Source organism: Lampetra planeri, chromosome 47 (assembly GCF_965212315.1).
Source record: "Lampetra planeri chromosome 47, kcLamPlan1.2.h2, whole genome shotgun sequence".
NCBI lineage: Eukaryota > Metazoa > Chordata > Hyperoartia > Petromyzontiformes > Petromyzontidae > Lampetra > Lampetra planeri.
In genome coordinates this window covers 503630-647808 of record NC_136153.1, presented here as the reverse complement: position 1 = coordinate 647808, position 144179 = coordinate 503630, and the positions used below count along the sequence as shown (strand labels likewise).

General features: G+C 52.8%; 4 protein-coding genes across 9 annotated transcripts in view; 3 read left to right on the top strand and 1 right to left on the bottom strand.

The window, feature by feature from the left end:
• The window catches only part of TMEM182 (transmembrane protein 182), a 24289-nt gene extending 19824 nt beyond the window's left edge, over nt 1-4465 (top strand). The window contains exons 5-6 of the mRNA XM_078615386.1: nt 2369-2506; nt 4137-4465. Of these exons, the coding sequence (XP_078471512.1) occupies nt 2369-2506; nt 4137-4390 (392 nt within the window). The 3' untranslated portion in view covers nt 4391-4465. The remainder of the gene's footprint in view (nt 1-2368; nt 2507-4136) is intronic.
• A 44503-nt stretch (nt 4466-48968) lies between these two features.
• TULP4 (TUB like protein 4) lies at nt 48969-101506 on the top strand. Of its 2 annotated transcripts, none has more exons than XM_078615385.1 (17): nt 48969-49241; nt 76151-76404; nt 77754-77882; nt 80180-80344; nt 80472-80655; nt 83075-83212; nt 83732-83910; nt 84435-84659; nt 86324-86558; nt 86997-87141; nt 87331-87475; nt 87748-87841; nt 88324-88467; nt 89803-94281; nt 95192-95572; nt 95776-96011; nt 96459-101506. In XM_078615385.1, the coding sequence occupies exons 2-17, from the start codon at nt 76153-76155 to the stop codon at nt 96573-96575; spliced, it is 7248 nt and encodes a 2415-aa protein (XP_078471511.1). In that variant the 5' UTR covers nt 48969-49241; nt 76151-76152; the 3' UTR covers nt 96576-101506. The 2 variants fall into 2 exon arrangements, with proteins under 2 accessions (XP_078471511.1, XP_078471510.1); XM_078615384.1 differs by having other exon boundaries at nt 87745-87841.
• A 12902-nt stretch (nt 101507-114408) lies between these two features.
• On the bottom strand, nt 114409-117143 carry LOC144733467 (aerolysin-like protein). Its single transcript, XM_078615380.1, has 3 exons — nt 117066-117143; nt 116011-116073; nt 114409-115443 (listed from the first exon to the last, which is right to left on the bottom strand). Exon 3 carries the CDS (start codon nt 115432-115434, stop codon nt 114493-114495), a length of 942 nt encoding a protein of 313 aa, XP_078471506.1. The 5' UTR covers nt 115435-115443; nt 116011-116073; nt 117066-117143; the 3' UTR covers nt 114409-114492.
• Nucleotides 117144-130192: 13049 nt separating this feature from the next.
• The window catches only part of TMEM181 (transmembrane protein 181), a 22992-nt gene continuing 9005 nt past the window's right edge, over nt 130193-144179 (top strand). For 2 of the 5 annotated variants that reach the window (XM_078615379.1, XM_078615375.1), the window contains exons 1-13: nt 130193-130327; nt 131883-131987; nt 135252-135355; nt 136129-136196; nt 136479-136572; nt 137305-137423; nt 137914-138036; nt 139889-139969; nt 140409-140508; nt 141091-141221; nt 141338-141429; nt 142088-142145; nt 142678-142780. In XM_078615379.1, coding sequence (XP_078471505.1) covers nt 131974-131987; nt 135252-135355; nt 136129-136196; nt 136479-136572; nt 137305-137423; nt 137914-138036; nt 139889-139969; nt 140409-140508; nt 141091-141221; nt 141338-141429; nt 142088-142145; nt 142678-142780 — 1087 coding nt within the window. In that variant the 5' untranslated portion in view covers nt 130193-130327; nt 131883-131973. Of the gene's footprint in view, nt 130424-131882; nt 131988-135251; nt 135356-136128; nt 136197-136478; nt 136573-137304; nt 137424-137913; nt 138037-139888; nt 139970-140408; nt 140509-141090; nt 141222-141337; nt 141430-142087; nt 142146-142677; nt 142781-144179 lie in introns of all 5 variants that reach the window. The other 3 variants (XM_078615378.1, XM_078615377.1, XM_078615376.1) reach the window with 3 other exon arrangements.

Below are 144179 nucleotides of genomic sequence, written 5' to 3'. Positions count from 1 at the left end.
ACCCCTCATGGTGGCAGGAGCCAGAACCGGTCCACCGGACCTCTTGAATGCCACAGAGATCCAGGCGGTACCGGTCCAGCTCCCGACAAAGGAGTGGCAGCCTCTCCTCCGCAGTGAGCGTTCGAACATTCCATGTGGCCACACGAAGTGGTTTTTCGTTGTTTCTGGAGGAGCCCCGAGGGTGAAGATTCAACCTCCTGGCTCCGCCCCCCCGGGGCCTCCGGCACAAGCTTATTTGTTACATATTTATGTTTAATTCGTAGTCTCGTGGTAATGAATTGAAGGTGGAGGGGTTACCAGCCCCTCGCACCCGTCCACAGCCCCCGTTTAGCCACTGTGGTGGTCACAGACGCCATGAGGGGAGAGGCCAATGGGCATTGGCCCTCCCCCCACAACACTGTCCACGACAGTGTTGCCCGTCCGGCACCGCGAGGAGGTAGGGGGTTATTTTGCCGGACACACACACACACATAGACACGCACACACATAGACTCATAGACACACAGACACACACAGAGACACACAGACACACACACAGCCACACAGACACGTAGACACACAGAGACACACAATGAATGAACACTACAGCATCATAACATTGTCTTAGATAACTTGAAACTCAACATTAAATCCTGAATGGACTAGACACCTACATAAGTACTGAACAGCTATACAAGAGAATAAGCTACTGTGTTAAATAAAGGCACATCGTGTAATCATCACACTGCACCCCAAATGTACATCACTACATATAACTATGGATGAGACATTTCGCCATCCTTGCTCTCAAGATCGCAATATAGTTACTTGAGTACAAGTCTGACTCGACTTATTAAATTACAAGTAACATTCACAATAAGGCAGGTTGCAGGCTTCGTTGTTCACTAGGCCTCGTATTTATCATAACAATTTAACAGCATTATAAAGGCAGTTACAGCATTATAACGGTCGTTCTAACATTATAACAACATCCCCAATATTATAAAAACATAAACGAACTTACAGACAATGCTTCTTAAAGTCCCACAATGTACAGTTACAGCTGTCTTCACTGGGACGCAATGTGTGCACCATTTTGAACTCTGTGTAATGGCGGACGCCAGCCTCGTGGTTGAAAGACTGTCAAATCGTAACTTCCCGTTCACGTGACCAATCTCAACCTCAAAACAGGAAATGCCTGTGTACACACACCCCCACTCTTGCCGTGGAGCAAAACACCTGCCGTGAGGCAGAACACTCCCTGTCTGGTATCTAGGAGATACCACCATTTATTTTCTATCTCATAAACAAATGTGTAACAACTTCAACGGGTCAAATTATTTGTCCAAATCTTTGCGAGAGTAAAGTAGTACTGTCTCAGCTATAGGCCTGACGAAAGTTCTTGCGACACCTTACTTCGCTATCATAACCTCGACCTTTCGAACTTTTCCATCAGCACTGGGAATTGACTTGAGGATGTGGCCCATTGGCCACTCATTCCGTTTGGCTTGGTTGTCCTTCAGTAGGACGAGGTCACCTTGGATATCTGGTCTGTTCGACTGCCACTTGCTGCGCACTTGGAGTGTCGCAAGGTACTCGTTTTTCCAGCGATGCCAGAACGTGTTGACGAAGCTCTGCACTTGTCTCCATTGACGTCTGTAGAGGTCTGCAGTGCTGACCTCCTCGGTGGGTGCTGTGAGCACGTCTGTCTTCTGGGTAAGAAGTGTAGCAGGAGTCAAGATGAATGGTGACTCCGGGTCGGTTGAGACGGGGATCAGGGATCTTGAATTAATTATGGCTGAGACCTCGGCAAAGAGAGTGGTCAAGACCTCGTGAGAGAGCCGTGTGGACCCGACATCACACAACATGGAGTCGAGAATGCGTCGAGCAATCCCGATCATGCATTTCCAGGCTCCACCCATATGCGAAGAGTGAGGAGAAGATCCATGTGCAGCCTTGGTCACTAATGTATTTCCCTACAGAGTCACACGGGGTGAGGGGTGACACCTTGCCGAGTGTTACTCCCCACACACGGAGTGAGGGGTGACACCCTGCCGTGTGTTGCTCTCACACACAGGGCGCAAGTGGAGAGCCACCAGGTGCCCTCTGCGGGCCACTAGCGCCGCGCGTGTGTGGAGCGGGGGAGGCGGCGACGGTTCGCGCCACGAACCCGGCCTGGGCCTCCTTTTGGTCCACTCAGCCTCAAATGAGTACCTGGCGAGATGTTTTGACATCGCCACTGGGGAGATAAATGCGGCCGGGCGTGGTGTTGGCCACCCACCCCCTCGTGTGCTGTCCTGGCCTTCATAGGTGCTCGCTAACAGCCCTTTCCCCTACAGCCTGTTAAAGGCTACACGGGTGACCTTTGTCTGTGTGCGTGTCCCTGCAGCCCTGCGCCAGTCGTGGACCGTGCTGCTGCTCGTGGCCCTGGGCCTGGTGTTGGTTGCCGGGCTGCTCGCCATCTGCGCTTCTCCCAAGAACAGCGCGTTGGCCTACAAGGTGGCAGGCGGAATCTTTGTCGCCGCTGGTGAGGACACCGCTGGCCTGGCATAGCGAGCGGTTCGCTGTCGCTCAATCAGCATGGGAGGCGTTGTTGCCCTGCAGGGCGCAGTGGTGGCGAGATGTTAACTACCTCGCCCGATATACAGGAAGTCATGGGTTCAATCCCAACCCTGACGCCTCGATATTAGGAGTTTGCGTGTCTCTCTCCCCATGGTCGTGCCGACTTTTCTCCGGGTCCTCCGGTTTTTCCCTCCACATTTAGAAACGCGCATTTAGAGTATTTGGCTGCGATAATGTCCACGTGATAAGCCACTTCGTAGCTCAGTGGGTGTTACCTGGTAAAAAAAAAAATAGTCGTCGTAGGACTTGTTGTAACTTACTGACCCACCCCTACTGGACATCCTGTGAAAAGAACTTCATAGCTTATCGGATTCCTACTCCAGTCTAAATATATATGATTCTGAGAGCCGAATCTATAGGCTAACCGCTGTTGACTTCCCCACAAAGCGGAACCTATTTTAACGACCACAGCGGTAGGGATGATGGGCTGAGTCAACCACCGCCCACCCCAACCAGGATTTGAACTCGCATCCTTCCGCTTGCAAGTCGCTCACTCAGCGTGTCGAGGTGCCCGTAGAGGGGTCCACGCGGGAGCCCCCCGCTGTGCAAGGCACGCACAGCGGGGGGCTCTGCATCCACCAGCAGAGCGGATTCCCGTGTGAGTATTAAACACGTGGCCTTGGGGTCTGATGTCAACCCCAAAGACAAGAAGACAAAGGTCCCCCGTATAGCTTTAACAGACTGTTGGGGAAAGTGCTGTTAGCGAGTAGAACCTATGAAGGCCGGTATGGCACAAGAGGGGGTGGGTGGTCAGTATCACGCCTGGCCGCCTTTGTCTCCCTATTGGCAATGTTTACACATAGCGCCAGGTACTCATTTGAGGCTGAGTAGACCTAGGGGAAGCCCTGGACCGGTTTAAATATTTGCCACTGTTGTTGATCATGAGCGGGAAACAAACTCGGATAGCCGGGTTCGTATCGCAGTGCGCTAACCGCTAAACTACCGCTCTTTCCACGCAGGTACTCTCACCAAGGCCGTAATTATAATATATATTGAGAGACACATCCCCCTCAATATTCAAATATGCTCAAAATGTCTCCCATAAAATATTGCTATCCAATAGATTTCTGTTTATATGATTGTGGTTATGGTTGTACTTTATCAATCCCTAATCTCTGCCATTACATACAATGAAACAAGAAAAGGGAAAAAAGAAAAAAAACAGAGCAATGTAATAAATACAATACACTATTAGACATTATTGTAAAAATTAATAAAAAGTCTATCCTATGTGTTAGTAAAAAAAAAAAATTTAGACAGGAAATTAGTTTTCAAATTAAAATTTATTTTCTGGGGGGGGGGGACCCCCAGACCCCCTGGAAGATTTGGTCCCCCCCAATGTTGACTCCATGGCTACGGCCTTGACTCACACGCATCTCCTCCTGCCATCCACTACCCACTGCATGAATGTGTCCCATCCACTTTGCGTGAATGACACTGCAGAGTCTCCGAGACCTCTCACGGCCGAGTGGATCACGACTCGTGTGTTGTGTGTGCACGCCCGTGTCTCCCCCCGCCCTCCCCCGCTGGAGCAGGGGTGCTGTTGCTGCTGGTACTGCTGCTGCTGGTGCTGTGGCTGGAGGCGCTGGTCTCCCTGGAGGGCTACGTGTCCGCAGAAGCGGGAGGCGTGGCCCCTCCGGCACGCTCCGCGTGCCCCGACGGCGCGGTGGGGGCGCACTATGGCTGGTCGTTCATCGTGGCCGCGCTGGCCGTGCCGCAGGCCGTGCTGGCCGGAGTGCTCTTCCTGCTCATTGGCAGAGCGCTGTGCCGCTACCCGTACACGTCCTAGGCCTGCGTGACCAGCCGTCACCACCGCCGCGGTTGCCACGGAGCACACCCCTTGCTCCCCCCTCCTCCCACCCCTTGCTCCCCCCCTCCTCCCACCCCTTGCTCCCCTCCTCCTCCCACCCCTTGCTCCCCTCCTCCTCCCACCCCTTTCCCCTCCCACCCCTCGCCCCCCCCCCTCTCCTCCCACCCCTTGCTCCCCCCTCCTCCCACCCCTTGCTCCCCTCCTCCTCCCACCCCTTTCCCCTCCCACCCCTTGCCCCCCCTCTTCCCACCCCTTACCCCCCCCTCCTCCCACCCCTTGCTCCCCCCCTCCTCCCACCCCTTGCTCCCCCCCTCCTCCCACCCCTTCCCCCTCCCTCCTCCCACCCCTTTCCCCTCCCTCCTCCCACCCCTTTCTCCTCCCACCCTGTGCCCCCCCCCCCTCCTCCCACCCCTTGCTCCCCCCCTCCTCCCACCCCTTGCCCCCCCTCCTCCCACTCCTTGCTCCCCCCCTCCTCCCACTCCTTGCTCCCCTCTCCTCCCACCCCTTGCTCCCCCCCTCCTCCCACCCCTTGCTCCCCCCCTCCTCCCACTCCTTGCTCCCCTCTCCTCCCACCCCTTGCTCCCCCCCTCCTCCCACCCCTTGCTCCCCCCCCTCCTCCCACCCCTTTCCCCTCCCACCCCTTCCCCCCCCTCTTCCCACCACTTGCTCCCCCCCTCCTCCCACCCCTTGCTCCCCTCTCCTCCCACCCCTTGTTCCCCCCTCTTCCCACCCCTTTCCCCTCCCACCCCTTGCCGCCGCCCCCCTCCTCCCACCCCTTGCCCCCCCCTCCTCCCACCCCTTGCCCCTCCTCCTTCCACCCCTTGCCCCCCCTCCTCCCACCCCTTGCTCCCCCCTCCTCCCAGCCCTTGCTCCCCCCATCCTCCCCCCATCCTCCCACCCCGTGCCCCCCACTCACGACAGGGCAGAACAGCATTATGGGTGATTTTCTGGGCAGAAAATCTTCATGGGTAATTTTCTAGATGCAGTATTATGGGTAATTGCATAGACAAAGCATTATGGTATAATTATAGACGGCATGACGGATAATTTTATAGACACGGCATTATGGGTAATTTTCTATACACAGAATTACGGGTAATTTTCTATACGCAGCATTGTTGATTTTATAGACAGCACTTTGGGTCATTTTGTAGACAGAATTATGGGTTACTTTCCATACGTAGCATTATGGACACTTTTTTTTAAACGGCTATATGGATAATTTTCTAGACAGCTTTATGGGTAATTTTTAAAAGAGAACAGCATTGTGGGTATTTTCTGGCAGCTGGAATGCATTCCAGTGCTCTTCAGGAACATGCGCAACCCAGGCCCCACTACGCGTGCCACACATGGGGGCGAGCGAGTGCTGGGACCCAGTCGGGTTTCTCATCGTTAGCGCTGCACCACCCTGCCGCCTATTCACTGCCACGCAGTCCAGCGGTACGACAAAGTGAGGCGTGACACAGCAGGGGACTGGCTCTTCCTAAGCCAGCTGACGCTGTCCACTCAGCGGAAATCCCATCAACCCCAGTAGAATGTTTGGAGGTTGATGGAGCGCAGTTCAGCAGACGGTGTGCCCAAAGATAATACAAGTCAGGGCAAATAGGTGCCCTGAGGAGCCATCATTACAGTACGCACCCTCTGTTGACGTGCGTTGGACGTGTGTGTGCATGTGTCGTTGTGTGCACCTGGGGAGCGGTGGCACAGTGGTTACGTGCACTGCGCTACGAACCCCATGACCCAAGTTCGATTTCCGCCCATGGTCCACAAAGGGTGACGATTTCATGAACCGGTCCGTGGGCCTCCCTTAGGTCGGCTCAGCCTTAAATGAGTGCCTGGTGCTATGTGTAAACATCACAAGTGGGGAGACAAAGATGGCTAGGCACGGTGCTATAACCAACACCACGCCGTCGTGTGCCGTGCCGGCCTTCATCGGTGCTCGTGAATGGCACTTGCCCCAATAGTCCGCGAAGGCTATACGGGGGCTCTTCGTCTTTGTGTGTATGGCAGCATGAGTGAGCCATCAGCGCGGAGACGGCGGAGGAGGGAGCACGCGGCTCGCTCCACGATTCGCGACCAGTTGCTGCCCATGATCCGCGCTGGCGTGCGGATTCACGCTGCGCGCGCCACGCAGCGCCACGCGGCTCCACTCGGCATCACACGATGTCACGGTTCCGCGATAATCGTAACCTCCGTTTAGCAATAAAAAAAGATATCACATCGCGATTGTTGGTGCTCGTTCACGTACATATGTATATTTTATTTGCTGCCAAAAATATGGAATACCAAATGTAAATTAGGTCACCATCATTGGTTGGCTGTAAACGTCTTCAAGTAAAACCCCAGTGTAGCAGGACCCTCCAGAAAAAGAGTCACATGACTTAGTGTGGCTTTCGAATGAAAAAGAAAAATATATTATTATTAATTAATTTGTAACAATATTGCCCAAGACTAACATTTACCAGAGTTTAACACTGCACGTAGACTAACATTGCCCAGACTAACATTGCATAAGGATTAAAACTGCGCATAGAGGGCGCCACAGGGGCGAGAAGTGATTCTACATTGCCTGGTGTACAGGAGGTCGTGGGTTTGATCCCGACCCTGACGCCTGCTGTATATTTGGAGTTTGCAAGTCTCTTTCCCCGTGGTTGCGTGGATTTTTCTCCGGATCCTCCAGTTTTCCCTTCCATATTTAAAATCAACACGCGTTTAGAGTATTTGACTGCTATAAATGTCCACATTACAATAAACTTTATGGAGCTATCATTTGTGATAGCCAGGTCGTTTCTGAAAAAGCGCTACATTGCTCAAATAAAAAATAGTTTTAGTTTAGACGAGCATTTCACAGACTAACATTGTCCATATATTAACACTGCACGTAAACTAACATTGCCCATAGACAAACACTGCACGTAGACTAACATTGCACCTAGACTAACAAGTTGTTGAGTAAACATCTCGGACAGAGCTAAATAGGCCATGGTCGCCGATGTGTTTTTAAGAAAGCACGTGACTCACACGGAGAGCGAGAGTGGGGATCTTGTGCTGACGATGCTTGGCGCAGTTTCAAGCGAAACGTCGTTCCTTGCGTCTAATCGCTGCTCAATCTGGCGGCGAGAATTTATCTCTATCTCGCCTGCGTCGGGTGGTGGAGGGTCTAGCGACACAGATATGCTAAGATCCATTACGTGGCCTCACCCCAACAATCAGTGATGAGTCGTTTTAATAAGTCTGTGTAGTTATGTGTCTAACAGCATGTGCATTATATAAGCGGTATCCATTGTAAAGGTACAAGTTCATGGCAGGGCTAATGTTGGGACAACTGCATTTGAAGACCTTCAAAGCGATCTTCATTCACGCTGGAAATGCAACAAAGCAGCAGAAACTCCCTTCATTTGCAGGGCGCCAATTCGCGTGTATAACCAAATGCCCAAATCAATACAACTGCTGAAGACAATTACTAGGTTCTGATATCGCAATAATCGCCGTATCGGGACAATTTTTTTTATTGTACCCCAAAATAATAATTATATATTTATCGCAAGTCGAGTTCTCGCAATGGTTTTCCTGCAGCCAGAGTGTGTCTGGCTGTCCCAGGGTGTGTGTGTGTCGCGTCGCGTTGAGCGTCTTTGGGAGGGAGTGGCTGCTCTGAATGAATGACGCGCTACGCGCTATTTCGACGGAAAGTTTTGAGCTATCGATGTTGGGGTATCCCCACAGTTACTGAGCATCGGCCGCAAAGGTCCATCGGCAAGGTCCAACAACAAAAAAACGCATCCACAAGCGGCCAGCAACAAACAGCACTGTGGGAATGGTGACAAATAGGAATCGGGTTTTATCCTTTCTGGCAATTAAACAGCTCGGACCGAGCTATCGGTGATAATAGGTTTTTCCCATTTTTTCTTGCAACAAAACAGCTGTGTTAAAATATTAAAACACCAAACTAAAACCTTTTACAAGGAATCATGTCTGCATTAACCACAATGCTCGTGGTCAGAATGCAAACAAAAAACATACTCTGATAATATATGCATTGTCCTTGAAACTGATTGGTCCACACCAGAGACAGCTTTCTTTTGAGCCTCGTCTCAAACGGTGTTAGACCAGAGGACACCAAAAGGCGTACAGCACAGAAACAATGCTCTATCAGAGTAACGAGAGCTCGGGGTGAGCATCTACATCATGGGACCTAATTTGCCAGTACGAAAATATGATAGTAGGGTTTTCCCCTTTTTTTCTAACAGTGCAGCGGTTAGTGCTACACTGCGCTACCAACCCCGGCGACTCGAGTTCGATTCCCACTCACGGCCAACACCAGTGACGATTATCTGAAACGATCATGGGCCTCCCCTCGATCGACTCAGCCTCAATTTAGTACCTGGTACGGTGTGAGACAAAGGTGGCCGAGCGTGGTGTTGGCCACACACGCACTCGTGTCCCGTGCCCGCCTTCATAGGTGCTCGCTAACAGCACTTGCCCCCAACAGTCTGTTAAGGCTATACGGGGGACCTTTGTATGACCCCATCTCAGAGCGCAGTCTAATTGAAATGCTTTACAAACATGATGACACCTCTACAGACACTCTGTAGCTATATTTTACTCAAACACCAAACACTGGGCATGGGATTATATTTGAGAACAGGCTGCACAATACGGTATCGCTGGCAGCAGGGATGTGACCGATGCATCAGTTCCTATCGATCCCACAAGCTCCCCCCACGATACATGGCTTCCGAGCCACGTTGTGCAGTGAGTTCCGCATGACCCCCTGCAGACGCTAGAGGGCGCTGCAGTGTCGGCAGTGGTAATAAATAATCACGATCGAATTGCGATGCTTAATTGAATCGCCAAGAGTGTTTCGCAATTGCGGGTGTCTTAATCTCCAGTGTGATGCTGAAGCCGCTAAAGGTGCACGAAGGTTGCCACCTTTTCGACTGTAGACAAAACCGCCCAGACTGGACATCTGTAAAAAAAACTCCTTAATCTTTTTTTAAAGCAACGGTTTTATTTTAAAGTGCACTAAAAAGTAAAAAAATAAAAATTTCAGCCGTCACCAGCTGATCAGAATATTTTTGGACATTTGTAACTAAAAAGTAAAACCGTGGGGCGTTCCTTAAATATTTTTATGCATAATGGGTTTCTTTAGAATTTTTTTGTATATTTCCATGATCCAATTTATCTCTAAAAAATGTTTTTAATTAGTAGAAGGGAAAATGTTGATAATGATGTCATTTAACTTTGAGATGAAGTGTAGAACATTTACAACTGTTTTGAGTATAATTCTTAATTTCGATGTTTTCTTTCTACTCGTATCCGTGTTGAACTGCTTTTTTAAAGAACAGTTGACTGCAAAGTGATCAAAAGTTTACAAAAACCCATTATTATTTTTCTCAACTTCCTATGGCAACTTCTGTTCTTGGTCAGAGTATATTAGTCGAAGGGAAGATAAGTACATAAATGACATGTGCATGTTATTACTAGAAATTATAAAATCTATCTTTGCTTATCCGATAATATCAAAAACGTAGTAAATTTGTTTCAAATTATTTTGAAGGTATTTGTCAAGTATTTGTACTTATTTTAGCTATTATTTATGCATTTTAAAAATTTCCGATCATAATCAAGTCGACATGTGCGTTTCAATTGCTTCAAATGCTTATTACTTGTGTTGTTAAGCTTTCACTTTTGATAAGTAATGATTGCTCGTCAAGATTTACAGATCAATGGTGAACTTTCTATTATAATTTCATACTAGGCTTTTTATTATTGACACGTGATATTCCATATCACGCATATTCTATATTGCCTAGGACCTTACAACTTACCCTTTTCTAGTGATATCAGATACCACTCCCTTCATATTGTGAGACTTCACTTTACAAAGGAACGCTACAAGCCACTTCATATTATACTGTGTTCCAACTCTTCAAAACCTAAATACTTGAATTTTAGCATGGAATAGTTTTGATGATTCCAAACGTGCTACTAAGACATCACGCCATCTCGACCAACTAAGTACCATCATGAGGTTGGTAAAAGCAAATAGCCCCGCTATATTATTAGAAATCTTATAGTATTTTGTTATGCTATTGAGTACCATTTGTTGATAACTTTCTTTAGCTATTCTTGGTCATCGATGAAGATAATAGTGATATCAAAGGAGCGCCCCACGGTATTATTTTTTAGTTACAAATGTAAAAAAACATTCTGATCAGCTGGTGATGGCTGAATCTTTTTTTTTTACTTTTCAGTGCACTTTAAAATAAAACGGTTGGTTTAAAAAAAAAAGTTTATTTTTACATTTTTTGTTTTTATTTTAACAATGATTTTTTTTTCAAGGAATATTCTTTGAACTGGTTCTTCGGCTGTTGCCGATTATTGCTACAACTCTGTGGGCTCTCATGAAATTGTCTTTTCCGAGACCAAGGTGCTCTGCAAACCTCCTGGCTACCATCAAAGGTTTGTACACGAAGCCATACAAATATACAAACACAGACATTATTTCAACCGTGATGAGGGTTACAAACTGAGTGATCATTGGAAAGATGTGATTAACCATGCAAAAAAGATGTAACTACACTTATTTGGACCATCTTATTTGACAGACAACTATTACAGGTTATTTATAGACAGCCAGTTTGTTGTTTTACCAGTTTTAGTTTTTACTTGCTTTCTTTTTTCACACTTGTGTTAGTTACAAACCGCACCTCTCCATAACAAAGGCTCAGTCCTTTGTTATGCAGTCTATTCTTAGTCTTAAGCCTCACCTTACCATACTAATTAAAAGTGTGCCGTTCCTGGCCCTTCCCCCCTCAACCATTATATATACGGGGTGGTATTTCTTGTGATCTCTCATTTACTTGATACAGCTGTCGTGGCTGTGACGGTTCCACCTGAAGACGGAGGCTTGTGTTGCTTCCGAAACGTCGTGATTTTTTATTTTGTTTTATTTTACTTTTATTAATTTAAATTTTTTACCTACGTGACTTTACCGAAAAAACCTAAGAATATATTATTTGATACTTACTTGCAAAAAATAGACAGTCTAAGACTAAGACTACTTCTTTTGTGGACCTTACCTTTTATAGTGTGATCCGACAGCACTGTTCTTAACTCTATACATTGCCTTGATGTTGTTTGCAATGTACTCAACCATATTTGTGAGTATAAGATGTTGACACACAAATCGAGTTTCTTTAATATGGTTGATGATTTCTCATTCTATCAATTTCTGCTAACGCTTCATTATTACATGGTGTCTTTCCAGTTAGATTTCGGTTGTCCAAATTTTCAATTCGAAGTCCATCCAGTGAGCGAACACGACTAAAGGCAACATATGCTTGACCTTCTTCGAAGAGCTTTGATCCCAAGTACACGACTGCATGATCTACTGTACATCCTTGCATTTTCTGCACTGTCGATGCCCATGATAGAATTAGTGGCAGCATTCTTCGTTCAGCTGTACCATAGCCACGATTAGCAGGGAACTGAACTTATTTCGGCTTAATTTCGTGTGTGCCGTCCTTGCCAAAGTTTATTTCAACTATTTCAGGTATTTGTCTTTCGTAAAATTGTGCACGACTAGGAATAGGCCAAGTGATTTTTCTGATATATCCCATTGCACCATTTAATATGACTTTGGCTCCTATGAATATTATCAATTCACGTGGCAAGCCTCCAGTCTTATTGATGTCCTTTGGAATTATTGTGTTCATTTCTATATTTTCAACATCCACTAATTGATATTGTGCTCTTATTGTGTACATAGGGGTGTTAAGAGCTCTGAACTATTGAAGCACTGCTTCGTTATGAGCATTCCCTTGATTATTCATTGGATAGATTCGCAGAACTTTATCTATAGCAAACTCTCCAATTGGTTCTTGAAGACGACTGCTTTCCAAAACTGTGAAACGCTCAGCTCTCATTTCTCCAATACATTGATGAACGTATTATCACCTTGCTGTCTCATATTTTCTTTAAACTCGCACAGTGTGAATAATCTCCATAGATGAGTGGCTGGTTGTAGATGTTTGTATGTTAGCCCACTGACAAAGACATGATCAGTCTATAATTTTAATGGTAGGTTTATTTTAACAGTGATAGACAGAATAACAAAAACAAAATCCAGAAAAACGCATGTCAAAAATGTTATAAATTGATTTGCATTTTAATGAGGGAAATAAGTATTTGACCCCCTCTCAATCAGAAAGATTTCTGGCTCCCAGGTGTCTTTTATACAGGTAACGAGCTGAGATTAGGAGCACACTCTTAAAGAGAGTGCTCCTAATCTCAGCGTGTTACCTGTGTAGAGGTGTAATTGTGTATGGGCACGGATGGCTAACAAACACAAGGGGCGTGGTTAGGGCCGTACACAGAGGAGGTGCTCACACCGACGTCCGCACCTGCATCCCCCACGGGCCCCTCCCGGGGGCCGAGTACTATAAAAGGTGGTGAGCCGGAGGGCTCGAGGTCGAGTATTAGCTTAAACCAGCGAAGACTGAAGACCAGCTAGAATAGGCCCCGGAGCTCCCCTGGCTCGCTGTCCTTGTCAGGGCCGACCAGGTCAAGCCAGTGGCGTGGCCCCGAGAGCCCAGACTGACGTTCTTATAAGAGCCGGTCTGGAGACTCAGGGTGCCGGGATCCCAGCTTGACCAGGGCTGGGATAGGTAGCCTCCCCTAGCTCCGTAGTGGAGGACTTGGGCGTAGGTTAGCGGGGTTAGATGTTGTGTCTCCCTGTTAGCCGAGTGAAGGGGACGATACCCCTTTAAGTACTGTGTGTACCCGTTACTGTGCACAAGTTGGTGTTAATAAATAAGTGTGCCTCCGACCCCGTCGTCAAAGCCTCCTGAATACTTACTACATCTGGGGTCAGAAGTGAACGTTCAACGATGGACACACGAGGGACGACACGTACCAGGGAGTCGGAGATGGAGGACACCGCAGCCGAATCGCCACCAGAGATGGCCGAGGTCGGATCGTAGCAGCCGGGGCCGAGTACACCCGCGCTGCTACGACAGGAAGGGGGGGATGCGTCGGCCGAGGGACTTCGGCTGGCTCACTCCCGCCTGGCGGAGCTGCTCTACGCTGCGGCCGCCACGTTGGAGGAGATCACGCGGCTGGGGGCTGGAGGGGCTGCGCGGGACGACGACGGCAGCCGACACGCGGCGACATTTCCCGCCACCCCGACGCGGCTCGCGGTTAAATTTCCTGCCATCACTACAGTGCGGGCACAGGGCGGGGTCGGCCCGCGTCAGGTGACTGCTGAGGGCCAAGCACAAGCCGTGACATCATCAACACCGGCCAGCGCGTCAACAACGGAGCGACCGGCGATGCCATGCTCGCAGCCCGCCCACACTGTAACGTCTGCTGGGAACGACGGAGCGCGATCCGCAGCCATGGACGTCGCGTTACAGCAGCGACTGCCGCCTCTCAAAGAATTCGTGGGCGCGGACGGGGACTGGGGCGGCTTCTAAAGGCGGTTCATCGCTCATCAGGAGATGGCGAACTGGACGGACGCCGAAGCACTACGCGCGCTGCCGGCGATGCTGGACAATGATGCCCTGGCTACTCTCACCTCGGCGCCTAAGGAAAAGCGCGCCACGCTGCACTTGGCGCTGCAGCTGCTGTCAGCTGTCTACGGCCCGCCTTTGGACTGCAGGCAGCTATTCCACGATCGTCATCGGGGCGCCAACGAATCGCCTCTGGCCTTCCGGACGGCTCTCCTGGCCCTGGCGAAGGCAGCTTTCCCGCGGATGTACGAGGAGGGAGTGGACGCTATGGTGGCTGAAAAGCTGCTGCTACTCGCGGACGTCGCCGTCTTGGCTCAAGACGACGCAGAGATGTCGTCCTTGCTGGTCGCGCGCCACATCCACGGGGGCTTGCGGTCCCTGCGTCGCAAGGCCACCAAGGGGGTGGCCGGCCATGCCATGGCGGCCACCACCCTCCCTTCGGAGGAGGTTTGCGGGGTGGAGCGGCGGGGGGAATGGAGATCGGCGGCACCACAGGCTCGGAACGGACCGAGCCGCGAGGAGCAGCCCAGGCCATCTGGGGCGCTCACACGCTGCTACAACTGTGGCCTTCAAGGCCACGTTGCTTCAGGATGCCGGGCTCCCCGTCAGCACGGGGCGACACCTCGTCAGGACGCCACGCCGTCTACACCCAAGCTCCAGCAGAGAAATACGGCGAGTCGTGGCACCTCACACGTTTGGCCCATGCACACATCCGACACACACTCACGTGCTCAACCGAACAGGGCTCGCAAATCGACGGCCGTTGCATCCGATTGTTCTGAAATGCGGCGAGCGCTCCAACCGGGTCAGTGGTCGGAGCTCGCCCATCGTGTCGTTGCAGCGTCGGTGGGATCGTCGGTCGTGGTCGGTCATATTGATGGGGTAGAGGTGCGGATTTTAATTGACACAGGAGCATCGGCGACCATTATATCTGATTTGATTTATAACATTCTTCCCGTTCAAAGTCGTCCCTTGCTCCCCGTTGACGTGCCATGCTATGCTGCTAACGGGGGCTCGCTAGGCATCATTGGGCAAATCCGCGCCAAAATTTGCATTGGAGACATTAAATTATCCGGCGCTGTTTTGGTTTCCTCCTCACTGGCGGTTCCGTGCCTGTTGGGGACGGATTTCTTGGCCAAAATGCCCATTCGTATCTTGATCGACCAGGGGTGCATCGAGCTCCCGTCGGGTCGACGTGTAACGTTTTTGTCTTCCCCCGCCACGGAGCATCGGGCGTTTGCGACCGTGCAGGTGCTCGTGGCAAAAACTGTGCGCGTACCCCCGGGGGCTCAGATGCTCGTCCCTCTTAGGTTGCGTCGGCCGTTTGCTGAGGGGGTTGCGGATCAGGGGGTCTTGTTGGGACCATCTCGGACTGGGGTCAATGGCCCCGATTTACTAGCGGCTCAGACCATGGTGAAAGGGGATGGGGACCCCTTCATTGCAGTCCTTAATGTAGGATCGCGAACGGCCGTGGTTCCTCAAGGGACCGTGCTTGCACACGCAACGCCAGCACCCTATGAGGAACCACTCGTGGGTCAGGTAATCACTGATCCTCCGTCGCGACCGCATTCGGACTGTGATGACGGATGGCTGGATGCACTTTGCGCGGGATCAGTGGACCTGTCCGACTCGCAGCGTGCGCAGCTGCGAGTTCTCCTGAAAGAATTTGCCGACGTTTTTAGTCAACACAAATTTGATATTGGTTGTACTAAATTGCTGCGACACCATATTGACACGGGTGACAGCGCGCCAATCCGCTAAAATCCCTTTCGGCTGAGTCCCGCCGAAAAGGATCATGTCAAATCGGCCGTTGATGACATGCTAGCCGCCGATATCATTTCCCCTTTCAACAGCCCGTGGGGCGCGCCAATCATTTTGGTGAAAAAACACAACGGCTCACTGCGGTTTTGTGTCGACTTTCGGCGATTGAACAAAATTTCTGTGGCAGATGCGTACCCGCTTCCTCGAATGGATGAGTCGCTCGATGCCTTGGCGGGGGCGCGATTCTTTTCCACCCTGGATTTACTTTCTGGATTCTGGCAGCTTCCTCTGGATGACGAATCCAAACCTAAGACTGCTTTCCGTACACCGCAAGGTCTCTTCCAATTTAACCGCTTGCCGATGGGCTTACATTCTGCGCCAGAAACTTTTCAGCGGTTAATGGAACTGGTCTTGGCAGGCTTGCATTGGGATTCGTGTTTAATTTACTTGGACGATGTCATCGTCTTTAGCAAATCATTCGAGGAACACCTCCAGAGGTTGCGTGCTGTTTTTCTCAAAATGCGAGCTGCCAATTTGAAATTTAAACCGCAGAAGTGCCATTTGCTCCGCGAATCGGTGCGGTATTTGGGTCACATTGTTGGGCGCTCGGGGATATCCACTGATCCCGCCAAAACGGAATGCGTCAGCTCCTGGCCAACTCCCACCTCGGTGGGAGAGGTCAGGAGTTTCATTGGGTTCGCGTCGTACTACCGACGGTTTGTGGCTGACTTCGCTACGATCGCGAAACCATTGCATGCCTTGACGTCCAAGGGAGTCAGGTTTCATTGGGGGCCAGAGGAGGAGGCTGCTTTTCGCGCCCTCTGGAATGCCCTGGTGGGGGCTCCGCCGTTGAATTACCCAGATTTCTCACAACCCTTCTTGCTCGATACAGACGCAAGTAACACGGGCATTGGGGGCGTGCTGTCCCAGCTCATTGGTGGCGTAGAGCATGTGGTGGCTTACGGTAGTCGGGTACTGTCTCCGGCGGAACAACGGTACTGCATTACCCGTCGGGAATTATTGGCAATTGTTTATTTCGTTCAGCAGTACCGCCCGTATCTGTACGGTCGACGTTTCACCGTCCGTACAGATCATGCGGCTCTGCAGTACGCCCTGCGGGTTCAACAACCATCCGGGCAGTTGTCTCGATGGTTGGAGATTCTCCAAGACTACGACTTTGTCACCACATATCGTAAGGGCGTCCGCCACACGAACGCTGACGCCCTGTCGCGGTTGCCACCCACTTCGGAGTGCGCTTGCCTCTTAGGTTCGGGCGTTGTAAGCCCCCGAACGTGACCACCGATTCGGTCCTCGTGGCCGCCGCCGATGCGCCTTCGGCTTCGGGTCCTATCGAGCAAGAAGGGAGGGATTCGTTGCTGGGGTTGTTGGTTGCAGAGTGGGGACGCCTCCAAATGGAGGACACTTCCCTCCTCGCTCTGCGCCGTCGCACCGGGGGGGTTGGTCAGGGGGTGGCGAACGTTGACTCGTGGGGGTTGTTCCAGGGGCTTTTAATGCACTGGGATGGAAAATCCCGCCGCAAACGGCTCGTGGTGCCTGCAGCATTGAGGGGTAAGGTGGTATGGGCTGCGCATGAGCGGCTCCTACACTTGGGGGTTCACAAGACCTTTGCCATGCTCCAGCTCGATTTCTTCTGGCCGGGCATGGCAAAGGACGTGGGGGAACTCCTGGGGTTGTGCACGCAATGCGCGCAGCGGAAGCCACCAGCGAGGGGGTCCAACCCTCCGCTGCAGTCCATAAAGGTTTCCCGGGTTAACGAGCTCGTTGCTCTGGATATTCTCGGGCCATTTCCCGCTACACCCAGGGGAAATAGGTATTTATTGACAGGGGTCGAATACTTCACGAGATGGCCCATGGCCTGGCCCCTGGCCAACCAGTCGGCAGCAGCCATCACGGAGGCCTTTGTCCAGGGCTATGTCCTCGACAAGGGTGCTCCGGAACGGCTCCTGACTGACCAGGGTAAGAATTTTTCGGGGAAACTCCTCCGCGAGGTGTGCGACCTCTTGGGTACTGAGAAAATTCGGACCTCCCCGTATCACCCACAAACTGACGGGATGGTGGAACGGCTGCATCGGACTATCACGTCCATGCTGTCCCAGCAGGTATCGGAATCCCAGACAGATTGGGACCTTCGCATTGCCGGTGTGTTACAAGCCTACAGGATGGCTCCCCATGCGGCCACCGGATTTTCCCCTTTCTTTTTAATGTATGGCCGCGAGGCTAATCCCCCTGTGACGACCCAGCTGAAGCTCTCGGCACCTCAGGCGAAGTCTACATTGTCCGAACACGTTAAATTTAACATCAGCAAATTATCTGAGGCGCGGGAAGCGGCCGTGCAAAATTCTGAACTCCGCCAGAAGGCGAACGAGAGGCTTAGGCTGGGGCGGGTACATGTGTTCAAATGGAAACCGGGGGTCAGGGCATGGTTGCACTGTCCCCAGGTGCCGCTGGCGACCTCGTCAAAGTTGGTACGGCCGTGGCGGGGGCCCGTGGAGGTCGTACAGGTCTTGCGGCCGCAATGTGTTCGCGTCAAATGGGGGAGGCGTCGGTGGTACGTGCACCCCTCAAGGTTGAAACCGTTCATTGCGCCGCCCCATGGTTCGCACACACACACGCATGGCCAAACGTGTGAGTGGTCCGCCGACTCCCCGACGTCGCTGCTTTCGCCTAACCTACCATCAACTGTTCCATCTCCAGGTGCAACAGGAGTGACGGATCCACGACCGCCAACCCCTCCCGGGGGGGTCGGGGGTCACTCGGCGGCGAAGCCAGACTCTCTCGCACCCGGACCGTCAACAACCGCCACTGAGCGTGCCGGGACGGGCCCCTATAACGGGCCCGCCGCGAGAACGCGCGCCAAAACGCGCAGACTTTTGTTAGGTCGGCCGTTGGGGGGCCCTTGCGGACGGTGGGGGGAGGCGTCCGGAGCGCGTGTATATATGTTGGTTCTGCGGAATGGGGTATTTATTCGGGGGGGGTGCGTCGGGTTATTTTTTTTCTTCCTGTTTCCTGTTGTTGTTATGGTTGTCATTGTTCTTGTTAAAATTACGCGAGGCACACACGGTTTTGGGGAGGGATGCACCTTTTTTCTGATTTTTTTGCAGCCGGGGACGGCTGCGAGCTGTACAGGGGGGGTGATGTAGAGGTGTAATTGTGTATGGGCACGGATGCCTAACAAACACAAGGGGCGTGGTTAGGGCCGTACACAGAGGAGGTGCTCACACCGACGTCCGCACCTGCATCCCCCACGGGCCCCTCCCGGGGGCCGAGTACTATAAAAGGTGGTGAGCCGGAGGGCTCGAGGTCGAGTATTAGCTTAAACCAGCGAAGACTGAAGACCAGCTAGAATAGGCCCCGGAGCTCCCCTGGCTCGCTGTCCTTGTCAGGGCTGACCAGGGCAAGCCGGTGGCGTGGCCCCGAGAGCCCAGACTGACGTTCTTATAAGAGCCGGTCTGGAGACTCAGGGTGCCGGGATCCCAGCTTGACCAGGGCTGGGATAGGTAGCCTCCCCTAGCTCCATAGTGGAGGACTTGGGCGTAGGTTAGCGGGGTTAGATGTTGTGTCTCCCTGTTAGCCGAGTGAAGGGGACGATACCCCTTTAAGTATTGTGTGTACCCGTTACTGTGCACAAGTTGGTGTTAATAAATAAGTGTGCCTCCGACCCCGTCGTCAAAGCCTCCTGAATACTTACTACACCTGTATAAAAGCCACCTGTTCACAGAAGCAATCAATCAATCAGATTCCAACCTCTCCACCATGGCCAAGACCAAAGAGCTCTCCAAGGATGTCAGGGACAAGATTGTAGACCTACACAAGGCTGGAATGGGCTACAAGACCATCGCCAAGCAGCTTGGTGAGAAGGTGACAACAGTTGGTGCGATTATTCGCAAATGGAAGAAACACAAAAGAACTGTCAATCTCCCTCAGCCTGGGGCTCCATGCAAGATCTTACCTCGTGGAGTTGCAATGATCATGAGAACGCTGAGAAATCAGCCCAGAACTACACGGGAGTATCTTGTCAATGATCTCAAGGCAGCTGGGACCATAGTCACCAAGAAAACAGTTGGTAACACACTACGCCGTGAAGGACTAAAATCCTGCAGCGCCCGCAAGGTCCCCTTGCTCAAGAAAGCACATATACATGCCGTCTGAAGTTTGCCAATGAACATCTGAATGATTCAGAGGACAGCTGTGTGAAAGTGTTGTGGTCAGATGAGACGAAAATTGAGCTCTTTGGCATCAACTCAACTCGCCGTGTTTGGAGGAGGAATGCTGCCTATGACCCCAAGAACACCATCCCCACCGTCAAACATGGAGGTGGAAACATTATGCTTTGGGGGTGTTTTTCTGCTAAGCGGACAGGACAACTTCACCGCATCAAAGGGACGATGGACGGGGCCATGTACCGTCAAATCTTGGGTGAGAACCTCCTTCCCTCAGCCAGGGCATTGAAAATGGGTCATGGATGGGTATTCCAGCATGACAATGACCCAAAACACACGGCCAAGGCAACAAAGGAGTGGCTCAAGAAGAAGCACGTTAAGGTCCTGGATTGGCCTAGCCAGTCTCCAGACCTTAATCCCATAGAAAATTTGTGAAGGGAGCTGAAGGTTCGAGTTGCCAAACGTCAGCTTCGAAATATTAATGACTTGGAGAAGATCTGCAAAGAGGAGTGGGACAAAATCCCTCCTGAGATGTGTGCAAAACTGGTGGCCAACTACAAGAAACGTCTACCCTCTGTGATTGCCAACAAGGGTTTTGCCACCAAGTACTAAGTCATGTTTTTGCAGAGGGGTCAAATACTTATTTCCCTCATTAAAATGCAAATCAATTTATAACATTTTTTACATGCGTTTTTCTGGATTTTGTTGTTATTCTGTCTCTCACTGTTCAAATAAACATACCATTAAAATTATAGACTGATCATTTCTTTGTCAGTGGGCAAACGTACAAAATCAGCAGGGGATCAAATACTTTTTTCCCTCACTGTATATAGGAGTGACAGTTGTGTTATTTGGTCTAACTGGAGGAAGCTGCATCAAATCGCCAAAGAACGTGACATTGATACTACCAAAGAATTGATCATACTTATTCTTCAGCTGTTGAAGACGCATATCAATCATGCATAGCATCTGATATGAGACCATTGATATCTAATCGATGATGATGCATTCAATGTCCTTCCATTGTAGTCGCATGGTTCTTAAGTAATGTCCGGCTAATGGTGACATGGTAGCACTTTGACCATCTCTTTGAACAGACAATTTAAATGTGGAATGAATAGTTGATCCACGAATAAGGTGCGCAGCGACTCCAGTTAACGCACAGACTATTATAGCTTTCTTTGCGAAGCAATGATTGATTTGATTTTTCAACAATTTCAGTAGGAATGTTTTGCCCACTCCAGCTCCACCAGTGATGAAGACTCTTAAGCGTTCAGGAGAGTCTTCACTCTCAGGGTTAATGCTTTATGTGACCATTCTAAACATTTCCTGTTGTCCTACATTCATTTCTCTACGTGCCGATTGAAATTGTTCTTCATCCATTGCCACATCTGCCACCTTTTCTTCTTCGTCTTCCATTTGAACTGGTATAGCTTCTTCGAGAATGGTGAGTGCATGAACTTGATTTAACGCATTCTCCAGTTGTCTGTCATGTTCACGATGCACTTCCATATGCTCACTCATATGTTTGAGCTGTTGTTCATTTGCCAGAAATGCTTCCTTTGCAGTATCAAATCCTTACAATAGCTCTTGTTCACTTCTGTATGTATTGAATCAGAACGCTATAATAGGAATCTTGATTTGAAGCTTTTGTGACTGCAGGAATCCATACTCTTTGGTTCTTTCGGTAAAGTCACGTAGGTATAAAAAAGAATAGATCACGACGTTTCGATCGCAACACAAGCAATTATCATCAGGTGGGACAACTACAGCAAGAAAAAACTGCTGAAGTAGGCGAGCGATCTGCTAAGATGACAGTCATCCTCTCAGCCGACAAGGGCAAAGCCACTGTCATCATGCATAAAACCACTTACAACAACGAAATTCAGGACCTTTTTAATGATGGCAGCTATACCAAAATCAACAGAGATCCCACCAACTGCCTAGCTACAAAAGCAACAATATCACTAATTCGACTTCTCTTATAGATTCAAACAAGCAGCACTCTCTAAAACCTTCGGCTGCTAGACCACCCAGATTTTATGGCCTTCCAAAGATCCACAAAGAAGGTACCCCACTCCGTCCTATCGTCTCCACCATTAACTCACCCACCTACAAACTGGCCCGATTTCTGTCTGACACCCTGCTTCCTTTTACGGGCAAGATCACCTCAGCTGTACTTAACTCAGCTCACTTGGTTTCTCTAATCAAGAACATCTCACTGTCTCCAGATGATTTACTTGTCAATTTCGATGTAGTCTCCCTGTTCACCAAGGTACCTGTACCTGATACCATTGCAATCATTGAAGACTTGGTCCAACAGGGACTGAATCCAGATGTACCAACTTTGGTAAGACACTGCCTTACCAACACTTACTTCACCTGGAATGGTACATTCTACAAACAAAATGAGGGTACCACAATGGGTTCTCCCTTATCGACAGTGGTAGCGAATGTATTCATGGAGAAATTTAAGACAGATGCCATCCAGACATCCACCCTACATCCTTCCTTGTGGAAGAGATACATAAATGACACGTTCGTCATCTGGCCACATGGCCTGCCAGCACTGAACCAATTTCTCAACCACATCAATTACATACACCCATCTATAAAATTCACCATGGAAGTAGAAAAGGATGGCAAACTACCATTCCTAAATGTTTTGATCGAGAAGAGACCTGATGGGACACTGTCTACAGGAAAGCCACCCACACGGATGCCTATTTAAAGCCTGACTCCCACCACCATCCAGCCCAGAAGAATTCCCTCATCAAAACACTACACCATAGGGCCCGTTGCATCTCCGACCAGCATCACCTAGCCAGTGAGCTGCAGCACGTACACCAAGCCCTCAGGATGAACGGATATTCTGACCGTACAATCCGCAAAGCTGTCTCCCCAGCCATGGGGAGACAACCATCTGAGGATCCAACCAATACCATCACTTTGCCATACATAGCAGGGGTTTACCAAAACGATTTTCAAAATCTTAAACAAACACAAGATCCAGGTTCGTTTCAACACAGTACACAAAAACTGTGATTTAATCTCATCTGTAAAGGATGTGATTCCTGATATGCAATACTCGGGTGTCTACAAACTGAGTTGTGGCAGCAGTTACATTGCGAAAACGAAACGACATGTCTCGAACCGCGTTCGCGAACACAAGGCTGATCTGAAACATGGTAGGACGAATACCTCTACCGTTGCTTGATCATTGTTTTAACGCAGTGGGCTCACACGAAATGGACTTTTCCAAGACGAAGGTACTCTGCAAACCCACCGGCTATTATCAGAGATTTGTTCATGAAGCCATCTAGATATATTAACAGAGACACAACTTCAACCAAGAAGATGGGTACAAACTGAGCAATCATTGGAAGGACGTTATTAACCAGGTAAAGTCTTAACTGACTGTGATGTCTCCATCCTACCTGCCCATATCAGCTGTTATTTCCGAGTCTCTGTGTGTCTTTCTCTCTCTCTCTCTGTGCTGCCCCCCCCTTCTCTCTCCCCCCTGCAGCCGACCTCTCCTGTGCTGCTGCAGTAGCCCACTTTACTCCAGTGACCCGGGTGCTACTGCGGGGTCTACTGCGGGGTCCACTTTTTGCCCCCCCCCCTTCTCTCTCTCCCCCTACTGCCGAGGCCAAAATAAACTCGTGCCACGGCAGATCTCTTGCCTACTTCAGCAGTTTTTTCTTGCTGTAGTTGTCCCACCTGATGACAATTGCTTGTGTTGCGATCGAAACGTCGTGATCTATATTTTTTTCTACCTACGTGACTTTACCAAAGAACCAAAGAGCTATAATAGTAGTTTTCAGGATCTGTTGCAACCGCAAAGTATGGCACTACCAACTGCTGGAACATTTATTTTGACCATTTTCGTTCTATCAGTGAGCGTGATCATCTCTCTTCCACTTGCGGAGTTCTCTACTTCTTCATTTGCATCGTTATTGATATTAACTTGAAGATCGTCTTGTCCTTGTGCGTAATGTGGTTCAAACACCATTGCAAACTCTACCAAACACATATCTTGCTATTACAAAGGACGCTTTTCGTATCGTTCAAAAATGTTGGCAACAATATCCAGATGCTTGACCTTGTTCATTGAATCTCAACACTCTGTATCACTGCTCGGGTTTTTAAGTATTGAGGAAGACACATTTTCTTGAACTTGCTCGAAGGTTGAGATGACATAATCGGAATTCACTAGCTGAAACCTGTCACTTCTTCATTATTCTCATGCAGATCTTGAACAGTTTGCATGACACATAATTTTCTTCACGTCGAATTTTCTGTATTGCTTGTCTGATTCCTGGGGAAAGCTCTGTAGGTTCAGATTTTGCAATGTACTGTGCAATGTAGTACGCGATTGACTCATTTGATCCGCATGGCTGGATGTCCATATTTCCTTTCCAGAGCTTGAGTAGCACAGGATTGTAATTGTAAATCCATCGGTTTTCGTATCTTCGCTTCAGCAAGCATATTCGACCACCATTGCTAATGAAGTCATCAGATGTTTCAGAGACGATGCAGGTTTCAGCACAAACGTGTCGTAGAAATTTGAAGCGGCACGCTATTGATGAGTCCTCATCATTCTTCTTGCATGTGATTGTATGATGGTGAACCTGACACTTTTTCACGATCTCATATAGCTCAGAACTCTCGTCCGGCTTTTTTGCTGTGCACACTTGATCAATTTGATTGATTCCCTCAGGGGTATTAAATTAGGGATGATCTTCTATCCATACCAGCATGTGTAGATGTGGACTTCCATGATTTTGGAACTCGATTCGCCACTAGTAATCCTTCAATCGACCACCAAACACTTCATGATTATTTCTCAAGAATTTAATAAGTGCGTTCAATCGAATCATGAAGTGTCGAGCGACTATGACAGGATACTGTTCGATCAATCGTTGTGTGGCATATCTGTTCAGTTCATTTGGATCTTCATCAGGTCTTTCATCAGCCATTAAGAGTGCCTTACGCATATCAAGCCAATTAAAATCATTGCAACTGAATATCACGAAGTATGTTGGTGGTCCTATTGAACGTATTTGTCTGATCAATTAATTCAGTGATGTTTGCCAATATGCAGCTGATCCTCGATGGTTCTTAAGGTAGAGGTGAAGATCTTCTCTTCTACCATCTTGTCCTTGAACCTTCTTTCCACAAGCTGAGATGTTAGATTGGATGCGATAATACTCAAACATTGATAATGCGTAGTCGTTTAGTTGAAATCGTGCATCACTACCCATAATTCTGAATTGAAAGTAGTCCAATGGAGTGATTTTGACAGGTCTTACTTCTTTGAGTCCATTGATTCCTTTTGGGAAGAGGTAGAACCATGCAAACTCTTGAGCTTTCAATTCATGTGCTTCGTTCACAATGTTGTTGGTTGTTTTACGCCTTATTTCGTGAGTATTCTCAGAAACTTCGTATTCATCCTCCACTTTTGGCTGATCACAATCTATCGAAGCCATGACTGATGTTTGTACAGGTATCGATTCAACTTGTGCTGCCATATTTTCTTGCATTGGCTCTCGCAAATGTGGTGATGAATCTTCTTCTTCTCGCATTCCTGGATCGACGATGTCATTTTTCGGATGAACATCTATGAAGTTGATGGCGAATTGAACATTTCTTGATCCCTTTGATCATCTGCAGATTCGTTCAAGTTCTTCAATTGTGTAACAACTCAATTATGCATGCTCTGCCATTGCCTGCCGGTGCACCTTTCTGACCACATGAATCTGAATCAGTGAAGTAGTATTTGTCATCGTAATGCATAATTCCTAGTGATTTACATCATGCTATTAGTATGTCAGCCTGATGATTTGTGAACAATTCATTAAATACATCGCCCAAAGTCATTCCTTGTGAATCGCCTTCATTGACCGAGTCTTGTAGACTTCCAACGAGTAGAATTTCCTCATCATAGGCTAGAGAATGAGTTGTTGAACATAATTAAGTCGTTTCTTATTAAATCTAAATTTTTGACTTGCAGATATCCATTTGCTGTCATTAGACATCCTACATTATCAAGTTTGGCCAATCGAATGGTTTCATACATTTCATCACCCGCAATCAAGTTCACGTTTAATCTGTTTGTGGTCCATATGCTTGGTGGCAGTATAGCAGCTCTTACAATGTTTGCCAACACCATTGCACAACATTGAACACCTGCATTGCCCCATATAAGCACATCTTCATTTGCTTGATGCCATGCAGCGCGAACAATTCTAGATCTTTCATTGATTGGCATGTAAGCATTTGCAGGTTCTTGCGGCTGATTTTGCTCCACTGGTTGTTGCGCAGAAATAGCAACTGAATGTACATCAGTGATGTTTGCTTCTTCATTGATTGATACATCCCGATAAAGTGGATTGTTTCGAATTAGCCAGTTGAGTGCATTATAAACTCGTTCACGATTTATAGAAAATTCACGTGTGATGTTGAGATTCTCAAGATGTTCTGTGATGACAACCATCCCAGTATTATCTATTACTCGTGGAAGTGTGTCACTAACTTCAAAGATGTCTATAGCAAAGATAACTGCCTGACCAAAGACTCCACTGAATTTGATGATCTTCACAAATGTTATCACTCTTAATAATAGTCGTTGTTCTGGTTGTGTTAAGACTCGAATCACATCTGGAATTTCACCAGGATCCAAATTATTCCAGTGAGCTATTGGCGGTGTAGCTCTTTTGTTACTGGTGATGTGTGTCTTGCAACGTGAACACACTTGCAATGTTTGCTTTGATGACATTTCGGTTGGTAGATAGTGCGATACATTTTCATTACGTCGTGCTCTGTAAATCTGATTTGGATAGCATCGTTTGGTGCAGACTTTACAGATTCGATCGCAGAATGTATTGATTGCATTGTCAAATGTTGCCATGTCAGCATTGAGTGCTTGAAGACGTTGCGATTGATATCCACGATTTCGCTTTAATATGACATCACGTGCTTCAAGTGTTTCTGCAACTCTTAATTGTGACATGTGTTCACGCACAAATTGCAATCGAGCATCACGAGCTTCTGGCGTTTCTTGATTTCTTGATTGTATGTGATGTTCACAGTCTCGTTGCAATCGGACGTTACGTGCTTCTGGTGTTTCTCCATCTCTTGATTGCGAGTGATATTCACTATCTCGTTGCAATCGAGCATCACGAGCTTATGGTGTTTCATCATTCAAACGATCGCGTCGTTTCTCAAGTCTGGCGCGCTTTGCCTCTTCGTCTTCATTTGCACGCTTTTTTTGGTACTTTTGCAGAGCATTTTCTAACCGTCGCTTTTGTTGCAGTTTCTTTTCAATTTCCGTTCCGATGATCCGTTATTTGTTAAGCATTTGTCGTTACCATAGTTCCTTGATTTTTTTTTATTTGTTGGTGTCAATTTTTGTTCCCACGAGTATAGGAAAAATAACGGTCCGCCCCCCCCAGAGGTCCTTGTAGAGAAGTAAGGCTCTTATACAACGTGGTGTGCCCGGTGTCCCGAGGTTGCTACGTTAACGACATGGCATTTTTTACTACCCCCATGCCATTCAATCCTCGGCACGTACTCACCTTGACGTTGGGTGAAAGAGTGGTTGGTAATTTTTTATAAGTCAGGGTCTTGAACTCATGACCTGAGAGTTGAAAATGTCATTATAAAACTAAAATTTCCAAACCTCAACCCACTTATCAACCACAGCCAACTCACTCTTAAATATGGTACAGTTGAAACCGCAAAAGTACAAAAAAATCTAAATAAAGAAAAAATCATACCTGAGAATTTAACTTTTGACCTTTACATCGAAAGGCCAACACTCAACCGATTTGTCCACCACAACCAACTTAATTAAAAAAATAAAATGGATAAAACCTTTAAATAAAATAAAAAATCTTAATAAAAAAAAATCATACCCAAGAATTGAACTTTCGACCGAAAGGCCAACACTCAACCGATTTGTCCACCACAACTAACTTAATTAAAAAATTGTAATGGATAAAACGTCTATATGAATGTTAAAAGTTCACTTTAAATGAGGTTAGTGCAAAAATGACGTAACTGACCTTATTCATGCATTGTTCCATTCGATGCACTACATCATAATACACACCTTTTGTAAAGACACCGAAGCATTTCATGTGACAAAAATATGCTCCGGGCGAGTTTCGAACTCTTGACTCATGCGTTGGCATTATATAAAATGTTTACAAAACCTGTTCGCAAACCACTCGTCCAATAAGGCTTCCATACAAAATATTAATTGCTTTAAACAAGCCAATTAATTGATTCATTGATGACGATTTTTATTAGGCATGCATTGTCTCCGGATATGAGTACGTGTGTAAATTTTGGGATCGATTGGCCAACGGGAAGTGGACGAAATTTTGATTACAATATTTGACCACGACAAACAAACAGAGGAATCAAGTTAAATAAAACCGTTGAATAAAAACGTTGAAAAACATATAATTGTATACACGCAATTATATTAACTTCAATGTAATTCATATCTTTGATCCATAAACTTTTGTAAACTTATCAATAATTGTAAAATATACCGGTATGTATAAAATGCAAACAATAGCCGGAAATGACGTTGTGTAAGTCGTCCCCCATTCATTTCACGAGTAGAGAATATATAATTTTTTTTATATATAAAAAATACATTAACTTATAATAGTAACACGCACATCGTAATTTGTGCAATTATGCAACAATATAAAAAAAAAATCGTACATTTACAAAAATAATCAAGTAACGCACAGGAAGCGACGTCACGACAGTCGCCCTCCAGGCGTGCCATTAACACGTTAATACAAAAGCATACTAGTGTAATAAACGACTGGACCACGATGTCTGGCTCAGTGTCCTTTATTCGGTTCGTGCTGTACACCCACACGGCTGTCTTTACTCTGTAGCTTCTCCACGGTGCTGACTCCAATGTCGGCCCGATCCACAACAGCAGCTCCGCTGCTGTTTCTCTCACACAGCCCCCCTTGGCTGTACTCGCTGCAACTCCTCTCCCTCCGCAGCTCTGACAGCCTCTTGCTGTCTCTCTCTCTCTCCGCAGCTCCTCCTGGCAGCCACACCGCTGCCTCTAACACGCAGCCCTCTCTCCCTCTCTCTCCGCAGCTCCTCCTGGCAGCCACACCGCTGCCTCTAACACGCAGCCCTTCTGGCTGTCTCCTCTGCAGCTGCACACCACTCCGCAGCTTCCTCTTATCTTCGGGGTTGGCTCCCGATGGCCGTCGGCGCCCCCCCCCTCTCCACACTCGCCCGCGTGGCCTCACTCTTTTCCGCTCACACCCCGACTGCCTTCCCCTTCCGGTTTACCCGCTTAAGGACCCGAACCTTCCCCCCACGTCACATGACTCCACCCCCCGTGACGTCACATCCGGAAGGTCGCTTACGCCCGCATTACACCACCCTCCCCCGTAGAAAAATCCCAGCCGACCTCGGCTGACCAATAGCAAATCGTAATGCGGCGAACCGAGCTTCCCCCCCTAAAGGACACTAAGCATAAAATGTAACAGCAAGAACAACAACAACAACGCAATTAACATCAACGAACGTACAAAAAGCATGCAATAAATACAACTGTAAGAAAAAATAACAAGACAACAACAATCAACGAAACGTAAGCGATTTGGAACGTGTGCGGGTCGCCGGCCCGTCCCGGACGGTCGGCGGCCCACTCGCAGAACGGGAACGCGATGAAAGTCGAGGAATGACAGGGGGTAATCCCCCTGTCGCAGCTGGAAGTCCATCGCCGTCCCGTGTCCCTAAAGAGTTAGTCTTGGGCTTGTCCTGTGACCGTGCCCGCAGCTGGGTCGGAAGGGCTGCAGGGCTCGAAGGTCCCGCAGACCCGGCAGGCGTCCTCCGAGCAGGGCCCCTCGTCCCCCGCAATGTCACGGCCGGCCTGTCTGGAACAGGTACGACAGGCGCTCTAGCAAGATCAATGGACGCAGGCAGGGGAGAGTCAGCAGCAACAGACCCCGGCAAGGCAACATTGGGGGATGACGCATCATGTAAGGGAGCAACATATGGTTTCAAGCGCGACGTATGCACAACCCAGCGACGAGACCCAATCTGGACGCGTGCTGACTGTGGGTTGGGAACCGCAATGAGGCGTACGGGACCATGCCAGGGTTTGTGCAATTTCGGCGAGGTCCCCGGACGTACCTGTGGACAATGAAGCCAGGCTAGGTCCCCAACCTTCCAAGGGCACTCCCCCTCAGACCGTCGCGCATATCGCTCGTTCCGGGCCTGGGCTTTGGCCGTAGCCACGCGGGCATTCTCCCGCGCCTCCGTGACTCGGCGAACCGTGTCCTGAATGTATTCAGGAAGTGGTTTACGAGGTCCCTTCACCCCAGTTCCCAATTGCACATCCACCGGCGGCACGTTTTCCCGACCATACATAAGGTAAAACGGCGAATATCCTGTAGCCGCATGAGGCGTCATCCTGTACGCCGAAAGCACCCCGGGGATGTGCAGATCCCAATCTGATTGTTGTTCACTCACGGTATGGCAAAGCATGGCAGACAATGTCCTGTTCAGCCGTTCAACCATACCATCCGTCTGCGGATGGTATGGGGATGTCCGTACTTTCTTAGTCCCAAGGCCCGCGCACACTTCCGCCAATAATTTAGAAGAGAAATTCCTGCCCTGGTCCGTGAGGAGTCTCTCAGGCGCCCCCTTATCCATAATATACCCAAACAAAAAGGCGTCGGTAATGGCCGCGGCCGACTGATCGGGCAACGGCCAGGCCATCGGCCAACGGGAGAGGTACTCAACCCCTACCAGCAAATATTTATTACCCCTCGCCGATGGTGGAAAAGGTCCCAATATGTCCAGTGCCACCAATTCATTGACTCGAGACACCTGAATCGACTGGAGAGGCGGCACGTAAGGATGTTTCGGCGGCTTACGTCGTGCACACGCAGGGCACGCGCGCACGTGCCCTACGACATCTGTCGCCATGCCGTGCCAAAAATAATGACGTTGCAACGTCAACAAGGTCTTCTGCACCCCTAAATGTAAGAGAGTGTCACAATGGAGGGTTCTAATCAACTCGAATCGCAAGGACGTTGGTACCACCAGGCGCCAACGTTCCTGGAACCCCTCCCGCCACATAAGCAGACCATCTCGGAGAGCGGTTTGCGGCCCCATAGCCGTACTCGGACTCCCATTGTCCCTAGCAGACCGCTTCCGCAAGGACACCAATGACTCATCCATCATCTGTTCCCGGATCCAGACAGACCGCGGCAGATTCAAAACCCCGTCAGCCGGTCCCGGTTCCATCGGAGTGTCCGACTTCTCGACGGCCAACGTAAGCGGCTGAGGGGGGTCTGGAATCGGCGAACACCTATGCGTCCCCGACTCACATTTACAAGGGGCGCGCCGCGGTAATCTGGAAAGTGCGTCAGCGTTCGCATGGCGCACTCCCTTCCGATGTTGAATTTGGAAGGAAAATTCCTGCAGCGTGTCCAACCAACGTGCCAACTGTCCGGATGGCTGGTCAATTTTAAGGGCATATTGCAAGGCCGCATGATCCGTACGCACAATAAAAGAACGACCGTAGAGGTATGGTCGAAATTGCCGTAGGAAAAAAACAACCGCCAATAGTTCTCTGCGAGTGACACAGTAGCGGGTTTCCGCAGGAGACAAGACTCGGCTACCATACGCCACGACACGCTCTACACCCCCTTTAGACTGTGATAACACCGCCCCAATACCTGTGTCACTCGCGTCCGTATCAAGAATGAATGGGTGATCGAAATCGGGATAATCCAATGTTGGGGCCGTGGCCAATAGATGACGCAGACTCCGAAAGGCCGCCTCCTCCGGCTGTCCCCAAACAAACTTCCGTCCTTTACCCGTAAGGAGATGCAAGGGCCTCGCAATCGTCGCAAAACCCGGCACAAATCTTCGGTAATACGAGGCAAACCCCAAAAACCGCCGAACATCCCCCACGGTGGCCGGAGTCGGCCAATCCCGGACGCACGCCGTCTTTTCCGGATCCGTGGACACTCCCTCGGCACTCACAATGTGCCCCAAATAGCGGACGGACCGTTGCAGTAGGTGACATTTCTTTGGTTTGAATTTCAATTTGGCAGAACGCATCCTCGTGAACACTGTCTCCAGCCGCGTCAAATGTTCATCAAATGTGCGGCTGAAGACAATAATATCGTCCAAATATATAAGACACGTCTCCCACTGCAACCCCGTCAAAACGAGCTCCATCAATCTTTGAAATGTAGCAGGAGCCGCATTCAATCCCATCGGGAGACAGTTGAATTGAAATAACCCCTGCGGCGTACGGAATGCGGTTTTCTCCCGTGAGGACTCGTCAAGGGGAAGCTGCCAAAATCCCGAAGAGAGGTCCAGTGTGGAAAAGAACTTAGCCCCCGACAATGCGTCGAGGGAGTCATCCATACGCGGCAGGGGGTACGCATCTGCCACCGATATCTTATTCAATTTGCGGAAATCAACACAAAATCGCAATTTGCCATCCTTCTTCTTAACCAAGACGACTGGAGCGCCCCATGGGCTGTTAGATGGCGATATAATGTCCGCAGCCAACATGTCTTCCACTGCCCCCCGTACGTGTTCTCGCTCCGCAGGACTCATCCGATGCGAATTTAATCGAATAGGGGCAGCATCGCCCGTCTCAATGTGATGGTAAAGCAACGAAGTGCGGCCCAAATCCAAATCATCGGAGCTGAACACATCGGAATATGTCAACAACAATTTACGCAGCGCACCACGTTGCTCCATGGACAGGGAAGAATTTTCGTCACATAAATGAGCAACCCAACGATCATCCGAACTCCTTGGCTCGGAAACCCCAGCAACAACTCCCCGGCTATGTGGACAATCATGGGTCGCAAACGCCGTAGTGGCATGTGCCACAACCGTACCGGCCGGGACACGGACATTTTCTCCCCCCGCATTAAGCACCTGTAAAAACGGTAATTGATCCGGCCGGACGATGGTCTGTGCCCCCACTAACGCCAACCCGGTTGTTATCGTGGCGGACGGTGACAACAAGACCCCTACTGCTCCTAGCCGATCAGGCAGGGGCTTCCGATACCGCAAGGGTATAAGCATCTGTGTACCAGGTGGGATGTCCACAGATGCGACGGACAGCGCCTGCACTTGTACGGCCGAAGCAGGTCGCCCCCAGGGCGACGGCAGAAACGAGATTTGACGGCCCCCCGGCAGTTCAATACAATTCTCATTGATTTTGATCAAAATGGGCATCTTAGCCAAAAAATCGGTGCCTAACAAACAAGGAACCGCCAAAGATCTCGATATCAACACAACACCCGAGGCCGACACATCCCCAATAGATATCTTAGCATCCACCTGACCCACGATACCCATGCTACCCCCGTTCGCAGCGACGCACGACCCATAAACCGGACGCACAGCCCCCGGCGGGATGCCCAACAGATGAAAAATGACATCCGAAATAATAGTCGCAGACGCGCCGGAGTCGACCAAAATGCGTACGTCCACCCCTTGTATAGACCCCGGTACAGTGGACGAGCCCGTAGCGGCCGCGACGACTCTCCGTGCCAACTTGCGCCATTGCGTGACCGAGCGACAAGGCCCCGTCGAAGGGCATGCTTTAACCACAACGTTAGGATGGCGCAACGACGGTGATGGGTGAGGTGTAAAGCCTTGCCGAGTGTCTGGTGCGTGCCGACATGCCTGTTTCGGAGGATCTTTAGCCGACTTGACCGGTGCCGAGGCCTCCTGCTGCGGCGGAGCCGGGAAGCGGGCCCAGCAGTCTCTGGCGTAGTGGCCCCTACGCCCGCAGCGGAAACATTCGGCGTCGTTGCGCCGAAGCGCAGGCCTCGCCTCCTGACGGCCCCGTTCTGGTAGCGCCGCGCGCGGTCTCGGCCCGCCGCGTCCCGTCCATGGAGCGGAGGCGGCCGTCAGTTGTTGAGGGCCCCGGTCATCCGGAACATAGACAGCCTGCGCAGGGTTCCAACCCAGCGCATCCCCTTCTTTGACGGGCCCCCCCGTCCACGCCGTCACTTGTTTCCAGCGACGGAGGTTGAATTGCGCATCGAGACACTTAGCAGCCGTCCGGGAAGTTAGCTTCTCATGCCCACACACAGGCATGGGGATCCCCAGATCCCGAGACAGCTCCAACATTTTCCCTAATATGAGAGGCTCGAGCAGGTCCTGTGGCGTCTCAGGATAAGCTGCCATGGCCAGCTCCAGCACCGCACCCCTGAACGCCACGGGCGACTCCTCTGGTGCTCGTTGTCGTTGAGCGAATCGCCGATGCGCATCATCTGGTGGCTCATAAGCATCGGCCATTTCTTGAAAAACACCACATAAAGTTGCCTTCTTCTCGGTCGTTATGGAACGGAAGAATCGGACAGATTCGTCGTCCAGGAGAGTCGGCAACACCTCCAAAGCCTCCGCATCGGTCCATCTTGCTGTGCGTACCGCCGCCAAGAAGCGGCAGGCGAACGCGCTCCAGTCCCCACCGACGGAAAATTCTTTAACCGTTGTAAGGTGGCGACTCCGACTCCTCTTCCCGCCGTCTTCCAATGGTGGTGGTTGTGATGGCAAATTCAAAATGGCGTCGGCCCGCGGCGTGGCCAAGATGGCGGTTTGGCGCCACGGAGCGCGCAAAATGGCGGCCTCTTGCCGCGTGGGCAATGGCGGCGGCAGGACAGGCAACGTGGCGGCCCGCGGAGCACCAATTGCATCATCCATTGTTCCTGGCGCGACGAGATGGCATAGATGCGCCAGGACGTCCTTAAGTGCCTCCAGTTGTACCGCCATCGCTTGCCATCGTTGATCCGCGTCTGATGATGTCGACGGACCCGCCACCGCGCCAACATCCTCCACTCCCGTTCCCGTGGTCGCCTCAGCCGGGCTCTCCTCCACCACCCCAACAGGATCCGTGGTTGGATGGAGTTCGTCGTCGTCGGACGAAGAAGCCGATGCAGGCGCCGGATTAACTTTCTTCCTCACTTGTTTCGACATGCCGTTGCACTTCCGACACCAGTGTAATAAACGACTGGACCACGATGTCTGGCTCAGTGTCCTTTATTCGGTTCGTGCTGTACACCCACACGGCTGTCTTTACTCTGTAGCTTCTCCACGGTGCTGACTCCAATGTCGGCCCGATCCACAACAGCAGCTCCGCTGCTGTTTCTCTCACACAGCCCCCCTTGGCTGTACTCGCTGCAACTCCTCTCCCTCCGCAGCTCTGACAGCCTCTTGCTGTCTCTCTCTCTCTCCGCAGCTCCTCCTGGCAGCCACACCGCTGCCTCTAACACGCAGCCCTCTCTCCCTCTCTCTCCGCAGCTCCTCCTGGCAGCCACACCGCTGCCTCTAACACGCAGCCCTTCTGGCTGTCTCCTCTGCAGCTGCACACCACTCCGCAGCTTCCTCTTATCTTCGGGGTTGGCTCCTGATGGCCGTCGGCGCCCCCCCCCTCTCCACACTCGCCCGCGTGGCCTCACTCTTTTCCGCTCACACCCCGACTGCCTTCCCCTTCCGGTTTACCCGCTTAAGGACCCGAACCTTCCCCCCACGTCACATGACTCCACCCCCCGTGACGTCACATCCGGAAAGTCGCTTACGCCCGCATTACACTAGCTTTAAATTAAGACAAAATCTTTAGCGATACACTTCAAGTAAACGCAATCAACTATTTGTCGCGAGGTGAAACATATACATTTTAAAAAATAATGGCATGAACCTAGCAGAAGTGGCGCAGGAGGGCAGTCGCCAACCGGCAATTCTATTTACACCGTAACATTATTTTTTTTACTATCGCAGAAGCTTCGAATAAAAAATGGAAAAATAAAAAAAATAGTAAAGAAAAAAATGTTCCAGGCGAGTTTCGAACTCTCGAATCCTACGTTGGTATTAAAACAAAAATTCACAAAACTTGTTCGCAAACCACTCAACCACTAAGGCTTCCATACAAAATATGAATTGCTTTAAACTAGCCAATTAATGGATTAATTGATGCCGATTTTAATACATGCATGCATTGTCACCGGATCTGAATACGTGTGCAAGATTTGGAATTCATTAGACAACAGGAAGTAGACTAAATTTTGATTACAAGATTTGACCACGACAAACATAGGAGTCAAGTTAAGTAAAACCGTTTAATTAAACCGTTGAAAAAGAGCTTCATAGCTCATCGCATTCCTCCAGTCTAAATAAAGATTCTGAAATCCAAACAGATTTGTCAATTGGCCCAGGTCTAGCAACACTGTGCAAAATCCCGTCATAAAATTACACACAACACCTGTACGAGATATTGGAACAAATCAATACCTTGCCACCCGAACACAGATGCCAATTCTCCAAATTGTCTGGGTCAAACCCGGACAGAGGATGAGTGAGCGATTGAGCGACTGAGTTGTTGAGTGAGTAGATGAGCGAATGGGTGAGCGAGTGAATCGTTGAGTGAATGAGTGAGTCAGTGGTAGGGCCTCCACTAGACATGTTTCTCAATCGGCCTAGGTCTGTCAAAACTGTGCAGTCTACTGTAATAAAGTTAAACAAGCAAATGCCGGTAGGAGATCTTAGTACAAGTCAATTCCTTCCACCTGAACACAGATGACAATTCCCACCAACAAATCTGGCCCAAGGTGATGTTTAAAAAGTACCCTACTGCTTTGTCATGTGTCAAATCAATTATCTCAGACATTGTGAGACATGCTACGAAAATAAAAGTGTAGTGTGGTAAAATAGGTGGTGCGCACTGCTACCCGAGGGCAACCGAGGGCAGGCAGGTGCGCGTGTGCAACTTAAGGTTGCACGTGCAAACCACCACCTCTTTAACGGGAAATTCGGTTGCAGACGGGTCGGTCTGGGGTCGTACGCTGGCATCGGAGGTGTTGCCTTGGAGACGTGCAATAAGGAGTGATTGATGGTCTGACAGGCGCCAGCCTGTCGGACCATAAAAAGACACAAGGGAGGAGCTGGATAATTGGGAGGAGGATATAAGGGGGTGTGTGAGAGCGGAGCGGGAGTTCGGGTTCTGGGACCAAGGTGAAGACATCTCGCCACTGCCGCTCAAGCCAGGGATAAATCTCAACCCTCACGAATCGAGGGGCGGGTGATGGTTGATCCCCCCGCCCGGATAGGACAAGTGAGAGCGTCTGAGGGAACGTAGGTGAGGGCAGCGGTGCAGAGGAAGAGGAGCTGTGTGCAAGCTCTGTGTGAGCGAAGCCTCTGTGTGAGCCCTGCTGTGTGCAAGCTCTGTGTGAGCAAAGCCTCTGTGTGAGCTGCTGTGTGCAAGCTCTGTGTGAGCGTTGCTGTGTGCAAGCTCTGTGTGAGCGCTGCTGTGTACAAGCTCTGCGTGAGCTGCTGTGTACAAGCTCTGTGTGAGTTGCTGTGTGCAAGCTCTGTGTGAGCGCTGCTGTGTACAAGCTCTGTGTGAGCGCTGCTGTGTACAAGCTCTGTGTGAGCTGCTGTGTGCAAGCTCTGTGTGAGCGCTGCTGAGTGCAAGCTCTGTGTGAGCGCTGCTGTGTACAAGCTCTGTGTGAGCGCTGCTGTGTACAAGCTCTGTGTGAGCTGCTGTGTGCAAGCTCTGTGTGAGCGCTGCTGAGTGCAAGCTCTGTGTGAGCGCTGCTGTGTACAAGCTCTGTGTGAGCTGCTGTGTGCAAGCTCTGTGTGAGCGCTGCTGTGTACAAGCTCTGTGTGAGCGCTGCTGAGTGCAAGCCCTGTGTGAGCACTGCTGAGTGCAAGCTCTGTGTGAGCTGCTGTGTACAAGCTCTGTGTGAGCTGCTGTGTGCAAGCTCTGTGTGAGCGCTGCTGAGTGGAAGCTCTGTGTGAGCGCTGCTGTGTACAAGCTCTGTGTGAGCTGCTGTGTGCAAGCTCTGTGTGAGCGCTGCTGAGTGCAAGCTCTGTGTGAGCTGCTGTGTACAAGCTCTGTGTGAGCTGCTGTGTACAAGCTCTGTGTGAGCGCTGCTGAGTGCAAGCTCTGTGTGAGCGCTGCTGTGTACAAGCTCTGTGTGAGTTGCTGTGTGCAAGCCCTGTGTGAGCACTGCTGAGTGCAAGGTCTGTGTGAGCGCTGCTGAGTGCAAGCTCTGTGTGAGCGCTGCTGTGTACAAGCTTTGTGTGAGCGCTGCTGAGTGCAAGCCCTGTGTGAGCACTGCTGAGTGCAAGCTCTGTGTGAGCTGCTGTGTACAAGCTCTGTGTGAGCGCTGCTGAGTGCAAGCTCTGTGTGAGCTGCTGTGTGCAAGCTCTGTGTGAGCGCTGCTGTGTGCAAGCTCTGTGTGAGCTGCTGTGTGCAAGCTCTGTGTGAGCGCTGCTGTGTGCAAGCTCTGTGTGAGCACTGCTGTGTGCAAGCTCTGTGTAAGCTGCTGTGCACAAGCTCTGTGTGAGCGCTGCTGTGCACAAGCTCTATGTGAGTGCTGTTGTGTGCAAGCTCTGTGTGAGCGCTGCTGAGTGTAAGGTCTGTGTGAGCGCTGCTGAGTGCAAGCTCTGTGTGAGCGCTGCTGTGTACAAGCTCTGTGTGAGCGCTGCTGAGTGCAAGCCCTGTGTGAGCACTGCTGAGTGCAAGCTCTGTGTGAGCTGCTGTGTACAAGCTCTGTGTGAGCGCTGCTGAGTGCAAGCTCTGTGTGAGCTGCTGTGTGCAAGCTCTGTGTGAGCGCTGCTGTGTGCAAGCTCTGTGTGAGCTGCTGTGTGCAAGCTCTGTGTGAGCGCTGCTGTGTGCAAGCTCTGTGTGAGCACTGCTGTGTGCAAGCTCTGTGTAAGCTGCTGTGCACAAGCTCTGTGTGAGCGCTGCTGTGCACAAGCTCTGTGTGAGTGCTGTTGTGTGCAAGCTCTGTGTGAGCGCTGCTGCGTGCAAGCTCTGTGTGAGCTGCTGTGTGCAAGCTCTGTGTGTAGAGCTGTGAGTGCGGAGCTGTGAGTGCGGAGCTGCTGAGAGAAAGAGCTGCCGCAGGCAGGTCAGCGAGGTGTAAAGTAGATAGGGGAAGTTGGTTAACAAAGTGACCGCATAGACAGAGATAGGAGTGCCTACAACTGGTGCGAGAGAAAGTAATAAAGTGTAAGCAGGTGGCTTGAACAACGTGTCTGACTGAGTGATTCTACACGACACTACAAAAGTATCGGACGGGTAACCTTTTTTCAAAACATCTCGCATCAACTTTGGCTTGTGTGTGTATTTGTGCACGCACTGCAAATAGCAGCAACTCAAAAATACTGAACTGAAAATGATACCCCCATCTTAAACACATGATGATGATGAAGACACTCATCTGCAGCCTTTGCAAAGCCACGCTGGTCAGTAAAAAAAAATATCTCTCCTGTTCAAGTGATCAGTGAGGCATTGGTGCTCATCTCCTGTTTGCAGCCCAAACCAGTGGTCAAAATTACACAGCCATATGGCAGGGGCCGAGTCCCTCTATCGAACAAGACCTTGCTTTGCTGGCCTCCTCCACAGAGAGATGTGTGGGCTCAGCCAATCTCTCCCCAATCAAAATTTGAACTCTGAACCTTGTGAGCCGCTCGCTCTACCACTGAGCAGCCACCTGGCCACTACGGGGGTTGTACAATTATTTTAACTTCGTTCCTCAGTTCGCTTGTTCTGGTGAGGGTCGTGGCGACAGCACGTTAAGTAAGGCGGGCCAGACCTCCCTTTCCCTGGCGACAGACTCTAAAACTACATTACTATACACTGCACACTACTATACACTACTACACTATACACGACTACACTATAGATTACTATACACTATACTATTGTAGTGTGTTAACTTAGACGCACACTTGTACTTGGAGGCAAAACTTTATTTAACACAACGGGTAACTCTAACAGGATAACAGCATAGGGTGGTGACGACCATGGCTAACTAAACTGACACTCGGAAAGAAAATGCTATAGTCGGTCCGGACAGCTAACGGGCTGCCTGGTCCACACGTGGAGACCAGAGACCGAGGATCGAGGATGGCGATTTAATTCCCAGAGTTGAGCGCCGCAATCCCTCTTGGGACCCCGCTTATAACTCCCCTGGCCTGGATGGCTCCGCCCATGGCCAAGCCCCCCTTCCAGAACCCTCGTGGGGAATCTAGATCTCTATCACATGATCCTCTCACCCCTGACTGGGCCCCCCCCCTTGTCCGGTCACGTGCCCTCCCGGGTTCACCTCGCTGTCACATCCTGACACGACCCCCTTCTCAGCGACACCCGGGCTCTGCCCTTCCAGTACCACCCCTCACACGGCACTGTCTCTACACTGCGCTGGTCCCCTAGAGGCCACCACATCACTCCCCCCCCCCCCTTTCGTAAAACACAGCCATCCCGGCTCTCAAAAATCGCAACGCAAGGGTGTGCCTCCCAACCATTAACATCAATAAATAACCAAAGACCGCGCAATACATACTATATATACAAAATGTATAGGCATTGAGAAAAAAAGGGGGGGGGGGGGGGAAGAAAGAGAGATGGAGGAGAGAGAGGACAACAACAACACAATAAAAAAAACCGCTGGCAATGTACAGCACCCCAGCTCCTCCACCCCCACCCGCCCTGTGTGTGTGACAGCACCCCTGAGTACGAGAAGGGCCAGGTTCAGCCAATGACTCGATCGACTCAGGAGTGCGACAAGTAGCTAAACTACGCGGGAACACTGCACGGTGGAGGTGAGTTACTTGAATCTGGCAGTCCTCGAACGAGTCCGTGTAGTCGGACCCCCAGGTGAGGTGGGCCTGGGCTCCCTGGGAGACCTGGGGGGAATTTGAACATGGCTTAATGGGTGTGGCCCCACCCGAGAAGACACAACCGTCGGTGGAGAACGGCTCTTTTATGGGCGATCCGCTCCATGCTGAGCGTCCGTGGTTGACTCATCTGGCGAGGATGTCAGACGCTTCGGTTTTTTGGGCGGCACAGAATTCCCCTGAGGCACGACCTCAGCAGATGCCTTCCCCAGCTCCTCGGGCACACTGGACACTCGGCCCTTGGGTAAAGCAGATGAAAGGGACACTCTCGAAGCAATATAGGGTTTGAGTCGTGACGGGTGAACAAACCAGGACTGTCGGCCAAACTGAATTTTCACACATTGAGGCATATCGGCCTGTATCACGTTGACCGGATCTCTCCAAGGTTTGTACAATTTTGGGGAAGTACCCACCAGCACTTGAGGACAGTGCAGCTTACTCGGCCCCGTCTTAAGTTGGACGTCAATTGGGGGGTCCTGCTCTCTGCCGTACATGAAAAAAAATGACAAGAACCCAGTAGACGCATGAGGGGCCGTTCTGTAGGCTGCGAGCACCCCGGGGATATGTAAATCCCAATCGCCCTGGGACTCGCTGACCTGCTGACTCAGCATAGACGCCTTACCATCCCGTCGGTTTGGGGGTGGTAGGGCGATGTACGGACCTTTTTGGTGCCCAATAGGTCACATACCTCCTTAAGTAATTTCAAAGAAATGTTTTTGCCCTGATAAGTAAGGAGGCACTCCGGGGCCCCCTTATCCAACATGTACCCGTGAAGGAACGCCTCCGAAATAACCGCCGCTGACTGGTTGGGAATCGGCCAGGCCATAGGCCAACAAGAGAAATATTCGATGCTCACTAGTGGTCGAAAGGGTCCGAGGATGTCAAGCGGGACGAGCTCTTTAATCCGGGAAACCCGAATAGATTGTAAGGGCCAGCAGCACATTTTTAGCGGTGGTTTCCGCCGAGCGCATTATGTACACCCCTTCAGAACTTTGTATACATCACCCGACATTCCAGGCCAAAAGAAGTCGAGCCTGAGGGTTGCTAGGGTCTTACGAACACCCAGGTGCATTAGGCGTTCGTGCATCGCCACAATTAATGTACCCCTCAGCTCCGTGTGAACAACAATACTATAGCGGTGCAACCCGCCATCCCAGTGCATCAGCAGACCCCCCTTTAGAATGAGCGGGGCTACCCCGCGGCAGTCCCCCCCGTCCCTGGCATCCATGACGCGGCATCGCAATTTTAACAGGGAGGCATCCTCCACCTGGAGGCGCCCCCATTCAGCATGGGACAACCTAATGGAGGAATCGCACGCTTCCGGAGCATCTGAACAGTCGGGCGGTGGAACATCCGCCGACGCCACAAAGGAGGGACATTAAACCTCCACAGCCGGTTTACAGTGGCCTGATTCCATGAGACATGCGCACCCATCACCCGGCGGCGGTCGCGACAGCGCATCCGTGTTTACATGCCGAGCACCCTTCTGGTAGGAAACTATAAACGAGTAGTCCTGCAGGATGTCTAACCATCGAGAGAGTTGGCCGGATGGCTGTTCAATACGCAACGCATTCTGAAGAGTGGCATGGTCCGTGCGTACCTCAAAGGCCCTGCTATAAAGGTACGGAAGGTACTGCTGGATAAAAAAATAAATGGCCAGCAGCTCCCATCGCGTGAAGCAATAGCGCTGCTCGGCCGGTGAAAGGACTCTGCTGCCATACGCTACTACGCTCTCTACCCCGTCCACTACCTGCGATAGCACGGCACCGATGCCGGTGTTGCTGGCGTCTGTATCAAGAAGAAAGGGCAGTGAAAAGTCGGGGAATCTAAGCGGGGGGGGAGGCGTTAACCAACCTGTCTCAGAGCGCAAGAAACGCTGCCTCCTCATCCCCCCAGTGAATTTTTTTGCCCTTTGGTCGTGAGAGCATGGAGGGGTTTCACAGTGGCAGCGAATCCAGGCACAAACCGACGGTAGTAGGAGGCGAATCCAACAAAACTTCGCACCTCCCCTACAGATTTTGGGGTCGGCTATGTTCGTAAGAACGCGGTCTTATGGGGATCGGTAGCTATCCCCGTCTCACTTACAATGTGGCCCAGGTATCGCACTGACTTCTGGAGCAGGTGGCACTTCTGGGGTTTACATTTTAGGTTGGCGGCCCGCATTTTAAGAAAAACCGCTCGCAATCACTGTAGATGTTCTCCAAACGTGCGACCAATGACAATGACATCGTCCAAGTATATTAAATAGGAGTCCCACTGGAGCCCCGCCAAGACCAACTCCATGAGCCTTTGGAATGTGGCTGCAGCCGAGTGGAGACCCATCGGAAGCCGGTTAAACTTGAAAAGCCCTAGTGGCGTATGGAACACAGTTTTGGGCCTCGAGCTGTCATTTAGGGGCAGTTGCCAAAAACCTGACAGCAGATCAAGCAGGCAAAAGAACCTCGCTCCCGACAGAACATCCAACAAGTCATCCATACGTGGTAGAGGGTACAGGTCAGCCACCGAGATTTTGTTAAGTCTGCGAAAGTCAACGCAGATATGCAAACTCCTGTCGTGTTTTTTCACCAGAACAATGGGAGCACCCCACGGCCTGTTAGAAGGGCCAATGATGTCAGCAGCCAACGGACTGTTAGAAGGACCAATGATTTCCGCAGCCAACATATCATTGACCACCTGATGCACATGTTCCTTTTCCTTGGGGCTTAACCTGTAACGGCTCTGACGAATTGTAGCCGTGTTTCCCGTATCAATGTGGTGGCTCAAACGGGTAGTACGGCCCACATCGTTATTGGTTTATTCTGAAAATGTCAGAGAACTCTAGCAAGAGTGAACGTAACTCAGCCCTCTGCATGTCAGACAATTCGGAATTCTCGGAGAAAAAATCCTCAACCCACTTCTCCCCACCCTCGGATCCTTTTTCCGGCGTCGACCCAACCTTCACACCCCCAACAATGAGCCCATCACAACCTGCGGCCGACGCGTGGGCCAGGACGATGCCCGCCTGTATCACGGACGCGCCTAACCCCGCGTTAAGGACTTGGATAAAGGGCTCCTGGTCATTGGACACAAGCGTTTGCGCACCCAGAAATGTTAGATCCCGGGTCGCTGTATTCGAGGGGCCTAACAGGATCCCCCTGGCTGTGTCCACCTTGTCGAACTGCTTACGCAGCCGCACACCAGGCAGAATAACAACCATTCTGCTCTCCAGCACCTGAACTGTGGTGTGTGCCACGCGCAACCGGGTGGGGGAAGATAAAAATGCCATACCCTGGTCTACGAGGATTTTTAGGGGCATCTTAGCCAAAAAATCCATACCCAGTAGACAATTCGGGATTCCGAAATGAGAACCGTTCCTGTTAACTGGATGTCCCCAATGCCCACCGTCACCGAAATTTGACCCACAATTCCCAATGAGCCGCCATTCAGGCTAAACATGGAATGTTAATGGCAGACAGGGCGCGAGATTTCAGGGGCAAAATATAAAAAATCGTAGCAGAAATGATGGTAGCGTATGCTCCTGTGTCAATTAGCATGCGTACCTCCACCCCCTGTATTGTGCCAATTACGGTCGATGATTCCGCCACCGCGGCAACGACACGATAGGCCAATTCCGACCACTGAACAGGTCGTAGAGGCCATCCATCACTCGGCAACACCCGACTCTCCCGCTGCGCAACCCGACGAGAGTGAACGCCAGAAGAACACGAACTGATGCCCGAGCGTGATGAGTGAAGTGACTGCAAGGACCGAGTGTGAGGTGTGCCGCGACTTGTTTGGGGACACTTGCGGATGAGGTTGACTGAGGGGAAGACGACGGCGGTCTGGCGTGTCGTCCCCGTGCGGCATGGCAACCAAGAGAGATGTGTCCCGGCAGGCTGCAATGGTAGCAGATGACTTGACCACTCTCCAGGCGAGGGAAGGTTCTCCTTCCAGGGTCGCGCCTCCCTCGTCGCTCCATGTCACCTGCTCGCCAGCTCGTGTCATTCACCGATGCCCAGGCCTGCGCGGGCTCGTTATCCTTGCGCGTGTCCAGCATCCCTGTGGGAGCGGCACACGCCAGCATTCCAGCACGTCGTTTCTGGTGGATGTGCGCCTGTATGCACCGTGCGATCCGCAGAGACGACAAATCGTCCTCTTCTGTCGCCGGCAAGACGACGTCAAGCTCATGCGCCAGCGCAAGCAGCTGTTCAAGCACCAACAAATCATACCCTGCTTGGTCCATCTTGGGGTACGCTGCCTGCGCCAATGACACTAGGGTGCTGCAGAAAGCGAGGGGCGTCTCGGCCTCCCCCCCGCTTCTGCGCGGCGTACCTGTGTCGGACGGTGGACAGTGGATCATAAATAGCCGCCATTTCAGCGAAGGCTCTCAGTAGTGTGTCCCTTGCAGCCGGTGGGATGGCATAGAATGCCTCCAAGGAATCGTCGTCAAGAATTGTGGGAAGCGCTCGTAGCGCCTCCACCTCTGACCAGCCTGCCAGAGCGCAGTTGGCCGTGAAGCGCCACCGAAAAGCCACCCAGTCACCGCCGGCGGCCGTGAATTCTCGGACAAACGGCAGCCGTTGCTTGCGTGATGGAAGTTCCAGCGACGGCGTTGGTGGTCTTTCAAGTGTGGCGGGCTCTCCAACTGGTCCGAGCCGCAAAATGACGGACACGCGCGCGGGCTGTGCGCTTGCAGTTCCCCCCGTGGGCAGTAAAATGGTGGCCGCGCTCTCGGACCGCATGGCCGAAGTCTCCCGTATGCCGAATCCTCTTGATCTAACTCCACGACCAGCGCTGCCGCGGCTTGTAAAAGCTCAGTGAGGAGTGTGCGACACATCCGACGCTCTTTCCCTGGCGGTGTCGAAGCTGTGGCGCCGTGCTCTCCTTGCTGCTCCGCCGGCTGCGTCGTCTCGTTCACCTTGTCCGGAAGCAGTCATCGTCGGGGCAGTCTGGGGAATGATCCCCTCGTCGTCTTCGTCATCCGAAAAAGTCTTGGTAAGTTGCCATCTTCTTGTAAACATACCACTGACCCTAGGATTATCACTGAGTTAAATTTGACCACTTCTGACGCCAGTTGTAGTGAGTTAACTTAGGCTAAGGGGCTGCCTGGTCCACACGTGGAGACCGGAGACCGAGGGCCGTGGATCGAGGACGACGACTTCATTCCCTCTCAGGACCCTGCTTATAACTCTCCTGGCGTGGCTGGCTCCGCCCTTTGCCACGCCCCCCTTCCAGAACCCTCGTAGGGACTGTGGATCCCCATCACATTATCCTCTCACCCCCGACTGGGGACCCCCTGCCCCCCCTCGGCACTGTCTCTACACCGCGGTGGCCCCCTCGAGGCCACCACACTACTATACACACTACTATATACTACACTACTATACACTACACGATACATTACACTACTATACACAAACTCTAGCTCTTCCTGGGGAATTCTCAGGCGTTCCCAGGCCAGCCGAACGATGTAGTCCCGCCAGCGTGTCCTGGGCCAAGTGGGAAGTGCTGCCCGGTAGACTTCCAGGGGGAGTCTACCAGGGGGCATCCTTACCAGGTACCCGAATCACCTCAGCTGGCTCCTCTTGATCCAAAGGAGCAGCGGCTTGACTCTAAGGCTCTCCTGGATTACCGAGCTCCTCGCTGGATCACGGAGAGTGAGCCCGGCAACCCTGTGGAGAAACCTCATTAAGGTCTTAACTTGCATGGAGAAATCTTCACACGAGTCTACCGAGGGACCTTAAATACTAAATTCTGATTAACACGTAGTAGGCTTTTGTGACCAAGATTATCCATAATTAACACGTAGGCTTTCTGGACCAATATTATCCATAATAAAGGTTTTTTTGGGTTAAATTGCATAAATATAAATGTGTTGTTAAACCCGCCACCACCCGACACTGACAATTAGTAAGGTCTTTGTCACGTAAACAAAACGTGCCAATTAACGACATATTTAATATTGACGAGATCTCACCAAAAAAACCCCTTTATTATAGACTCTATTCTGAGTTTCTATTTGGGATGTATGAGCTGCTCTGGGGAGCATCCAGGGACAGAACCAAGTGTTATCTCTACAACAAATGCCATTGCAGAGAGAGGAAACACAACAGCCCGCTCAGAAGCCACCAGAGCTGCCCGTCACTACAGATGACAGAGGCACCACCGCTGCCAATTCACCAACACTGCGCTTATTTACACCCAGTATAGCCTCGCTCAGGAGGGTCCTGCCAAGTGTATTGCAGTAGGGAGCGATGTCGCTGCTGCTGTGCGATCCCAATTGAGTTCATTTGCATTGTAAGTTTTCAGCATTGGGATGTTTGGCCAATACCAGTTACATTGTACTTTTTGTTTACCTATGGGAGGAAACCAGATACTCCGGAGTAAACCCATGCAGAACAGGGGGATAACATACAAACTAGACACTGAGTCGGGAATCGAACCCATCAGTTTATTGCTGTGAAATATAAAAACTTAGGAATCTTCTGCGTTGGATACTTCACAAGGTATTTGTTTGTGAGGTCTTTTGAACTCTCCAAGCTTCATTGGGGTCGATTTCGCATTGTTTAAGGTGAAGCGCATGGGTCCAAAAGGGCCTTGCGTGAATTCTCGCGCTGACGAGGGACGTTGAACGTACTGCGCCGTGGCTCGCCAGCAGAGGGGGGGAAAGCGACACGAGCAGAGTGGAGTCCCGCATGACTCGCTGCCCATGTGACCGACAGGCGCGACTGGGTTTCCTTTGAATAGAGAATAACACTCACCCCTCACTCACACCTCAACTCACCCCTTACTCACCCCTCACACACCTCACTCACCCCTCACTCACACCTCACTCACCCCTCACCCCTCACGCACCTCACTCACCCCTCACTCACCCATCACACACCTCACTCACCCCTCACACACCTCACTCACCCCTCACTCACCCCTCACTCCTCACACACCTCACTCACCTCACTCACCCCTCCCACACCTCACCCCTCCTCACTCACCCCTCACACACCTCAATCACCCCTCACTCACACCTCACTCACTCCTCCTCACCCATCCTCACCCCTCCTCACCCGCACCTCACCCCTCCTCACCCCTCCTCACTCACCCCTCACCCCTCCTCACTCACTCACCCCTCCTCACTCACCCCTCACTCACCCCTCCTCACCCCTCCTCACTCACACCTCACTCGCCCCTCCTCACCCCTCCTCACTCACCCCTCACCCCTCCTCACCCCTCCTCACTCACCCCTCACTCACCCCTCCTCACCCCTCCTCACTCACCCCTCACTCACCCCTCACTCACACCTCACTCCTCACCCCTCACTCACCCCTCCTCACTCACCCCTCACTCACCCCTCACTCACACCTCACTCACACCTCACTCACCCCTCCTCACTCACACCTCACTCACCCCTCCTCACTCACCCCTCACCCCTCCTCACCCCTCCTCACTCACTCCTCACTCACCCCTCCTCACCCCTCCTCACTCACACCTCACCCCTCCTCACCCCTCCTCACTCACACCTCACCCCTCCTCACTCACCCCTCACTCACACCTCACTCCTCACCCCTCACTCACCCCTCCTCACTCACACCTCACTCACCCCTCCTCACTCACACCTCACCCCTCCTCACTCACACCTCACCCCTCCTCACTCACCCCTCACTCACCCCTCACTCACACCTCACTCCTCACCCCTCACTCACCCTCTCCTCACTCACACCTCACTCACCCCTCCTCTCTCACCCCTCCTCACCCCTCCTCACTCACCCCTCACCCCTCCTCACCCCTCCTCACTCACACCTCACCCCTCCTCACTCACCCCTCCTCACCCCTCCTCACTCACACCTCACCCCTCCTCACCCCTCCTCACTCACTCCTCACTCACCCCTCCTCACTCACCCCTCACTCACCCCTCCTCACCCCTCCTGACTCACCCCTCACCCCTCCTCACCCCTCCTCACCCCTCCTCACTCACACCTCACTCACCCCTCCTCACTCACTCCTCACTCCCCTTCAGCGCGACCCCCGCCCTTCGCCCCCGCCCCGCCCGCTCCTCCAGGCCCGCCCCCTGCAAGGGCGCCTCCCCCCGCGCTCAGCTCGCGCATCCAGACGCCGCCACCCCCCCTCATGCAGGGTCCGGGGCCGCCGCGTCACCCCGGGCAGGGCGACGAGGAGGAGGAGACAGAGGCGCGGGGAGACGCCGAGAACAGAGACACGCGGACACAGGGCGAGACACGGGGCGGAGACACGGGGAGACGCAGGGAGACGTGGGGAGACGCGGGGATAGGGGGGCACCCTGAGAGAGACGCTGAGATTCTAGGAGACGGCAGGAGAGGAGGAGGGGGGGGTAAGGGGGGTGGTGGTAGAGGGGGTAGAGGGGTGGTGGTAGAGGGGTGAGGGGGGGTCCAGGAGGCGGGGGGAGACGCGGGCCTCGTCTCGTTGTCTCCGAGCCCCCGGGCCGCGGTTCTGCCCGCGCGGGGATCGCGGCCATGCGAGGAGGCGAGAGCCGGCATCCTCCATCCTCGCCTCCATCCTCGCCTCCATCTTCTCCTGCTGCTTCGTCGTCTCCCCGCCCATCGCCCTGGTGGTGTTCGCGTTTAGCGGGCGCGGTGGGGAAGACGAGGTGGAGGAGGTGGCCCTGCTCTGCGTGACCACGGCCCCGCACCGTCAGCCCGTCCAGAGGCGAGAGAGACACTCACCCCTCATCACACACACAGAGTCGACCCTTACAGTAGCGGTGAGACACTCACCCCTCATCTCAAACAGAGGGATGCGTTACACGTGACAGACCTCGGAGTGGTGTCAGGGCTAAGAGCGGTGTCAGGGCTAGGAGCGGTGTCAGGGCTAGGAGGGGTGTCAGGGCTAGGAGGGGTGTCAGGGCTAGGAGTCGTGTCAGTGCTAGGAGTCGTGTCAGGGCTAGGAGCGGTGTCAGGGCTAGGAGCAGTGTCAGGGCTAGGAGCAGTGTCAGGGCTAGGAGCGGTGTCAGAGCTAGGAGCGGTGTCAGGGCTAGGAGCGGTGTCAGGGCTAGGAGCGGGGTCAGGGCTAGGTGCGGTGTCAGGGCTAGGAGCGGTGTCAGGGCTAGGAGTCGTGCCAGGGCTAGGAGGGGTGTCAGGGCTAGGAGCGGTGTCAGGGCTAGGAGCGGTGTCAGGGTCAGGGCTAGGAGTTGTATGAGGGCTAGGATTAGGTTTAGGTTTGTAATGTCGGTCAGGGTTAAGCCAACCCTTAATTATGGGAGTTCAATCCAACTCATGTTCTACAGCACATCACACCGCCGTGTTTCTCATCATTGCAGTGTTTACTCGTGGCAGCACTGTTGGAGTTTGTGTGCACAATTCACGATTTTGATGCTCTCTGCCCATGCCAATAATCACTGCAGAGTCATTGACTCTAATTTACAGCAGCATCCTGTCTCTGTTGTCCCTGAGTCACCCAGCTTGGCCTTCTAACAGTAATCGCAGATCTCAGTGGGCTCTCTCCTGATGTTAAATGTAATGTTCATTTTGTTTAACCAGGTGATAACTCAAGAGACCAGGGTAGTAGTCTAATTTGCAAGAGTGACCTGCTCACCAAAAGTTACAACGGTTTTATATGAAGGACATGAGTTACTCTCCTGTATTATCAGCCAGGCTAGATTCTTCTTCTCAATAGGCTGCAATCACATTCATGTTTGTGAAGTCGCTCTCCCACACCGTGACCTCGAGTGTGGACGTTCCTATGCCGCTACCCAGAAAATGACCCACTCAGCCATGACCTCACGCTGACCTTTTGTGCCACCCCATGCACGACGTCCGTACTGGTGTCAGGCCACAGAGAATTCCTGCTGCTCAAATAAGCGTCTAGGTCATTGCTGCTCATCTCCTGTTCACGGCCCTGTTCAGTGGTGAAGTTCCACATTCCTGTGGTGGGGGCGAGTCTAATCCATTGGACGACTACTATTGACGTCCCCACAAAGTGGCACTTGTTTTATGAACCCCAGAGGAAGGGATGATGGTCTGTGTCAACCCCTCCAATCAGGATTTGAATTCGTAACCTTCCGATTGTGAGCCACTCACCCTACTGCCAAGCAGCCACCTGGCCAGTGTGTACTGGTGGCGTATGGTCCGATATTTACGTGGGATGCTGCATCACTCCAGAAGGCCGTGCGTATCAGTAGAGCACAGGCCAGTGCATGCCAGTGGAATCCCAGATGCAGCCCCGTGTCAGGGGCCTCTGCTCACGCTCGAGCATCGTACGCCCAGCAAGGCCAGAGGCTCATCAATGCACGTACAGTGTTGTTATGACGAAGACGGTCATCACACACAACACCGTTATCTTTGTGCAATTGGTGCTGCGCTTATTAGCATATGTGGGATGCTTCAGTGTACATCGTGTGTGTAAAGGATGTGTGCACGTGTACATCGCGTGTGTAAAGGATGTGTGCACGCTGCATCACGGTGAATGGAGCCTCTCTCCTGCCTTCTGAAAGCACCGAATCCTGTTCTTGTTGCACACCACGCGCTTACATTCCTTTTTATTCACTGCACCTCTGTAGATGAGGCACCGTGTCGGAGGGCTGTCGCCCAGTTAAATGCAGGATTTACTGTCCTTTGTCATCCCGTTCCTGTGGGCCGGTGAGTGTTGTATTCCCTGGGTTTCATCTGGGTTCTCCCGTTTTCTTCCCGTCCACAAACACTGCTTAGAATGCAATTGGATAAATAGGCTTCGTGCATGATCCTCAAGATTAAGAGTCCTGAGACTCAATGAGGATTCCTTGGATAAATACCAGCTGTATTTGTGTTGCCCAAATAAATTTTAACAATCTCCAGATATTTTAATTTTGCATGGACAAATATGTTTAAGAGTTGTTGCTGCCATGGTAATACGTTGTGTGTGTTTAATGCTCTTTTAAGTCTTCATTGTGAGTCGATGAATGGTAGACATTGCCTGTGAAATTTCACACCAGCCCCATGCCAGACGCCAGCATCTCATGAGCCAATCTCACTCCCTCCCTCCTCGCCTGCACGTCCCAGGCCAGACACTCCCACAGCCCAGGCAGGAAATCTATGCGAGGGACTGTGGCCTACTGGAGCTGTGAAAGCCATAAAACAATCACGGCGTGAGACTTGCGTGATGTGGAAAGGGGATTTCATTATTGGATCCCTGCCCATACTCGTCCCGGCGTCTCGCAATGCGACTGTTGCAGGTTTGGGACAGGGTGGCGGGAGCCACTGGTGTGTGACGGCTGCTGAGATGAGATGTGAATCCAGGCGCGGCGCCCGAGTCGGTCAACCGGTGCGGGTGGTGGCAGCAGCCCTCTGTGCACTCTCTCACTGTCCCTCGCCTCGTGCAGCTGGGAGATGAGCAAACGGTCATAAAACAACGCATTGCACCTGCTTCTGTTGCACAGTCAAGGGTGCTCAACCGGTGATGTCTAAGACCTTGCAGGAATGGTCGTTCGCCGTATGAAGATGAATACCGTTTTGGATGCCGTCGGAAGTTACCGGGTGGTTTCGGAGCTTTTGGCGGTCGGCGCGCGAGCCGCTGGGTCAGTCTGCGTTTTAAATCTGCATTACTTAATATATCTCATACCGATATGTGGCTGGCCTGCTTGCACTGTATCGCCGTAAATCACCCACTCGCATTGCGTGCACAAGGACAGTCCTGTGGCCATTGTGCTCCCTACTCGGCCAGTTCCCACAGCCAACGGCTCAATTCCTGCACACGCCTGGTGATTTCTAATGAAACCATAACCAGATAAAGCCCAGTAACATGATATGTCTCATTGTATTGGGCGTGGGTGTTCTGCTACAAATTCGACATTTAAGACCCCATAATATCATCATCATCTTCGTAATTGTTATTGTGGTGGAGCAGTAGCTCAGTGGTTCGCGCACTAGCTATGTTTGATTCCCAGTATCAGTGATGAGTGATATCTAAACCAATCCTCGTCACTGCCCCACTTCACCATCCCACGCTGATCAGCATGGTTACATGTGCTCAAACAACCCCTATGACTAACACGGCATGTTGGGGAGGCTTTTGTACAGCATCGGATTAATATTCATACAAATCTACATTATTGGTAAGAACGTGCTGCAATTTGCATATGTCCATGTGTGCAGTCTCAAATGCCATCCTGGTTTTACAGAAGTAGGTTTAACCATTTCAGAAAAGATATGAATGGGCTCTCATCAGGATAAATAGAGGATATTCAAAGAATACGACACTGCATGGGGAGACACACAGAGTCTGGATCAATCTCAACATGGGGTTTATTTGCCTTTCATGAGCAATGTTGTGGGCTTCAATTGTGAGACACAATAGTGGTCATGTGCCCCATTGAGTCACGAGTCTTCACTTAAGAAGAGTTGTTGCCCTGGAGATCGATATTCGGTCAACGGGTTGATGATGGCATTAGGTGGGATTTATCACTTAACAGAGTATGTCGTGTGAAGGCTGCCATCTTCTTGGAAAGCCAAATGGAGTTCCCAAGAAGTCACAACACCTCATGAAAGACCTGACGCAGCATATCCCTGACTTCGATCTTCCGCGAAGCACGTCCAGATCAACCATGGCAGATGCGGGTACTTGATGCACAAGTGCGAAAATAAAAATAAAAACATCTTCAGTGTGCAACTGTGGTCACCCATAAGAGCCCATGGAGCATATACCAACTCAGGAGACATCACCAAAGTAGTTATACATTCTGCTTCTCTTGATTCAAGTATCTGGCTTAACCCTCTCAATGTAAAATAACAGCTGTTGCTCTTAATCAACATCAGCTGTAGAAGAAGAATATTTTGAAGAGGAGAGTCTCAGCTAGGCGGTTAGGGGTAAGAAGTGGTCTCGTACTGTCGTATGGCTGATGTAGATGCAGAGCAACAACTACAATTGTCACATTCAGGTAGTCAAGCCAGATCACCTCCTCAGGAGCAGCGGAGTGTATCACTAATATCTCCATATTTATGGATCAAGCATTGTGTCGTTATAAGGCATTGCGTCATTATAAGTTATATGGTCTGTTCTGAATCACCACAGTCACACATTGGATAGTTTATAATTTTAAATGTGTGCATCTGCCACGGTTTGTACGGATGCTATTTAAGATGGACCGTGAGCTTTGTGGAAGATCAAACCCAGGGATCTTCTGCGTTGGGTCTTTCACGAGGTGTTTGAGTTCTTTTGAACTCCATTCAGCTCTCCAAGCTTCTTTGGGGTTGAACTCGCATTGATGATGGTTAAGCGCATGGGTCCAAAAGGGCTTATGTGACTTCAAGCGTTAATGAGGGACGTTATTGAGGTCCTGATGAATGGGAAGGCGACTGTTTTCCACAATTTGCAAGGTGTCCCAGAGGGTTTCAGCGTTGTGGCGGATGGGTGGGATAGAGATGTGGTGACATCCCGGGCAGCCAGGGTGTTGGGGTTGACTGGAGGGTTCCAGTGATGCACCGCATTGCAGTGTTCAGTTGGACATTAACAAGTTGAGTGGTGACTTCTTCTGGTCCATACTGGTGCACAGTACTTGGCTACAGAGTACATAAGGGTCATTTAACACAGGCTTTCACGACCAATATTATACATTTTTGAGGGTTTTTGGGTTTTTTTTTGGGTGAATATAAATGTGTCGTATAACCTACCACCACTCGACACAGCCAATGAGTAAGGTTTGTGACGTAACAAAACATGCCAATTAGTTTCGAGTTCAGCACACTGGTGTGTTGGAGGTAAACCCAGTCCTCGAATGGTAAATGTCATGGGTTTACTCTCCAACACATCGATGTGCTGAACTAATAACTCATTGGTATGTTTTGTTCACGTGACAAACCTCACTAATTGGCTGTGTCAGGTGGTGGCAGGTTTATTGACACATTTATAATTTTATGATCTAACCCAAAAAAAACTCTTATGGACATGGGCCATTATTGATGTCCGTAGTACTGGTGCTGAAACACCCCAGCTTGTTTGCCAGTTTTTGGACCAGGTTGACCCTTGTGTTGGACTTGACGGGTACCTTTTTCAGTTGGTCGTGAAAGTTTTTCGTACAGTCCATCTTCATTTCGAGATAAGTTGTGGGGTCGTATCGTACAGTGTTACTGCAGAAGGTCACTTTCAGAGTGTGCATGGCGCTACTATGATCAAGATGAAATGCAGTGACTGTTGCTTTGTGGAGATTTGGCTTGAGCCTCCATTTCCAGAAATATTCCCTCATGGTGTTTCGGTCTTGGTTCAGTGTGGATTTGTTGTCGTTGAAAGTGGCTGCTTGCGTTGCCAAGGCAAGGTAATCCGCATAAACAAGTTTGCATGACCCAGTTGGCGGCATGTCGCTCATATAGACATTGAAGTGCGTTGGCGCGAGTACTGAACCTTGTGACAATCCATTTTTGAGGAACCTGGGTGAGCTGGATTTGTCGCCCATATAGACACGCAGTCGCCTATTGCTCAGCATCGACAAATCAGGTGTATTGTTTTGAGGCAGGAGCTTCAACGTCATTGGCCTCGATGTGTATCAGAAGGGCCACAACTTGGTCAAAGCAGTTGCATTTGTGCCGGGGATCCCTGACTTTATAGGTTAGGAGTGATATTGGTCCATAGCTTCCCTGGTCGTTGGTTGGCTTGCCCGGTTTGGGTATGGCAATGACCATCGCCTCCCACCATACTTTTAGGGTACATCCTGTTTTCATGGTTTTGGGGTACAGTTTTGCCAGCCATTGGAGTCCCCTCGGGCCTAAGTGATGGAGAAATTCTGGGGGGGGGGGGGGGATAGATACCATCTCTGCCGGCAGCCTTGCTTTTTTAATTGCAGCCAGACCCTCCCTCACTTCATTTGTGCTGCTGGCGTTGGGGTCTTGTGAATAAATTGAGGCTATTTTCTGGTGTAATTGGCGATGGATCCTCACTTGATGTTTTTGTTGAGCGGGCCTTTTGTGTTCTCCACTAGTTTGGAGGCTTTAGAATTGGGCAGGACCCTTGCGGTCTAGTAGTCTTTTGAATAATCAGCACCCAGGCATCATATTAGGGCCTAGGCACGGCAGCTGGAGTGTGTGAAGTCTAGGTCTTCAATGCACTAAATCCACCGCTGACTTCCAGCTAAGTCGAAAGACTCTAGCAGGGCTTTTGCAACCTGTGGGCTCCCCGACTGGCTGTACTGTCGGAGCAGGTCCTGGTAATGTGCCTGAAGCAGGGAGGTGAGATGATGTGCTCTGCCTGCTGTGGCACAGGGAGGGATCATACAAACGGTCAAATTTGGCCTACATGCCCAGCCATCGCATGCCCAAGCGGCTGTTCGACCGGATAGAACGGATATATGGAGCTAAACGGGCGCACCACAGGCAAGAGAAATTATAGACTGATGTGGTACAGAAGGATGTGGAGTTGATTGGGCTTGCCGATTACTGGTACCAGCAGTGTCAAGATCAGCCTCTGTGGAGAAGGTTCGTGCAGGACCCTGCTGGGGAGTTGGAGGCAGTTGCCTCCAGCAACAATGGAGGGCAGAGGAGCGACATTCAGAACAACGAGCGGCATGCCAGCCGGCTAAAACGAAGAGAGTTGGCACATCTGCCAGGCATCTCAGTAGTCAACCCATGGCACCTGGGTCTGTTCCGTGACCTGCTGCCAGCGAACCTTCGACACTTCACATGGCCTCAAAGTGCACCTAGCATGGCACAAGCGCCATGGTGATGTCACCGCCACTTAGTGGTGAACGACGGTTGTTGTTATACACACGGTCCCTGGCAGAGAGAATGGCACAGATCATCATCCACGCTCCGGACAGCAGTGTGCTGTGAGACACAGCATCGCCACACCCCCCTCCCCCCACCCCCGGTAGACGGGAGGAGGAGGAGGCACCCGCAGTACAGAACAGAGAGGTTGTGCGCGACTACATATAACGAGCCTGTGACTACACGGCCCGCAATGCGCTTGTAAGATCTTGGAAACTAAGCAGAGTTCTCATTTGCAAGAGTGAGTGAGCTATGTCACCAATATGACAAAATAAATACATAAACACAAGTACATGCACTGCCAGAAAATATAAATCAGAGCAACAACAACCAAATGGAAATCAGAGAAAAATAAACTGCATGACAGAAGAGATAGAATACATTGCACAGACATGCATCAATGTTTAATTAAATTATTTCCCTGTGACAAAAGTTGTCCCATTTTGAGCCTGGATGGTGCTTGTATGGGTGACCACCTCGCATGCTAGCTAGGTTTTGTAGGCTGTGAAACTAATTGGTGGGCAGCAGAGGGCTGTACAGCAAAATCCATAGTTGTACTGCACCTGTATGCTCCCACATCTATGCTCCCTACCTTCACCAACCTTGGATTTATTTTGCAAAGTGATGTGTATGCACGCTAACATTTAGATCGGCGTTTAGCCAGGTGCCTATGTATTTACAACAACACGGCCGACACAGTGTGGAGAGGGCTTCATCCGGCAGTGGATTGTCAAACGGCTGTAAATTATTATGTATTACTTACAGCATACAACTTGTATATCCACTAACTTGTGTATGGCCCAGTTATCAGTGTGTGCACCCGCAGGGGACTGGGCACAATTATTAGTAAAATTCTTGTCATCTTCTGCTGATATCTGCTGAGAATTAGCTCCGTGTGCATTGCTAAAGTGTGATCTTGCTGTAGGGGGACCCTTTAACAACTGTGCTATTGTCATTTGTGATTTTCCATTGTTTCCTGGTAGAATAGCCCACATGTTGAACGTGAACATTATTACACCACCACCATCCAACACAGTCAAACAATGTTTCGCTTGACCCTGCGTCAAGCATCTTCAGGACAAGATTCAGGAAGTAAAAAAAAACGCGTCACCTGGCCCAGGTTCTTAAATAGGTGTCATGACATCACAAGAACAATCGGATTTAAACGAGATATTAAGCATTACAATACGTGTTTTCCTTCTTATTTATCTGTGTCAATAATTAACGTCATTAACACAGATCAACATCTGGCCCAAAGCAGATTTTGGACAGGTAATTTACCCGAAACACAATTTTAAATGTATCAGTGGTTCCTGGAAACCGACGAGCTAAGTGGGAATGACAGTTTTACAAACCCTCATATTACTCAATAACAGTCGTCTTGTTGCTTGGCCGGTTCCAGGGCAGCTATTAGTCACCCAAATGTGATCACATAACCCCGCCGAGGTCATGTGCCCTGTCGACCAATCACCTATCAAAACAATGTTGAACAAACTCTTCTTTTTCATTAGTTAGACAGAACTTAATCATTGTGCCATTGCTATAGCCATAGCTGCTCGTAGTAGATGTGGTTGCCAGTGACAATTCCCGGTGACCGTTGCCCAAACATTTTCATAACGTCTCCTGACCTCAACTTTCATTCCCGTTGCTAAGAAGGAGATTGTGAACGCCCACCTGAATGGATTGGGATAACGCGGTATCAATCCTCACGCATTAAACGGAGATTAATCATCATAACCAGAGTGAAAAAAACACACTAAATGCTTCCTGGCTGCCTGTCTGTCTGCTACGTGAAGCGGCTACATTTCGAATGTCGCGCGCTCGCGCACAAGCACACACACGCACTCACTGGACTTATCATGGCCCCGTTTCACTGTAACACTCATTAGCGGTATCTACCACAGGATGATTGTGCACTTTTGTGCGGTTAGGTGTGGCTGTGTGGTTCTTGTGCCTCCGTTCTTTTGGAAAATATTTAACTGCCATTATTTCCAGATTATGTTCTATCCGGCCTCGCGGAGCTACATGCAAGGAGTGTAATTATCCTTCTTCACGTTTTGTGCGTCTCACACTTCTGCGCCGCCGAGTCTTCTGCTGCAATGCCCTTGTGCCCACCACACGAACATTCGAGCGGGCATTGCCATAGTCATCACAGCTGTCAACGATGGTGAAATGTGCGTCCCTTGTTGCGAGCACGAGGCCATGGTGAAAGTCAATGTATCGCTGAGCCCAGCCTCCAGCTGTTGATGCTGGGGCCCTTCAATTTGTCTTGTGCGCAGTTTTTTTGCGTGTAGGGAGGGAGTGAGTTTCACACCGGTGTTTGTGTGATCCACCAACCCTTTGGTGCTGCCTCCACAGCAGGAAATGTTGAGTGCGGCACGGCCACCACGTGGACGCTGAAATTCGCGACACCGAGTGGTTTGCTCAGCACCAGAACGGATTTCTGGAACTGATGGGCCTTGCGGTGTCGCGTGCGCTGAACCGACGAATCATTTGGCGTTGAGTTTAACAAAGGGTTTTGCAGGAGGGAAAGTTTTCTGACACCTGCGCCACAATATTTCGTGCCGTTAAACAATTACATCATCGTGGATGATGCTTGTCCGGTCTGGTCGATGTGGATGGAATCTGCCAGGCCACTTCGCCTGAGCCAGAGCCACGGCACTTGGGACACATTTATTCACACGCTCGCACCTCGGCAAGGACGTTTCACGATCGGACAATTCTCACAATCGCACGGCGGTGTAACTTTCAGTCTTAGAATATGCACAAGGATGCGATTATTCAAATGGAGATCCAATGCGCTTCGAACACAATTGTGTATTTAGCAGGCTGGGTATTGCAGGATATCCAATGCCGGTGGCGTGATTCGTGAACTTTTTCGGAATTAAAACGGGATGCTCCGGTGCGGTGGTAGTGATAAATGCCTCATCGCGAGGGTACACATCGAATGCGTCGAACGCGAGTGCATTGCCCCCTAAATAGACTCCGCGACATCAGAAAGACTTTTCATAGCAACGCCTTTCTCTGCCTTTCTCCCTTCGCTCCAGTGAGGCCTCAGCCGATGGACATTATGTCATCCCTGACACTGGCGTTATCTATTCAATGTGTGTGCTATCGATGCCTCGTGGCCGGTGCGGCTTTCCCCTTATGAGAAATCTCTCGGGTGCGGCCCCTCCCCCCAGTGTTGGCCACGTTGCACTCGGAACGGCCCGTGTCAATGGCCCCGGCTCCTCGCGCGCTTGTGCAGGTGGCTGTTTGCCCATGAGGCCTCTCTTCTTGCGGCCAGTTATAGGACTCGTGGGGCACGCCGTTCAAGGGTTCCCCAGCGCCTTGTTGTGCACTCTAGATGAGCCGTGTGATGCGTGATTATGGGACCGGTTGTGGTGGCTTTGTGCCTTTTGACAGCAATTTTGATGGACCCGAATGCTTTTCTTGGGGTGGGCCATTTCCCGTACCCGTGCAGGACCCCTCACCTGAACCACTCGAGCACTTTCCAGCTAAGATTGGGAGTGGTAATATAATAGTCCATCCGTCGGTCTGTAGCGGGGTAGTCGCAACAACTTGTTTAAAGATGATACGACACGAATACAATTTTATTTAGAAAAGTTTGTGTTGCTATTATAAGGGGGCTTATCTTGTAGGCAACCAGGGAAATGTACCCAAGGGTTGACCAAAGCTTGCTGATAAATTTACATCCGTTTTCAGCCTCTTTAAATCCAATGGCAACAACATCACACACACACATCACGTGTCGTGACATCATCCCTTCGGTGCAAATGCCAACATCGTGACTGTCAGCCATGGGCACGGCGGCAGAGCAGTGGTAACCCTCGTGCCTCACAGCAAGAAGTGTCTAGGTTCGATTCCTGACACGGTCACCTTCCTGTCTGAGGTTTGTACGTTTTCCCCCTGTTCTGCGTAGGGTTTCCTCCGGGTTCTCCCATTCCCTTCCATGGATATAAATAAAGAAAAACACACACACCCGGTATTGACCAAAACATCCCGATGCTGAAAAGTTACTTGAGTTGCACACAGCAGCAATATTGCCTGCCTACTGCAGAAAACTTGGCAGTACTCTCCTGGAAAAAAAATTCCTGACACTCAGTGAGGCTTTCCCAGGTGAACAAGTGGCGAAATAATAATAATAATAACTGCCATTTCAAATATAAAGGGGAGGGTAAAATACGGAGACACATCAAATTTGTATGTCCAAACAAGGAGTTAGAGGTTCCGGGTACTGTGGTGGTGAGGAGATATTATATCCCTCGCCTGGAAAGCAGGAGCACCGGGTTTTGATCCTGACCCTGACGCACCTCTGATTAGCACTGTTGGCTACGTACGGTGCGAAAGAAGTTCAACATACATAAAATTTGGGCTTTGAGAAATCGCTGTTCTTGTGGTCACATGGATTTTTTGTCCCCGGGTTCTCTGACATTGTCCTCCATGTTTAGAAGCATGCGTTTAGACTATTTGGCTGGTACTATAAAATCCTATGTGTGATGATATGATCCACTTTGATGAGCTATCACGTGTGGGCAGGTCACTTCTGAAAAAGAGCTAGTAGCCCAGTGGGATTTAACTGCTAACTAAAATAGTTGAGTTTGCTTTTACTTGCGGGCACAAGTGTACACGTGCTGCTTATGTTTGGCGGTAATGTAATGCAGTGCATCGATTGCTTTTATCTGGCCCACAGTGGCTTCCAGTCCCCACCTCCAGGAGTGGTGAGCCACTGAGGGCGACGGCGTGGAACTGCGAGTTTCCTTGAAGGAGAAACCGTCGCTCAGCTCCCACCACCCCCTCCCCCAGTTGCGTTGACCGCAGCTGCGCCGGGGATTGAGTAACGTTACGTGAACGATAAACACCAAGTTACGTTTAACGTTTGGGTCCACCCGGTGTGTAAATGTATATCTGTGTACATTATTAAAAATCCTAAAGTATCTTATCCTGTCATGAATATGACTGTCTTGAGATGATGCGGCCGCATTTCAATTCCAAACGCTGTAAATCCTATATCGCTTTGTTTTCTCAAGCTGCCTTCATTCTCATCGTGAATTTCTCAGCATCGAGGCGGCAGCTGCGATTGCAGCTGTTCGACGGGGCGGGTGAGATCTTGACATCGGGATGCGGTCAAATCGTAGAGGACTGAGATTGAGGGCTACGGAAGATTGACTCCCTGTTTCTCAGTGACGGCTTCTCCCGATTAACTCGGCCTTTCCCAGGGGATTACCGTGCGCTGAGTCAGCGTGCCGGCATGGGCCACGGGGCTGAGCAGCTTGGCCCCGTGGTGTGCGCTGGCCCGGCCGTGTTCTTGCCACGTCCTTCACTGCCTCCTGCCTCAAGGCCGTGATGTACAAGGAACAATTTCCGGTGACAATCGTATATGGTAGTGGTTGCCAAGCCGCCCTCCATCGCAAAACAATCTTAAGTTTCCCAAATCTGGAAAAATCCAATCTTTTGCTCTCTCCTAGTGGGCAGGTGGTATGGCAACCTCCAATCACATCACGGAATTCAGGGCGGGTGACTTCCCGAGGTTGTTGTGCACACTGCACAGTCGACCATTGTCCACCGTGCAGTTTCTAACCAACTCTGCGTGCCGTGATCATGCTGCGCACGTTGGTCCGAATGCGCTGCTCGTGTTCTTGAGATACACTCAGTTGGTTACTCGCATCAATAATAATCTTCATCATCATCATTATTATTGGTGTACTTACATCAATAATAATAATCATCATTATTACATGCAGGCTCATGGAGTGAACAAAACTACAACTGAAACAGGAAACAAATCACAGAATATAAATAAGACGGTAAAAGAACGAGGCACAATAGAATCGCTTCACTCTGTATCTATCTTATCACTCCACTTATTTATCCAGGAAAGCCTCCACCAAGTCTCCAGGCTCTTTTTACTGTCATAGCACGGTTGGCTATGTACGGTGTGAAAGAAGTTCAAAATACTTACATACATTTTCAGGAGAGTCCTACTGTGTTTTTTGCAGTCGGAGAAAGCGATGTTGCTGCTGTGCGTGATCCCATATGAGTAACAATGAGAATGTTTCAGCAGTGATAAAGATACTATTATTTTTCTACCTACGTGACTTTATCGAAAGAACCAAAGAGTAAGGCAAATACCAGTTACATTTTTTTATTAACTACTCGTGGGAAGTACCTGGCGTTGCCCGGGGGGAAAAATATATTTCGAAAATTTCTTTAAAACATAACATTTGCGTACACAAATATAAAGCTATTGTGAAAGCCGGGCTTGCCATTTGTCTGTTAACAAAATTATAAGAGGTTTGCAGAAGTCCTGAATCAAAAAGTAATAGAAAGTTGCGGGTAAATAGTTGATTTAAAAGGTTTCCGAAAATTGTCGACCTCCCCCCCCCCCCCAAAATATTTTTACCCCCCCCCCCCCCGTAGGCATATATACCTACACACCCTACATACAATAGCGTGAGTAGTATTTAGTGACTTTGTGGTAGTATCTGGCTCTATAGTAATATCTGGCTCTACAGAAGCATCTACTGACTCTATAGTATCTATTGACTCTATAGTAGTATCTGCTAACTCTGTAGTTATATCTACTGACTGTACAGTAGTTATCTACTGAACACAGTAGTAGCTACTGACTGTATAGTAGTTACTACTGACTGTATAGTAGTTACTACTGACTGTAGTAGTTATTACTGACCGTAGTAGTATCTACTGATCGTAGTAGTATCTCCTAACCTTACAGTAGTATCTACCGACTCTATAGTTGTAACTACTAACTCTATAGTATTATTTGGTTCTTTCGGTAAAGTCACGTAGATAGAAAAATAATAAATAAATAAAGTTAATACATATACAAATTTTAACAAAAACCATGACGTTTCGATCACAACACAAGCGATCGTCTTCAGGAGGAAAGAGATTATTCACTTTATTTTTAAAAAAAATTATCTACGTGACTTTACCGAAAGAACCGAAGAATAAGAATTCCTGCAGTCATGAAAGTTTTAAATCAAAATGTAACTCTATCATAGTATCTGCTGACTCTATAGTGGTATCTGATCACTCTATAGCAGTATCTGCTGACTCTATATCAGTATCGTCCGACTCTATAGTTGTATCTACTGACTGCAGCAGTATATACTGAATGTCGTGGAATCTACTGACTGTAGTATTATCGACTGACTATAGTAGTATCTATCGACTCTATGGTAGTATCAACCGACTCTATAGTAGTAACTACTTGCTCTGCAGTAGTATCAAATTACTATAGTAGTGCCAACTGAATCTATAGTAGAATCTATTGACTGTATAGTAGTATCTACTGACTATAGTAGTAACTACTAACTCCATAGTAGTATCTGCTGACTCTATATAGCAGTATCTGCTGACTATAACAGTATCTGCTGACAATGGTCGTATCTACCGACTCTGCAGTAGTATATATTGACTATAGTAGTATCTGTAGTAGTATCTACTATGACTACAGTAGTATTTACTGACTATAGTAGTATCTACTATAACTACAGTAGTATATACTGACTATAGTAGTATCTACTATCACTACAGTAGTATATACGGACTGTATTGTAGTATCTACTGACTAGCAGTATTTACTGACCGTAGTGGTATCTACTGACTCAATAGTAGTATCTGCCGACTCTATAGTAGTGTAGTGGCATAACGCGCGGGGTTTTCAAAGAGCGGGTGCATTTGAGAGCGAGCAGGTGCAAGCGTCAGGACATAGATTAGACGCCGGAGAGGCGGCAGCAATTAGAGGAAGAAGCATTAATTAAGCGGGTGCATTTGGGGACAGGCAGGTGCGAGCATTGGAGCATGGGGTAGGCACTGGAGAGGCGTGAGATGGAGGCGATAAGAGAGAGAGCACGCGCATGAGGTGCCATAGAAGCGCCAGCTTCGTGGAGAGTAATTGAGGACCCCTAATGAGGAGAGATATATAAGGGAGTGTGCGGAGCAACACGAGGTGGTTGTTGGTTAGAGCTCAAGGGATGAAGAACACAAGAATCGGGGAGAAGACGCCTGGGATCTCGCCCTCTTCACCTCGTCTTCCCCAGCAGTGTTGGCTGATCCCCTGCTGGGGGAAAGGACGAGTATAGAGTGACAGGCTAGCTGAGTATAGAGTGACAGGCTAGCGGAGTATAGAGTGACTACTACAGATACTATAGTAGTATCTGTAGTAGTATCTACTATGACTACAGTAGTATTTACTGACTATAGTAGTATCTACTATAACTACAGTAGTATATACTGACTATAGTAGTATCTACTATCACTACAGTAGTATATACGGACTGTATTGTAGTATCTACTGACTAGCAGTATTTACTGACCGTAGTGGTATCTACTGACTCAATAGTAGTATCTGCCGACTCTATAGTAGTGTAGTGGCATAACGCGTGGGGTTTTCAAAGAGCGGGTGCATTTGAGAGCGAGCAGGTGCAAGCGTCAGGACATAGATTAGACGCCGGAGAGGCGGCAGCAATTAGAGGAAGAAGCATTAATTAAGCGGGTGCATTTGGGGACAGGCAGGTGCGAGCATTGGAGCATGGGGTAGACACTGGAGAGGCGTGAGATGGAGGCGATAAGAGAGAGAGCACGCGCATGAGGTGCCATAGAAGCGCCAGCTTCGTGGAGAGTAATTGAGGACCCCTAATGAGGAGAGATATATAAGGGAGTGTGCGGAGCAACACGAGGTGGTTGTTGGTTAGAGCTCAAGGGATGAAGAACACAAGAATCGGGGAGAAGACGCCTGGGATCTCGCCCTCTTCACCTCGTCTTCCCCAGCAGTGTTGGCTGATCCCCTGCTGGGGGAAAGGACGAGTATAGAGTGACAGGCTAGCTGAGTATAGAGTGACAGGCTAGCGGAGTATAGAGTGACAGGTTAGCGGAGTATAGAGTGAGAGAGATAGCAGAGTGGGGGAGTTCAGAACAAGGGTGTGTTGTGTTCGTGTAAGCATCCACCCTGGATGCGAGGTAATAAAGTGACACAGGAGAAAAGCTAAGAGTGTCTGTGTGAATACAACACTACAGTTGTATCAACCAACTCTATAGTAGTAAATACTGACTCTACAGTAGTCATATCTATTTTCTCTAAAGTAGTGTAGTGGATTCAACTGAGTCTCAGACGTACTTCTTGGAGGCATCACACATATTTATTAACACTGTAATGGGTTCCGGAGAGACTTGTAGAGGTAACTTCTTTATTACGATACAACACTCCAACAGTCCTGATACTCTGTTACAGCCTAGGGACACAGCCTAGGGACACAGCCTAGGGACACAGCCTAGGGACACAGCCTAGGGACACAGCCTAGAGACACAGCCTACTCCTAGCGTGCCTGACACTGGCTATGCTCTCGAGTCCTCCGGCTACAATTACCCAAGGGGAGGCTACCTGACCCGACCCAGCCAAGGTGCGGGTCTAGACTCTGCCTTCCTCAGAAATCGCCCTTTCAAGGACGTAGAGCCGGGAGTCTCAGAGTCCCACCACTGGCCCGCACAGCATCCCGGCCCTTACAAGGACAAGCGGGGCGAGGGGGTCCAGGGTCCTAAGCTGGCTGGTCTTGGGTCTTGAGCTGCGACTGGTCCCGATTGGCTGGGGAGGTCCCCTTTTATGCCCCTTTGCCCATCGAGGGGTGGCGTTGCGTGGGATCGTAGATCCCCCGTAGCCCCCCCCCCCTCATTGGTGGTGCCGAGGGGATTAGCTGTCTGGAGTCCCCATCGAGGGGTGGCGTTGTGTGGGATCATAGATCCCCCGCAGCCCCCCCCCCCCTCCTTGGCGGTATGGGGCACCCTTGCAGATGGACCTCGTCTACCACTGGCCAGTAAGCGTGGCCCATCTATGACACTACAACACCAACACATAACACAAAGGGGTTACTGTCCCTTACCAGATAACCTATGGTGGTGGACCACTAGGCTAACTACACTATATTCTTAGGTTTTCGGTAAAGTCACGTAGGTAAACATTTAAAATTAATAAAAGTAAAATAAAAACAAAATAAAAATCACGACGTTTCGGAGGCAACACAAGCTTCCGTCTTCAGGTGGAACCGTCACAGCACGATAGCTGTATCAATTAATTGAGAGATTACAAGAGATACTACCCTGTATATATACTGGTTGAGGGGGGGGGGGATGGGCCAGGAACGGCCCACTTTTTTAATATTATGGTAAGGTGCGGCTTGAGACTACGGCTAGTCTACATAACAAAGGACTGCGCCTTTATTATGGTTCAGTCCTTTGTTATGTAGACTAGCCGTAGTCTCAAGCCGCACCTTACCATAATAATAAAAAAGTGGGCCGTTCCTGGCCCATCCCCCCCCCCCTCAACCAGTATATATATGGGGTAGTATCTCTTGTAATCTCTCATTTACTTGATACAGCTATCGTGCTGTGACGGTTCCACCTGAAGACGGAAGCTTGTGTTGCCTCCAAAACGTCGTGATTTTTATTTTGTTTTTATTTTACTTTTATTAATTTAAATTTTTTACCTACGTGACTTTATCGAAAACCTAAGAATATGAATACTTGCAGTCACGAAAGCTTCAAATCTAGAACTAACTACACTAGTTACTGGGTGTAGCTACAACAGACAGGACACTATCTGGGGTCCTCGTCCATGTGTTGGTGACGTCTTCTTGGATGTAGATTGTAGATCGTAGATTTTCAGATGACAGCCACGCTGAACCCCGGTCCCTGTGTGGACCCGGTTTATATGCTGCTGGATCGTGGCTAGCCCCACCCTTGACCACGACCACCTTCGAGAAACCTCTTGTCGTTTCTCGACTCTTCCTGTAGGATCTCACCCTGACACTTGACCACCCCCAAGCCCCCACCTGGGGCCCTTGTAGATCTTACTGGTCACGTGCCTTCCAGGGTCAACCAGAGTGCCATGGCCTAGGGTAACCTCATCCCATGGCTGACACTCTCACACTCCCTCCTGTAGGAGTAAGCACTACACGCCATGCGTGGTGCCACTGCGCTATCCCAGCGTTCACTGAGCCCCCTCTAGGGCTGGTACTACACCCACCTATTCGGTGTCCGCGATGACAATGCATCGCACGCCCTGCCTCGCTAGAGCCGGCATTACACAGTGACATACACGATGTCGCTACATACGTGATGTCGGCGATGCGAGTACATCGCACGCCGTGCCCCTCTAGGGCCGGCACCACACAGTAACATCCGCGATGTTACTACAGTAGTATCAACTGAATATAGTAGTAACTATTAACTTTATTGTCGTATCTGCTGTCTATAGCAGTATCTGCTGACTCTAAAGCAGTATCTACTGACTATAGTCGTATATACCGACTCTACAGCAGTATATACTAACTATAGTGGTATCTACTGACTGTAGTATTATATACCGACTCTATAGTAGTATATACTGACTACAGTAGTAACTACTGACTCTACAGTAGTATCTACTGAATCTATAGTGGTATCTATTTACTCTATAGTAGTATCTGCTGATTATAGTAGTAACTACTAACTCTATAGTAGTATCTACTGACTATAGCAGTGTCTGCTTACTCTATAGCAGTATCTACTGACTACAGTAGCATCTACCGACTTTGCAGTATTATCTCCCGACTTTACAGTGGTGTCTCCCGACTCTATAGGCGTGTCTATCGACTCTACAGTAGTATGTACCGACTCTATAGTCATAACTACTGACTCTATAGTAGTATCTAGTGAATTTACAGTAGTTTCTACTGACTATAGTAGTATCTACCAACTTGATAGCAGTATCTACAATCACTACAGTTGTATATACTGACTATAGTAGTATCTACTATCACTACATTAGTATCTACTTACTGTAGTAGTATACTATCACTACAGTAGTATATACTGACTGTAGTAGTATTTGTAGTAGTATCTACTATCACTGCAGTAGTATATACTGACTGTAGTAGTATACTATCACTACAGTAGTATATACTGACTGTAGTAGTATCTACTATCACTACAGTAGTATATACTGACTGTAGTAGTATCTACTATCACTACAGTAGTATATATTGACTATAGTAGTATCTATACTAACTCTACAGTAGTATCTACCGACTTTATAATATAATTTATCGATTCTATAATACAATACTCTGTGGTTCTTTCGGTAAAGTCACGTAGATAGAAAATTAATAGATCACGACATTTCGATCGCAACACAAGCAACCGCCATCAGGGGAAACAAACACAGCAGGAGAACTGCTGACGTATGAGAAAAAGCTGCTGCAACAAGAGTTTATATAAGCTTTTGGTGGGTCCAACCCAAGGGTAAGTGGGCAGAGCTAGAGAAGGAATTTGTACGTAAATGTAAGAGATTAGCATGTCAATGTGAGACGGCTCCAGCAACCGGGGTGTGCCAATGAGAAGATTAGCATGTCAATGTCAGGGAGCCGGGCAAAACGAAACCCGCAAGAGCAAGAGATACACATGGAGAGAGAGAGACACACACACAAAGAGACACACACAGAGAGACAACCCACAAACAGAGAGGGACATCCACATAGAGAGAGCGCGAAGTACCCGGCGTTGCCCAGGCAAAAAATACATACACATCGACTTACACACACACAGACATCGACCCACACACATACAAACACATCGACTAACACACTCGCACACATATGGACTCACACACAGACATCGACTTTAGACACACACACAAAAAACAAAGATCCCCTATATAGCCTTAACAGACTTTAGGGGCAAGTGCTGTTAGCGAGCACCTATGAAGAACGGAATGGTACACGAGGGGGTGGGTGGCCAGCACCATGCCCGACCGCCTTTGTCTCCCTAGTGGAGATGTTTTTACACACCGCACCAGGTACTAATTTGAGGCTGAGTCGACGTAGGGGAGGCCCGGGACCGGTTCAGATAATCGTCACTGGTGTTGGCCGTGAGCGGGAATCGAACCCGTGTTGCCGGGTTCATATCGCAGCATGCTAACCGCTACACTATCGCTCCCCCATTAGACACACACACATGGAGTTGCACACATCGACTTGCACACACACAGCGACTCACACACATCGACTCACACACACACACATGGACTCACACACACATCGACGTATGCACACGCACATCGACTCACACCCATCGACTCAGTCACACACACATCGATTTGCACACACACACATCTACTTACACACACAAATTGCCTCGCACACACACATCGACTTACAAAACATACACATCGACTTATGCGCACACATCGACTTACACACACAAACACATGGACTCTGAGACACACACATTGACTCACACACAACAAAGATCCCCTATATAGCCTTAACAGACTGTAGGGGCAAGTGCTGTTAGCGAGCACCTATGAAGGCCAGAACGGTACACGAGGGGGTGGGTGGCCAGCGCCACGCCCGACCGCCTTTGTCTCCCTAGTGGTGATGTTTACACACTGGACCAGGTACTAATTTGAGGCTGAGTCGACCTAGGGGAGGCCCAGGACCGGTTCAGATAATCGTCACTGGTGTTTGCCGTGAGCGAGAATCGAACCCGGGTCGCCAGGTTTGTAGTGCAGCGCGCTAACCGCTACACTACCGCTCCCCTCACACACACATCGACTGACACACACATCGACTCACACACACATCGACTCGCACACACATATGGACTTACGCACACTTCAACTTACGCACACACTTCGACTTACACACACACATACACATCGACACACATGCACATACATCGCCCCACACACAGACTCATCGACTTGCACAACAACAACCGCCATTCGCCACTAAGTGGCGGTGACGTCACCACGACGCTTGTGCCAGGCCATGTGCACCCTGAGGCCACGTGAAGTGTCGAACGCCCGCTGGCAGGAGGTCACGGGGCAGACCCAGGTGCCACGGGTCGACTGACCGAGATGACCGAGACGAGTGGCTGATGCACCACCTGTGCCCCCTACTGTGCCAACTTGCTGTGCTTTAGCCACCCAGCGCTCCGCTCGTTGTTGTGAGCGTCGCTCCTCCGCCCTCCGTTGTTGTTGGAGGGCGACTGCCTCCAACTGCCCAGTAGCGTCCTTCACGAGCCTCCTCCACTGAGGCCGATCTTGACACCGCTGGTACCAGTCATCGGCAAGTCCACTCAGCTCCACGTCCTCCTGTACCACATCACTCCATCTCTTCTCTAGCCCGTGCCGCGCCCGTTTAGCCCCCTCGATCCGGCCGAACAAAAGCTGTTTAGGCATGCGGTGGCTGGGCATGCGGGCTACATGACCCAGCCAACGCAGCCTTGCCTGCCGGAGGAGCTCACTGATAGGACTTTGCCCAGATCTTTCAAGGACTTGTGAGCTCCTCACACAATCCAGCCTGGTTAAACCCAGGATGGATCGTAGGCAGGCCAGCCTAAATGTTTCCAACCGGCGAAGATGCTCCACTAGGGGGGTCCACGTTTCGCAAGCGTAGAGAAGGGAGGGAATGACCGTGGCCGAGAAGACCTGAAGCTTCGTGCGGAGCGACAGACCAGGTAGCTTCCACACAGCGTTACGCAACCGATGAAAAGATATTGCCGCTCGACTGATTCGGAGTGAGACCTCTGCTGATAAACTGGAGCCGGTCATAAGCACACTGCCCAGGTATGGGAAACTCTCCACTCTCTCCACAACTGCCCCATCACCGATTGGGAGTTGTGGGGGTGGAGTGCCAGATGGTACAAAATACCCAGGCAGGTGCTTAGTTTTGGTGGGGCTGATGGTAAGGCCCCACCTCTTAGTGGCACGCTCCAGTCTCAGCAGCAGCGTCTCCAACTCCTCTTCTGAATGAGCAGCTATTACCAAATCATCGGCATACATAACGTGGTTGACCAATAGGGAGCCATCCCTTGATCGCACCCGGGCGTCGATCAGCCTCCCATTATATCTGTACCAAATGGTAATTCCCCCGGTACAGCTATTGAAGGCTTCACGAACTACGCAGTCGAAATAGATGTTAAATAATGTGGGAGCCAGAGGACATCCCTGTCGCACCCCAAGGTGTACAGGGAAAGGCTCCGACTCCCGGCCACGTAGTTTTACCCGGGCCCGCTCACCATCATGAAGGTCCTTAATGATCGTGAGCAGAGGGTCAGGGACTCCGAAAGCACGAAGAACAACCCAGAGCCCAGTCCGACTGATGGTATCATAGGCCTTGACCAGGTCAATAAAGCAGAGATGTAGGTCTTTTTGGAATTCCCTACACCTCTGCTGTAGCAGACGGACAGAAAATATGGCATCTGTGCAGGACCGCCCTTTCCTGAAACCGCATTGGGGCTCCGCAAGCCTCTCCTCAGCGTGCCTAGCAAGGCGATGTTGAATAATCCTTGCCAGGACCTTACCCGGCACACTGAGGAGTGAGATGCCCCTGTAGTTGTTACAGTCGGTACGGTCCCCCTTCTTAAAGAGGGGGACCACCAGGGCATCCTTCCAGTCCTGCGGAACCCGTCCAGTGGTCCAGACTGTTGTTATGATGTCATATAGGGCAGTCTGTGCACAAACGCCACCCTCCCTCAGCATTTCGCTTGGGAGATCATCTCTGCCCGGTGCCTTCCCTGGTCTCAGACTCCGGATCGCCCTCAGTACTTCCTCAACAGCTGGTACCTCAGCCAGCCACTCACAGGGGGTGACCTCTTCCAATATTTGAGGCACCGCAGCCTCAGCAGGGTTATCCCCACTTTGTGCCATGATGTTTTCCTGGCTGAGAGATTTTCCCTCCCCCAGGACCTCACAGAAATGCTCAGCAAATCTGCAAACCAGTTCCTGGGGGTCGGAGATTGGATCACCGTTTTTTCCTCTAATGATGGTAATAGGTGTGGCGCTGCAGGTTACTTTTTTGATGGAGTTAAATAGTGATTTGTGATCACGGGCCACTGAGGCAGACTCCATCTCCTCAGCAACCCGCGACCACCACCCATCCTTACAGCGCCTTACGGCTCTCCGAACCTCCGAGCGAAGGCTGCGGTAAACCTCCTCATTCTCTGACGTGGGATGCTGTAGGCGATGAGAGTGGGCCTGTCGCTTTTTCTCAATTAACCTGAACACCTCCTCCGTCAGCCAGGGTTCCCGGGGAGGTCTGGACCGAGTACCCAAAGCAGCCATTGCAGCTGCATGAGTCACAGTCTTAAACCTCGCCCATTTACCCTCGACATCAGGTGGAGTGGGGGACGATGCCAACCCCAGCTGCAAGCGATGATGAAATTCTCGCTTGCAACTTTCATCAGCTAACTTAGACCAGGCCACTTTTGGTTGGAATGGGATCCTGGGTGTACACCCACCACCGGAGTGGAAGAATGGCAGGCGCATCTTACAGATGACTAGTCGATGGTCAGAGGGCAGATCAGCTCCACGGTAGGTCCTGGTGTCAAGGACATGGGCTCGCATCCGCTGGTCCGTCACTATGTAGTCCAGCAGATGTTCTTGCTTGGACCCGGCATGCATCCATGATGTTGTGTGGATGCGCCGATGCCGGAAGAGCGTGTTGGTAATTACAAGCCCATGGGCTGCACAAAAATCTAGCAGCCTCCTACCGTTATTATTGAGCTGATCTGGCCCATGCCTTCCAATCACTCCAGACCAGGTGCCAGCATCATGACCAACTCGGGCATTGAAGTCACCCAACAAGATGACTCTGTCCCGAGTGGCCACTTTAGCCAGCACCTGTGACAGGAGGTCATAGAAAGCGTCCGACTCATCGGCTTTGCCTGCATCCCTCCACGGATGTTCGTCTTCGGTGGGGGCATAAGTAACCACGACCACCACTCCTCGCCTCTGGTTGATGGGAAGGCGAGCCCAAAGTATCCTGGGGCTTACAGCTTCCCACACCTCACCGCCACGCTCCCACGCCCCCTTCATTCTTTTGTTCAGAAGAAGAGCCACACCCTGTTGTTTGGCAGTCTCCTGCCCCGAGTAGAGGACTGTCCACCCCTCATGGTGGCAGGAGCCAGAACCGGTCCACCGGACCTCCTGAATGCCACAGAGATCCAGGCGGTACCGGTCCAGCTCCCGACAGAGGAGTGGCAGCCTCTCCTCCGCAGTGAGCGTTCGAACATTCCACGTGGCCATCCGCAATGGTTTTTCGTTGTTTCTGGAGAAGCCCCGAGGGTTAAAATTCAATCTCCTGGCTCCGCCAAATGGGGTTTGGCCAGGAGACGTCATAAAAGCCTGACCCCCCGGGGCCTCCGGCACAAGCTTATTAATTACAGGTTTATGTTTAATTCGTAGTTTAGTGGTGGTTAATTGAAGGTGGAGGGGTTACCAGCCCCTCGCACCCGTCCAGAGCCCCCGTTTAGCCACTGTGGTGGTCACAGACGCCATGAGGGGAGAGGCCAATGGGCATTGGCCCTCCCCCCACAGCACTGCCCACGACAGTGTTGCCCGTCCGGCACCGCGAGGAGGTAGGAGGTTGTTTTGCCAGACTTGCACACACACAGCGACACACACACACATGGACTTACACACACATCGACTTACACACACATGGATGTACACACACACACATCGAGGCAGACACGCACATCGACTCACACGCACACATGGACTTAGACACACACGTAATTATTTTAAAATGTACTAACTTATGGATTTTAGTTGTCTACACACACACACGACGCACACACATTGACTAACACACACATCGACTCACACACACACTAATGGACTCACACGCACACATGGACTTACACACACATATCGACTTACAAACACACAGCGACTCACACACACACGGACTTAGACACACACATACATCGACTCACACACTTCGATTTACACGCACACACAATTGTTCTTTTTTTTCACTTACACACACATGGATTCACACACACACAGACATCGACCAACACACATACAAACACATCGACTTACCCACACACACATATCGACTAAGATACACACACATGGACTTACACACACACATGGACCCACGCACACACATCGACTTACACACACACATCTACTCACACACACACACATATCGACTAAGACACACACACATGGACTTACACACACACATGGACCCACGCATACACATCGACTTATACACACACATCTACTCACACACACACATACATAGACTCACACATACATCGACCTACACACACACATATCGACGCACACACACACATAGACTCACATATATAGACTCACACACACATCGAACACACACATATATGGACTTACACACACATGGACAAACACACACACACATATCGACTCACACACATCGACTCTCATGCACAGACACATCGACTGACACACACATCGACTTAGACACACACATCCACTAACGCACACACACATCGACTTACACACACAGCGACTTAGGCACACACACATGGAGTTACAACAACAACAACAACCGCCATTCGCCACTAAGTGGCGGTGACGTCACCACGACGCTTGTGCCAGGCCAAGTGCACCTTGAGGCCATGTGAAGTGTCGAACGCCCGCTGGCAGGAGGTCATGGGGCAGACCCAGCAGGTGCCACGGGTCGACTGACCGAGATGACCGAGATGACATGGAGTTACACACACACATACACATGCACTTACACACACATACATAAACTTACACACACACACATGAACTCACACACGCACATAGAGCCACACACACACATCGACTTACACGCAGACATATCGACTTATACACACATCGACGCACACACACTAATGGACTCCACACACACACATGGACTTACACACACACATGGACTTACACACATCGACCCACACACACATCGACTAACACACACATATTGACTCACACACACACACATCGACTCTCACACACACACACACATCGACCCACACACACACATCGACTCACACACACACACACATGGACTTGCACACACATATCGACTTATGCACACACACATGGATGTACACACGCACTAACATCGTCGCAGACACGCACATGGACTCACACGTACACAAGGACTTAGACACAATACTAATTAATAATAATAAATATATTAATATTAACCAAGTACATTTTGAAATATTAGTTGTCAGCACACAAACATTAATATTTTAATATTTCCAAGGTGATTATTAAAATAATAGGTTTCTATGTACGTGAGTTTAGCGAAAGAAGCAAGAAATATAAATATTAGTTGTCTGCACACCAACATAATACATTTAATAATTGCAAGGTGATTATTTAAATAATAGGTTTCTATCTACGTGAGTTTAGCGAAAGAAGCAAGAAAATAGTACTTAACATTGTCGTGGTGAGGCCTAGTCCCACGCAGAGCCCCCGGCCTCGCCTAGATTGCCCAGCCGGCCGAGGTGACACCTTGGCAGGCTGGGGGCTGGGCCGCTACCCCCCCCCGCACCCACGATCCCCCCGCCCTCTCTGCAGTCATATCTACGGCCTATAGTGGTGGCATCTACGGACTGTATTGTAGTAACTGCACGCATCGGAGTGGGGGGGGAGAAGAGGACATCACACTGTGAAAAATTTACCTCATTTTGTGTATTTTTTTTCATTTTTGTTACGCGAATGATAATTTTTTCCGATCGTGTGTGCGTTGCTAGGGGCAACCCCTGTTAGCGTTTCGAGCATGCGCAAATTCGTGCTGTGTCGCGCGCTGAGCGCACAAAAAATAATACAATAATAATAATAAATTGCACTCAAATGTTTATATTAACTACTTTAAAGTATAAGGATGGGAAAACGGAATAGCGCTGGCTCACCAGAGACCGACACGGATCATTTAAATGTGTTGTTCCATCTCTTTTTTTTTAAACGTGGACCCGTTCTCCGCGCGCAGATGGGCACGGTTGAGCAGCGGTTTCCCATCACCGGCGACTGACACCGACGCCACTGTTCCTCCTCCCTCCACCATTCCCCCCCGCCGCTCGTAGCCATGTTTGCCGCCCTGGAGCAGTCCCCAGTGCTCTACAGCGACTCGAACTTGCTGTGCGCATCATGGAAGGGTCGCGTGCCGCACAGCGAGCGAGAGCGGCCCGTGTGCCGGCGCCGATGCTACCAGGAAGGCTGGCTCGCGCTGGGCAATGCGCACGGCGTGGTGGGCGTCACCTTCTGCAGCTCTCACTGCCGGCGCGAGCGCCCCACACCGCAGCGCGTCAACTTCAACCTGCGCGGCCACAACAGCGAGGTGAGCAGCGGCGGAGACCACGCTCGCCATCGACCGGCGTGCTCACTGGCACGCTCACCGGAACCTCCACGACCACACCACAGCCACACAGCGCACTTACCCACACCCTCATCAGCACCTTCACCGGCACAGACGCCCACACCAGCACACTCAAGATCACTAGCACAATCACGCTGCAACCGCGCAATGCGCTCACCCACAACTTCACCAGTAGCCTCACTAGCACCAACACCCTTACCATGGAGTGTGCTTAGTGTGCTTATGGTTTTAGTGGTGTGTGTATAGTTTGTGTGGTGTGCGTGTGTATGTATGTGCGTGTGTGCATGCATGTGCATGTCTGTACATGTATGCGCGTGCATATGTGTGCGTGTGTGCATGTGCTGCTGCTCAACCTGGAGTGTGCCACTAAGAAGTGGGATCTTACTAAGCACTTGGCTGGGTATTTTATGCCATCAAACGCTCCACCCCCTCAACTCCCTATTGGTCATGGAGCAGTTGTGGAGAGAGTGGAGAGTTTTCCATTCCTGGGCAGTGTGTTTATGACCAGCTCTGGTTTGACAGCAGAGGTCTCACTCCGAATCAGTCAGGTGGCATTATCTTTTCATCGGCTGGGTAATGCTGCGTGGAAGCTAAATGGTCTGTAGCTTCACACAAAGCTTTGGGTCGTCTCAACCACAGTCATGCCCTCCCTTCTCTATGCTTGTGAAACTTGGACCTCTAATTGAACATCTGTGCCGGTTAGAAACATTTAGGCTGGCCTGCCTAAAATCCATCCTGGGTTTAACCAGGCTGGATTGTGAGGAGCTCAAAAATCCTTGAAAGATCTGGACAAAGTTCCATCGGTGAGCTCCTTCAGGAGGCAAGGCTGCATTCTCTGGGTCATGTAGCCCGCATGCCCAGCCACCACATGCTCAAGCAGCTTCTGTTTGGCCTGATAGAGGGGGCTAAACAGGCATGACACGGGCTGGAGAAGAGATGGACTGATGCTGTATGGAAGGATGTGGATCAGTCGCCCTCAAATAACAATGGAGGGCGGAAGAGTGACGCTCACAACAACAAGCGGCGTGCCAGGCGGATAAAATGCAGCAAGTTGGTACAGTTGGGGGCACAGCGGGTGCATTTACCAGTCAGTCAACCCATGGCACGTGGGTCTTTCCCGTGACCTCCTGCAGCGAGCCTTCGACACTTTACCTGGCCTCAAAGTGCACCTGGCCTGGCATAGGCACCGTGGTGACATCACCGCCACTTAATGACGAATGGCGGGTGTTGTTGTGCGTGTACACGTGCATTTGTATGTGTACATGTGCACACTTGTGTTCCTGTGTGTGTGCGTGCATATGTGTGCGCAGGTTGTGCTTGTGCGCTGGAACGAGCCATACCAGAAGCTGGCGACATGCGACGCGGATGGAGGCATCTTCGTGTGGATCCTGTATGAGGGGCGCTGGTCTGTCGAGCTCGTGAATGACCGCGGGGCCCAGGTGCACCTCCAGCTACCCATGCTACCCCTGAGTGACCCTCACAGCTCCTCATGCTACCCACACCTCCGTATGGTGTAAAATAAGAGTTGAACATACATACATACATACCCCTGGGTGACGGTCGTTTGCAGGTCAGCGGGAGTGATACATTCGTCTGCTGCGCTGCCATATAACGGACAAACTCGAAATGTGGTTCAGTGTTTTTGGCAATGGATTTTGGCAATGGATATTGGCTTGGTCCACCAATGCATTTTAACTTTCTAAAGGTGGCTCTTGATGAGACTTCACGTTGCTACCAGCCACATGAAACAAGTTTGGACCTGGGCACGTTTTTCTACATGATCACCGGCACGCGAATCAAACCGCGGTGCCATAGCTGTGTTTAAAACGTGCCGCTCTGGGGAACCTTGACGTGACAGGCGAGAGCTCCATCCAGTAGCGGGGCATGGTGAAAGCCGTGTCGTGCGCCTTTAACACAGACACCCCCCTTCCCCCTACCCTGGAATTCCGGCTTGTGTAAACTCTGGCCATGCCCCTCATCGTGTGAGACTTGTCACCACCGCCGCCCTCCTAAAGAGGATGGTTGGGTGGTTTAGCGGAGCGGTGGTAACGCTCGCGCCTAGCAGCAAGAAGCCTCTGGGTTCGATTCCCAACTTGTGCGCCTCTCTGCGTAAAGTTTGTATGTTCTACTCCCCCTGTTCTGCACGGTGTGTGAGAGTGTGAATGAGTGGAGTTTGTTCTACGACCCCTGTTCTCCAGGGTGTGTCAGTGTGAGTGGAGTTTGTTTTACTTCCCCTGTTCTGCACGGTGTGTGAGAGTGTGATTGAGTGGAGTTTTATGTTCTACTCCCCCCTGTTCTGCATGGGTTTGCTCCGGGTTCTTTAAGTTTCCTCCCATAGCTAAACGTGCTTGTGTGACGTAACTGGTATTGGCCAAAAATATCGCAATGCTGAAAAAGTGACCTGCACATTACTCCCATTAGGATTACATACTGCAGCGACATCGCCCCCCCCTATACTGCGAAAACTTGGCAGGACCCTCCTGAAAAAGAGTCTTGGGACTCGTGGAGCACTTACTACTCATAATAACAATTTATCATTATTGACGAACGTAAAAACCCACTGCATAGTTTTCTCATTAGGCCTAGGATAAGCGGAAAAGAACAACAGCGCTTATCTGCGGCGTTTGACTCATGCCACCCACACCAACTCCACCACAGAGAGGGAGCACGGGGTGCTGCACTGCGAGCGATCGGTGCGGGCGCGTGGGTGACAGCGTGGGATTCATGCGGCAAGAACATCCTGTCCCGATTAAATATTCACGTAACCTTAGTTAGCTTGTCGTCGTCGTACCGAGCGATTGGCGGGGTTAATTTTGGGCCAAAATAGTCTGTCGTGGATTTTTCGAATGTCTGATAACAGCTGATAAGTTACTCCGCCGGTGCAGGTTCTGATGCGAAACACACAGGCTGTTCAATTTAATTTCTACTCTTGACGGGAGCAAGCCCCATCACCCTGCGCGTAAAGGAATGACCGCAGAAGCGGATTGTGCAAGAGCTTCGTCCGAGATACCTGTCAAGTGACGTGTGTTATCTACACACCTACGCACGTGGCCCACTGTGGAAGCAATGTTTTGTCACATGACGGTGTGGCAAAGCATTGCCACAAAAAACCCTGCAGATGTCACGTGATGGGCGGTTACTTTGCGCGGCTATTCATGATGAAGCGAAGACTGTCAGCTCACTCCGCTTGAGAACCCGGGTTTCATCGCAAGCACCTATTAGCATAGTTGGCTATGTACGGCACGAAAGAAGTTGAACATATGTACATACAAATGGCAGCAATCCATATCAAACCCAGGCCCTCGCCAGCTCAGAGCTCTGACTCACGAGCCACCTAGCAGGTGCCACTTAGCCCCTGTGAGTGAAGTGCAGTGGGTTTAGAGCGGAGCACCGGTTACCACATGAGAGGGGTTCTGGTGTCACTGGTTGGCGTGCTAACTGTGTGTGTGCTTTGGCCAACCTCGTGTGTGGTACATCTGCGGTGCGCGTGTGGTATGCCTGTGGTATGCCTGTGGTATGCCTGTGGTGTGGTGTGTGTGGTGTGCGTGGTGTGCGTGTGGTGTGCGTGTGGTGTGCCTGTGGTATGCGTGTGGTGTGCGTGTGATATGCGTGTGGTGTGGTGTGCGTGGTGTGGTGTGGTGTGCATGGTGTGGTGTGCGTGTGGTGCACGTGTGTGATGCGTGTGTGGTGCGTGTGGTACGTGTGGGGTGCGTGGTGCACACGGGGCCGGAGCCAGGTGAGCGACTTCACATGGAGCCACGACGGCACGCAGGCGCTCATCTCGTACCGCGACGGCTTCGTGCTCGTGGGCTCCGTGAGCGGCCAGCGCCACTGGTCCTCAGAGATCAGCCTGGATGACAGCCACATCCTGTGCGGGGTGTGGACCCCCGACGACCAACAGGTGTGCACCCACTTCCGAGCGCCCAGCTCTGAGCCTAGCATTGTGCATACACGTGCCGCGTCCCGTGTGCGCGTCACCTCCAGCGTGTGCTTTGGCATTGTGCCGTCGTTGGCCGCGGCGCGTGCAGGTGCTATTTGGGACGTCAGACGGCCAGGTGATTGCCATGGACTGCCATGGGCGCATGTTGGCGCAGGTGGTGCTGCACGAGTTTGACAGCGTTCAGGCACTCACCTGGAACTGCCCGGACTTCCTGGTGGAGGACTCAAGCGAGAGCGAGTCCGACGGGGACGAGGGAGCCACGCTCGCTCAGGGCATGCGCACACACACGCGCACGCACTCGCACGCACGCGCACGCACACACACGCCCACACGCCCACACACGCCCACACTCACGCACACTCACGCACACTCACGCACACATGCACATATGCACATACACACATACGCACACGGGCACACTCACACACACGCATGCACAGACGTGCACACTTACGCACACACTCATGCATGTACACACACGCACACACCCAGACGCACACGGATAGCCTCAACACACTTTTTAGGGCAAGGGCTGTGAGCAAGTACCTACGAAGGCCGGCACGGCACATGAGGAAGTAGGTGGCCAACAACACGCCCGACCGCCTTTGTCTCCCAAGTGGCAGTGTTTATTCACTGCACCAATTATGCATTTGAGGTTGAGCGGACCTAAGGGATGCTCAGGACTGGTTTAAATAATCGTCATTGGTGTTAGTTTGTGAGTGGGAATGGAACTCTGATCCCTAGGTTCATAGCGCAGCACGCTAACCGCTACACTACCGTTCTGCACGAACACACGGACACAACAACAACCGCCATTCGCCACTAAATGGTGGTGACGTCTCCATGACGCTTGTGCCAGGCTATATGCACTTTAAGGCCAGGTGAAGTCTCAAATGCCCGCTGGCAGGTGTCATGGGTTGACTGACCGAGATGACTGACAGATGCACAACCTGTGCCCCCTACTGTGCCAACTTGCTGTGTTTTAGCCACCCGGCGCTCCGCTCGTTGTTTTGAGCATCACTCATCTGTCCTCTATTGTTGCTGGAGGGTGACTGCCTCCAACTGCCCAGTAGCGTCCTTCACGGGCCACCTCCACTGAGGCCGATCTTGACACTGCTGGTACCAGTCATCGGCAAGTCCACTCAGCTCCACATCCTCCAGTACCACATCACTCCATCTCTTCTCTTGCCTGTGGTGCGCCAGTTTAGCCCCATATATCCGGTCGAACAAAAGCCGCTTGGGCATGTGGTGGATGGGCATGCGGGCTACATGACCAAGATAACACAGCCTTGCCTGCTGGAAGAGCTCACCGATGAGACTTTGTCCAGATCATTCAAGGATTTGTGAGCTCACACAATCTAGCCTAGTTAAACCTAGGATAGATCGTAGGCAGGCAAGCTTAAATGTTTCTAACCAGCAAAGATGTTCCATTTCGGGGGTCCACATTTCACAAGCATAGAAAGGTATGGCATGACTGTGGCCAAGAAGACCCAAAGCTTTGTGTGGAGCGACAGATCAGGTAGCTTCCACACAGCGTTACGCTGCCAAACAAAAGATAATGCTGCCTGACTAATTTGGAGTGAGACCTCTGCTGTTAAACTGGACCTGGACACTGCTCCGGTATGGAAAATGGTCCACTCTCTCCACAACTGCTCGATCACCAATGGGGAGTTTAGGGGGTGGAGTGTTTGATGGCACAACATACCCAGGCAGGTGCTTCGTTTTACTGGGGCTGATGATAAGGCCTCACCTCTTAGTAACATGCTCCAGGTTCAGCAGCAGTGCCTCTGACTCCTCCTTTGAGTGAGCAGCAATCACCAGATCATCGTCATACATAACATGGTTGACTAATAGGGAGCCATCCCTTGACTACACCCGGGCATTGATCAGCCTCCCATTGTATCTATACCAGATGGAAATTCCTCTGGTACAGCTACAGAAGGCTTGACGAACTATGTGTCGAAAAAGATGTTAAATAATGTGGGACCCAGAGGACATCTCTGTCCCACCCCAAGGTGAACAGGGAATGACTCTGACTCCCGGCCCCAATAGTTTTACCTGGGCCTGCCCACCATCTTGAAGGTCCTTAATGATTGTGAGCAGAGTCAGGGACATCGAAAGCACGAAGAACAACCAATATCCAAGGCCTATTGATGGCATCATAGGGCTTGACGAGATCAATAAAGCAGAGATAAAGGTCTTGTTGTAATACCCTGCACCTCTGCCGTAGCAGATGGTCAGAAAATATGATATCTGTGCAGGACCTCCCTGGCCTGAAACCACATTGGGGCTCCACAAGCCTCTCCTCAGCATGCCTGGCAAGGCGATGTTGAATAATCCTTGCCAGGACCTTTCCCTGCACACTGAGGGGAGATGCCTCTGTCGTTTACAGTCGATGCAGTCCCCCTTCTTTAAGAGGGGGACCAACAGGACATACACGGACACACTCACACTTGCACAAACTTCATCTGTGTTTTCCTGTCTCCCCATGTCCATGTGTCCTCATGACTTTGTGTGGTCTGTTTGTGCCTGTATTGACTTTGCGGTGTTTCCCTGTGTCTCCCTGTCTCCTGGCTTCTCCCCGCATCTCGCTGCATCTCGCCACATCTCCCCCGTGTCCCCTTGTGTGTCCACCGTGTCTCTCCGTGTGTCCCCCATGTCTCACCCGCATCTCGCCGTGTATCCACCCAGACGGGCCATCGGGCGAGTGGAGCGCCCCTCTGCAGGGCCCGCGCACACTGCTCACCGTCATGTTCGGCTCGGGTGACGTGGGCCTCATGAACAACTACGACGACATGACGCCCACACTCGTCAAGACTGCCCTCAAAGGTGTTGTACATTTTCCGTGCAGGGTTTTCTTCTGCGAGCCTTGGGGTGTGACAGAAGCACCGTGGAAATATAAGGTGGCCTGGTGTGTTGCTAGCCACACCACCCTCCCGTGCCCCATTTTGGCCTTCATGAAAACTAAACTTTGCTAAAACTATTTATATTTTACCAAGTAAGGCCCACTTAGCTGTATAGCTTTTTCAGAAGCGACCTGGCCATAAATGATAGCTCAAGGAAGTGGCTTATCATATGGAATTTTAAAGCAAGCAAATACTGTTAAACTCACGTTGAGGGAAAAACCGGATGACCCGGAGAAAATCCACATGACCACGGGGAGAACATACAAACTCCAAATATACAGCAGGCGTCAGGGTTTGGATTGAGCCACGACCTCCTGCATACCAGGCGAGGTAGTAACATTTTGGCCACCGTGGTGCCCAATAAGTGTTCATCAACCACACGTGCGCCAAGCGGCCCATGAGTGTCGGTGGGATCCGCGCGTGTGTGTGTGCGCGTGTGTAGACGTGACGGCGCAGTGGAACTCGGCGGGGGACATCCTGGCCGTGGCGGGGCAGGAGAAGCAGCCCAGCCAGGGGCTCCCTGCCGAGCTGCCGGGCCTCTTCTCGCTCTCACGGAGCCACGCCGTCAAGTTCTACAATGCGGCCGGCTTCCTCATCTACACGTTGGACGTGGCCACGCAGGTCCCTCCCTACCACCACCACCGTCATCTTATCTATGTTATAAATGAATTCCTACATTATATTTATTTGAATACATGCATATAACTCCTGTATCGATGATAAACACTGGCCCAGGGTGGAAGCGCAGTGGTGGGCACGGCGCAGTGCAGTAGTAAGGCTCGTGCCTTGTCTGGGTTCAATTCCTGACTCGGGCATCTTGTGGCGTTTCTATGTTCTCTCCCCCTGTTCTGCATGGGTTTCCTCCCATAGCTAAAAACACACAATGTAACTGGCATTGGCCAAACATCCTAATATTGAAAATGTAGTGCAAATTACTCCATTTGGACTTCACGTAGCAGCAACGTCGCCCCCCCCCCTACTGCGAAACTACAGCTGACTGCACCTGTGAACCACAGCAGCGCCTTTCCGCGTGACGATCGCCCGTGCTGCGCCATAGGAACGACAACATCAGCACCGCCGCGTACTCGATTACCATTCACCCAAACGTCTCCGTCTCATCTCGTCCCCCCGTCCCTGGCGCCCAGCACCCCATTTCGTCTCTGTGCTGGGGCCACCGCGACACGCGCCTCTTCGTGACGGCGGGGCCGGCGCTGCAGGTGGCGCGCGTGGAGGTGGGCGTCGCCACGCTGCAGCTGCTTTGCCAGCAGGTGCTGGCGGCCGCCCTGCATGACGACAAGGCCGTCGCCAAGTTGGCGCTGCCGTCGCGCCTCGCCGGGTACCTGCTCTCCGCCTTCACGCCCACCATCAAGGTAATTGCGCGCCGTGCAATCCCCCCCGAACGGACGCTTGGGGGGCGGGGGGTGCAATCGCTGCGAGCGAGCGGCGATGAAAGCCGGTGCGGCGCATGAGGAGGTGTGGGGTGGTCATTGCCACACCCGGCCCCAACCCCCTTGTCCCCCCCAGTGCTGGTGTTTTTAACGCGCTTCGCCGGGGTCCTCGCCTGTACATCGCTGCGGGCGAGTGCTGGGATGGACAGCCCGATTGACACTCATGTAGTTGCCACATGGGCAGAGCGCCACGGTGGCTTGGAGATGTTAACTGCCTCGCCTGGTATGCAGGAGGTTTAATCCCAACCCTGACGCCTGTATATTTGTCTTTCTCTCTCTCCTCATGATCGTGTGGATTTTTCTCTGGGTCCTCTGGTTTTCCCCTCCACATTTAGAATCAACGTCACGTGTTCAGAGTATTTGACTTCGATAAATTTCCACGTGATGATCAGCCACTTCGTGGCCAGGTCACTTCTGAAAAGAACCGTTTTGCTCAGTGGGGCCTTACCTGGTAAAATAAAAAGAGTATAATAGTTAGTGTTTTTATTGAGTTTGTGAGCCAGCCTGGACAACGATTGGGCACGGACACAGCTCCATGACCTTTCACATAGACACCCGAGCGCTCCTTGCCAGCCACTGCCAAGTGTGGGTTGTAATGGTGCCACGATGCAGGGAAAGTGTCATTTGGCCGAGACTTGAAGGTGGCCTAGCGCCCTCTGCTGGACGCTCGGCCCTCTCGACCACGCCAGTAACGTTGCCAACTTGGTGAGCGTGGGCCTAGTGTAGACGCGTTGGAGCCGTGTGCCTTTAAGCCTCAAGGATGATCACTGCTGTACAAAGAACTAACTTGGGCCACAATTGCCACATGAGGGGTTGAACACCGAGCTCCCGCCTCACTGCACTCCGTAGAGTTTACCGTAGAGCAGTCGGGGTGATTGATGATCCAGCAGCCACCGATTCACTCCAACCGCTCGCTCACCAGTGGTTAGTCGCCTCCTTGTCGCTCTTCTATCGCTACCGTTATGGGTACCGTTCCCCTGAACTTCACCCGTCGATTCATTCACCCATAGTGTTTAGTCTCATCCACTGTGGCCCGAGTTTGTCATCCTAAACCACCAAATCGCAGGTCGCAACACCCCCACTCACCCACTCACTCACCTTCTCACCACACTGCAAGTTACAACAACACCCCCACTCGCCTGCTCACTCACCCGCTCACTCACCCACTCACTCACCACGCTGCAGGTCACAACAACACCCACACTCACCCACTCGCCTGCTCACTCACTCTCTCACTACAATGCAGGTCATAACAACGCCCTCACTCACTGACTCACCCACTCACTCACTCACCAACTCACTCACTAACTCATTCACTCAATCAACCACTTGTCCACCTGCTCACCCACTCACTCACCCTCTCACCGCACTGCAAGTCACATCACTTTTCTTTCTGCATATTTCCTTGCACTGTTCCACATTCGGAATCAACTCCACCCATAATCTCCCCAAGCTCTTAATAATCATTTACATTTGTAAGGGGCGTTTCATCCAAGGATCCCAACAACCTCGCTCAATTCAAGAAACGCCGTTGCACCCTCATGCTTGGCACGACTTGAATCCAGCGGCGCGTTTCACCTTCTCAGCCCCCGATCCCAGACCCCAGCAACCTGCGTGACTTTGTGAGCTACCCGCCGGGTGGCAAGGAGCGCCTGCACTGCACGATCCGCCGCGTGGACGAAGACCCCGAGGGCGGCGGGCCCTCCTACGTGCTGTTCCTGGAGCACCTGGGCGGCCTCGTGCCCATCCTCAAGGGCCGGCGCGTCAGCAAGCTGCGGCCCGAGTTTGTCATACTCGACCCCAAGACCGACGGGCGGCTCGGTGCGGGCAGGGAGACACGGGGGACGGAGGGGAGACACGGGGGACGGAGGGGAGACACGGGGAGGGAGACATGAGGGAAGGGGGCCCTGAGCATGGGGAGGGAGACACGGGGAGGGACGTGCGGGCAGGGGGACGTGGGGAGGGAGACACGTGGATGGAGATACGGGGAGGGAGATATGGGCAGGGACCCACAGAGAGGGAGACGTGGGGGGGACACAGGGAGGGAGACCCAAAAAGAGGAGACACAGGAGGGGAGACACGGGGAGGGTGATGTGGGCAGGGGGACGTGGACAGGGAGACACAGAAACACAGTGCAGACACATACATGAGTGTGTCTCTGCTGATTTAACCACATGACATGCGCTGGTTACTGTGTGAACGCATGCCGGTTGCTGTGCTTTGCAGCGCCGGTCACCGTGTGTTGCCGTGTCACCGCAGACGAGGTGGGTGTGTGCGGTGCTGCCTGCTCCGTGTTCGACAGCTGCAACTGCTCGGACGCGAGCGACATTGAGCTGGGTGAGGAGGCCCTCGCTCGCAAGTCGCCCAAGACCTCGCGGGCGAGCCGCTCGCCCCGCCTCCCAAGGTACCTCACCCTTCGCTCCTCACCCTCGCCCCTAATCCGCTGGCTCCTCACCCTCGCTCCTCGTTCCTCATCCTCGCCCCTCACTCCTTAACCTCGCCCCTAATTCATACACCCTCACTACTCACCCTCGCTCCTCACCCCGATTGTGGAGCCCACGTCCCCGTCTTGCTCTGTGCGGCGCGGCCGCAGGATAAACATGGAGTCGCGGCGCTCACCTAAGCTGACACGGTGCAGCCAGGAGGGCGCCAAATCCCCGCGCCTTCCCATCCGCAAGCCCTCGCTGGGGTCGCCGAGCCTGGGCCGCCGTGATCTCTACCTGGACGACGGCCTTCAGGTGATACGTGGCCTCCCATCACTACCCCCACCTCTCCTCCCCCCCTCCACACTGCCACCGCCTCTCCCCCACACGGCCTTCTGGGAGTTATTTTTTTTGTCATCAGTATTCGTTCAGCTCAAGAAAGCTCTGACTCAGCAGTCAGGTTCGCTTTAACCAATGCGAGTGAACTGCCAGATGCTCGTAGACAAGAACCCTTTCTGGGTCTGGGGAAGAGCGGTGGGGAGTGAGGGCTGTGAGGTGGTTGTTTAGCAACGTGCTGTCCCCAGCAGCACAACTACTTGGCTCAAGTGACGTCCAACATCTGGGGAACCAAGTTCAAGATCGTGGGGCTCGCCCCCTTCCTCCCGGCCAACCTGGGCGCCGGTGAGAAGCACAACCACGCCGCACGGCATCACGCCGCACGACCTCACACCGCATGGTCTAAGGCCACACGACCTGACACCACGTGACCTAAAGCCGCATGACATCGCACCACATGGCCTAACACGACACGGTCTTACACCACATGGCCTGGCGCCACATGACCTGACAGCACATGACCTGACACCACACGGCCCTTACGCTACCATCTAACGCCACCGTCTAACACCATGCAAGCTGGCGCCAAGTGGCCTGATGCAATGACCTAACGCAATGATCTAACACAGCAACCTAACACCGCATGACCTAACTCCACGACATTGTGTTTGTGTGCTCTTGTGTGGAAGTGTTGCTGTGTTTGTGTGTGGTCGTGTGTTGCTATGTTTTCGTGTGTTGCAGTAATGTCGTATAGAAGGGTTGCCATGTTTTCGTACAGCATTGTTTCTGTGTGAATCTCGTTGCTCTGTCGGCCACCCCCCGTGCAGTGATCTACAAAACGAGCCTACTCCACCTGCAACCTCGCCAGATGACCATCTACCTGCCGGAGGTGCGCAAGCAGACCCAGGGCTACGTGTCGGTGGCGGCCTTCACGCCGGGGGTCTTCAGCGATGATGAGGACGAGGGCGCAGGTACGGCTGCCCCCCCCCCCATGACCCCTCCACACACCCCCCCCAGCCCCCCAGGCTCCCGCTGCCATCTCCTCGGAGCCCCCCCTCTCAGGGAGGTGATGCGGCGGCTCAGCGGTGGCGCTTTCGCCGTCTGTTCCAGAAGTTCGCGATTCTCACCGGGCAGGCAGGCCCGGTTATTGCTGCAGGTGTATTAAACGGTAGTAGCTCTGTTTGCTACACTGCTGCAATTTGTTTTTATTTATTTTGTCATTTGGGTGACCCAGGTCACTCTTGTAAATGAAAACCATCCTCTTGAGTTCTGACCTGGTTAAACAATTTAACTTGAGAACTGAACTAATGTTTTCTGCATACGTAGGTCCTGTGTGTCACGCGTGATGCTGTGCCCTACCTGCCTCATGGCTGCTGCTCCTTCATGTGTTGTGCCTCACCTGTGCTGTGTGTACACGTGCAATGTGTACACTTGTGTGTTGTGTGTACACGTGCAATGTGTACACGTGCAATGTGTACACGTGCAATGTGTACACGTGCTGTGTGCTGTGTGTACACGTGCAATGTGTACACATGCTGTGTGCTGTGTGTACACGTGCAATGTGTACACGTGCTGTGTGTACACGTGCAATGTGCTGTGTGTACACTTGTGTGCTGTGTGTACACGTGCTATGTGTACACTTGTGTGCTGTGTGTACACGTGCTGTGTGCTGTGTGTACACGTGCAATGTGCTGTGTGTACATTTGTGTGCTGTGTGTACACGTGCTGTGTGCTGTGTGTACACGTGCAATGTGCTGTGTGTACATTTGTGTGCTGTGTGTACACGTGCTGTGTGCTGTGTGTACACGTGCAATGTGCTGTGTGTACACGTGCTGTGTGCTGTGTGTACACTTGTGTGCTGTGTGTACACTTGTGTGCTGTGTGTACACGTGCTGTGTGTACACTTGTGTGCTGTGTGTACACTTGTGTGCTGTGTGTACACGTGCTGTGTGTACACTTGTGTGCTGTGTGTACACATGCTGTGTGCTGTGTGTACACGTGCTATGTGTACACTTGTGTGCTGTGTGTACACGTGCCGTGTGCTGTGTGTACACGTGCTGTGTGCTGTGTGTACACGTACATTTGTGTGCTGTGTGTACACGTGCTGTGTGCTGTGTGTACACGTACAATGCGTGCTGTGTGCTGTGTGTACACGTGCTGTGTGCTGTGTGTACACGTGCTGCGTGCTGTATTTACACGTGCTGCGTTTACTCATGCTGCGTGTGCCATGTGTACGAGTGCTTCAACTTGAACCCGCCTCTCTATCTCACCCCCTCCTGATCTCTGCTCCCCGTGTCTCTGTGCAGTGGCCGGGGCCTCAGGCCAGCGTGAGCCCAGTCCTCCGTGCTCCATGAACATCCCCATCGCCCCCATCTTCAGCTCGGCCCAGTCGATCTCTCCCACGCAGAACATCGGCTTGGCACAGAGCCTGCTTGCCAATCAGAATGTGCAGCTCGACATCCTGACCAGCCAGAGGCCGGGCCAGCCTGCGGCCTCCAACCACAGTCCACAGCAGCTGGAGGTCCCGGCCAATCAGAGGCTGTCTCAGGTGGCTCAGAATGTGCAGTACGACGCCCTGGGCGGCCAGAGACTAGCGCAGCAGAATCTGTCCAATCATAACGCGCAGGTCGATTACACGCTGGCCAATCAGAGGGTGGCCCAGGCGGTGCTCGGGGGTCAGTTCCCGCACATGGACGTGCTGGCCAATCAGAAGGCGGCGCACGCGCACATGGTGAGCCAGTCGGCGCCGGGAGAGAAGCTCACCAACCAGAGGGCGGTGCAGACAGTTCTGGCCAACCAAAACACCCAGCTGGACATGCTGGCCCATCAGAGGGCTGCGGCGCAGACCCAGTTGGCCAATCAGAGCGCCCAGCGGGAGATGCTGGCCAATCACCGCACGTCCATCGGCGGGGCGAGCGGTCACGTGGGGCCGCTCGACGTCATCACCAACCAGGCGGCGGTGGCGGCTGCGGCGGCGACCTCCGCGTCGGAGCGTGGCGAGGCGGAGCACTACAGCACACTGAAGCGCAACTCCAACTCCGCGCCAGGGCAGGCCATCTTCGGGGGAGCGGACCACCCTGGCAGGACCAGCGGCTCGGCACAGGCGTATGCCCAGCAGCCAGCGCCGCCTCCGCATGCGCAGCACGTGCCGTTCCCCAACCAGCAGATGCTCCACCAGATGCAGCTCACCGCCCAAGCCATGCTGCATAGCCAGCAGACGCAGTTCAACCAGCAGGCGCTCCACTCGCAGGCCGGCCAGCAGACAACGCACATACAGCAGACGCAGTTCATACAGCTGACGGCATACAGCCAGCAGGCCATGCAGTCGCACGTCCCGGCGGCGGCGGCCTCAGCCTTGGCCCGGGAGAAGGAGACGGCCGCCAAGAGCGAGCTGTTGTCGCGGCAGTACCAGCAGCAGCAGCAGCTGTCAGATCGCGATGCGCTGGGCTTCACCAGCGACCACAACGTGGCCGTGGCACACATCCGCAAGGGAGGGGAGGCGCTGCGGCTGCCCTCTGCAGCCAGTGCCGCCACAACGTTCACTCCCCAGAGTCTGCAGGATCAACAGCAGCAGCAGCAACACGTGCAGCAGCAACATGCGCAGCAGCATGCACAGCAGCAGCAGCAGCATTTACTACAGCACCAACAACAGCACTCACAACAGCAACCACAGCAGCATCCACCCCAGCAACAGGTGCAGCAGCAGCAGCACCTTGTGCAGCCTCAGCAGCAGCAGCAGCAACAGCAGCAGCAGCAACAACCCCAGCAGCAGCAAATGGCAGGGCTGGCCTGCACGTGCCCTCCGCTTGCCAGCCTGGGCTACGAGCGCATCACTACGTTCGACAGCAGCGGCAATGTCCAGGAGGTGTGCCGCCCCCGCGCCTCCACGGGGAGCACTTCTGGGGCGGGGGTCGCGGGGGTGCGCACCAGCCAGAGCATGTACGGCCTGCGCAGCCCGGGGCCCGCTCCCAGCTCCCCGCAGTCCCCATTCTCCCCGCAGGCCCCGCAGTCCCCGTTCTCCGCACAGCCGCCCACGCCTCCCTTCTCCTCCTCCCAGGCTCCCGTCTCTCCCTTTGGTCAAACGTCGCAGGCGCCCGCCCAGCCGACGGGGCTGGCGGCGGCGGCGCCAGTGGCGGCGGCGCACCCGAGCGTGGCCACGGCGCCACTGGCGCCGCCGCACCCCCCCGCCGTCGCCAGCTACCAGTCGGCGACGCTTGGCCACCAGCCGTCGGGGGTCTCCTACCAGCACGCCAACGCCGCCTTCCAAGCCTCCGGCGCCGGATACCAGGGGGGCAACGTCGCCGCCCTCCATCAGGCTCAGTTCCACGATAGCGGCAAGCAGCCGGTGGTGCCGCCGCCACCGCAGCAGCAGCCGGGGGTCAGCACGGTGAAAAGAGGGAGTACAGATCTCGTGAAGTCGGGCAGCGAGAAGCCGGCAATGGCGCCTGTAGCGTTTAACCTGCAGGGCCAGTCAGCGCAGTACGCACGGGCCGCCAACCCAGTGCAGAGAGTCGCCTCCAACACGCTGCCCTCGAAAAGCTCGGGGCAGTCGGTGAGGCTGAGCGACGGCCAGAGAGTCACGGCGCAGGCGAAGGCTCCCAACGCGGCCTTCTCCGCAGAGACCTGCCCCTGTCAACTGAGACCGCAGCAGGGGCAGCACGCTCAGGCCCAGCCGCAGCTGCAGCAGCAACAGAAGGGGGAGGGGTACCAGCAGCAGCAGCAGGCCAGACTGCCGGGAAACGGCGGCCATCACGGTGCCTATGTGGGGCAAAGTGCCGGTGCCACGGCTACCAAAACGATGGAGCAATCGAGCACACGGCAAATCCAGCAGCAGATTCAGCAGCACCAGATTCACCAGCAGCAAATACAAGCGCTGCAGCAGCATATCCATCAGCAGCAGCAGCTGCAGCAGCTGCATCAGCAGCAGTTGAAACAACAACAGCAGCAGCAGCATATGCATCAGCAGCAACAGATGCAGCAACAGCAAATGCAACCGCAGCAGCATCAGCTGATGCAGCAGCAGCAACACCAGCTGCAGCAGCAGCATCAGCCATCGCAGCAACAACAACAACAACAAATACAGCAGCAGCAAAGTATTCTGCAGCAGCAACAGCAACAGCACCATATGCAGCAGCAGATTCAACAACAACAACAGATGCAGCAGCAACAGATTCAGCAACAGCAGCAACAACAATTACAACAACAGCAGCAACAACAATTACAACAACAACAATTGCAACAGCAGCAACAACAACAATTGCAACAGCAGCAACAACAACAATTGCAACAGCAGCAGATTCAACAACAGCAATTACAACAGCAGCAACAGTTGCAACAGCAGAAACAGCAGATTCAGCAGCAGCAGCAAATACAACAACAGATTCAGCAACAACAGCAGACACAGCAACAGCAGATTCAACAACAGCAGACACAGCCACCACAAATACAGCAGCAGCAACAACAGCCGCAACAGCAGAAGCAGAGCACTGTAATCGTGCACTCTGTCAGCATCTCGCCGCTGAGCTCACAGTCCTCGTACAGCTTGCTGAGCCCGGCCGACCCCTGCCGCGACCAGACCGAGTACGTGAACGGGGCGTTCTCTGAGGATGACGCATCTGAAAAATCCTTTAAGAAGGAAAATGCGGCCGCAGCAGCAACAGCAGCGGTGGCCAAAGCGGACCCGGGCCATCACAAAGAGGCCGGCAAAGAAGGGAGCGTGGAGGCCAAGAAGCCGGCGGAGTGCCAGACGGATGGACCATCCGTGCCGATCACTAGTTCCCCCAAACCATCGGAGGGTCGCAGGGCCTCGTCGGGAGAGATGCCTGCGGCCGCGCCCACCAAAGTTGCCCAGAGCCATCGCGGCGCCACGAGAGAGATGGGCACGGACACGCTGAAGAGAGAGGTCTCCAGCGTTCCGGCCTTACCGAAGTCCGCGCAACTTCCCGGCCGAGACGGCGGCTCCGCGGTGAGCAAGCCCGCTCAGTGCTATAGGGACGTGCAGACGCTGAACCCGTCACGAGACCAGTGGCTGCAGCAGGGCGGCAGGGCCAAGTCTGTAGCCGGGCACTATGGCACGATGATCCCGACGTCACACCAAGCGCAGGCCAAGCACGCCGGAAACTTTCTCCCGGCAGCGGTAGCTGCCACAGCACAACGATCCCAGAGCAGCCCTCGCGGTGCGCTCAGCGGTGGCAATGCCCAATATTATGCCACCATGAGACCCACCAACATGGCCCGATACCAGCACAACTACAGTGGTAGCGGCGGTGCCGCCACGCGCCACGCCGCCGTGCCCGTGGCCTACACCAGCAGAGACACCGGCGGGCTGGCGGTGCCGTACGGCGACGGCGTGACGGTGCCGCGGCAGGCACTCGCCATGAACTACCCACCCGCTGCCGCCGCCGCGGCCGTATGCCTCCCGGCGGCCGGCCACTACGCCACGCTGCCTCGGCCCAACATCTTGGTGACCGGAGAACCGCGGGCGAGCGTGAGCGTGCAACCGTCATACACGGACCTGGCGCAGCGTTACGCCACCATTGCCCGGGCAGCGCATGCCGGAGAGCGGGGACAGCCGGCGCCGCATCAGCAGCATCATCCCCATCAGCAGCAGCATCAGCAGCAGCAGCATCACCAAGGTGCTGCAGGAGCTGATGCCGCGGCCGGCGGCACCATCATGGGCCTGGCAGGGGCCGAGGCCATGTGCGGTGGGGCGCGGCTTCCCGACCCCGGCTATGGGGAGATGATGCCAGCGGATTGCGCCAGCTCCTGCCGGGTTGACAAGCCAGGTAAGAAGGCGTGGAAGTTCGCAGGGGCAGCCTGACATCGTCCAGGTTCACCAATCTGAGGACACGGAAGGTTTTGTCACCTGATGTGCCATCGCAACCCAGCTGCGTTAGAGCTCTGGTCACTTAGGCGTTGGTTTTGTTCGTACGGTGCTCACCGAAACACTCTGGCTCAGATACAATGTCCCGGGCACCTGGGCATTTATCAATTAAAATATTAAATATTTCCTAAGTCCCTGGGTGCCCAGCACAGGGATGGAGTTAAATTGTATCTTGACCGGAGTGTGTCGGTGACCCCAGAATTTAACATGAGTACTAAAATCTAGTCTTTAGTTCCGTGACTACGTTGTCTCAGAGCCGTACCGTCTGCAGACCAAACAACGCCATGAGACGGAGGCTCTACCATTACTATCACAACGTTTCACTTTGCCCTGGGCTAGCGTGGCAGCTCCCAGAGAACACCACGCGTCATAACTGTAGCTCAGGGTTACGGCTGCCAACTCTCGTCCTTGGAGATGGGGGGACTGTGACATCGCCAGAGGCCGTGGTGTCGGCGTTGCTGACAATTGCATTTGTAGAACTTGGCAAAGATTAAAACTCCCAGGTGGTTATGGAATCACAGCCGCTTTTATTGGGCATGGTCTCCCATTGATAATGACACCACCCACATGGCCCCTTCGGCTACACGAGCTTTGGAATATTCCAACATGCGCCTCCCCCAGGTTGACTCAGCCTTAATGAGTACCTGGTGTGGTATGTAAACATCAACACTGGAGTTGACAAAAGCAGCCGGTTTGGTACTGGCACTTGCTAACAGAACTTGCCCCAATGGTCTATTAAGGGCTACGCGGGGGGATCTCCGCTTTGTTCCCACCTCTTGACAAACCGTGCTGTGCGTCTGCGGGGGATGCAGGCGCACGCAAGGACACGCGTCTGCTTACTGACCTCAACTCGCTGCTCGCGAGTCCCAAGGCCGGCCGTGGGGACAAGAAGAAGGGTGGCGGAGGCAGCAGCAAGGGCCCGCTAGGCCGGGAGCCGCTGGCTGGCGCCGTCGCCAAGGCCCCGTCCAGCAAGAAGATGCTGTCAAAGGGCGGCGGCGGTGGCAGCGGTGGCGGGGGCAGCGGCAGCCTGAGCGGGGGCGGCGGGGAGTTCCAGGACAGCTCGGAGAGCGAGCACGAGGTGGTGGTGAGCGGGGACGAGTTCACCTCGAGCCAGGGCCCCGCATTCCGCAAGGGCTGGAAGGGCAAGCGGGGGGCACGGGGAGCGGGTGGCATGGAGGCAGACGAGGCCAAAGGTAGCGGCAACCTCCCTCCCTCCTACCCATCCCTCCCTCCTCCTCGTCTTTCCCTCCCTCCTGTCCCTCTTTCCCTCCCGTCCTTTCCATCCCTCCCATGCCTCTCTCCCCTCCCTATCCCTCTCGTCCCTCCTGTCCCCTCCTCTCCCCTCCCTCCCCCCGTCGGGAGCTCCCTGGTAAGTGACGTGCGTTTTACCGTGCAGGCCGGCGCAGCGACAGGGAGGAGGGGGGCCGCCCGGCGGGAAGCGGCAGCGGGGCCGGGGTTGGCGGCGGAGGCGGCGGTGGTGGCGGCGGCGGCGGCACGCAGGGCTTCGTGTACGTCATGGCCAACAAGCAGCCGCTGTGGAACGAGGCCACGCAGGTCTACCAGCTCGACTTCGGGGGCCGCGTCACCCAGGAGTCGGCCAAGAACTTCCAGATCGAGCTCGACGGGAAACTGGTCGGCGCCACCGGCTCACGCACGCGTTCATTCGCACACGCGATCACACGTTATCACACGCGTTATCAGACGGGGTCGCACGCGATCACACGTTATGACACGGGTTATCACACGCGATCATACATTATCACACACGTTACCACATGCGGTCACGTTATCAAACACGTTATAACAGGGAATCACACGTTAACACACACTATCACACGTTATCACACGTTATCACACGCGATCACACACTATCACATACAATCACACGCGATCACATGTTATCATACAAGCAATTACACTCTCAAACGCTTGCTCACGCGCACACGCCCGTTCACGTTTGTGATTTCGCGCGCTCGCACACCCGTTTATATCTTTGCGTGACTCGCGGACGGGAGTGGCGTCGTGCGAGGGGGTGGGGGGGAAGCGACGCTGACACGCTGCCCCGCGGTGCCGCCGCAGGTGATGCAGTTCGGCAGGATCGACGGGAACGCCTACATCCTCGACTTCCAGTCCCCGTTCTCGGCCGTGCAGGCCTTTGCCGTGGCCCTGGCCAACGTCACCCAGCGCCTGAAGTGACCTCGAACCTCCGCCGACACCGCGCTCTGACGGCCACGACACCGGGCTGGGAACCCAAGGGATGCGCCGCTGCTGTTGAGCTCGAAGCCCGACCTGAAAGTTTGGAAGCAGCCATGACGTTTGGAAATCTGAGCATTGGTCCGATGGCCCAGGCTTTGTTAAATTTTTTTAAGCAGAGCGCTCCTGCCGTGAGCCGCGGAAGCCTTTGCGATCGGCGATCGGTGGTTGTTATGTGGCGTTCAGACAGCGGAGCCAACTAGGCCCCCCCGGGATGAACAATTCCGTAACAAAAAAAGTGTTGATCTTGCTTACATTTCCTCGGTGCTTAACGTGCTCCAAGCCGCGCAGCCCCTCAGCGGGGGGGCCTAGCCGCACTGTGCGGCGAGACGTAGCGTGTAGTTTGTCGCCGCATGTCTCATGTCGTCTCTTGAATGAAAATGTATTTACAAGCAAACTGAGCGTCTCTCCACCGCACTCTCGCGAAATGGAGCCTGGCGGAGGCGGCCGTAAGGGACGAAGTTGTTGCATTCAGTCGGTCAAGGCGCCTGCCGGGGCGGCGAGGGGGGAGAGACGCGGGATCTGTTCCGTCGCCGAGCGGGGACCAATCGCCGGGGCCCGGGTGGCGTGGCAAAGTGGACGGGTGGCTCACGCGAGGACGCCGTGCGTGGTGCGCGTGTCTCGTCCAATCCGCGCCCTCCACGGCTCCGTGGGGGGCAGGCGCCGTCCACAGCCGCGAGCGTCGCACTCAGCTTGCGGGTCGATATCGGAGCTACTTCTGCAGTCGCCTACGGTCCTCAGCTTCTGCGGCAGATCGCTCGTTCCCCTGTGGCGCGTGCGAGTGTTGCGCTCGCCGGCTGCGTCCGCCCGCAGAGAAGCCCCGTTGTACGTCTCCGGCCACCCGACACGGTTGGTGAATCATGTTAAGGCATCGTCGCCTCGCTCTCGCCGACAATATTAAGTATTATATATTCATAAGTGAATGGCCAAGAGAACGATGGCGAAGGGCGCAGTATTCTAAAATTTGGCACAGCACTGTGAGCACATGTTGAGGCGTGGGTAGACGGTGGAGATGGAGACGGAATGGTGTGGATGTAGTCGTAGATGTAGTCGTGGGAGAGAGGTTTAGCCTGAACTGAAACGGGGCGTTCAAACTAACGTGCGTGCTACCGATGCGATCACCAAATGCTTAAAGGAAAAAAACGACGTCGCTGTAGACCCTAGGTGTGAGTCCATTGTGTTCGTCCGTGCCAAAAGCCAGCGAGCCGCCATGTTCCCAGCGTTCATGAGCGGCAGTGGCATCGTTATTCACAGCTCGATGCCCAGCGGTGTTGCCACACGGGGCTCCATGTCCAAGGTGGTTGCCTGCGCGTGTTTCCGACGGCGACCCCTAGCCATGACCCCTAGCCGTGACCCCTAGCAGTGACCCCTAGCAGTGACCCCTATCCGCGACCCCTAGCCATGACCAGGGCCATGGGAGTGGGAATTCAACCGCTACCCCTGACCAGGCAGGCACGGCAGTAGAGCTGAACCCTGGATTAACCAGGAGGCCTCTGTGCAAGCGTAGCGTCGGTCATTCTTGGACAGGTCAGCCAGAGATGTTTCTGCCCAGCTGCGCGGTAACAATTAGAATGCTAAATCGGCTGAAGCACGACTTCGACCGAGAGCTCGTGGACGTGCGCAGTACAACGCGGCACGCACGTACCGCCATGAGGAGGGCGCCATTCGTTGAGTACAGGCATCGGCGGCAGGTGCAGCCGGGTTGTGATGATGCGCTGTGTGGGACATGGCCACGCAAGCCTGCTCAGTTCTGCATCTCATTCGAAGACACGGGTCCCGGACGGCCACGGCGAGCAGGCAAGTGTGCGTGCATTATCAGTGCTATGGAAAAACGGCCTACGCTGCGGCAGCTTCGTTCGGCGGGGCTGATGATGGGAGCCGTTCCCTTTGCTCGACTTGAAGTTGGCCCAGCCGCTTAATTAATTGCCAGACCTTGAGCTGTTGAACGGTGTTTGCGGACGTGAGCCTCTCGCGTTCCAGCAGTGGGTTGTTGCCAGTATTCTGAACCTGCCTTTGTCGCGAACCACCCTCGCGGGGATCAATTTGTGTGATGTTGGCCGCCCGTGCGCGTCGGCTTTGCCCGCTGCGTCAACCGCGCGTGGAGACACGCGCGCTCCCAGCGACGGCGCGGTGGACTGCGTCGCACCTTGTGGAGCTTTCCGCAAGTCTCCAGCATGCGTTTCTAATTCAAGTACGCGTCCCTTGGTAAGCCTTCTCTTTAGCTCAACGTCACATTGTGCGGCCACCGCGGGAAGTCTGCTGGCAGATGCGGCGCTGTCCCCGCACGCGAGCATCGGACTGCGCTGGCTGCCTCGAGCCGTGACCGGGGAGTTGGCACTGCCCGTGCGTCACGGCGCTGCGCGGAGGCCACGGCGCGTTTGACGCGGCCTGGCGCAGCGACCGCGAAGGAGGACGAGGGGGCGGCTCTCGTTGGTCCGCTGGCCGAGCGAGTTGATCGCCGTGAGTGGGGAAGATCGACGACTCAGAACCTCGCGCTGCATTTGGGCTCCATTCTGGCCATGGGAGGGTGCTGTGAGGCTCCTGCGTTTGGCACCGTTTGAGTCCTGTGGATGCCCCGTTGCCACTCTTCTGTCCGGACACAGTCGCTCACGCCGCTATTTCCCCACTCGCTCTCACCAACGTTCCTCACGCATGCCAACCCGATCGCTGTCTTTTACCTGCGGTTGACTGCCAATCTTGTTGTTGAGCTAGTTTGGTCTTTGTACCTTGAGAGAATGGTAAAGTACAGTATTATGATAATGATTGGTGTCATCGTAATGGCCTGAACACCATAGTGAAATGGTAGAATGGTCTGTGACGCCGGTACAAAATGATAATGGGGTCGCAGGTGTGGAGTCCTTTACAACAAGGGCCAGTTTCCATATGGGTTGGCACCGTGTATGTTACTGCCACTCGTGTGTGTGTGTCTGTGTAGGTTGGCACCGTGTGTGTGTGTGTGTGTAGGTTGGCACCGCGTGTATATATTTCTATGTTTAGGGTTGGCATCGCACATGAGGCTTCATCCTGCCGAGGCATGACACAGTCGTGTCGCATGCTGCGTGATAGCTGCATGCTTTTTAAAGTCCTATGGGCCCCGTAGGCAATGTGTGTTACACGCGTGTCCCTGTGCCGTATTATCCCCGTGTCCCTGTGTCGTATTCCCGTGTCCAGTGTCGTATTACTCACGCGTGTCCCCCGTCGTCGCGTTGCGTGTTGCAGTATCTCTGACTACAGGTGGCTGTCGCCCTGCGTCGCTGCCCAGCCCTGCGGGGCTGTTCCCGTTGCCACCACCGCCGCCGCCCGTTCCACTGAAGCGCGCCGTGGGGCCTGCCTGGCTCTACTCGTCCTACGTTCTAGTTTACAGACACGACCCCACTTACGCGGGCGTCGATTCTGTGCGTGCTCACCCGTGCGTTATTTATTATTATTATTATAAGTTCTGTGTACTGTATTGTAATACTCGTGCGTCCGTGCGTGTGTCTGTATGGCCGTGAGAACAACGTTGCTTGCCTCGAGTTTTACTACCGCGCTGCCGAGTATCGGAACAAATCCACCGCGATATTCTGCTTGAATTGAGTGCAATAAGTGAAGCCAGTGGCACGGCGGGCGGCCGAGGAAGGCTCAGGAATTCAAATCGGATTTCCAAGCAACAAAAATTCTCACAATTTCCAAATGTGCTTTTGCGCATCCCCGTCAGGACACGAAAGATCCGTTTGTAAATCTGGCCGAGCGGCGCCCTCCGCCCCCTCTGCAGCAGGTGAGACGAGCGGAAACGTCATCAATAATGACGAGCACCTCCGGGGGGCCATGCCGTTATTGAGAGCGATTGTATCGGGAACTGGTGGTGCTGCTTGTGAAGCGATCGGCACCGTCACTCGGATCGCCAGGGGTGGTGGGCATTGTTGGTGACGCGACAGTGATCTGGTGTTCACTCCGACGAGGGGTGATGACGGCCCCTGTCTGCCTGCCCCTGGCCATGGCTCATGCGTGCAGTGTTTGCCATTTCTGATGCTTGCTATCGATGGGGACGATCCCTGTCCTGCAGGACTGCGGCCAAACACTATCGGCCCATTGCGAGTAAACTGCCTATCTTTAAAGGGGGGCAGTCCTTGGCAAATCAGAGTTAACTTCTCACCTCCCCATTTTACCCAGACCCTCAGCTGCTCCCAAGGGGGTCCCTGCTGTGCCACTGGCTGTGTTGGGAGGGGGTGGGGGGGATGCACTGAACTGTGGCGTACTGAGCAGCTCAAATTTCTCGACGTTCATTCAAACTGCGGTCGAGGCCATGGAAGTCGTGTGGCTTATGTGCCTCAAAAGCATTCCCAGGGATTGTCGGGAATCCGTATCCCGTAGTAGTCAGAAATAAGCCCTGTCCCCCTTTACATTTTCACGCATGCACACTCCCCGAGTGTGACTCCATGTGGTGTCCTTGGTGACTTTGCTCTGTGGTGAGGGTGCACGCCCCCGCCCAGTCACCCACGTTGGTTGCCCCACATCGCCCTGGGGGCAGTGGCGCGGGGGAGGGGGTCCGGCTGCTTGCCGTGGAGGCGCCACGAGCACCCCCAGGCTGCTGCTGCTGCTCCGGCCACAGCGTGTCGCTCTCCGCAGTGGTGGACAGCGTTAGACGTAGACTGACCGTGGCGTGTGTGCGTCGTGTGTGTGTGTCACGCTCGTTCGCTTACTACCCAGCCCGGAAACCCCAAGGGAAGCGCCTCGCCCCGCGCCGCCGCGCTGTTTGTCAGTGCCCCCCGTGGGTTCGTGTCCCGTGGCAGTCTCGATGGGGGCTGCGCCCGCGTGCGTTTGTGTGCCCAGTGAGTAGCGCGTGGTTCCAGTCGCTGATATAATAAAATAAAAAGTCCTCAATGTTTCATCAACTCGTTGCCGACGTCTCCCGAGTGAGTTTACCTGCTGGACGGTGTGCCTGACGAACATCTGTGATGCCACAGCAACGGAGCAGCTCTGCCGGCGCTGCTCCCCCCTCGCCAACCCCTCACACGGATACACAGACACACCCCCACGTAGGACCTCGTGGGGAAGTCACCGGGCCTCTTGGTTTTCACCCGAGAGCCCCCTCGTGGCGGGGCTCCACGGTTTCCCGAGGTCAGGGAATTGGCAGATTTCCCCCAGGTCGGATGACCCTGCGGCGTCGTGAATTGACTTGAAACTACTTGGTCACGGCAAGGCCACCCGGCAACTGCAGTGAGAAAGCAGAAAGACGCGGCACGGCAGGTAGGGGGCGGGGCCACAAACGGCGAGCTACAGGGAGACGAGGACACTGGGGGACGGAGCGGAACTCCAATGGTAGGAAGATGGCGAAAGGAGTGCCTGAGACAGAACCAGACAGGGAAGCGTCAGGATTGGTCGAGAGGGCGGCCCAGCTTAGCCAAGAATCCCTTTGAAGTGAGGGGGGTAAGGCCATGGGTAAGCGTCTGATTGGCTGGGTGAATGAGGATCCGAATGGTCGGATGGAGCACGCAAGGGAGACGTGATGATAAGCAGCCGGACCCCCATTAACTCACCCACCTACAAACTGGGCCGATTTCTGTCTGAGACCCTGCTTCCTTTTACAGGCAAGATCACCTCAGCTGTACTTAACTCAGCTCACTTGGTTTCTCTAATCAAGGACATCTCACGGTATCCGGATGATTTGCTTGTCAGTTTCGATGTAGTCTCTCTGTTCACCAATGGACCTGTACTTGACACCATTGCAATCATTGAAGACTTCGTCCAACAAGGACTGAATCCAGATGTACCAAGTCTGGTAAGGCACTGTCTTACCAACACATACGTCACCTGGAGACGATGCTACAGGGGGTCTTTGAGGAAATGGCGGAGGCGTACGAGCCCCCGGACGATGCACACCGCAGGTTCGTGCAGCGGCAACGGGCACCTGAAGAGTCGCCGGTGGCATTCCGGGGCGCGGTGATCGAGTTAGCAATGGCCGCATATCCAGAGACTGAGCCCGATTTGTTGGAACCCCTGATACTGGGCATCCCCATGCCTGTGTGCGGCCACGATAAGTTGACGTCCCGGACGGCGGCCAAGTGCCTGGATGCCCAATTCAATCTTCGCCGATGGAAACAGGTGACGGCGTGGACAAGGAGCCCTACAGTCGACGGTGGTGCAACAGGAGGGGTCCCGAAGGAGGCCGTCTACGTTCGGGACGAGAGGGGTCCTGACGGGCTGACGGCGGCATCGACCCACTGGCCGACTCGGGAGAGAGCGGGGTTGCGACCAGGGCCGCCGGCGCGGGAGCGACAGGACAGAGGGGGTTCATATTCTTAGGTTTTTTCGGTAAACTCACGTAGGTAAAACATCAAAATTAATAAAAAATAAAATAAAGATCACGACGTTTCGGAGGCAACACAAGTCTCCGTCATCAGGTGGGACCGTCACAGCCAGATTAGCTGCATCAAGTGAGGCAATGATTCAAGATGTAATCCCTTAAAAGCAAGTTGAGGGGGGAGGAGAGGGGGGGGGCTCATCAGAATGTGGTAGCCAATGAATGGAACGTATCGGGAGGGAGGGGGGCGGGGCTCAAAGACGGCACGGAGTGCCACGTACAACGCATCGGGAGGGAGAGGGGGGCGGGGCCAAAAGGATGGGCGACGGCGTGGACGCGGTTGAGCGCAAGCGACTACTGCTGCACACGCCAATGCATTGGACAGAGAGGGGGGAGGGGAGGCCTGATACACATGATAGAAAAGAACGAAAATGCCCATGTTTATACCAATGCTGGCTGAACAATGAAGAGAGTGCTGTTAAACACTGGGGATGTTAACACTCGGTAAAGTAAAGTAAAATAGTGCCTGTCAGATAAGATGGTCCAAAAAAGTGTAATTAAGTATTTTTTGCGTGTGTAATGCGGGCGTAAGCAACCTTCCGGATGTGACGTCACGGGGAGGCGGAGCCAGGTGACGTGGGTGAAAAGGTTGGGGTCCTTAAGTGGGTAAACCGGAAGGAGAAGGCAGTCGGGGTGTGAATGGAAAAGAGTGGGGCCGCGCGGGCGAACGTGAGGAGGGGGCACCGTTGGCCAGCGGGAGCCAACCCCGGAGAATAGCAGGGAGCTAAAGGGTGGTGAGAAGCTGCGGAGAGTACAGCCAGGAAGGCTGTGTGTTAGAGGCAGCGGTGTGGCTGCAGAGAGTCGCAGGAGCAGGAAGGCTGTGTGTTAGAGGCAGCGGTGTGGCTGCAGAGAGTCGCAGGAGCAGGAAGGCTGTGTGTCGGAGGCAGCGGTGTGGCTGCAGAGAGTCGCAGGAGCGACGAAGAGAGAGAGAGAGAGACAGCACGAGGCTGTCAGCGCTGCGGAGTAAGCAAGAGGGAGAAGAGCAGCAGCGGGTACAGCCAGGGGGGCTGAGAGTGAGTAACAGCAGCGGAGCTGCTGTGGGGGCTACAGGAGCGACAGAGGCCAACAGAGGGGCTGCTGGTGGAGAAGAGAGAGACATCGGAGTCAGCACTGTGGGGACTGAGCAAAGAGGAGACAGCCGTGTGGGTAATACAGTACGGACCAAATAAAGGACACTGAGCCAGAGATCGTGGTCAAGTCTTTTATTACACTGGTGCCAGAAGTGAAACGGCATGTCGAAGCAAGTGAGGAAGAAACTTACTCCGCCGCCAGCATCAGCTTCATCGTCCGACGACGACGATTTCCCTCCAACCATGGATCCTGCTAGGGTGGTGGAGGAGAGCTCTGCTGAAGCGAGCATGGGGACGGGAGTGGAAGATGTCGGCGCGATGGCGGGGCCGTCAACATCATCGGACGCTGATCAGAGATGGCAACAGATGGCGGTGCAACTGGAGGCACTCAAGGACGTCCTGGCGCAGCTATGTCAACTCGTCACGCCGAGGACGACGGAAGAAGCTGAAGGTGCTCCACGGGCCGCCACGTTGCCTGCCCTGCCGCCGCCATTAGCCACGCGGCAAGAAGCCGCCATCTTGCGCGCCCCGCGGCGCCAAACCGCCATCTTGGCCACGCCGCGGGCCGACGCCTTTTTGAATTTGCCACCAGAACAACCAACAATTGAAGAAGGCGTGAAGAGGAGTCGGAGTCGCCACCTCACCACAGTTAAGGAATTCTCCATCGGGGGCGATTGGAGCGCTTTCGCCTGCCAATTCTTGGCGGCGGTACGTTCAGCAAGATGGACCGATGCTGAGGCCTTGGAAGTGTTGCCGACTCTACTGGACGACGAATCGGTTCGATTTTTCCGTTCCATAACGGCCGATAAGAAGAAGACTTTATGCGGAGTTTTTGAAGAAATGGCCGACGCTTATGAGCCACCTGACGATGCGCATCGGCGATTCGCTCAACGACAACGAGCACCCGAGGAATCGCCCGTGGCGTTCAGAGGTGCGGTGCTGGAGCTGGCCATGGCAGCTTATCCGGAGACGCCACAGGACCTGCTCGAGCCTCTCATATTAGGCAAAATGCTGGAGCTGTCTCGGGATCTGGGGATCCCCATGCCTGTATGTGGGCATGAGAAGCTCACTTCCCGAGCGGCAGCAAAGTGTCTGGATGCGCAGTTTAATCTCCGTCGCTGGAAGCAAGTGGCGGCATGGACGGGTGGGCCCGTCAAGGAAGGAGGCGCGATGGGGTGGGACCCCACAAAGGCGGTCTATGTGCCGGATGAGCGGGGTCCTCGGGAGCTGACGGCCGCCTCCTCTCCATGGTCGGGACGCGGAGGCCCTGGTCCGCGCGCTACGCCATCGGAACGGGGCCGCCGGGATGCAAGACCTGCGCTTCGGCGCAACGATGCCGACTGCTTCCGCTGCGGCCGTAGGGGCCATTACGCCAAGGATTGCTGGGCCCGCTTCCCGGGTCCGCCGCAGCAGGAGGTTTCTGTACCGGACAAGACGCCCAAAGACCCTCCGAAACAGGCATGTCGGCACACACCAGACGCCCGGCAAGGCTTTGCACCTCACCCATCACCTTCGTTGCGCGACCCTATTGTTGTTATTCATGATAGGCCATCGACGGGGCCTTGTCGCTCGGTGACGCAGTGGCGCAAATTGGCGCGGAGAGTCGTCGCGGCCGCTACGGGTTCGTCCACTGTACCGGGGTCTATACAAGGGGTGGACGTGCGCATTTTGGTCGACTCTGGAGCGTCTGCGACTATTATATCGGATGTCATTTTCCATCTGTTGGGCATCCCGCCGGGGGCTGTGCGCCCGGTTTATGGGTCGTGCGTTGCTGTGAACGGGGGTAGTATGGGTATCGTGGGCCAGGTGGATGCTAAGATATCTATTGGGGATGTGTCGGCTTCGGGTGTTGTGTTAATATCAAGATCTTTGGCGGTTCCTTGCTTATTAGGCACCGATTTTTTGGCTAGAATGCCCATTTTGATCAAAATCAATGAGAATTGTATTGAATTGCCGGGTGGCCGTCAAATATCGTTTCTGCCGTCGCCCTGGGGGCGACCTGCTTCGGCTGTACAGGTGCAGGCGCTGTCCGTCGCATCTGTGGACATCCCACCTGGTTCACAGATGCTTATACCCTTGCGGTATCGGAAGCCCCTGCCTAATCGTCTGGGAGCAGTAGGGGTCTTGTTGTCGCCATCCGCCACGATAACAACAGGATTGGCGTTAGTTGGGGCACAGACCATTGTCCGGCCGGATCAATTACCGTTTTTACAGGTGCTTAACGCGGGGGTGGAAAACATCCGTGTTCCGGCCGGTACGGTTGTGGCACATGCCACTACGGCGTTTGCGACGCACGATTGTCCGCATAGCCGGGGAGTGGTCGCTGGTGTTTCCGAGCCGAGGGGTTCGGATAATCGTTGGATTGCTAACTTATGTGACGAAAATTCTTCCCTGTCCGTGGAGCAACGTGATGCGCTGCGTAAATTGTTGTTGACGTATTCGGATGTGTTCAGCTACGATGATTTGGATCTGGGCCGCACATCGTTGCTTTCCCATCACATTGAGACGGGCGACGCTGCCCCTATTCGATTAAATTCGCATCGGATGAGTCCTGCGGAGCGAGAACACATTCGGGGGGCAGTAGAAGGCATGTTGGCTGCGGACATCATATCACCATCTAACAGCCCATGGGGCGCTCCTGTGGTCTTGGTTAAGAAAAAGGATGGCAACTTGCGATTTTGTGTTGATTTCCGGAAATTGAATAAGATATCGGTGGCAGATGCGTACCCCCTGCCGCGTATGGACGACTCCCTTGACGCATTGTCGGGGGCTAAGTTCTTTTCCACACTGGACCTCTCTTCGGGATTTTGGCAGCTCCCCCTTGACGAGTCCTCACGGGAGAAAACCGCTTTCCGTACACCGCAGGGGTTATTTCAATTTAACTGCCTCCCCATGGGATTGAATGCGGCCCCTGCCACATTTCAAAGATTGATGGAGCTCGTTTTGACGGGGTTGCAGTGGGAGACGTGTCTTATATATTTGGACGATATCATTGTCTTCAGCCGCACATTTGAGGAACATTTAACACGGCTGGAGACAGTGTTCACGAGGATGCGCTCTGCGAATTTAAAATTTAAACCAAAGAAATGCCACCTACTGCAACGGTCCGTCCGTTATCTGGGGCACATTGTGAGTGCTGAGGGGGTGTCCACGGATCCGGAAAAGACGGCGTGCGTCCGGGATTGGCCGACTCCGGCCACCGTGGGGGATGTTCGGCGGTTTTTGGGATTTGCCTCGTATTATCGAAGATTTGTGCCGGGGTTTGCGACGATTGCGAGGCCCTTGCATCTCCTTACGGGTAAAGGACGGAAGTTTGTTTGGGGACAGCCGGAAGAGGCGGCCTTTCGGAGTCTGCGTGATCTATTGGCAACGGCCCCAACATTGGATTATCCCGATTTTGATCGCCCATTCATTCTTGATGCGGACGCGAGTGACACAGGTATTGGGGCGGTGTTATCACAGTCTAAAGGGGGTGTAGAGCGCGTCGTGGCGTATGGTAGCCGAGTCTTGTCTCCTGCGGAAACTCGCTACTGTGTCACTCGTAGAGAACTTTTGGCGGTTGTTTTTTTCCTACGGCAATTTCGACCGTACCTTTATGGTCGTTCCTTTGTTGTGCGAACGGATCATGCGGCCTTGCAATATGCACTTAAAATGGACCAGCCATCCGGACAGTGGGCACGTTGGTTGGACACGCTACAGGAATTTTCCTTCCAAATTCAACATCGGAAGGGGGTGCGCCATGCGAACGCTGACGCACTTTCCAGATTACCGCGGCGAGCCCCTTGCAAATGTGAGTCGGGGACGCATAGGTGTTCGCCGATTCTGAACCCCCCTCAGCCGCTTACGTTGGCCGTCGAGAAGTCGGATACTCCGATGGAACCGGGACCGACTGACGGGGTTTTGAATCTGCCGCGGTCTGTCTGGATTTGGGAACAGATGATGGATGAGTCGTTGTTGTCCATGCGGAAGCGGTCTACGAGGGACAATGGGAGTCCGAGTTCGGCTGTGGGGCCGCGAACCGCTCTCCGAGATGGTCTGCTTATGTGGCGAGAAGGGGTCCAGGAAAGCTGGCGTGTGGTGGTACCGACGTCCTTGCGATTCAAGTTGATTAGGACTCTCCATTGTGAGACACTCTTACATTTAGGGGTGCAGAAGACTTTGTTGACGTTGCAACGTCATTATTTTTGGCACGGCATGGCGACAGATGTCGTAGGGCACGTGCGCGCGTGCCCTGAGTGCGCCCGACGTAAGCCGCCTAAACATCCTTACGTGCCGCCTCTCCAGTCGATTCAGGTGTCTCGAGTCAATGAATTGGTGGCACTGGACATATTAGGACCCTTCCCACCATCGGCGAGGGGAAATAAATATTTGCTGGTAGGGGTTGAGTATCTCTCCCGTTGGCCGATGGCCTGGCCGTTGCCCGATCAGTCGGCCGCAGCCATCACCGACGCCTTTTTGTTTGGGTATATTATGGACAAGGGGGCGCCTGAGAGACTCCTCACGGACCAGGGCCGAAATTTCTCTTCTAAATTATTGGCGGAAGTGTGCGCGGGCCTTGGGACTAAGAAAATACGGACATCCCCATACCATCCACAGACGGATGGTATGGTTGAGCGGCTGAACAGGACATTGTCTGCCATGCTTTGCCATACTGTGAGTGAACAGCAATCAGATTGGGATCTGCACATCCCCGGAGTGCTTTCGGCGTACAGGATGACGCCTCATGCGGCTACAGGGTATTCGCCGTTTTACCTTATGTATGGACGGGAAAACGTGCCTCCGGTGGATGTGCAATTGGGTACTGGGGTGAAGGGACCTCGTAAACCACTCCCTGAATACATTCAGGACACGGTTCGCCGGGTCACGGAGGCGCGGGAAAATGCCCGCGTGGCTACGGCCAAAGCCCAGGCCCGGAACGAGCGGTATGCTCGGCGGTCCGAGGGGGAGTGCCCCTGGAAGGTTGGTGACCTGGCCTGGCTCCATTGCCCGCAGGTGCGGCCGGGGACCTCTCCTAAATTGCACAAACCTTGGCATGGTCCTGTGCGCCTCATTGAGGTTCCCAATCCACAGTCGGCGCACGTTCAGATTGGTTCTCGCCGTTGGTTTGTTCATACGTCGCGGTTGAAACCATATGTTGCTCCCCTACGTGATGCGTCATCTCCCAATGTTGCCTTGCCGGGGTCTGTTGCTGCCGACTCTCCCCTGCCTGCGTCCACTGATCTTGCTCGAGCGCCTGTCGTACCTGTTCCAGACAGGTCGGCCGTGACACCGAGGGGGACGAGGGGCCCTGCTCGGAGGGCGCCTGCCAGGTCTGCGAGACCTTCGAGCCCTGCAGCCCTTCTGACCCCGCCGCAGGCACATTCGAAGGACACGGCCAAGACTGATTCTTCAGGAACACGGGACGTTGGTGGACTTCCAACCGCAACAGGAGAATTACCCCCTGTCATTCATCGAGTTCCATCGCGTTCCCGTTCTGCGAGCGGGCCGCCGACCGTCCGGGACGGTCCGGCGACCCGCACACGCTCTAAATCACTTACGTTTCGTTGATTGTATGTTGTGTTGTTGTTCTTGTTCTTACCCTTGTATTTATTGCATGCTTTCTGTACGTCCGTTGATGTTACTTGTTGTTATTGTTCTGTTGTTATATTGCATGCTTGGTGTCCTTTAGCGCGGAAGGTCGGTTCACCGCATTACGCTTTGGTATTGTTCAGCCGAGGTCGGCTGGGTTTTTTCTACGGGGGAGGGTGGTGTAATGCGGGCGTAAGCGACCTTCCGGATGTGACGTCACGGGGAGGCGGAGCCAGGTGACGTGGGTGAAAAGGTTGGGGTCCTTAAGTGGGTAAACCGGAAGGAGAAGGCAGTCGGGGTGTGAATGGAAAAGAGTGGGGCCGCGCGGGCGAACGTGAGGAGGGGGCACCGTTGGCCAGCGGGAGCCAACCCCGGAGAATAGCAGGGAGCTAAAGGGTGGTGAGAAGCTGCGGAGAGTACAGCCAGGAAGGCTGTGTGTTAGAGGCAGCGGTGTGGCTGCAGAGAGTCGCAGGAGCAGGAAGGCTGTGTGTTAGAGGCAGCGGTGTGGCTGCAGAGAGTCGCAGGAGCAGGAAGGCTGTGTGTCGGAGGCAGCGGTGTGGCTGCAGAGAGTCGCAGGAGCGACGAAGAGAGAGAGAGAGAGAGACAGCACGAGGCTGTCAGCGCTGCGGAGTAAGCAAGAGGGAGAAGAGCAGCAGCGGGTACAGCCAGGGGGGCTGAGAGTGAGTAACAGCAGCGGAGCTGCTGTGGGGGCTACAGGAGCGACAGAGTCCAACAGAGGGGCTGCTGGTGGAGAAGAGAGAGACATCGGAGTCAGCACTGTGGGGACTGAGCAAAGAGGAGACAGCCGTGTGGGTAATACAGTACGGACCAAATAAAGGACACTGAGCCAGAGATCGTGGTCAAGTCTTTTATTACACGTGGTTGATAACATCTTTTCAATGATTACTAAGTTTGTACCCATCATCACGGTTGAAATTATGTCTGTGTTTGTATATTTGTATGGCTTCGTGTACAAACCTTTGATGGTAGCCAGGAGGTTTGCAGAGAACCTTGGTCTCGGAAAAGACAATTTCATGAGAGCCCACCGAGTTGTAGCAATGATCGGCAACGGCCGAAGAATCAGTTCTGCCGTGTTTCAGATCTGACTTGTGCTCGCGGACACGATCAGAAACATGACGTTTCGTTTCTCCAATGTAGCAATCACCACAAATGCAACTCAATTTGTAGACTCCAGGATACTGTAAGTCAGGAACGACATCCTTCACAGATGGAATCAGATCACGGATTTTATGCACTGTGCTGAATCGGACTTGGATCTTATGTTTGTTTAGAATTTTGGAGATCTTTTTGGTCACGCCTGCTATGGTAACGTGATAGTTTTGGTCGGAGTTTCATGTGGCTGTTTCTGTGTGGTGGGAGAGACAGCTTGGCGGATAGTACGGTCAGAGTATCCGTTCATCCTGAGGGCCCGATGTACATGTCTTAATTCACCGGTCAGGTGGTGTTGGTCAGAAATGCCATGGGCTCTGTGGTATAGCGTTTTGATGAGAGAATTCTTTTGAGATGGGTGGTGGTGGGAATCCGGTTTCAAGTAGGAATCTGTGTGGGTGGCTTTCCTGTAGACAGAATGTCCCAAGGATCCGTCAGGCCTCCTCTCAAACAGAATATCCAAGAATGGTAGTTTACCGTCTTTCTCCACTTCCATGGTGAATCTGATGGATGGGTGTCTAGAATTGATGTGGTCCAAGAAGTGGTTCAATGCTGGGAGGCCGTGTGGCCAGATGACGAAAGTGTCATCCACATACCTCTTTCACAAGGAAGGTCTGGATGGCGTCTGATTCAAACTTTTCCATGAACATGTTGGCTATAACTGGTGACAAGGGGGAGCCCATAGGGGTACCCTCATTCTGTTTGTAGAAGGTGCCATTCCAGGTAAAATAGGTGTTGGTGAGGCAATGCCTAACCAGTGCAGGTACATCAGAATTCAATCCATGTTGGACTAAGTGCTCAATTATTGTTAGGGTGTCCGGTACTGGGACTTTGGTAAACAAAGATACTACATCAAAGCTGACGAGGATGTCATCAGGAGATAGTACCATGTCCTTAACCATAGAGACTAATTGGGTTGAGTTGAGTACTGCCGAAGAGGTCTTTCCTGTGAAGGGGAGCAGAGTATCTGATAGAAAACGGGCTAGTTTGTACGTAGGAGAGTTTATCGTCGACACGATGGGGGGTGTTGCATGGCGAGCCGATCTGGCATGTTTCCACTGCGGCCGTAAAGGCCACTTCGCCAGGGAATGCTGGGCTCGCGTTCGACAGCCGCCCCAGCAGGAGGCCTCGGTTACGGACGCGACGGGGAAGGACCACCCACGACAGACGGACCAGCCTTGACACGGACGGAGACGGTGAGTTCTGCTCCGGGTGGGCCTACCACGGCGACGGGGACACTTGGCCCCGTCGCCCCTCCAACCCCGCCGTGGACGCATTTGCTGGAGACCCCGGCGACGGGTTTCCCTGGGGTACGGGACTCTGACATTGGCGGGACTCCAACAGCGGCGGGCGGTTCCGATCCCGCCGCTCCTAAAATCCTGTCGCGGTCACGGTCTATGCAGGGGCCGCCCCCCGTTCAGGACGGGCCAGCGACCCGCACGCGTTCCAAGTCCCTTTCCTTTTATTGTGCTATTTATTGTTGTTGTGTTGTTATAATCTCCGTTGTCTTGTTAGGCCTGTTGCTGGACTTTTGCTCGCATTATTTTGCTTTGTTGCAGCCGGGGACGGCTGAGTTTTTCTACACGGGGGGGGGGGGGGGGGGTCATGTAATGCGAGCAAGGACAGGGTCACGTGAGTGTGGGCGGAGTCAGGGTCACGTGCGGAGGAGTCGTCAGGGTCTCGTGAGGGGGAGGATATAAGGGGAGAACCGGAAGGGGATCGGGAGTGGAGACAGAATAGAGAAGGGAGAGGCCATGCAGAGTGCTGGCGAGGAGTGGCGCGATTGACACGAGGCAGGAGTCACGGCACCGTCGGACAGCGGTGTTCGTGGAGCAGCGGGGGTGTCTGCAGAGTGTGCGGGAGCACACGGAGCAGCAGTGTGGCTACTGGGTGTGCGGAGTCACATGGAGCAGCAAGGGGGCTGCGGAGTGTGCGGAGCACACAGGCAGCAGGGTGGCTGCAGAGAGAGAGAGCGGGAGCGGAGGACTCAGACGACGTGCGGAGGCACGAGGCGGAGAAGGTGCGGGTCGGAGCGGAGACATCGCGGGGTGCGAGCAAGAACCCAATAAAGGACACGGAGAACAACATCGGCTGAGAGTCCTTTATTACACATTCTACAAACAAAATGAGGGTACCCCAATGGGTTCTCCCTTATCACCAGTGGTAGCAAATGTTTTCATGAAGAAATTTGAAACAGATGCCATCCACACATCCACCCTACGTCCTTCCTTGTGGAAGAGATATGTAGATGACACGTTCGTCATCTGGCCACATGGCCTGCCAGCACTGAACCAATTTCTCAACCACATCAATTCCGTACACCCGTCTATTAAATTCACCATGGAAGTGGAAAAGGATGGCAAGCTACCATTCCTTAATGTTTTGATCGAGAAGAGACCCGATGGCTCGTTGGGACATTCGGTCTACAGGAAAGCCACCCACACGCATGCCTATCTAAAGCCTGACTCCCACCACCATCCAGCCCAGAATAATTCCCTCATCAAAACACTACACCATAGGGCCCGTTGCATTTCCAACCAGTACCACCTAGCTAGTGAGTTAGAGCACGTACAAAGCCCTCAGGATGAACGGATACTCGGACTGGACAATCAGCAAAGCTGCCTCCCCAGCCATGGGGAGACAACCTTATGAGGAGCCAACCAAAACCATCACTTTGCCATACATAGGTGTTACCAAAAATTTCCATAATCTTGAACAAACAGGATCCAGGTTCGTTTCAACACAATACACAACATCCGTGATCCAAGCCCATCTGTAAAGGATGCGATTCCTGCCATGCAGTATCCTGGTGTCTACAAACCGAGTTGTGGAAGCAGTTACATTGGGGAAACGAAACATCTCGGACCGCGTTCGTGAACACAAGGCAGATCCGAAACACGGTAGAACCAATACATCAGCCGTTGTCGATCATGGTTTTAACGATGTACGCCGACACAAAATGGATTTTTCCAAGACGGAGGTACTCTGCAAACCCACCGGCTACCTTCAGAGATTTGTTCATGAAGCGAGCCAGATATTTTAAACAGACAACTTCAACAGAGATGGGTACAATCTGAGCAATCATTGGAAGGACGTTATTAACCAGGTAACGTCTTAACTGACTGATGTTTCCATCCTACCTGCCTATGTCAGCTGTTATTTCATGCTAATCTCTCACAATAACATAGCCACCTCCATGCCCAGTTACATGCCAATTCCTCACATTAACATCATGCTAATCTCTCACAACAAGTTCCTTCGGAGTGGGCAGGTAGGAACGTGGTTGGATAGCGCATTCGTGCACGACAGACAATCCCTTGTGGGAAGTGTGGAACCTGTTGTTTCTAGCTATAAAATATACCATGCCACCAACCCGTTTCAATAATGGCCATGCAATGCAGAATGGAGGATATGAAGCTCGACACTTTGGTTCTTTCGGTAAAGTCACGGTGAAAAGAACCAGAGTATGGATCCTTGCAGTCACAAAAACGTCAAATTTAGAATATGAAGCTCAATGCAACCTCAAAATAATCCCTGCCGACAGCAAATTGTGAAATATCCATGTCTATAAACATTAGAACCTTGTAAAAATGTTAATTCCTTACATGCAAAGAGAAAATTGAAGTGCAATGCAGAAGGCTTTTATTCGTAGTCAGCCACAATTATTCTTTCAGAACATTTGATCAAAAAAACGGTACAAAATGCTGCTCTATTTCTCAGTAGCACGGGCGGTCATTTTGGTGTAAGTGAGCCCCTTGTAGACACCACTCAGAGGAACGTCAAAGAGAGCGCCATTCATGCAGGTGATGCGCAGCAGGGCCGTGTACGGGAGGTCGATGTTTGCACGCCCGATTTTGGCGACAACGGTGACAGTCTTGTGCGGAGGAACTGAGACAGGGAACGTGAGAGTTTCCGTCCGCTCCTCAGAGTTCTCCAATGCGTGCGTGGTCTCAGAGCTCAAGGTGAAGCTGAACCCGGCCTCCCCCTCCACGACCTCAGGTATGCCTGCCGAGACGGTCAGGCTGAAGGTGAACTCGATCTTGTTGGTCGTAGACCACGACGACTTTTTGGTTATCGTCTTGGAGCTCTCGAAGGTGTGAGACTGCATGACGCTGGTGTCGTTTATGTACTCCATTTCTTTAATCTCCTCCATCTGCACGTTAGGCAGAACCTGGTGCATAGTTGGGTACTTCATGTTCTGGATCACCGACGACTTTACAGCATTGATGAAAAGGAAGCCCATGGAGTCGATGTCAGCCCCCGCTCGGCCCTGAACGCCCAAGCAGATGCCGGAGCCCACGTCGATCTTGTACTCGGTCTTGAGCCCCCAGTCCGTCATCTTGGCAAAGAACTCACGGTTGCGGCTCGTTCTGAACTTGATGGCACCCAGACGCGTGCCAGCCCCATTGCCCCACAGGGAGAGCTGCGACATGAACTCGCCCGACTGGAATTCAAACTGCTGAGCAGAGGAGTCCACGGTGCCGAATTTCTGCCTTCGCCCGTCAGTCAGCCACACCTCCACACCCCTCACTTGCCAGCCTCCAACGCTCACGGAGAGTTTCTGCAGCGTGGCTGCATTGCTCCTCCCATCAAACGAGAACGCATTTCCACCTTGCCCTCCAATGATGTGCAGCGTAAGTGGGTACGACATTATGTTAACCTGGATGGAGACGGAAGGGAAAGCATGTTTCAAGCCAAGTATTCCTGCCTTACTATCATTTACAAAAAAGAGAATCAAGACTACAGTTCACTAGCAACTGTAGTTCAGTGTACCATTAGTCTTAAAATTTGGACATTAAAATACCTAGGAAGGACTGAAAAATAGTGGGCACCAAATAGTGCGCAATAGCCATTTTACATGCTGTTAAAGCATGTTTTAAATCTTTGGCAAGTATGCAACATAAACGTAATCAGAGTCAAAATTACTACCGTTTTTAGATTTAAATTTGTGGAATCAATATTAAAGCAAAAAGTGCGCAACACAATGAACTCGCCGCCGATATATTAACAATTAGTCCTTCAAGCACAAGCATGCGTGCTCATGGAACTGCGGGTATTGTTGGTGGCAGAGTATCAAAACTAAATTCCCAATAATTTTTCTCCCAACAAACAGCAGGATAGTGTATGGCCCATTCCACAACCCTCAATCCACTCAGCCACAGTAGACCATCATGCAGTGGGGCAATGCAAGAGGGATGCACGTGTCAAGTTGCAGTAGCACAAATACCTTTTCTTTCCACGAACAATGAAAAGTTCGGATAGACGATCCAGGGACTTGGCTGAAGGCGACCTAAACGGGTCATATGAACAGAAGCAGTTGGGTTAAGGTAGTGTGGGGAAACCAGATTAAACCTATAATCAAAGGCAACGATGTTTGTATATGCAGATCGCCCAGGCAAGAACCATCCTGGCCGAAAAATAAACAGCGGAGGTTTTTTAGAACGCAGGCAAAATGCAGTGGTCATTAGGTGTTGCATCATATCAGGGTAGAGACATGTATGACTGCACTCTTTGAAAAAGGGGTCAAATTAGACACTTTAGATTTAAAAAAAAAAATTAGGTGGCAGGACAAATACAATTAATTTGAGAATTCCCATTAACGGTGTTTCAAACTTAAAAGGGTTTTCAGCTTCTGCCATACAACCCTCAGATTTCAGGTCAATAAAACGGAAGTAGTGCGGCCCTATGCTACGAATCCATTTTTAAAACATTAGAGATTCAGCCAGAATTTTGGCAGGTGAGACTTTGAAAAAGGTGCAGAACAGACATGGTTTAAAACAAATTACGGGGAGATCAACCCGGCTAATACTGGAAAATATATTATTCAAACAACAAGCCCATTGTTGATGTTAAGGGAAATTTTAGGTAAACAAGCTAATGCATGCTTTTATTTGCAGTACAAAACCTCTTGACCCCAAAATGAGTCAAATTTGGCGTCTTCAACGAGTGGTTGGCTTGCATAAAAATGTCGAAATGGAAGGTTACATGGATTATGTTTAAAACGCAATAAGGAGCAAAATGTACGGGACCTGGACAGGCTTTCTTAAGGAAATATTGAATGGTCATGCGCGGTGAGTGCGTGTAGAAAGCGTCAGCTCGTTCGGCTTAGTACCTCCGAAGACATTAATCCTCAAAGTTAAAAAAGAAAACTGACCACGCAGAAAGTTAAATACAAGTATGGAAAAAAGACAACCAACATGCACCCAACATGGTCTGGAAAGGGGCACAACATCAAATCCTACAGCAAGCCCAGCAATGTAGCCCGCCCCACTCACTACTTACAAAAGCAGTCAGCCCCGTGAAGAGCAGATGCGGTGTGCAGTCTGCTCCCTACTTTATATCGAGGGAGCGCACGTCACGTGGAACAATCACACGGGTTTGCCTTCCCATCCCTGGCCAATCATGGGGGTCGGAGGGAGAAGGCAATCATCGCGAGTCAATCAGTATGATGATTCACTAATTGTATGGGTGGCGCTTCCTGCACTCGTTCCTATTTTGCGTGAGACTCCGTTAACGAGCCCAGCCACGCGCGCTAGGGCTTCATAGACGCAATCACGACCCCCAAATGAGTATGTTGAGAGTCCATTGAGGGAGCTCACATCACGTGACAGAATTACGCGCGCGTGCCTCCGACCATCTTCCCCTCTAGGCCAATCATCGGGAGCCAATCACAGAGAAGATTCGCTCATTGGACGCGCGTCCATTGTGGGAGGCGCCGTTCATGAGCCAAGCTACTGGCACGCGCCTCGTTAATGCAATCACGGTCCCGATACCAGGCAGTGAGTCGATTGAGTTGTGTACTCAAGTGATTTTAACGGTTTTTTTTCTCTTTAACATGGTCCACACGAAAAAGTTCAAATTAGCCTCGCTACCATCACTGAACGTGCCTCTGGATATTATTTGTTTTTACTAATTTGTTCAATTGTGGAATGCTTTGATTTGTCTGCTGACCGGGTCTCCCTTGAACACGTTCCTTCGGAGTGGGCAGGTCAGAACTTGGTTGGACAGCGCATTCGTGCGATCTGTGTCACGCGGCAAAGCTGCGTGGGGCGGCGCGTCACGTGGTGCTGACCCCGCCCGAAGCGCTCTATGAGTGTTTGTGTGAACTAATATAAATGACATGTAAAAATCATTGCATGAAAGGATTTGGCCTTTAACAGGTAGCAAAGCATTTATTTGCAAGGCAATTTAACAAATTGCACGAACATGAACAATACAAAAACATGTCGTAACGTGACTGATCAAACATCATGAAAACATCTGAGGCCTGCGCCAAACCAATTACCTCACTTTAACTTTTTTATTATCTACATTAACAGGTTAGAGCAGCCACGCAGGCTGTGTCGGAGATTTGGCTCCAACCTCGCTGCAGCAACACATCATCAGTTTCAGTGGGAACAGTGTTGTTGATCTCCCATTTTTGCCAGTGCATCCAAGTCTGGAGTTATTTTGGTTGTGGCAATTCTCAGGATAGATCTGAGGTGCTGATCCATTAACTTTGATCTGTGACGGGCTTTGTTGGCGTTCATGATGCTGAATGTCTGCTCACACACAAGTCGAGCCAAACAAAGTCAGTATCTTCTGTGCAGTCTTCCGGAAGTTTGGAAACGTGGCTCTGTTAAGTGAAGCATAAAAGTCATTCAGTTTAACAGAGTTGAACTTCTCCTTTAGGATGGAGTCAGACTGAAGATCTATCAGTTCCAACTGCAGCTCATGTGGTGCTGTTTCAGGGTCTTGTGACAGGGGACACGACACCAGCTGAAGTGAACCTACGGCAGAATTCTCCGTGCAGGTCCTCAAGTGATTTGCTGTATTTTTTTGCGTTTCGCGGTGCCTCTTCCTGCATGGCAAGTGTGGGGAAATGAGCAAAAGATTTGTTCGCAAATTGTCCGGAGAACAAAGTGAGCTTGGATTTGAAGGCTTTCACATGTTTGTACATGTCGTGAACAAACTGATCTTTCCCCTGCAGTTTCACATCAGCTCATTCATTTGTGAAAATATGTCCACAGCAAACGCAAAGTCACTCAGCCAGTTCTTGTCGCTTAGCTCAGGGAATTCGTCAGATTTCCCCATCAACTCCAAAAATGCTATGATGATGTCCTCTTTCAGCTCCCACACTCGTTGTAACACTTTCCCCAAACTTAACCAGCGGACACGAGAGTGGTACAGCAAGTCCTAATGATCCGCATCAGTTTCCTCCAGGAAGGTAATAAACTGACGGTGCTGAAGTCCCCTTGCTCGTATAAAGTTCACAAGTTTTACGACTGGATTCACGACATGATTAAGCTGCAATACAGACTTACACAGGGATTCCTGATGGTTGATGCAATGAAGGAAAATAAGATCCCGGACAGGGTTTTCCTCTTTCACTTTTCAGCAGCCCAACATTTTTTCCAGTTAAATTTGGCGATCTATCCGTTGTGACATTGACAAGTTTACTCTAAGGTAGCGTCATTCTTTCGATGACAGCAGATACCTGGTTATACAAGTCCTCTCCCCGCGTTGTTCCTTTCAGGGACTCCATGGTCAAAAACTCCTCTGTTATCGCAAAACTGTCGTCAATACCTCGGATAAAAATGAGGAGCTGAGCAGTGTCTTTTACGTCCATACTTTCATCCAGTGCTAGTGAATATAATTCAAAGGAATCAGACTTTTTGTTTAATTGACTGGCTATATTTTTTTATCAATCAGTTCCACACGGCGAGTCACAGTCCTGCGTGATAAACTGACTTTTTCAAATTTGCTTTTGATCTCCGGACACAAGATGTCTGCTGTCTGTACCATGCATTCTTTTATAAACTTGCCTTCGGAGAAAGTGGTAATGAGTGGTAATGTTGGTGAGAAGAAGGTTTTAAAGAACATTTAAATCGAAGTGAAGAAGGAAATTATTGAAAAGTTTGTATAATTAATGATTTTTCAAACTTTCATCATGTTTTCTGTGCTTAAAACTCTTTTAAAAAACTGTGGGGTCTGGAACGGACTCGTGAAATTCGGAGAGAACTCGGAGTTAAGTTTTGTTGAATTACACAAAGCGTAACAGTTATGTATATCACTTTTATTATATAAAATTCCTAGTAAGATATTAATTTTGTGAGTGTAGTCATACCCCTCCCCCTCATTTAAGCCGTAATTTAGAGAGCGAAAGCGCTGTGTACGTAAATCGCTAACATAAGAACCCGTTAATCTCTTCTCGCATCATTCATACGATGATGCGGTGAAGTAAACGTTCATACGATATTACGGTGAATGCTTCCAAAAACAATACTGTACCCAAATATTACTGTTAACTTACTTTCAATAGAAACATGAATTGCTCATACGAATATTCTCTCTCTCTCAGAATCGACCGACTGATGTAGCAGACGAAACAATCATCTTGTTGAGCGATTCTAAACCTTAATGCGGCAATGTTAGTTTTCTCTGTTGTTCAAGGTTTTCTCAGTGTTATTCAATGTTTTTACATTTAGTTTACTATTACACTGAATTCCATTGCGTAATGAACTATTTTTGTGCTTAATAATCTTTAAAAAAACAATATTTATATACAATTCGTAGGAGTCTGGAACGGATTAATCGTATTTACATACAATCCAATGGGGAAATTAGGTTCGAGTCACGACCAAATCGGGTTGCGACCAAAGTTATGGAGTGAATTATGGTCGTGACCAGAGGTTCAACTGTACACCACACTCCCGGTCAAAGTGCGCCATCTAATGTGGAAATGGGGGCATTACAGGAGGAAGGTAAAATTTAATTTAATAATATTTGGACAAATTTCGATTTAAAGCTTTCGTCTGTCGAGAAGGCAGAGTCTTCATTCAGACTCTGCCTTCTCGACAGACCTGTTCTCCACCTGAAGACGGCTGCTTGCGTTGTGGCCGAAACGTCGTGAGAATTATTTTATTATGTTTTATTTTTATTATTTTATTATTTTCCTTCTACGTGACTTTACCGAAAGAACCAAGAAGATGAATAGTTGGACAAGTTCGGCGGGCCGGATTAAAAAGCCCAACGGGCCGTATACGCCCGCGGGCCGTATACGCCCGCGGGCCGTACTTTGCCCATGTCTGAATTAGACTGTTGTCTGTAACGTCAGCCCCGGGGGGAGGGTGGGGGTTATGACGCCACACTGTTGAGGTGGAGGGGAGGGGCTGGGCTGATGACTTGAGAGTTATCGACGTCACGCGACACTGGTGAGTGGAACAGCGGTCTGAAAACGTCACCCGAGATTGTGAGGGGCGATGACGTCACGAGACAATGTAGCGAGGAGACGGGAGGGCTGATGACGTCACGCTATATTGAGGCGCCTTGGCGTGGGTAGTGAGGGTCGGGGCTGATGACGTCACGCAACACGTGGGGTGTGGGCGACGGAGTGGCTATGGCGAGGTGGAGGGGAGCGATGAACACCTTTGCCATCCTTTTGACGCAGAGGGGCTCCACGTGTTCCTGCTCGTGCACAATGCTTCGTCGTATTTATGAGTTTAACAAACGCATCCCTTTTTTGTTGAACCGTAACACATTTTTTTAACACCGACCTATGTGGATTTAGATACAGCACATTCATTTGATCCGACTTACGAACCGCTCTCATGAACGCACACAGCTCGTAAATCGATGACTGACCCAATTCTGTGGGGCCATCCATTTCAAGTATTGGAAATGACGGCAGGAAACTACTAGACGGGTAACACACTTTTTATTAAATCTTGACTTGTCACGATACAACGTGTGGTCTCTATTCTTCTGACTACTTGTCACGATACAACGTGTGGTCTCTATTCTCTGACTGCACACTTCACTTAGCTCGTGTAGACTCTATGCCTCTGGCTACACACGCATCACTCGTCTCGTGTAGACCTTATGCCTCTGGCTACACACGCATCACTCGTCTCGTGTAGACCCTATGCCTCTGGCTACACACGCATCACTCGTCTCGTGTAGACCCTATGCCTCTGGCTACACACGCATCACTCGTCTCGTGTAGACCCTATGCCTCTGGCTACACATACTGCATGCTCACACTGCATGCTCACCCTACACTCCGCCTCTGGGTTACACAGAGTCCCGGTCCCCACAGGACAGCGGGACTGGGTACCACAGGGCCCTATCTCTTCCTCTCCGTCTTCAGTCTTCGCTGGTTACACTCTCCCCGTGCGCCTGTGTGCATCACCTTATATAGTCCCTGCTCACGGGAGACGGAGCGGATGCGGACCTCGACATGAGCATCGCTCCTTAGTTAACCAATCACGACGCGCTATTTCTACGATCCGTTTTCCCCCAGCGCGTGTTTCCACTACCCAACCAATCACGCCGCGCTGCCACCCGATCACTCCCTCTCAAGCGCGTCACCGGCACACAGCCAATCAGCACCACATAACCCACGACCCCGCGCTGACCCCTGATCCTTCACCGTCAGCGCACGTCACCACACACACAGCCAATGACTACGCGCTGGCACCCGATCCCTACCCCAGCGCGTATCACCACTACATCACCCCCTCCCACATAGCTCGCAGCCGGCCCGGCTGCTAACCAACAACACAACACAACGTTAACACAACAAAAACCCCACCCCCCAGTGTGCCCCGTAACGCAACAACAACAACACAACAGCAACCTATGTACAAATTGACAACTAACACAAGAAAAGTCAACAACAACACACACAACATCTCGATAAGAAGCTATGTACAGCCCGACGAACAACACAATAAAAGCGATTTCCAGAAAATGAACGCGCCCAGCGTCTCTGTGACTAAACGCAGTGACGAGGCGCTCCAGCTTCCTCGACTCCTCACGTGGTAGGTCATAAAAAGTAGCGCGACCTGGCGCGAGTCCGTCTGGCCGGTCCGTCATATGGGACGGGACGCTGACGACCGTCCGGTGGCTCCGGCTGCTCTAGACGGCGCGGATCGGGCCTGAAAGGACCGGCCCCGCCGCGAAGATCCGGCCGCCGGTGGTCGGCAGCTGTCAGTTCCGAGACACCTGGGAGGAGATCAGGCGGAAACATGTGAGGATCAGGCAGAGACATTTCCCCCTTTGGGTCGTCGGTCACGTCACATGCTCGGCCCTCACGACACAAGGGGAGGCCATATGGAGGCGAGAACGGTTTCAGTCGGGAGGGGTGGACGTACCACCGTCGCTTTCCCCATTTTATCTGAACGCACTGGGGGCGTGCAACACGCACGACCTCCACGGGTCCCCGCCATGGCTTCAACAATTTAGGCGACGTAGCCAAAGGTGCCTGAGGGCAATGCAGCCAGGCCCTGTCACCTGATTTCCAGTCGTGCACGGACACCTTCCGTGCACGCAACCGCTCGTTTGCAATTTGGCGAGCCCGCGAATTAAGCCGTGCGGCCTCCCTCGCCTCTGTCAGCTTATGAATATTAAATTTAATATGTTCTGCCAATTTTGAATTAGTTCGTGGTGCGGCCAGGCCAAGCTGTGTTTCCATGGGCGGGTCGGCTTCCCGACCGTACATCAGATAGAATGGGGAAAATCCCGTCGCTGCATGGGGGGCCATTCTATACGTGGCGAGGACCCCCGGGACCTGCAGGTCCCAATCAACATGTGCCTCACACACCTGCTGGCACAGCATAGAAGTCAAAGTCTTGTGAAGTCTCTCCACCATCCCGTCCGTCTGCGGGTGGTACGGGGAGGTACGCACCTTCTTAGTACCCAACAGATTGCACACCTCTTGCAGCAATTTAATTGAAAAATGTTTCCCTTGGTCGGTCAGCAAGCGTTCGGGAGCCCCCTTGTCCAGGACGTAGCCCTGGACAAAGGCGTCCGTCACAGCCGCCGCCGACTGGTTGGCGAGTGGCCACGCCATAGGCCACCGGGTAAAATATTCGACCCCCACCAACAGGTACTTATTACCCCTAGGCGTGACTGGAAAAGGCCCCAGAATATCGAGCGCAACGAGCTCGTTAGTGCGCGAGACTTGAATAGATTGCAGCGGTGGATTAGCTGCCACGGGCGGTGGTTTCCGTCTGGCGCACTCAACGCATCCCTTCAGAATATTCACCACGTCACTCCCCATCCCCGGCCAATAATAGTCACGCTGAAGCAGGGCAAGCGTTTTGTTTACTCCCAAATGCAAGAGGCGTTCGTGTGCGGCCAAGACAACTTTCCCCCTCACAGCGGAAGGCACCACAAGTGTGTGCCGCCGGGACAAACTGTCCCATCTCATTAACATGCCTTGCTTAAGTACGTAGGAGCCAGTTCGCTCCTGGTCCTCTTTGGGACCCCCCACCCTGCGGCGCAATGCTAGCAGGGAGCTGTACGCCATTTGGAGACGGCCCCACTCACTCAGCGACAGTGAGAGCAGCGAGTCCTGACCCTGAGAGGTAGCGGGGACATCCCCGATTGGTGCGCCCACGGTCGCAGCCAATGCCCCCATATCTTCCACAACCGGCGGTTTACAGCGCGCCGATCCCGATAGACACGCACATTTATGACAAGGCAACAATCGCGACAGGGCATCGGCATTTGTGTGTCGCAACCCCTTACGGTATGTAGTCGTGAACTGATAGTCCTGGAGGACTTCCAACCACCGTGACAATTGGCCCGAGGGTTGGGCGACCCTCAATGAATACTGTAGCGCCGCGTGGTCCGTCCGGACCGTAAAGTGACGACCATAGAGATACGGTCTGAATTGTTGTACAAAAAAACAATGGCAAGCAGCTCGCGACGGGTGACGCAGTAGCGCTGCTCCGCCGGTGACAACACCCTGCTACCATAAGCGACCACCCTTTCGACTCCCCCAACGACTTGGGATAGCACCCCCCCAATGCCCGTGTTGCTAGCATCCGTATCTAGCAAGAAGGGACTCGCAAAATCCGGATAGCGCAAGGGTGGGGCACCCACCAAGGCGTCCCGGAGGGAGCAGAACGCGGCCTCCTCCTCCGGTCCCCATCGGAACTTCACTCCTTTTGCCGTTAGAGCGTGCAAGGGTTTTGCAATCGTGGCGAAGTGCTCAACGAATCGGCGGTAATAAGAAGCAAAACCGATGAAACTGCGCACGTCCGAAACTGACGTGGGTGTCGGCCATGAACTGACACAGTCCGTCTTCGCGGGATCGGTAGAAATCCCCGAAGAGTCGACAATGTGACCCAAGTATCTAACGGACTTACGAAAAAGGTGGCATTTGGCCGGTTTAAATTTTAATTTAGCCGATCGCATTCGTAAGAACACCCCTCTCAATCGCTGGAGGTGTTCCTCAAATGTTTTACTGAAAACAATGACATCGTCAAGGTAAATCAAGCACGTCTCCCATTGCAAGCCCGACAAAACCAACTCCATAAAGCGCTGAAACGTCGCTGGAGAGGAGTGAAGTCCCATGGGTAACCGGTTAAACTGGAACAGGCCCCCTGGAGTCCGAAATGCTGTCTTAGGTTTAGACTCTTCGTCGAGTGGCAACTGCCAGAATCCCAATAATAAATCAAGAGTCGAAAAATATCGCGCACCAGACAATGCATCGAGGGACTCGTCCATCCTGGGGAGCGGATACGCGTCAGCCACAGAGATCTTATTCAGGCGACGGAAATCTACGCAAAATCGCAAGGACCCGTCCTGCTTCTTAACCAGCACAATAGGTGCTCCCCAAGGACTGGAGGAAGGCGAAATAATGTCGGCTTCTAGCATATCGTTAACAGCCGACTGAACATGTTCCTTCTCAGCAGGACTCAGTCGGAAGGGATTTAGCCTGACCGGTGCCGCATCGCCCGTTTCAATGTGGTGGCGTAACAAATCCGTGCACCCAATGTCATACTTATGTTTACTGAACACATCAGAAAATTCCATTAGCAACTCGCGCAGCGCACCCAACTGTACCGCTGACAAATCGTCCGAGTCCGCGCACAGCGAATGGACCCATTCAAGGTCCTCCCTCGGTTCAATGTTCTGCGTGGGGCTCGGATCAACCTGCGCAACCAGCCGCTCATCCACAGGGACCCGTGCCGCGTGAGCTAGCACGGTGCCCTGCTGAATGACGGCTGGCCGCGACCCAGCGTTTAAAACCATCACAACGGATCCTTGTCAGCCCGAACCAAAGTGTGAGCCACCGACAAATCGACACCCCCGACAGCCCTGTTAGAAGGACCCAAAAGCATGCCTTGTTCCGAAGTCTCCCCCACCCATGGTTTCCGCAACCGGAGGGGAATTAACATCTGTGAACCCGGGGGCACGTGCACGGTCTGTGTCGCCAACGCTTGTATTGTAGCGCACGCCGTCCGAATTTCAGTAGGGTTCGTCAAAAATGAAATACGGCGACCCGATGGTAGTTCAATGCAAAGCTGATTGATGAGAATTTTAATGGGCATTTTAGCCAAAAAATCAGTGCCCAATAGACAAGGAACCGCCAAAGAAGACGAAACGAAAACGGGTCCCGACAATTTGATATCTCCAATGCAAATGGACGCCCTAATCTGACCGATAATGCCCAACGATCCCCCATTAGCGACGTAAAATGGCACATCCACTGGGAGCAGCGGACGGCATTGGACGGGGAGAATGTTGTAAATGAGGTCCGATATAATAGTCGCCGACGCCCCCGTGTCCACTAACACCCTGACCTCGACCCCATCAATAGATCCCGTAACGACGGATGAACCCGCTGAAGCAGCCACAATTCTGTGCCCCAACTCCGACCATTCAATGTCTCCCCGGTCCCGGCCGAACCCCCCTCGCCGAACCGAATCCCCGAACCCTAACCGGCCCTCCTCCGCCGCAACGCGACGGCCCATGTGTGTCGAGTATGTAGGCCGAGCATGCGAGGTGCCGCGACTTGCCGGGGTTTGTAGGGATGACTTGGGGCCTTGGTCGTCGTCCAGCCGAGATCCCATGGCGCGCTGACGTGGAGCGCGTCAACCGGACGCCACGTGGCCCCGGAAGCCGCAGTTATAACACGTGATGAGGGTCGTTGTAGATCTCGGTTGCTCCGGCTTGCGGCCCGATCGCAGAGGCGAACGACCCCCCGACCTCCAGTCCCCTGGTCGTCCCGCGGTGAACGCCTCCTCTCGTGGGCTGACGACTTGGGGTTCGGTGACCACCGGACCCGGAGCTGAGGCCACGGCAGCGTTGCAGACGACCCCCTGTTTGCGTTGAAGGACCTCGTGCGCTTGTATACTCGTAGCGACCCGCAAGGAAGAAATATCGATCTCGTCGGCCGTGTTGATGGGGACCCCCAGGTCCTGCGCCAACTTAAGCAGCTGCTCCAAAACCATCGCATCTTGGCCCTCCTCGTCCATACGAGGGAATGCGGCATCGGCGAGAGCCAGCAACGCCGTGCGATAGGCGAGCGCGGTCTCCGTGTCTGCCTTCCGCCTTGCATAAAAATGATGGCGACACGCCGAGGGAGGTCCGTAGACCTTGGCCATGAGACCCAGCGCAGCCTTAAGCGTGGAGCGGTCCAACCTCCGTGCGGACGTGAAGGCCGCGAGCGCGTTGTCGTCCAACATGGCAGGCAGTGCCCGCAGCGCCGTAGCGTCGGACCAGGCGGACATCTCCTGATGCGCCAAAAACCTGCGCTGAAATTGGCCCCAGTCCCCGCCTTCCGCCTTGAAGGCTGACAATGTGGGAAGGCGCTGTTGAAAGATGAAGTCGTCCTCTGCCTCGTGGTTCCTCTCCGCCGCCCCGTCGGTGTGTAAGATGGCGGCCCCAGTGGCGGGTGTCTGATGGCGGTCTGCAGCGCGCGTTGATGACGTAAGCGGGCGCGCTTGGAGAACCGCCGCCACGTGGCAGTCGCCGTTCCCGCCAAAAGTCGGCGCAGATGAAATGGCGGGAATCGCCAAGTCATTTTGGCGGGAATCTGCGGGGCGACCCTGTAGAATGTCCGCCGCCGTCCCCGCTCCTGCCGACGAGCTGATTTCCGCCAGGATGGACGCGGCGGCGAGCAGCAGCTCCGCCAGACGGGAGTGCGCCTCGCGGAGCACGGCATCGGTCCCCAGTCGCTCGCCCGGCGCCGTCGGCGGATCCTGCAGCGTGGGCAATTCTTCGTCCTCACCCCCCGATACCAGCTGGCCCGAGTCGTCAAGGTTATCCTCGCGGTCAATCCCGTGGGTCCGACTGGTCTTCCTTGTATCCATGCTTGGAAGACTGTTTCACTTCTGACGCCAGTTGAAGTATTGGAAATGACGGCAGGAAACTCCTTGACGGGTAACACACTTTTTATTAAATCTTGACTTGTCACGATACAACGTGTGGTCTCTATTCTTCTGACTACTTGTCACGATACAACGTGTGGTCTCTATTCTCTGACTGCACACTTCACTTAGCTCGTGTAGACTCTATGCCTCTGGCTACACACGCATCACTCGTCTCGTGTAGACCCTATGCCTCTGGCTACACACGCATCACTCGTCTCGTGTAGACCCTATGCCTCTGGCTACACACGCATCACTCGTCTCGTGTAGACCCTATGCCTCTGGCTACACACGCATCACTCGTCTCGTGTAGACCCTATGCCTCTGGCTACACATACTGCATGCTCACACTGCATGCTCACCCTACACTCCGCCTCTGGGTTACACAGAGTCCCGGTCCCCACAGGACAGCGGGACTGGGTACCACAGGGCCCTATCTCTTCCTCTCCGTCTTCAGTCTTCGCTGGTTACACTCTCCCCGTGCGCCTGTGTGCATCACCTTATATAGTCCCTGCTCACGGGAGACGGAGCGGATGCGGACCTCGACGTGAGCATCGCTCCTTAGTTAACCAATCACGACGCGCTATTAACTACGATCCGTTTTCCCCCAGCGCGTGTTTCCACTACCCAACCAATCACGCCGCGCTGCCACCCGATCACTCCCTCTCAAGCGCGTCACCGGCACACAGCCAATCAGCACCACATAACCCACGACCCCGCGCTGACCCCTGATCCTTCACCGTCAGCGCACGTCACCACACACACAGCCAATGACTACGCGCTGGCACCCGATCCCTACCCCAGCGCGTATCACCACTACACATTTAGTACGTACGCATGGAGGGGGGAATGGGTTTAATCAAAACACGTACGCCTGCGTATGGGGGGGTCTACAGACAATGTACGCATAAGAAACGGGGGGGGGGGGGTGATGCCTCGATAATAAATTGTCGACATTGGCCTTCAAATGAGTTGGATAGTCCGGCAGTAGACTATCTGTTTAAACACGTTAATATTATTAATCCTTGATCGTTTCTGCGTGGATTAAATATCGGCTGTTCTATAGGATTCGGGGGGGGGGGGGGTGCGTCAAGCTGTACCTACGCAGGTGGGTGGGGGGTAAAAAGTCCGCGTGCCTACAGGGAGGGGGGGGTCAAGTTTTGACAGATTATTGCGTCCTTACTCAATGGATGGCCCCTTACCGAGCGCGCTCTGTAGAACCAACGAGGGCGCAGTTCTGGCGGTCACGCTCCAACAGGATCTAACGACTCCGCGTCAGAATGAATGTTAATGCTCAGCGTCAATGGATGGGCTAACAGCCAAACATTTCACCAATGGCCTTTTTCAATCCATACATCGTCTCTTTCGATCCAGAATTCATGTGACCGGGGTTACTTTACGGATTTATAAAGTTGCCTCTGCTTGATCACTTCTTGTTTCCATAAACACGTATTCAAAATATCAGCTCAATTACTGCTCTAGCTCATAGAAACATGTATTAAACATATTACTGCGGAGGGAGCTGGTAGGAACGTTGGGTTGCTCGGTCAATGGCCAGGGTCAACGGCGGCGTGGTGTATTCCGCAAATATGCCCGACTGTGAGGGCGGGCACAAGCCGGCGTGAGTAGGTTAAACGTTGAGTTTTATAAGGGCACCACGGAGTGATTAGCCCCACCCTCCCCACCCAGCCCCTCCAGCCTCACTCTTCACACCCCACCCGGCCCCTCCCTCCCCACCCAGCCCCTCCCTCCTCACCCAGCCCCTCCCTGCACGACGGACGGACACAATAATCCCCTGTGGGCTGGTGTAACCAGGAGGTTCCTACCAGTATGTCATAGCTGAATCACTGCTTGATCCCATAGACGCATGTTGAATACGTGTCTATGTGATCGGAGCAGTAATCGAGCAATGGTGGAACTTTGATCGAGCTTTGGGTCGTTAAATTCTTGTATATAAATAAATCCTTTGGGCATGACCACACCCCAAAACCCGTATTTGGGCAAAGCCACCCTCCATATTTGGGCCTGGAAATGTAACATCATTGCTCATTAATTATCTCGCAGATGTCTTTACTCTGCCTGCTCTTCTCGGCGCTCTCCTACAAATTGCTCTGCTAAGTGGCGTCTCCGAAAGCGGTTTAAAAAAAAAAATCATTCTGAGTGGAGTTACCGAACGCGCTCTCTCTGTAGACAAGCCCTGGGGGTGGAGTTACCAAACGCGCTCTCTGTAGACACGCCCTGGGGGTGGAGTTATCGAACGCGCTCTCTGTAGATACGCCCTGGGGGTGGAGTTACCGAACGCGGCTCCGCTGATGCACAGTGACGTCACCCGGAAGCGGCGCGGGTGACGTGGCCTTGTGGACAAGCAGATCGACAGAGTCGGTAGCGGGACTCTCCACAGTGAGTACTCTCTACTGTACTCTCTACTGTACTCTCCACAGCGAGTACTCTCTACTGTACTCTCTACAGTGAGTACTCTCTACTGTACTCTCCACAGTGAGTACTCTCTACCGTGTGTACTCTCCAGCTCAGCCCCTACCGTGTGTACTCTCTAGCTCAGACTCTACCGTGTGTACTATCCAGCTCAGACTCTACCGTGTGTACTCTCTAGCCCAGCCCCTACCGTGTGTACTCTCTAGCTCAGTCCCTACCGTGTGTACTCTCTAGCTCAGTCTCTACCGTGTGTACTCTCTAGCTCAGTCTCTACCGTGTGTACTCTCTAGCTCAGCCCCTACCGTGTGTACTCTCCAGCTCAGTCTCTACCGTGTGTACTCTCTAGCTCAGCCCCTACCGTGTGTACTCTCTAGCCCAGCCCCTACCGTGTCTACGCTCTAGCTCAGCCCCTACCGTGTGTACTCTCTAGCCCAGCCCCTACCGTGTGTACTCTCTAGCTCAGCCCCTACCGTGTGTACTCTCTAGCTCAGCCCCTACCGTGTGTACTCTCTAGCTCAGCCCCTACCGTGTGTACTCTCTAGCTCAGCCCCTACCGTGTGTACTCTCTAACTCAGTCCCTACCGTGTGTACTCTCTAGCTCAGACCCTACCGTGTGTACTCTCTAGCTCAGCCCCTACCGTGTGTACTCTCTAGCTCAGTCCCTACCGTGTGTACTCTCTAGCTCAGGCTCTACCGTGTGTACTCTCCAGCTCAGTCTCTACCGTGTGTACTCTCTAGCTCAGCCCCTACCGTGTGTACTCTCTAGCTCAGACTCTACCGTGTGTACTCCCTAGTTCAGCCCCTACCGTGTGTACTCTCTAGCTCAGGCTCTACCGTGTGTACGCTCTAGCTCAGCCCCTACCATGTGTACTCTCTAGCTCAGCCCCTACCGTGTGTACTCTCTAGCTCAGCCCCTACCGTGTGTACTCTCTAGCTCAGCCTCTACCGTGTGTACTCTCTAGCTCAGCCCCTACCGTGTGTACTCTCTAGCTCAGTCCCTACCGTGTGTACTCCCTAGCTCAGCCCCTACCGTGTGTACTCTCTAGCTCAGCCCCTACCGTGTGTACTCTCTAGCTCAGCCCCTACCGTGTCTACTCTCTAGCTCAGACCCTACCGTGTGTACTCTCTAGCTCAGCCCCTACCGTGTGTACTCTCTAGCTCAGTCCCTACCGTGTGTACTCTCTAGCTCAGGCTTTACCGTGTGTACTCTCCAGCTCAGTCTCTACCGTGTGTACTCTCTAGCTCAGCCCCTACCGTGTGTAGTCTCTAGCCCAGCCCCTACCGTGTGTACTCTCTAGCTCAGCCCCTACCGTGTGTACTCTCTAGCTCAGCCCCTACCGTGTGTACTCTCTAGCTCAGACTCTACCGTGTGTACTCTCTAGCTCAGCCCCTACCGTGTGTACTCTCTAGCTCAGCCCCTACCGTGTGTACTCTCTAGCTCAGCCCCTACCGTATGTACTCCCTAGCTCAGCCCCTACCGTGTGTACTCTCTAGCTCAGCCCCTACCGTGTGTACTCTCTAGCGCACGGACTGCACTCGACCGGACACCCGACTGAAGCTAAAGCACAGCAGGCCGAGATCATCGCTCCGTCAGCTGCTCCACGGTGGCCGCGATGGAGCACGAACTGTGAGCCCCGTGTGGTGGTGGTGGTGGGTGGGGTAGTGTGTGTTGGGATGTGGTGGTGGTGGCGTGTGTTGGGATGTGGTGGTGTCATGCTGTGTTTGGGAGTGATGCTGTGTTTGCATTGTGATGTAGTGTGTGAGTAGTGTGCGAAACGTGAACCTCCCTAATGGAACATCTTCGCCGGTTAGAAACATTTAGGCTGGCCTGCCTACGATCAATCCTGGGTTTAACCAGCCTGGATTGTGTGATGAGCTCACAATTCCTCGAAAGATCTGGACAAAGTCCCATTGGTGAGCTCCTCCGGTAGGCAAGGCTGCGTTGGCTGGGCCATGTAGCCCGCATGCCCAGCCATTGCATGCCCAGCCACCGCATGCCCAAACAGCTTTTGTTCGGCCGGATCGAGGGGGCTGAACGGGCACGGCACGGGCTAGAGAAGAGATGGAGTGATGTGGTACAGGAGGACGTGGAGCTGAGTGGACTTGCCGATGAGTGGTACCAGCGGTGTCAATATTGGCCTCTGGAGGAGGCTCGTGAAGGACGCTACTGGGCAGTTAGAGGCAGTCGCCCTCAACAACAATGGAGGGCGGAGGAGCGACGCTCACAACAACGAGCGGAGCGCCGGGTGGCTAAAGCACAGCAAGTTGGCACAGTAGGGGGCATAGGTGGTGCATCAGCCAGTCATTTCAGTCAGTCGACCTGTGGCACCTGGGTCTGCCCCGTGACCTCCTGCCAGCGGGCGTTCGACACTTCACGTGGCCTCAAGGTGCACATGGCCTGGCACAAGCGTCGTGGTGACGTCACCGCCACTTAGTGGCGAATGGCGGTTATTGTTATTGATGGTGTGTGTTGTGGGGTCCTGTGTATCGTGCTGGGTTGGAGCAGTCGTGCGTGCATGCCTGTGAGTCACATCGTGTCACGGTGGCGAAGTGAACTGGGTGTGCGGTCCCTTGAAGCAGCGCTGTCCACTCAGCGTGGTGTCGCAGTGCTGCCCTCGCCACACCGAGTCGTCACAGGAGTCGTGTTTGTCTTGGGTGAACACGTGGCTCCACCTGTACCGCACCCCGCACAGGAATCTCGTTCTGTTGTCCCGAGTATTTGAGTGGGGAGAGCGAGTGGGGAGTGCGAGTGGGGTGGGGAGCGGAAGTGTAGCGACCAACCTGGCAACTCGAGTTCGATTCCCGCTCGCGGCCAACTCCAGGTCCTGGGCCTCCCCTAGGTTGATCCAGCCTCAAATGAGTTCAGTACCTGGCGCTGTTTAAACATTGCCACTCAGTAGACAGGCCGCCTGGCATGGTTCTGGCCACCAATCCACCCATCGGCCATGTCGGTCTTCATAGGCGCTTGCTAACAGCTCTAGCCCCAACATTATGTTAAGGCTGAAGGGGGGATCTTTGTATTTTTCAAGAAGACGTGTGTGTGTGTGTTTTGGGGGGGAGGGTCACTGGGCTGTCACTGGTTGTAATGAAGATTGTATCCATCCTGAGTGAAGCTGCAGACGCACCAGGCAAAACCAGACGTGCGTCGCAGCCTCCTGGCAGCCAAGAACAACACTACGACGTAATCGCTCACATCACATTCCCGGCTAATAACGGGGCCATCGCAGTCTCACCTGGGGGAATAACTCGGTCATTGAACAGATCAGAATACCTGGTCAGTGACACAGTAGCTTTTCTACTTACTGAAATTGCACTTTTACCCACTCACTCACCTACCCACAGTTACACCCAATCACTCCCACTTCCTCCCTCAACACTCAATCACTCGCCTACCCACCCTCTCATCTGCTCACCCACCCACTCGCCCACCCATTTCTGGCCTGCCAACGTGGCTCATTAATATTTGTTTAGTTTCAGTCTCGCACGGATTATTTTCCTTAAGCTCACAGCCCCAATTACGAAATGCAAACTTTAAGCGGCAGCAGCGGCGGCAGAGGTGGAGGAGAAGGAGCTGCCCTCGTGAGCCGGGGGGTGCGGTGGTGGCTGGCAATTTAAAGTCGCTGGAAGCGGCCGTGCGCTGCGCCCGAGGCCACGAGTCCGTCTCATTCGCTTCACCGGAAGCTCGGTCTGCGCGCTCCACGTTCGGATTTCTCGGCTTACCTCAGAATGGGCAGCACGTCCCAGACTCGGGACGGCACCCGTCCATCGCCGAGCCTCCACCATAACTCTTGGAGAGAGCGGGCGGCCGTGTCAAGGAGCCTCGCGAACTGAACGCGCTGATGTCGGTAAAAACCCAGCACTGTCCCCGCATGGCTCCCACGCAGGGCCACGCCTCGACGCCCCAGACTCGAGCGTGGCAAAGCACCGGAGGGTGCGGTGTGCGCATTCCTGAGCGAGTGCGCGAGTATGAGTGAGTGAATGAGTGTGTGAGGGATTGAACGAATATGAGTGAGTGATTGAATGAGTGTGAGTGAGCAAGTGTGAGCACGTGTGAGCGATTGAGCGAATGTGAGGATTTGAGTAAGCAAGTGTGAGAGTGTGAGCGAGTGTGAGTCAGTGAGCGAGTGTGAGTGAGAAAATCACGCTCTGTATACGCACGCAGTGAAGGCTGCTATTGGGAGCAGCTGTGAAGGTGTTGGGATGACCTGCGACCGCACGAGCGCGTAGCAGCATAGGGACGACGCCACGACGGCTGCTGCCGCCGCTGCTGCTGCGGCTGCTGCTGCGGCGCGGGCAGCGCGAGACGCGTGGACGAGTGGTCACTCGTGGCCTCTACGCAGCGGCCTCCTCTGTCGGCGGCTCGCTTGCGATGACCGACTGGAGTCTCGTCTTAGACGCTTGAAAGGGGCGCACCCCCTGTAGCAGCCGTCCCTGTGCGGCATATTGCGACTCGGCACCTGGCCTGCAAGTGGCCGTTTGTCTGGCAGTAGGAGGACGATGGTCGCTGTGTGCAGTGGTTGTCCCCTGGTGTGCGCTTGTGTCTGTGCGTGCGCACCATTGTGCGTGTGTCTATGGGGAGCGGTGTCACGTGGTGGTTAGCACACTTCTCCACAAACCCAATGATCCGAGTTTGATTCCCGCTCACGGCCAACGGTAACATATGTGAACTGGTCCTGGGCCTCGTCTAGGTCAACTCGGCCTCAAATCAGTACCTGGTGCGGTGTGTAAATATCAGCACCAGCGAGACGCAGTTCATGGGCCAGGCGTGGTGCTGACCACCCACCCACTCGTGTGCCTTGTCGGCAGTCGTAGGTGCTCGCAAACAGCACTTGCCCCAACGGTCCGTTCAGGGTACACGGGGGCTCCCCTTTGTCTCTGTTGCCGCCTGCAGGTCGGTGCAGATGCGACTCTACACCATGTCCAAGCGCCACTTTGTGCTGGTGTTCGCCACCTTCTTCGCTTGCTTCGGGCTCACGCTGCTCATCGGTGTGGCCGGTAGGTAGCGCCCCCCCATACTCCGTCATTGCTCTCCCCTCGCCCCCCCCTCGCCCCCCCCTCGCCCCCCCCTCGCTCCCCATGTGAATGTGACTGGAGGTCGCAGGGGGAGGTCCCGGGGAGCCAGGATACGGCACCGTGGTATAATAAAAGCGGACTGCGACAGGAATCCCAGATCTTGCTGTATAAAGGGAGCATATCATTCGATCCGAATATCGCTTGCCAATGAATCGATTGCCAATGAATTGCAATAAATCGACATTTTCAAGATGGCTGCCCGATCAACTTTGAGCTGGGTGCCAGATTGACTGAGCTAAATAGATACAAAAGAACCCTCGATTCATGAGCCACAATGACCATACATGGGCAAACATACCCCCTTCGACCAACACCACGCCCACTTTCTTCCATACAAGTTGGCCAAAATCTTTGATCGGTGATTTCGTCGGGTGTCCGATTTCATCGCTATATTACAGCGCCCGTCCCCGGCGTGGCCACCAAATAAAAGCCACCCCCCCACAGCAGATGCCCCAGGTGCGATGGAACGGGCGTGGTCGAAGCGTCAATTGAACCCGGCATTTGAGCTGGCGATGGCGAGGTTTTCGCACCGAGGAAGCGCTTTGACCCTTGACGGCACGCCGCTACACTTTTAGCAATGATGATGGCAACCTGCAACGTGCCGTCAACACAGGAGGAACCACGGGCCAGCGGGAAGCCGTGATGTAGGGAACTCGGTGACAATTGTGGTGGTGGTACAATCACTTTTGTTGTAGGCCCGAGCGTCATCAACGCAACCGTGGAGCAGGCCACGCATCTCTCCATGAAGCCCCCGGACTTGAAGGTGACTCCACTTGGCGTGCGCTGCACCACGCGTGCTTGTGGTGTGACCTTGATGGTGGTTTTATGACGACGGTGGTGGTGTGACAGTGGTAGCAGTGGTGTGACAGTGGTGATGATGTAACGGTAATGGCGGTGGTGTGACGGTGATAGCAGTGGTGTGACGGTGGTAGCGGTGATGTCAAAGCGGTGGTGTGATGGTAGTAGCGGCAGTGAGACAGTGGTGGTTATGTGACTGTGACGGTGGCAGTGTGACGGCGGTTTAACGTTGCCCTCCCGTGTCCAGGTGGGTCCCTTCCAGCTGACGTCGCCGACCCTTTCCACCTTCAACCAGCAGCTGTGGCTCATGTGCGATATCGAACTGGCGGAGCGCAGCAACGGTACGGCCCACGGCGTCCCGCGGATCCGCGGTAGCACAGGCGGCAACGGCTGTCCTGCCGTTTGGATTCGGCGCCAAATGCCAATTTACTTGCCCAGGCAGTCCTCGCTGAGGCTCAAAACTCCTGTTCAGGAAAAGGCGCTTTCATTGGCGCGCTTGGTTCCATTCACTGTTTGGGCGACGCGGCCCAGCCCGCGGCTCGTTCGCCGCTCGTTGGTCGAGGATAGCTGTTTGAAATCTGCCAGGCCGCCCGCCATGGTTATTACTGCAGCAGTATGGTTTCCCGTGTGGGGACCGAGCGCCGTCTGTTTCACGGTGGACATTAAAAGAGATCCCGCGGCGCTATTGGACGCGAAGCAGTAAGCCATTGCTGTGCCGCCGGCATCACGGTCCGCGTTTTGCCGAATACGGAAAATTACACCTTAGATTGGTCAGTGGGAATTACACACGGCTACACATGGCAAAATCGCGCCTGACTGTGAAACTACTGCCAGAACCTAGCAGCGTCGTGCCACGTCCACGCCTTGCGCTATCGGGATGACAGCGCTAATAGCACTTGTGCTCTGCGATTGTGCTCTGCGATTGTGGTCTGCGATTGGGGTCTGTGAGTGTTGAGAGGAGCGAGAGTGTGAGCGGCCCTTGTGGGTCGGTTGCTTACGGCATGGTGCGTGCGTTTCTGCGCCCGTCTTCCGTCCCTCTCGCCTCGTCGCCGTCTCTCCTCGCCCCACCCCAGGCGCCTTTGAGCAGAACTTCAACCTCTCGGTGGCCATCACGGGCCGGGAGCGTGACGCCAGCATGGTCATGGTGAACACCATCTCCTACAACCGCAGCCGCTGCCTGCGCTGCTCCCAGGTAAAGCGGTCCTCCCCCCCCACTCACCAACTGCACCACGCGGAGCTTCGCCAGGCAGACCACGGCGGAGGCCGTGTTACACCGCGCGGCCTGACGCGGCCTCCGGAGGCCGTGTCCGTAACGCCACGCGCGTCTCTATGGAAATGGTGACTGGTCCGGCGCGACCATCTCTCTGGTCACGCGCGGAGAGCAGGACGAGCCCGGCAGCGCGAGGCTGCTGCTGCCTGGAGAACGACGATGATTTGTGACCGAGTTGTTTGTGCGCTGGTCTTGGTGCGAAGTTCACTGCACGTCACTCGACGCCATTGCACGCGGGACGCTTTGTCCCGAGGGATTCTCCAGGTGAAACATCCCAATAAAAAAAATATATATACATCCCATTATCAGCACGTAGGCGAAGAATGAGATCTCCCATAAGTCTGTTCAGGGGAGCGGATAATAGAGTGTGTGTTGTATCTATGTTATGCGTATTGTATTCGCGTGGCCGCAGCAGAAATGCAACGAGATCATCGTGCTGCACCTGGGCTTCCTGGACTACACCAAGTACCTGGTGCGAGTGCAGTTTCAGGGCCTGGAGCAGATTGTGCACGTCATGCAAGAGGTCAACTTCACGGTACGACGGGCCTTGTGTTGGAAACGACAGGCCCCGTGGTCGGTACGACCGACCACAGCCAGTACCATGAGGTCGTGGGACCTAGCGTGTATGTTTGGCCGGATAGAGGGGGCTAAACAGGCATGCCTTGGGCTGGAAAAGAGATGGACTGATGCTGTACGGGAGGATGTGGAGCTGAATGGACTTACCAGCGGTGTCAAGATCGGCCTCGATGGAGGAGGCTCGTGAAGGATGCTACTGGGCAGTTCGAGGCAATCGCCCTCCCGCAACAATGGAGGGCAGAGGAGCGACGCTCGCAACGAGCGGAGCGTCGGTTGGCTAAAAGGCAGCAAGTTGGCACAGTGGGGTGCACAGCTCTTGCATCTACCAGCCATCTCAATCAACCCATTGCTCCTGGGTCTGTCCCATGACCTCCTGTCAGCTAGCCTTCGACACTTCACTTGGGCTCAAAGCACACCTGGCCTGGCATAAATAAACATGTACATAAGAGTAGGGCGGTGCCACAGCCCAGCGGTTCTGTTGCAGAAGTTTGCGGTTCAAATATCTGGAAAGCTGCCTTAGTTAATCCTGCGGTGTGCTTATTAACCGCATCCACACTACGCGCCGTCTGTTTCACAGTGGACATTAAAGATCTCGTGCCTTCATTCAAAACGATGAGGCTGTCAGTGTTTACTGTGCCGGATCCACGGTGCGAATTTACTGACATTCCAAAAATGACACCACAATCGACACAACTGGGATCGTGCGCAGCAACGGTCGTCGCCCCCAACTGGCAGACCGATATCCGAGTGAAGGCCGTCGCCGAGTCGCCTTGGGCCCCACGGGGACAGCTGCCACTTGGGGGCGCCCTTCGTACGTTCGTGACGAGATGTTAAGGCGCTTTGAGTTGCCGCGGCGTTTAAGCGAGCGGCGTGATATGAATGCAAAGAAGATGGCGATGATCTTCACAATTTGTTTTCTGGCGACCGACGCTAAGCCCCCGGCTTGTGCAGCGTTCCACGCCACTGACTCCGCTCGGGAGCGGTGGGGCTTCCCGCGCGCGCGTGTGTGTGTGCGTGTGAGAGGCGCGCGTCACTGTTTGCGTTGCAGATTAAGGGAATTAATGTGGACGCCTTTACAAATGTGGGCAGCAGGGTGGCAGCGCAGTGGTGATGCTCGCGCCGCACAGCGAGAAACGACCGGGTTCGATTCCCGACTTGGGCACCTTCCTGCGTGTGTGGAGTCTCTCTGAGTATTCTCTCTCTCCCCCTGTTCTGCGTGTGTTTCCTCTGGGTTCTCCGGGTTGCTCCCATAGCTTAAAAAAACATACAATGTAATCGGTATTGGGGCAAAACATTCCCAATGCTGAAACATGACCTTCAAATTACACCATTGGGATCACACAGCAACAACATTTGGCAGGACCCTCCTGAAAAAGAGTCTTGAGACTCGGTGAGGCTTTTTTAGGTGAACCAGCGCACCAACAATAACAATCGAGCATCGCAGTGGCAACGGTGGCTTTGGAGAGCCACGGTGGCTTGGAGATGTTAACTTCCTTGCCTGGTATGCATGAGGTCGTGGGTTCTATCCCGACCCTGACGCCTGTATATTTGGAGTTTGCGTGTTTCTCTCTTCCCCATGGTATTTTGGCTTTTTCTCCGGGTCCTCCGGTTTTTCGCTCCACATTTAGAATCAACGTCGCGCGTTTACAGTATTTGGCTGCTGTACATTTTCACACGATAAGCCACTTCTGAAAAAGAGCTCTATAGCTCAGTGGGCCTTGTTCAAATAATAATACTTGAATAAATATTATTGTCTTACGGCGACGTGGCTCACACCGCTTGCGACGGCGCCTGCCCTCCTCTGCCCACAGTTCAAGGTGTACAACGCGGCCTTCACGCAGGTGGAGATCTGGTTCCGCTTCGTCTTCCTGCTGCTCACCTTCCTCGTTACGGTCAGTGCCCGCCCGCGGGGCGGTGGCGACGTGGTGGTGGGGGGCGTGGGTGGAGGACGTGGGTGGGGGGCGTGGGTGGGGGGCGTGGGTAGGGGGCAGCCGCCCACGGGGATTATTGTAATCGCTTAGCTCGTGAAACAGCTGGGACTCGACGAGACGGCATTAGCGGTGGTCCGGTCGGGGTAATAACTCTGATTGCGTTTAAATGGCAATGGTTGCTTAGTGTTGGCGTGTGCTTCTGTATGAGCTGCTGTGTCCATGTGTGCTGCTGCATGTGCTGTGCGTGTTTCTGCTGCTGTGCCTGTATGTGCTGCTGTGTGTGTACTGCTTTGTGTGTGCTGCTGCTGTGCGTTTGTGTTGCTATGCGTGTGCTGCTGCTGTGCATGCGTGCTGCTGCGCACGTGCCAAAACATCCGTACCGCCCCGTGTCGCTGCACAGTGCCTCTTCGCTCACTCCCTGCGCAAGTTCTCCATGCGGGACTGGGCCATCGAGCAGAAGTGGATGGCCATTCTGCTTCCCCTGCTGCTGCTCTACAACGGTGGGAAGCCGCCGCCCCTCCACTCGTTAACCGCTCCCCCCCCCCCCCCCCCCAGTTTTTGCGTTTAACGTCTGCGTGTGGCACCCGGCCATAAATCCCTAAAACGCAGAGCGCGGAACGTCGCAGGGAGGCGATTTCTCCTACTCTTGCCACTGATGCCGGCCTTGGTTTCTTCCGGCCGCGGCTACGCCGGTGCGACTGCAAGTCTCTGGCTCGTGGGAGGGCACCTGGATTGCTCGTTCACACTCACGAGAGCCTCACCGAGTCTCGAGACTGCGTACGCTGCTGTTTTTAAAGATGCTGCTGTGTGGCATCCCAATCGAGCAATTTGCAGGGAATCTCTCAGCATTGGGATGTTTTGTCCAATACGAATTGCTTATTTATTCATTTAGCCACAGTTAGGAAGCCGGAGAACCCGGAAGAAGCCCATGCGGAACATACAAGCTCTACGCAGAAAAGTCGGGAATCGAACCCGGGCGCTTCTCGCTGTGGGTTGCGAGCGTGACTTCTGCGCTGCCACCCTGCCGCTCAATGACGGTGTTGGGGATGACGGGTCTGCGGCGTGTGTGGGCGTGCGAGCAGACCCCATCTTCCCGCTGTCGTTCCTCGTCAACTCGTGGGTGCCGGGCCTGCTGGACGCCATCTTCCAGGCCTCCTTCCTCAGCGCCCTGCTGCTGTTTTGGCTCTGCGTCTACCACGGCATCCGCACGCAGGTACCGCACCGACCCGCACCGACCCGCACACAGGTACCGCACCGACCCACACCGATCCGCACGCAGGTACCGCATCGAGCCGCACTGTGTAGAGCTGTTGTTATGTGTGCTCTCAGTCCAATCGCAGGTTCTTCACGTTTTACCTGCCCAAGCTACTCATCGTGGGGCTGCTCTGGGTCGCGGCCGTCACTCTTGGAATCTGGCAGACGTAAGCAGCGCCAGCTACAGCACCCCCCACCGCTTCCTGCCAGTGCCCCGGCCTCTAATAGCGGGCGCCGCTCCCAGCATCGCGCTCATCGCCGAGCTGCGTCGTGGAGGGCGTCGCATGCGATTAGCTCCTCGCAGCACATTTTGGCCAATTGAATGGTCACCCCCGGTGGCATCTGGCCTGCAGACGAGATTTAGTTTTCTGCCAGTGAGGGTCGATGTTGTTTCTGTGTGCCCGTAATCCCAATCGGAGCGCTTTGAGATGTAATGTTTCTAATTTGGCAAAATTGGTACCGTGACGCCGGCACACGTGGCCTCCTTAATGGCAGCTGTGAAACAGAGGGCGGCTAGAATTTTGTGGCTGACGCCGCGTCACTAGCTGGTGGCGGCTTGCCGGATGAATCCACGAACCGCTGAAATGAGCGGCGTCGCGCCACCGAACCGGATCCGTGCTGGAACAGCGGCTTCCCGGGAACGTCCGGACGCCAGCACAGCCCCTGGCAGAGTGACGACGCCCGTCGCGGGCGTCGCCGGCCGGCCCGGCAGAGCGACAGGCGGCATAACCGACGTGGCGGAGTCACGTTGCACCCCCCCACCCCTCCCCCACTTCCCGCTGCACGCCACGTGACATCGCCGTGCCTGCTCCTCTCTTCTTGCAGGATGAACGAGCTGCAGGACCCGACATTCCAGTACCGCGTTGACACCGGGAACTTCGAGGTATCGTACCGAATGCGCCGCGTTCCAGTGACACGGTGAAGTACGGTCAACAACCCCCCCCCTGCCCCCCCCACCCCCCCCACCCCCCCCACCCCCCCCCCCCATCCCTCCCACCCCTCGTCCCTCCCGCCCCTCCGCCGCGTGACCATCCCCCGACACAATGCGAGGAAGCCTTCATGCAGCAGCGGTTTTACATATTTCCAAATCATATTTCAGAATATAATCCTGAACCCGCGCTTCTTTCAACAAACAGCATTCTTCACATTGTCGTTGTACAGGAGGCCGCCGCAGGATTTCACGGCCGTTAGTCTGCTGTTGTTTTACAGTAGAGGGCCCGTTGCCACTTTGTGGTTCCAATCCAGCAGACTGCCCTGATTGATACTGCCGGCGGGTGTACGGACTGTAAAAACACTCCACGCCGTCCGCTTCAGTTGTTGAGACACTTTAGCAAGCCTCATGTGAACCTAATGATGCCTGGAGACGCTGCTCCTGGAGAGCCATGATTGTGATGGTTCGTGCTGCCGCCTTGCAGGGTATGAAGATCTTCTTCTTTGTTGTGGGCGCCATGTACATCCTCTACCTCGTCTTCCTCATCGTGCGTGCCTGCACCGAGCTGCGCAACATGCCCTACTTCGGTGCGTCACTCGCCCTCGCTCGCTCCCTCCCTCCCTCGCTCGCTCGCTCCCTCACACCCTCCCTCGCTCTCTCCCGCGCTCACTCCCTCGCTCGCTCGCTCCCTCGTTCGCTCCCTCCCGCGCTCGCTCACTCAATCCCTCATACCCTCCCTCCCTCGCTCCCTCCCTCCCTCGCTCACTCAATCTCTCACACCCTCCCTCCCTTGCTCGCTCGGTCCCTCCCTCACACCCTCCCTCCCTCGCTCTCTCCCTCACTCGCTCCCTCCCTCTCACTCTCCCTCGCTCCCTCCCTCGCTCCCTTCCCCGCTCTGCTCCCTCCCTCGCTCCGTTTTCTTCCTCTCCCGCTCCCTTATCAGTAGCTAAATATCAGCATTAGGGAGACAAAGGTAGTCGGTCCTGGCCAAACTTTTGCCTCATGCGTGTGTTTGTTTGTAAATATGTGGGTGTGTGTACGTACGTGCGTGTACATGAGTCAGACGCCTTGTATAACCTCCTGTTCCAGGTGCAAGCTAAAGTGGCCCCTCGGGATCGAGTCATCCTGTTGGGTTACTTTAATGCTCGAGTGGGTAATGACGCAGACACTTGTCATTTGTTAGATGTGCCTACCATTCTTCCACTCCAATGGTGGGCGTCCATCGAAGACCTCATTCAAACCCACGGCAACCTGGTCTCGGCTAGCTGAGGATAGTCGCAAGCAGGAGTTTAAAAATCGCTTGCAGTTGGGGTTGGCATCGTCCCCACATCCTGATGCTGAGAAGAAATGGGTGAGGTTCAGGACTGTGGCTCATGCAGCTGCAATTGCTGCATTAAGTGCGTGGTCCAGACCTCCCCAGATACACTGGCTGAAAGAGGAGGTGTTCCAACGAAGAATGAGGTTAACCGGAGCCTTCCTCGGAGGTTGGGAGAGAAGCGTGGCGCTACAAGCATGAGCGGCATGGGCGTGGGTTGCTGAGCAGATGGAATCTGCCTCCGTAGCCCACGATCACATATCACTTATTCCATAAAAAAGTTACTTTCAGCACCTCATCTATCACCATCCTCAAGGTAAAGAATGGTCATCCGATCTCCAACACTCAGGAACTGGTCTGCAGGTTTGCAGAGCATTTCTATGAGGTCTTTTGTGAAGGGAATTCCTGCAGCCTAGAACAATATCATGGACAAGGTGGGGATGATCCTGCTGGGGTTGCCCTGCCTCAAATATCTACCCCTTCTATGGCTGAGGTGCCATCTGTGGAGGTAGTGTGAACGGCATTCCGGAATCTGAGACCAGAAAAAGTGCCGGGTAGAGTTTATCTCTGAAGTGAAATGCTGAGGGAGGGGGTGGTGTCTGTGTGCAGACTGCCCTACATGACATCATCACAACTGTCTGGAGCACAGGACAGGTTCCGCAGGATTGGAA

Excerpts from the sequence above, each read along its gene's own strand:
- TULP4 (XM_078615384.1), top strand. The coding sequence starts at position 76,153 with ATGTTTGCCGCCCTGGAGCAGTCCCCAGTGCTCTACAGCGACTCGAAC. Across the intron at positions 87,142-87,330 it reads CGCTCGCCCCGCCTCCCAAG|GATAAACATGGAGTCGCGGC; the intron begins GTACCTCACCCT and ends GCGCGGCCGCAG. Across the intron at positions 87,842-88,323 it reads CCCGGCCAACCTGGGCGCCG|TGATCTACAAAACGAGCCTA; the intron begins GTGAGAAGCACA and ends CCCCCCGTGCAG.
- LOC144733467 (XM_078615380.1), bottom strand. The coding sequence starts at position 115,434 with ATGTCGTACCCACTTACGCTGCACATCATTGGAGGGCAAGGTGGAAAT.